The sequence below is a fragment of the Stegodyphus dumicola genome, chromosome 9 (assembly GCF_044657685.1).
Source record: "Stegodyphus dumicola isolate Sdum_Otavi_A_Nest chromosome 9, ASM4465768v1".
NCBI classification, from domain to species: domain Eukaryota; kingdom Metazoa; phylum Arthropoda; class Arachnida; order Araneae; family Eresidae; genus Stegodyphus; species Stegodyphus dumicola.
In genome coordinates, this window is record NC_140776.1 from 159,498,456 (window position 1) to 159,618,104 (window position 119,649).

The window sequence follows — 119,649 nt, forward strand, 5'->3', positions numbered from 1 at the left end:
ATTTATTAACATCTCTTCCTTTCATGAAACTTATTTGATTCTTCCTTTCACATTTCGAAATTTAGGTTCATTCCAAATAAAATTTGCCCATTTTTTATGATTTATTTTTTAAATTTGTATTTTTAAATAATTTTTATAATTTTTTTCGAAAACTATTGTGAATTATAACCTATAAAATTTTTACCCTCATCTTAAAGTAGATGTATTTCTAAACATACCTGCAAAAAATTAGTATTTTTTACTCAAAATTTCCTAGAATATACATGAATTTACATTTCGGCGAGTTCTGGAATTTCGCATATTTGTTATAAGCGGTAATAACGCCAAATGCGGTTTATGCACTTTGTTGAAATTATTTCAAATAATGAATGATGACTTTTTCCCTCTCCTGTACAATGAAAAACAGGAAAGGAAATTAAGCTTCTACAAATAAAGAAGTTCGCCAAGCGAATTATTCTTAGCACAAGGCGCGCCAAGATAAATTTTTGAATTTCTCCATAAATTTCGTACCAAAGTTTACAAAATTTAATATTTGGGCATAATTTGAGTCGTAGAATCGAAAATTGGCAAATTGGCACGTCATTTCAGAAAATGTCCGATTTTGTGTCAAAATACCTACATTAGAACAGTGCTATGTATAAATCTAATATATATATTAAGATGCTTTTTCGAAACATGAAAAACGCAATTTGAATTTCCCCAATCGGCCCACTAGAACGGGAGATATAGAAATGTCCCCCCTTTTTTCCCTCTTGCAGTATACATCGAATTTCACATACTACACTTTAACTGTTCTTTAGGTTGTCTAAAATGAAACGCTTAAATTTGAAACACACTTGGGCCATCAAGAACATCAGAGGAGATAGTTGATAGCATTTCAGATACGTTTACAAGAAGTGCTTAGAAATTCTTTCGTATGGGGTTGTAGAGTCATTAGGATTTTTTTGGAAGCAGGCAAGATGAAAAATTAGCAATCGCCTTCACCGGGAATCGAACCACGGACCTCTGGAATACCGGCCCAGCGTGCTACCGTTACACCACGAATGCGCGCTAGGGAAGTGGGAGAAATATCTTACATACTCCCCTTTTTAAAGGGCGATTAGGGATTTAAGGGACCTAGTCGCCAAATCCTGGATGTGGAGAATCATCATCCACAACCCTTTTAGTTGGAGCGCCATTTGTAGGGTCATTAGGATTTTTTGGAAGCCAGAGAGATGAAAAATAGCAAACGCCTTCGCGGGGAATCGAACCATGGACCTCTGGAATACCGGCCCAGCGTGCTACCGTTACACCACGAAGGCACGCTAGGGAAGTGGGAGAAATACCTTATAGAGTCACGTGTGCTTGTTATCCAAAAATCAATTATCCACGATGTGCTTGCTACACAAGGGCCTAAAGCTTTATGCATACAAATTGCAGTGGTTAATGAGATGAATCCCGACGACAAAACCAAACAAGTAACGTTTGTCGAAGACATTCTTCAGCGCTAAAGAACACCTAAAGAGAAATCGACTCTTGATTAGATTGTTTGTCCCACTCGTGGGAAAATAAGCATGATAGCACTAACTAAGAAATAGCACTAGCTAAGAAATAGCATGATAGCACTAACAAAACTTCAAAATGTTGACCTGTATTGTTTTATGAATTTTATTATTTAATTTTTCTGTATGTATTTTATTCTTTTTATAGGATACATGGCGTATTACATAGCATTTTAAATTAAGGCGTTTCGTCTCGGATGCCCTGTATTTTTTAACTTTCTGCATCTCCTTTGAAAATTGAAAATCTGAATTTTTCTGAAATGCGTAAGATGGAAAATTAAGAGACTAAGTTTATGATAACAGTTAAAGTCCAAATTATTAGCGTGACTTAACCTTCGATTGTGTTTTATGAGATAAATGGTTTCTTTTATATTTATATTAGTAGTAATTCTGCAGGCTGAATATCATTGACAGAAATCTCATCATTAAAATATCATCAATACTATTTTATTATAATATACTTATTTAAACTATTTTATTACTGTATTTCAGCAGTTTATTTGTCGTCATTCTGCATTTAATATATACATAGCTGTATACCTGGAAGCTTATATTTCATTGCCCACTTAAATCTCCAGTATTGTAACATATGTTTCATAATCATTGATTTATGCTTATTTTTCTTTTCAGAACGTGAGTGAAGTCTTGCATAAAGAGGCAATGTTGATTTTCATTGATTGTCCTTATCCAAGTGAATGTTTTGAACAAGCTAAAAGTATCGTAAATGTTTATGAAGAACAAATAAAATATGATCTTGATAATTCTGCGTTAGGAGCACCGGTAGCTATTGAATCTTCCAAAGCAACTGTCGCGGTGTTCAAAAGGGTATAAGATCCAGATCTGGCTTTCATTTAAATGTTATTCAATAAAATCGGACCAAACTATGCGTCAATGCATTCCTTTCTTCTGACTTTCAATGAAAAGTTACCTCTTTATCAGTAAAATCATCAGAGAATTTGAATTCTAACAAATATTTAATTAACTATGATTGTTCTCATTTTTGCTCAGTTTGTACTGATTTTTTTACCTCTCACACCAAACACAAACTGAAACAGAAATAAGTAGAAAATTCTAAAAGCAAGAAAAATAGAAGTTGTATATAATTTTATGTCTTCTGTACCAGATGAATCAACAGTCTGATAAGACAGATACCTGACCCAGCTTTAAAACCAGGTGGATACTTTTAAATAAACTTTTAATAATGTAGAATATTTATGTAATTATTTTAATGATACCGATAAATGTCGTTATAATGATTGATTATGTAATGAAATAAGACTCGGTTCTGTATATTGTTGTCGTGACTGGCAAATTCTGATGCATGATTCTGAGGCAAATTCTGATGCATGAAATATTTCTATGTTTGTGGAGCGCGTTTATTTTACACTGTTTTAAAACTAGGAACAACTGTTCTACTATGACAAAATTTGAATAAATATAATTCGAGTTATTTTTGTTTTCTACCTCAGTTTAAGGATACTAGTATTATTTTATTAAACCCTTGTCTGAAAACCTAAACGCAGGCTTAAGGAAATCCGAGCAATAAATATGAGAATTGAAATTTTTCAAAATTTCACATTTGTTTAATTTTCTAAATTCCAGTTCATACTCCCTAAGCTATGGTTTAATTTTTTGCTGTTAATTATTAACACTTGTTACGAATTTCATAAATATGTAAATAATTTTATTAAAATTATATGTGAAATTGTAGAATCTCTTGTATAATGTAAAGCGAAGTACCTCAAAAATGCGAAACTCTACCCGTCTAAATAATAATACAGGGACAAGTCCATCTAACATTGAGGTAAATGACTACGCCAAGCTGGCGATGGTTTGACGACTAATTTTTGTCGCCAAAATTAGGGAAAAAGTTGCCAAAAGTTACCAAACTTGCAACCATTCGGAGACATTTTGGCCCGATTCATATATAACTGCAATTGGTCTCATTCTTATATGTAACTGTATCTGTCCTTATACGTAACTGTAACTGTATATATATTACATGCCTTCTACAGTTTCGAGAAATCGAAGGTACGAGATATTTCTCGGCAGCTTGGAGAAACTATATAAGACCGGAGAGGGCATCGGATCTTAATTATTAGAGTTCTCAGAGTCGAGTTCTGAGAATTCAGATGCACTTTGCATTTCATTGTGTTTAACATTATTAGTAGTTTGAAGTGATAACTGCTGATTGTGCTCTGTTATACTGAGAAGAGTTGTACGAATACTTTTGTGAAAAGTTTCAGAGCTAAAAAGCGTTTCGTTTGGGAAATTAAATTTCTATTAAACTATCATCGGTTCCGTGTGCATTCAATCCATTACGAACCCGTAGGTACCTAACACACTTCTACTAAGTTTGATTCCAAAAAAATAATTTAATCTACCAATGATAAACTCTGATAAAAATGAGTTTACGAAAAATACTGTGCTTGTTTATGTGAGTATCGTTTGCTTCATTTTATTGTTGCAAACAGCGTAAATTTCTTTTGTTTTTCTTCCTTTAGTTTTGAACTTTATGTGTGGCAACAAGATAATTGATTGATAGAATTGTGTTTGTGACAGCCATGTAGAATGGCTCGCTTATTTTGTATCAATTATTTCGCATCGCTGACATATTATTTATAATTAGTGTAACGAAATAAAAGTGAAGGAATACAGTCCATGTGTTATTATTATTTGTGAAACATATTAAAATAAAGATCATCAATTGTTGGTCAAAAGTCTAGCAGGAGAGCTAGTGAAGATAGTGACTGTTCTAAGCGCACTGTACGAAACATATTAAGGTAAAGATCATTATTATTGAAAAAGCCATTCATCAGCTTGCCCCTTTACCTCTGTGATTTACACTGTCTCATTAATGGGCGTCAGAACAGTGCTATTGGTCTGTTATGAAAATAAACGCACCTAGTTCTCTATAAAATATGACGGACGTTAACTAGTCATCATCTAATTTTTACCAACTGGATCTTGCTTTTCTACTCGGCCGTCTTATGTAGCTGGAGGAGAATATGAGAAACTTTAATTCCCTGTGCATACTCTCTAACAGGCTAGCTACTAGGCAAAAGATTCGTGGCTCGAATCTCGTGGTAAGAACCGTTGATTTTTCATCTCTTCCATAACGTAATATAAGACTAATAAAGTATGGCTGTATAATAATATACTCGGAATAGATACTCTGAAGGTTTCTTATGTAATTTTACAATTTCTTATGCTAAAGTAAAGCAGAAAAATGCAGAGCATCAAAGGCATATTTATAATTTTTCACAACATATTAGTTATATAAATGCTTTTCTTCCTCTATCTTTTTATTATATATTTTATGTACAAAATAATTCAAGGCCTGAACACTGATCGCTAGAAAATCAAAGTTACCAACGTGTCCTTCAAGCAGGCAGAAACACGCTCTGATTTCACCCTCCAAAATCTTCCTTTGAATACTTCCTTCTCCCTACAGAATTTCAATATCGCACGCGCTGGAAATTTACATTCTGGCAGGAAAATGAAAACGAGGCTAATAGGAAAGGAAATTAACATAAAATAACTTGTTAGAAATTTAAATGATACTTTGTAAAACTATTTAATGTCCCTTTCTCAACACGTTTTACAGCATTTTGCACAAAAATTAAACAGTTCTGCCTGACATGGATGACTCAGTCAATCGAGCAGTTGCCATCTGCGTAATTTGTAAGTATTACCTTTTCAAGACTTAAAAATTTGCCAATATAAAAGACTCAAATCTTTGAACGAATCAGATTTTTCAGTTTCGCATTAAACTCACATTTTACATATTTAAGAAGAATATTTGTCAAACAAATATCTCATCTCTGTAATGTGCTTACACTTAGAGAAGATATTAATTTGTAGAAAGGCCAGCGTATAGCATCTTAATCAGAAACTTTTCAAAATTCAGGAAGAAGTCCACAACTAGCTCATTTTTATTAATTAATTAACCTGATTAAAAGATTAAACTGATTAATCATTAAATAAATAAACTGAGTCCGTGATCCGGTTAGTTTGTTAGTGTCCTTTCTAGATCTGAAAATAAGTGGGGTGAATCTTCGGATTATGGTAACTCGGAGATTTTTTGGCGAAAATTTGGCGACCAACCCTGCTACAGCAACCTGCTGGTTTTTTTCGGGGGGATGCCATTTTGCTTTCACGAAGTAAAGGCATGTTTTTGTTTTTACTCAACACTTTTTCCAACAATCTGCTAGCCGAATTACGCTTCTGCTAGAACTTTTATGGAACAAAAGTGCTTAATCATGACGAAGATTAGGTGCGAAATTGTTTCTAAGTGCATATTAGCTAAAATCACGATCGGAATTTTCCGGAAAGTAGTTGAACAAACGTGCACAGAAATTTGTTTTTACAGGGAAAATTTATATATGAAACATGTAAATAATTTTTCTCATAAAATAGAAAAATTTGCACGAAAATGTAGGAAAATTTTGTGAATCTTTGAAGTCGGTAAAAAGCACATGTATAAAGTTACCTGATCGCTAAAAAATATGTATACTATGCAAGCTTTTATATCTTCAGCTTGCATATACCCTTTTCAAGGATGAACATTTGCACGTATAAAATAAATAAAATATGCAGGAAATTACATTAATTTTCTTTTCCCTCTAAATTATCTATTATAAAAGTAACCACAAAGTAATCTGTGACTGAAACTGTGTACTTCTCAGATTATTGCTAAAGTCCTAGCTAGTAACCTTTATCGCCTTACCAAAATGTCGCCAAACTACCTGTTACCATATTCCAAAGATTGGCCATAAGTGGATTTATAGGTGGATTTTTCTAGATCTCAAAATAAGTGGCAATGGTTCTTAAAAAATGAAAATTCTATTTTCTGAGATTTAGGGTTTCAAGAAACTTTACTATCGAGGGAAGTACGTTGGCAGGTTTGCAAATATCTATCCCTCTCAGAAGCATGATCTTGATCTTTTCCCAGATCATTCGATTGCCCGCACAGCTGCTAATTTTCTGGTGAAGGAAAAAAAGCTACGACAAAGAGAAAAGCATTGTGTGTATCCCTTAGTAAAACTACAACTTTATTGGGAAGGGTGGCTCTTTGAAAACATCACCCATTCCAAAGTATTTTTCTTCGTAGCATACTTTCTTATTTAGCTTAATTTCAATAGGCTAAGTGTTTTGCCCTATTTATACTGTTGTCTATGTAATAGTAATTCGAAAGGGACCTTCTGGATTTTCTGAATTTCAGTCTTTGGGCTGTTGGTCTTCATTGCTGAGTTGCATTTACCACAGGTAAGAAGCACCTGGCAACAGAGTTGCTAAAGTACCCTGGCGAGAAAAGTTAAATGAATAACTTTGAAAAGGTACATTATGTTAATTCTGTTCAAGTAAAATCCATTCAAATGTAGCTGGTTTGTAGCTAAGTCAGCGTTATCACATAACCCAATGACTAGCGTCTACATCACAAAACGGCAGCCTACGAGAGAGGCGATTCTATTATTTTTATCGGGGAGTAGGGAAGTTAGAATTCTTGCACAAGGGCTCTTTCCCTAGGAGAGCAGAAAGAAAGCGCGATTTTCCCAGTTATTTTTCCATCGCTAATGTCTCGAAAAGTTTCAATGCAACTATCCTTTTCGGGGCCAACTAAACGGCTCTTCTCGAAACCATCGGATACGCTGGCATGTATCCGATAGTTCGTGAAAGGAGCCAAACAACGTTACACAACGAAAAGGTTTATATTCACATACGCGAAGCATGCATACACACAACACACTTTTCTTTTTCTTGCTGAAGATTGATCGTTTGAGTTACTTAAGACGTATGATTTAAAGTTTGTAATAATAAGTGTTTTTCTGTGTATAACAACTTGTATATGTTTAATGTAGATAGGGCGTATCTGATTTTAAACTGTTGATTAAAACTGAGCCATTTAAAACATTATTTTAATCACGTGATTAAAAAAATTCATTGCATTATTAATAAAATAGCATTTTACGAAACGAAAAATTTTACTCCCTCTGCCACAAATTAGTTGCTATATTTGAATACTTTTCTACTACTTATTGATACTGATGATTTTACGATTTCTTTTGAACATTTTTCAGAAATTCAGACTGGTAGTTCGGTCCGAGGTTCGAATCCGCGAACGGGCTGGCTGCATGGGTGTTTTCGTGGTTTTCCCCATGTGTAACGTGTATACGAGCCAGTTTCCCTTAGAAAGTCCTCCACGAAGGCATCCGTACCCTTAGGCAGATAGCCCTAGTGTGCTTTGCCATAATTAAATACACACACCAGAAATTCAGGTGCTATGTTATCAATCAACAACATTTACCTACCAAGCATTCCCTCCGTAAATCAGTACAAAATTAGTTTCAAAATTCCAGGGTTCGCACACCCTTAAGCCACGCCCCATTTTGTAAAGACTTTTCCACTAGTAATGATATTTCTAAAGTATATGAAACAGGTTCCCTTAGAAAGTCCTCCACTAAGACATCTAAACCATTAGGCGGGCAGCTCTCGAGACTTTGCCTTAATCACATAAACATGATCTTCTGATAAACTAGTGGTAGAGTCCTTACAAAATGGGGCGTGGCTTAAGAGCGTCCTAACCCTGCAAATTTGGTTCAAAAATTGTCCCAAAATAAGTACTATATTTGCGGAAAGTAAAAACTGAGAATGAAAATATTAAGTAAAAATTTTATCTCAAATAAAACAATATTAATTGATACATAATTTTACTGGTGTCAATCTTCTAAACTGGATCGAAAGTTATTTATGACCCCACCTACTTGAAATGTAGCAACTAATTTGGGAGAAAATTTTCGACGTAAATGTAGCAAATAACTTGGGACGGAGAAAATGTAATTTAATATCTTATTTTAATACCTTTTAAGAAATTTCGTGATCACGCATTAAAAAGCTATTATATTAAATAATCGCTTTTTTCAAAAAGGCTTTTAAAGTAATAATATTATTATGATATTTATTGCATATTTCATCAAATCATCTTCGGATATTAAGAATAATAAATAGAAATATGTTTGGGATGACAAGCCAAATCTTCTTTCCGAGAATTTTGAATATAAATATATTAATTTCAATTAAAAATAATTTTAATGTATTTTAAAAGTCTAAAATGAGGTTGAATATTTTGAAATAATTTCATTCCTTGTAAAAGTGCCTATATTTTCATTGATATCACTTCATTATTTTATTAGTCATTATTTTCATGATTTCATTTCATTGAAAAAAAATGAGGCTTAAATCAATAAAATCTAATTTTAAAAAAAGTTGTTTTAGCACTCTGGTTACAGGCTCAGTTTTTGTTTTAATAACTAAATGTCTTAATTAATTAAAATAATAGTCAGTTACTTTTCTACGTTTTTAATTTAAAATAGAAATTAATTACTCGTAAATTATGGAATAAATTTATTCTGTAAATAAATAATTAATATTAAATTTATTATTAGTTCAAAGGAGCTTTGTCCCTGGAGGACTATTATTTTCGTTTTGCGATTTTGCGCTGGTTCACTATAAATGTCCGTTTCACTTTTCAAACTGTTGCCACCAAATGTTAGAGTCCTTCATTATATTTGAAGAAATTAAATAATGAAAAATCTGCATAAACGTATGCATATTTCTCGCATTGTGATAAAACAACGGTACATAGAGCCATCGAATTTTAAACGACGCAATTTTGATTGATAATAGCCCAAATTTGAAATTTGGAATTTATTTTATTATCGATTTCATATTTTGTAAAACTTTAACGAATTTTTGATTAACAAAATCAAAGATTTTAATGCGAGCAAATGCAACGTTGTACAGAAAAAACATTTTTATCTCCAGCGCGCGAGACTCTGTATCGGAAATTCTAAACACATGCTAAATTTAAAATTATTTTGAGATATTGCTCTTGAACTGAATTTTATAGCTTAAGTACGAAGAGCGTGATATTTAATAAATAAAAGAGAACAGACAAAATGTTAAAAAAACGCCCCTTTGGACGTAATTTAAAATCTGAAACCTTTCACATTTTTATTTATTTATTTATTTATTTTGTAATTCTTACATTTATTTTTATCCAACTATAAATTTTATAGTAATTAGCAATTCATTTTTCAAATAAGTGTTCCTTGCATGAAGACAGTTGTGCAAGAGGTTTTTGTCAAGGATTTCAGTGTAGTTTTTTGACACTACTCTTTTATCTAAATTTTTAAAAAAAATTTAATATTATAATTCTTAACTAATTTATCATTTTTTTGAAAATATGCTTCTGAGATTTTTCTTTTGATATTTTGTCACTATTTTTTTTTTTTACTACTATCTTAAACTGTGTATGATGGATAGTTTAATAGTTTAATTAATTTTGTTTGAATCATCATTATAACAGCCTTTCTACGTGAACCTAGAATGAAAATATTTCCCATTTACTCATATCTATGTAGGGCTGATTTATATTCAAAATGTGTTGAAAATCGCTATCAGTGTGTATCTGGGTTTGACTGAAATTAAATAAAAAGTGATGTTTTAACGAATAAAAAGCAACATTTTAATCAAAAGCCTCATAACTGGGTATATTTAACCATGCACAAACATTTATTTATTTATATTTTATTTATTTTACTTAAAAGTAAACAGATATATAATAAAAATAATAATTAAATAAAAAGGGAAAACAGAAATAAACTGTGTTGTCAAGAGATAATGTATGCAGTCATTCCTTGAGGACTGAAGTGAAATATTGCTTTATGTGTACTTGTGCAATAAGTAATATCAGACTGTCTAATAAATAAATAATAAAATACTCAATAAAATAACATCTCTTTTTAGGGCAGATTCCTCTGGAAAGTTCCCCATGTAGATCCCTAATACGTTCCTCCATGCACATCCCTAATGTACTAATCTTTTGAGGAATAATCCTCAAATAAGATTATCTGTTCTCTAAGATAGATTTCCTTGGAAAATCCTACACATGTGCCATCTCTCTTATGCAATCATTCCTCTGTGATGGACCACCTCACATGAAAAGATATTCGATTTTTAAATAGAAATTGCCTTAAAAACCCCACCGATGACAGTTAATTTTTTAAGCATTATTTTTTAAAAATATCTAACCTTTCTAATTATAATATATAATGAGGTAATTCATCAATGAATAGTTAATTATATGATAATTATGCATTCATTAAAAAGTTTTTAATAATATAATAATGAGCAATAAATATTATTTTTATTTACCGATGTATTGTTTTTTAAATACAGTTTAAAACTATGGTTTACTATTTTATTTTTTCAGTACAAAAAATTATTTTTAAATTATCACTAATTTATTGTTTTAAATGTAGTGATTTAAACTACGTTTTAAAAGATTTATAAGTCTTAAGATTGCAATATGTTATGATAAGCATATTCGCTACATCTTAAATCTTCTGAACTTCGAATAGATAAAAGAGGATTTGTAGACGTAAATTGTCTATTTGCTCTAAATCTCAATCAGAAAAACTGCCTAATACTCCACTTTGCAATTTTTTCTTCCAAATGTAAACAATCATCGTCCGCCGCCGTTGCCTTTCACACAAAACCGGGCTTACTTTTCCCTACCCATGGGCAAAAATTCTAACTTCCTTACTCCCCGATGAAAATAATAGAATCGCCTCCCTTGTAGACTGGCGTTTTGAGAGGTAGACGTTAGTAATCCAAAGGGATTCATAATCACTATGGAGAAGTAAGCAACATTTTACGGCAGTTGTTTCGGCACGTATGGAAGGAATATTTTAAATTCTGATTTCCAGTATTATCGAATAGGTGAATAAAATTTTCGCATGTAGAAAACAGAACTTGCCGCCGAGAGAGCATTTATTTGACGGACTGTGAAGAATGGCGTTCGATGGAGAGTATGGAAGCAGAATAGACACTGATACAAGTTCGTACAGACCGAAAAGTTACCAAAAGATTCATGCCAAGAATTTAGAAATGGATTGAACGCACTGATGATGTATGCAAACAATCATCTTGTGACCGTTGCTCGGCAGTTATTGCTAAAATACATAGCCATCTGATATCAACCCATATTGCTGACATTTCGTTGTAGCCACAGAATTTCGACTACATGGCTAAATCGTAAGTAATAGACTTGATAAAAGAAGGCTATATGCAAGGAAACTTATGATTTGCATCTCACTCGGACTGCGAAATGTAACCGGTTACATTTTTTTTATAATTGTGATTAGTTTCAGTTTTCTTTGGAGAAGATTCTGATGATGTGTTACAGTCTATATGAACCAAATCTACTCAATAGAATTGATCCATATAGACTGTATATATAATAAGACTAAAACGCTGTAAGGATTATGTTAATTTTATTAACAGTTAAATTTTAAGTTTAAAATCCTTCCCTGTCAAATTCTTAACTTCATGTTACTATTTCCGGCTAGAACGTAGTTTTGGAATCTTGCTGAATATTTAATGAGAAGGAGCGGTATTTAAACCACGAAGTTACTTGCGGAGGCAGAGAGAATCGGAGTTTCTGATTTACGCGCGTCTGCCTTTTTGTTGATTTTTATATCCGCCGCCCTTAGATTTATCTGCGCTCTTGTTATTGAACTTTTCACTTTTTCCAGTCTGCCGTACGCTTTGTACTGAAATTGTAGTTTCGTTTGGGGAGTAAGTCTTGAGTACTGGCCAAACTGACTTGCACGCGCTTTCTCTGAGTTTCTTCTACTTTGGAATTTCACTGCAAGCTGAAATAGAACTTCTAATGTTTGCGGATTACGCACTTCGAGGAAATCTTGAGCTGACGGTAAAAGACGCGGTAGAATTAGTTCGATAATTTCTTTAGCGGGCCTTTTCCCGTATAATAGATTAAAAATATGAACTTTTCTTAAAATGAACTCCGTCAAATCCTCGAAACCGCCTTGGTATTTGCTATACAATTCTGATTCAAGCTTCGCACGATCTTTAACAACTGGAAATGCTTTTAGTAATGCAGACTTGAAATTTTCCCAGTTATATGATTCAGATCCTGGGTCCCCCAACAAGAACTTTCCTATACTCTTCTGCCAGCTAAGGGCTTGACCTTTTAAAGCTGTAGTAGCGATGATCACCTTTTATAGCTGATTCACAGGGTGTAAGGTGAAATGTCAGGACTGAGCCCTTGCCGTCAAAAGTTGCTATTGGTTTCATAGTTGCATGCAACATTTCCACGAGGAATCCAAACCCTTCTACTGGATTCGTGGATGTTGTAGGGACCTGAAAGGTTGGAGGGGTCAACGTAAACTTCCCGGATTCTAACGACATGGTCCGTTAAAAAAAAAAAAAATTCGGGCGCCAAATGTAGAGTTCCTCACTTTGGAATTCTAAGTTAATGTTGGAAGTAAAGAATCTAAGAACTGATAAGCGAATAATCGCTAGAGTTCGGTGACAAAAAACAACAAGATAAAAGGGTAACTAACCCTTTATTATTTCAATGAGATTTAACAAATCTCCGCCTGGGAGTGTACAAGCAAAGCCCGCACTTGGGCTTGAACTTAAAAGACTAAGAATTAACTAAAGAAATATAGCCGAAGCTATCAAGGTTCAAATTGAGCTGGCCCCTTAACGTATTTGACTACGAAGCTTAGCAAGGGCCTGAGTACGGCCGAGCGTAAAACAGCTTTGAGAGAGAGAGAGAGAGAGAGAGTGGCCAAAAAGGCAGACGCGCGTAAATCAGAAACTCTGATTCTCTCTGCCTCCGCAAGTAACTTCGTGGTTTAAATACCGCTCCTTCTCATTAAATATTCAGCAAGATTCCAAAACTACGTTCTGGCCGGAAGTCGTAAGTTGAAGTTAAGAATTTCACAGGAAAAGAACTTTAACTTAAAATTTAACTGTTAATAAAATTAACATAATCCTTACAACGCAATCCCTGAAAGCTAGCGACGCAAAGGAGGTGGATCACAGTACGTGCTAGCATCATTTTGAATGGCCGCCATAGACCTAGATATCTTTATCAATGCACTTACACAATAGCATCCGCCACCTAGTCTTCTCCAGAATCTTCAAGGGCCTATTCATCTTGAATACTCTCTGTTACCGTAGTAATTCTTGGTGATTATTAATAAATGGCATGGGAAATCGCTGTTAAGCTTGAATTTCAGTCAGTGTTGACAGCCCATCTTATTTATTTTTCTGTGCATCTCTTAAATACTGTAAAAGTGCAACCTTTCTTACACAAATTGTAATCTTTCTCTAGATTTTTCACATTATACCACATTTTCTATGTATATATTTAAATTCAATTTTTTTCCAGAAATAGATAATTCTGCATTTTGGAGATAGTCAAGCATGACAGAACAAAGATCTTTTGCACGTTCCATGTTCATAGAGGCAAAATCATTCTCACTATGTGAGTTTTTATAATTGTTCATTTAATTTTTCTTCCATTATACAATTCATAGAAATAAAATAAGGGATTATGTGCTTTAAAAAAGAAATCTTATCTTTCCAGAAAAATCCTAATCATTATATAACTCCAAGAAATATTGGTGGTTCCATATAATTTGAATTCTATAATAAAAAGTGTTAATTATTTAAAGGAATCATAACTTAAAACAATTACAGATTCCAGGAAATTAAGAGGAATTCAATAGATTGCTTCTCTTCAAAGGAATTTCTAGAGAAGAAACGATAACTATTCCAATCACAAAGTATCCAAAATAAATAGATGAAAAATTCTTACTTATTTGGATAATCTGGACATACGAATAAAATTGGAATTTGCAAAGCATACCGGAAGAATTTTTTTATGGATCAAATTTATAAATTCATGAGAATACACTTAATGACAGATTGATGCTGTAACCTGAGATTCGCAGAATCTTTATTACAAATATTAGTTTTAATAGCAACTATTAAAATAAGATAAACAGCTCATAAAAGTCCTATTTTATCAATTCATTTTATACGAAAGAGTTTTGCAATGTGACAGAATGTTAGTTGGATGCGGAGATACTCTGTGAAGCAATTAGGTAAATAGTGAGATGGCATTGTGACTGTTCGGTCACCGTTAAGGGTTATCTCTTTATATACATGTATCCGCATCTGCATGCTTTTACTTGAGTATAATTATACATTATGAGTCGTGCTTTCTAAAAGCACAGCAGCTAGGAGCTGTTTCAGTAATGAGAATTTAGAGTTCATTAATAAATTTAATTTATACAGTTTATAGAAGTCTTTACTTATTGCATTTTATTGTGTGAGTGTATTATGACATATCTGAAGTCAAAATTAATTTCTAACACCTAACATTTGATTAAACTAGGACACTTCGCAATTAACTTTAAAAATCAACTAATCTTTTAATTCCGTTAATATTTTCATCTTCACGTGCTAGAAATTTCTTACAAAAAACCACTTAGCACAAGAGGTTTTAAGAAATAAATTTAAATTTTTTCTTCATTTTAATCTTAAATGATGAAAATCTGCTTTTCTAATAAAAGTGACAAAACTTACATTGACAGATTTCTTTTTATCTGTCTACAAAACAGGCTTAATCAAGCAGTGCAAAAACTTCCTAGTTGTTAAACTTCTTTTTCATATCTGTATTTATCAAATATGCTTAATAGTTACTATTCATAAAATCCGAAAACTTAATTGATTAGGGGCGGACGAAGCAAAAATAAGTAATTCATATGTGTTGTCAGCACAGGTTGCAGTGCTCGAGCTGTTGCAGGATATAAGTGAAAATGGTAACCTAGCTAAGTGGGTTTTCTGGAAACGTGCGGGTTCTGAGAATTGTCCCTTTCGGTGTCAAGTCCCTCGTAGCCGAAAAATAATGTGATTGGGACTTGACGACAGGTTCTCACATTGCAGAAGCAGTAATTCGTTCAGTTACGGCTACAACATTAGAGGAGGCTTTCTACGCAAACCTTTGGATCTGGTGTCATCCGGTCAATGACGTAAACTCGAGTTTCATTTATTTAAGACTGTAACCAAAGTCTTAGGCACACAACGAATGCGCAAAGCTGCGTATCACCCTCAGAGTAATGGCTTAGTTGAGGAATTTCAGCCTACTTCAAAATCTGTATTAATTTGTCACGAAACTCAAAAACAGACAGCAATTCCACCAACTGTGAACAGCTCTCAAACAGAATGCGCAGGTTGCACTTCCGCTGAACTTGTGTCTGGAACTACAGTTAAACTTCCAGGGGATTGTTTTTCGACACAGCAAATGCTGAAACTGATCCTGGTTGCACAGAACAACTCTGGAAATGCATCCAGCAGCTTAAACTAAAATCAATTGGATCACATTCTACAAAATCAGTGTTTATTTACAAAGATTTAAAATCGTGTTCACTTGTGTTTTTACAACGTGATGCAGTGCAACGGACATTACAACCACTTTACGTCAGCCCTTTCAAACTGCTCAAACGTGCAAAAGTTTTCAAGTTATCCATTCACGGGAAAATAGTTTCAGTTTAAATTGACCGTTTGAAAGCAACATTTATGTTGTAGGATTTATTTTCCTACTTATTTCCTTCGCTTTGCCTTCTCGTTCCCCACCTATGTTTCACTGCCAAAATGAGTTTTCAAAATTTCAGTTTGTGTAAATGAGGTAGAAACCAGTATTTAAGTCTGTTTTACTTCAGTAGCAGAGCGTGTTTTGCCTTCCGGCCACGTTGTTACTGCTAGTCTTAGTATCATACAGCCGTACTGCTACATGTCTGCTAGCATACGCCGGTGATCTTAAATAAGGGACAACTTTGCTAGTTAATTCTGTGCAACTTCAGCTGATTTATCTTAGATTAGTTTTATATTTTCTATATTAAGTTAAAGCCCAAGTAGAGGCTTATTGTAAGCTCGAGAAGGGGCCCATCTACTTATTTATTTTGAGTTAGAATAAAGGGTAATTTAAACCTTCTTATTTACATGAACTCAATAGTCGCTACATATTTCTTCAAGATTCTAGCTCTTATGGAAGGCTAATTTAAAGTATCTAATAAACTTCATTCAGACGGAGGCGTAAAGGGCATAAGTGGTTAAAGCCGAGCTCTGTTGCCAAGGCAACCAGTCTGTGCGACGTCACAAAATCTGGTTTAGGGCTCGTGGCATAGGGTTCAAAGTTTTCAACTTTACGCCGAGTTTGGGAAAAACGTCGACCAATCAGAGCGAAGCTAAAACGAAGCGGCGTTATACAGACGATTTCGCTGTTACAAAACAAGCAGAGCAAACGCGGGGAATCAATCGAGCATGAGAACAGCGCGGGAAAGTTGTAGACACATCGACACATGCGCAAATTTAGCTTCTCTCATTGGCCACGGCTTACACCCCGTTCTCGCAAGTGTGAACGGAATTCCCGTATTTTATGCCCTTATGACTACGCCTCTATGCCCTTTACGCCGCCGTCTGAACGCAGCCATATGAACTTGGATGCTTGGTCTCTTGATAATGTACAACTCAGATCTGAAAATCACGCCAAACCAAATATTTATCAAATTCGTTCTGGACGGCATGTACATTTCCCATATTTTTACGTATCATCACATACGGCGGACTACGCAAAGATAAGAAATTCATGTGTTTGGTTTCTCATAGGTCGCATTGTTCGATCCGTTACGAGGTGTAACACGACAGGGTCTAACATTCCAAAAACAATAATTCGTTTAATTGCGGTTCCTCTTTACATTACGAGAATCATAACTTCACGACCGGTGTTAAGAGATTTTAGTGATCTGCACTCTGTCTATGACCAAAACCTCTCGATTTCAGGGAAGGTGACGGACTAATGATCCTGTTACTTCTCTGATATCTGATCTCTTCTTTCAATTATAACGAATCGGAAGAAGTAAAATACAACCTAAAAATTGAGAACTCAGTTTGCAAACTGTTTTAGACAAGGCAAGAACTCAGAAGTCTCGACTAAAAGACTCTTGTTGCTTGCAAGATCCTCGCATATGGAACACAATAACTTGCAATAATCGTTTCTATGCCTTCCGCGTTGTTATGCATTGTTAGTATAACTTCCCATAAATTTATATTAAATTTATTTTAGCTCTATACGCAGAAAATAAGGCGCAACCTTCACAAATGCAACCAAACCCAGTCGCCATATGCAGTCGCGTCATCAGTGCAGCGTACGTCATCACCCCAGATTCTTTAGGAATGAGTTAATGTAATTATTAGGAGTTTTTAATTTTCGTATTTGGTTTCCTTTTTCGTTATTCTTGTTACTCAGCCTTTAAGATACAAAACAGATAGAAGAATTCAACAATTAATGCATAATTTAATCAGCAAGTGTAGAATGCCTTCGTTCAATGACCTTCCTTCCAAAAATTTACTCTGTTCCCCTTGCTTTGTTTTTTGTTACTGTAATAGTCACAAATATTTTTTTTTTCGAAGTCTTGAGTAATATACCATACGCCTGTTGAGTAATACACCTGTTGATAGACACAGAAATAATTTTTTATGATAATTAGAAAGATAATATAAGCCGTAAAATATGATAAATATATGACATACGAGAATGAAAAAAGTAATCTATAAAATATTGGATAGAAGTAAATTTACAAAAGAAATTTCGGTTCATTTTCATTCGACACTCCACATGCATATTATCGAAACTAACAACAAAGTATTATAATATACAAGGTTTATTGCAAACCCGATGGATTTTGGCCCTCTATATTTCACTATTAGATTTTATCCACTCTGAGTAAATTAAAATAATATTAACATCAGTGTTTATAAGATTTTGTAATTTATAATTTATTTTTCCTTAATAATACTTTTGCTTTTGCAATAAATATGCAAAGAATAATCCGTGAATTTATTCAATCAGAGTTTGCAAGAAAAATACGGAAGAATATTATAAAATATTTTCTCAAAAAGAAATCAGACAAAACATTCTGCTTTATAAAACATCTTTATTCATCAGGTTATTTATAAAATAGGAAAGTTTGATCTATATGAAACATTTTAATAATATTTTGATTCTAACTGTTCTCAATAAACACGTGATAACTGAAGCTATTTTTTTTAGTCAATAAAGAACTGAAAATTAGTATAAGCATGATGATATAAAGCTTCTATCTTCTATTTCTTTCAATCACTTTTCTTTTGTCATCTATTTCTTAATTATTTACTGTGTATTTCTGCTCTGGTTTACATTTGATGATAGAAGTGAATTAAAAAAATACTGTAGATAGAAAAATCACGTAAAAATTATAAAACTTGTCATAATTTACTTCACTTCTTACACCTTTACGAATACGGCAACTGTTGCCCGAGATTTCTCTATATTAAAGATTCTTGAAGAGATTTCAAACTTATATTTAATGTTTTTCTTGTAAATTTTTACAAAAGATACTGATTGAAAGCATTCTCTTGGGTACGGACAGTCAATGAAAACCAAGATACATCTCTTTCTCATAGCTTTACATACATTCTGGAAAAGAAAAATCATAAAGTTATAATCTTACAATTCGAAACAATGTCTATAATTTTATTCATCTAAAATAGGAGTCAAATAAATGTTTTAGAAACTTTGTCATTTTACGTACTGATTGATCTCAGTCGCGAAATTATGCAAACTAATTGTACTGATCAGATTTTAACAACTGGGGTATAGATATTTCTAAAGGTATTGCACTGAATAAATATTTATGTGCCGTAAATGGAACGAATAATGTAATAATTATCTGTTTGACTAATGCTTTCCCCTCATGATCAATGCTATATGATCCCAACTGATATGCCTCAGCCCATAAACAAAAACGTGCCGAGAAACATTTACCCGCAAAGTAATGGGCGATAGTATAAAACAACTAGAATAAAAAGGATCAATGAATACTTTGATACAAACAGAAGTTTGATAATATATATATATATATATATATATATATATATAGTTTTGTAACAAAATTATTTATAGTTCTATTAACCGAACTATTCTATCGAATGCCATCCATTGACGACGAGAAGAACTTAACAGTCAGTCGATCTCCAGTTGTGATGAGGATAGGTCATCCATTATTATGCCTCCGTAATTCTAACGTTAATTTTAAATGTTAACTCTAAATGTGAAGTGTTCCGTTTCAGTTTATGTTCTGTTCTGATGTATATTTTCTTTGTAACTATTCCTGATATCTGATAATAAACACTTTTAGAGCTAGGCGACGTTTGTGTGTATCCAAATGGCACCCAACGAAATGTTTAGAATTTCTGTTTACAAAATAACTTCCAATGAAATGTTGATAATTTCGGTTTGGCTTTTATATAAGCTCTAACTCCCGAATTTAAATTTTGGTTGCTGGAGATTGGCTGAACCTCTTTTCAGATATAAACTGCTGATCACAATAATTTTCGAAATCAAATGTTGATGTCAAAATGGTGTCGTACTGCTAGTACATAGAAGGCGAAGTCAACAACTTTCAAACAACCACAAAGATAACTTTCTTTTAAATTATTGTTTAATCTGAGTTTAAAATTTTTTAAACTGACTATTTGTTATAAACTGCTTCATAAAACAAATGTAAATTCCTTACTGAAATCAGATTTATAGATTCACTGATATTGTTGATTAGAATTTATTAGCTCTGATTCTCATATCATTATTTTGTAATTCTAAAATGTTTTTATATGCATACTAAATTAAATTATAACTTCTATTACCAAATTGAATACATATTTTAATCATAAAATTTTGAATAGATTTACTGATATTGTTGATTTTCGATTCTCAGTCAGAGCAAGAGACGTTTTCTTCTACCCCTCCACCACTGTATTCATGACTTGTTAACTTTGAATATTTTTGTTTACATTTTATTCGTTTCCTTTGATTTCTTTTGAATTTGAATAAATGTTGCAATCTACGTAAAACAAATAAAATGCATTTAATTTGTTGATTTACCTTTCTGAGGAAAATTTTGAGAGACTATTTATTGAATACATTAATAAAATATCATTGTTTTATTTCCTTTAACGATTGTTTTGAAACATACTTCTTCAAATGAAAGAAAATAATTATGAATAAAATAGAATGGGGAAAGAGTTATTGTTGTAAGTACTACTTAATGTGTTGTTAAGATTAAAAAATAGAAGAATTAAGTGTAAATGAAATCTTATCCTAAGACATTTGTTTATGTTTTGATAAGTAGTAAACGGATATTCGAACAATTTCTGGAAACAATTTGAATTTATAAGGGTATTTTATGATATTTATAAAGTTAGGATATGATACTTTTAACATTTAATTTTCAGTCAACGGTATATAAAGCTGCGAGTAGCATTATTTGCATTTATAAATGTTGTTTAGCAATGGTATAAGCATTTCACTTAAGTGTATAGGTATTAATTTTAATTTGAAAATAGTATACATGTAAATATATATTAATAAGAATAAAATAGAAAGAACTATAGTAAATTCATCTTCCTCTTCTTCCTCTCCACAACCTCTTGTATAATTATGGATTACCTTGCCAAAGCGAGAAAGCACATTTAAATCTCTAGCCACAGAAATGGGTTTGAAAGTGAACAATACCATGTAAGTGATAGACCTCAAAGATCTTATCGTCAAATCTGACACTTATGTCGAAGCTTTCACCATGTATGTTCTTGAAACTCTAATTGAAACTACACATCAAAACGGAAGTGAAATCAAAGATGTAGAAAACCATCGAAAGAAAAAACGAAAACCTGCTGTTAGAGTTGGAACGTTTAAAATTAAACCTGGTAGCTGCTAGCTTAAATCCTAACTATGCCGCTTTTGCTTCAAATGCAGCTATTGAAAAAAATATTTAACACCTAATTAATAATTATCTGTTATCCCTAAATTTACAGGAACTTTTGACATTGCAACCTACCTGCAAATTTTTGAAAGACAATCTGAGGAAGTTATATAAAACAAATCCATTACGTCACTCACCTCCTACCTCTTCTGCCTATAAACATTTCACAAATTATTTTAAGAGAACCAAAGAATAATTTAGAAGATTATTCGTACCTAAAGACGTTTCTGCTTCAGAGATTCAACTTAAAAGCTGAACAATTTCGAAGCAAACTTAAACTTAAACTTAACTTAAATCCCATGAAGTCCCAGGCCAGTGACGGCCTGGGACTTCATGGGATTTAGCTCAACAATTAAGAACTTACCTGGAAGAGTGACTACACAGCCTCAATGTTACAAACCTTAAATCACTACTCAAAGACTTCATACTTACACATCAGCTTAAAAGAAGAGTCAGTGATGATGGTAAGGAACATTTTGTTGACACTTTGGGGAAAATAAAGAGTTCATCTGAATTAGTACAGAAATTGGATGATTACAAAGCTGGACGTTCTAAAACTACAAACTATTAAAATCAACTAATGTAAGGCGGGACTGTTCTTTCAAAGCGACTAATACAAACCCATAGTATTAAATTGAACAAGTGATGTACAAAGAATTAGTAAAGCCTTTTTTAAATCGTGGTGAGCAGCAAAGCAAGGAAACCCTCCGTTAACATGCCAAGGGTGCAAAAAGACTGGCTTTATTAAATCTACGTGCCCAGACTATAACCCACCAACGATTTAAATTCATCTAATTTTCCAGCATGTCTGGGGCATGGTAGGCCGCCAGATTCGGGCACCACAAAATATCGCAAATCTGGAGCGACAACTGATGAATGCCTGGCAGAATATTTCGAAGGATGACATTAGAAACCTCTAACACTCCTTGCCGAATTCAAGCATGCATTGCCCCCAGGGACGGTTCGACCAACTACTAATTTAAACACTCAATGGGTGACTGTGAGCCGTGAACAGGTACTGTGACCTTGATTTTTTAATCATTTTATTATCTGTGTAGGAGCTATACACATATTCAATTTCATCAAAAACAACCACTTCCTTCATTTGCTTCGATTTTTTTAAAAAAGAGTGTATCTTAAGTTCAAATAAAAGAGTATTTTAACTCTTCTTCGGCGTTGTTATTAACGCTATGGAAACTCATAGAATAGTAGCTACTCAGTTCCACTAAGTTCTAGCAATTATAGGACTTTATTTAAGCTAGACTATTGCAATCTCACTGAAAGAAGAAGGTCATATAAATTTTATTTATGACAAAAGGAAATTAAAATATTTGTATTAATACTTAAAATATATATTTTATCATTAAATTTTTGTTTTACTAGGCTATTTTTACTTTTTCATTTTTTTAATAATTTTATAAAATTAAGTGTTCTAAAAATTTAATTACAGTAGTGTTCAGTCAAATATGACAATCTAGTTCACAGATATAAAACTATGACAAATATCAAACACAGGGTTGTATGGATTAGGTATTCCATTCTATTAGTACAGTATACTTCGTGCTTATGGCCACTTAAGAAGATATAACCAAAATGAATGCCTAGATCAAATGTTTATGCATTATAGTACAAACATATTAAAAAGAAATACCTTATTAACTGAATGTTTAGTATTAAAGAGAAGAAATTAATCATGTTAATAGAAAAATGTACTTTTGCACCTAGGAAAAGCATGTTTGGTTGCAGATGTCGTGTAATTTATGATGTTTCTTTCTTCCGGCAAGTAAATTTTTTACTCTTTTTTAAGGAATGATAATACTGCCACCCCGAGGTAGCTGATAAACCAAATTATTTTACAAGTAATTTTTCAAGAACTGCATGTTTTATTTTAGTGTATTTTCCTATGCAGTAACCATGCTTTTCCGTTAACGGCCAAAGCTTCTGTTATTTTTTTAACCTTATTTTTTGCAATTCCGTGAAATAAAGAAAGGCCATTTATATAAACTTGTCCTTCATTGTCCGTCTTGCAACCCATTTACCCCAGAAAAGCAAGAAGCACCCCGCGTTTCCCAAACGAGAATGTCGGCATATCATAGGCAAAAAACGGCGAAATAATGATTTTGTTTATTATAATTCTCCAAGTTTATCAAAAGCTTTCAGAATTCTTTATTTTTCACTATCACAAATGAAAGTTTTCATTTACAATCAGATCGTAATAACTCACGTACCGTTTCTCTTGAAACTTTTCATAATATCGTGGATTCTCTCCTTTTCTTCGCCTTCTTGGCAGAAAATTCGCCCACTGAATTAAAGCCTGCCCTAAAATCCTGAATTTCCATCCTCATGAGAACTACTGAAGGACTAATAGACAGGTCAAAATGGGAAAAATTAATAACACGTCATCACAAGGTAAAATAACGGACGTGAATTCTCCAGATTAGGAAAATTAGACATAAATTCTTCTTCTTTCTTGGCGCGTGGACAAAATTTTTCCGATTGCACAAAAGCTTTCCTCGGTTACAAATGCGAACATGAATAATTTTTTTTTCCGGAAGCTATTCATAATGTACAATCTATTCCTATTGCTCTCTAGATATCTTTATTATTATAATTTTCAGAAAAAATTGAACATAAATGGTTTCTACTCCGAATCTTCATTTATTAGCATAAATTATAACATCATAAATATTATAACATTATTAATGAAATTATGATTTTATTGCTGTTTATTTCATTTCTAAAGCCTTGTTTTACCAAACTGGAAGGCCCCGTTAGTACTCGAAAATAACCATTTCCATCTAATTGTGCATATCCACTTTAACTGACTAGTATGTAGCAACATCAGTGGCCAAGGGCTCCTTGGTGGTTACTTCTAAAAGCCTTCGTTCTTTACATAAGGTAATTGTGTAAAGAGGACTTCATTAAACAGAGAACTTCATTAAACATTCCATTATAATTTTAAAAAATAAAAGGAAAAGAAAATCTGAAATGCATCAGATTTTAAATTACGTCCAAAGGGGCGTTTTTTTTACATTTTGTATGTTACGTTTATTTATTAAATATCACGTTCTTCGCACTTAAACCATAAAACTCAGTTCAACAACAATATCGCAAATAGTTTTAAAATGAGCATATCTTTCGAATTTCCGATACAGAGAATCGCGTGCTGGAAATAAAATGTTTTTTTTTCTGTACAGCGTTGCCATTGCTCGCTTTGAAATCCTTGAGTTTTTTAATCAAAAAGTCGTTAAAGTTTTACAAAACATGAAATCGATTAAAAACAAATTCCAAATTTCGAATTTGGTCTTCCACATGCCCATATTCGTAGGAGGATTGCGTCATCCAAAATTCGATGGCTCTATGTACCGTTGTTTTATCACAATGCGAGAAATACACATACATTTATGCAGATTTTTCATTATTTAATTTCTTAAAATATAATGCAAGACTCTAACATTTGGTGGCAACAGTTTGAAAAGGGGTTCGCCAACGCAAAAAGTGCTTCAACGCAAATTGGCATAACGAAAACAATAGTCCTTCAGGGACAAAGGCCTTTTGGACTAAAAATTAATTCTACATTATAAAACAATACTCAGTAATGAAATGAGAATTTTCACCTTTTTCTCTTAGGGAAAGAGAGTAGGATATATTTTCAGAGGGAATAATATACTCCTCTATGATTTTGAACCTATTCTCTTTCAACATACTTCACACCTTACATACAATTATGCATTAACTGTAACATTCATTATCCTTGTATTTTAGCATTTAAGGAACAATAATACAACGCTAAAAATTCGCCTTTGTTTCTCAACCAGTACTCCTTTGGCATACTTTATTCGTTATGTATACATAACATTCATTCACCATAACTTCATATTATTTTCCCATATACATTTCACTTTTTAATATATTACTTATTCAATGTTATTATGACTGCTTCAGTTTCTTAAATCCTTAATATTTCTGATATTCATTACAACAATATTAAACATTAAAGTCTTTAATATTTGCTATATTAATAATTAAAAACAAATTTATAATATTTTTCAATACCTGTTTTTCAATACCACTATTCAAAATTTTCATTTTTTATTTTCATATTCACCTCATTCTCAAAATAATGAAAAACGTTTTAACAATAATCTGATTTTGAAAATGCTTTCAAACTTTCTAATATTAATTATTCAAATCTATTCAAAAATATAATTATTAAACATATTAAAATTATGGACTGGAAAGCCGAAGTGAAGAAACCTCTCGCCGGCATTGGAATCACTTCTCGTAAACATTCTAATCTACCTTTGGATTGCTGAAATGTGGAAATATTTAAATAGTTGTTAACTCAAGAATTACAGAAGTATTTTGACCGCAAAAGATATGACATTATTAGTATTTTTTTTTTAAATATTTTGATACATTTTACGTTTCCTGAATATATACCTAAATAATTTATTTTGCCTGTTTTAAATGATTATTTTAAAATTATAGCTGTTATATAACCTATAATTAAGGCTAGAGCTTATTTTTGACTGCTAAATTAATCCTCTTCCTAACTACTGCACTTCCTTTGTTACTTAGCATACATTAAAAATATTTTTATTCGAATACTTGCATTTTTAAGCGTTTTTAAGCTTTTTTCTAAGAAAATATTTACGCAGATACATTTGATATAAAAATCTCTTAAATCATTTTATGACGCTATTACTAAATATGTGTATCTGCTCTGCAGATGTAAATATTCATCATTTTTACTAAATAAAAAGGCATATTTCGCTTCTAAATCTCTACAAAATTCAGTTGAACGAAATCTTTTTGTTTTCTTACTTTTTTTCTGCGAACCTAATTTTCATCTTTCATTTTAACCTCAATTAGATCATTCTAAAACTGTTATTCATGTTATAAACACACATCTAATTTCTACGTTAATTTTCGCATTTGCTACTTATTGATAAAAGACAACTAAATATCAGTACCCCCAAACCATTAGCTTGCAGCCATATCAACAAGACTGCTAGGCATTTGTTTAATTCATTTTTAAAGTACCGTGGTCATTGTTTATAATTTTTGTTAAAATTTTATAAATTAATGTTAGGTTACATTGTACTCTTGTGTCTCTTTTTCAATTATTCAGGTTAATTTAATATCATTAAAATTCATGTTTGGATTATGTTTAAGGGAAAAATTAGTTCAATTTTTCAAATATTTCTGGTGCTACGTTTGAGGTCAGATTTTAATTTACGCTTTATGTGCTGTATATATATATATAGATATATATAAGTACAGATATACAGTAAGAAATTTAGAACCAATGCTTTACAAAGACGAAACATTTCTTACTTTATAAAAATTGTATTATGTTTCTTACTTTATGTCTTTACTGATAATTTTTCATCAGCTTTATACGCGAAAATACTAGGTCTGGGTCATAATCCCGACAGCCGAAATTCCGACAAGCCAGAATCCCGACTGTCCAAAACCCCGACAGGGCCGAAATCCCGACAACCCAAAGTCCCGACACGGTCGAAATCCCGACAGTGTCAAAATCTCGACAAGCCAGAATCCCGACAGGGTCAGAATCCCGAGTGTCCAGAATCCTGACAGGGTCGAAATCCCGACTGTCCAAAATACCGACAAGTTAATATCTAAATACAAACACTCAATTTAGCTTAATAAAATACAATTTTTAACTAACTATTACATATTACTAATTAAAAGTTTAAATCAAGAAATCAAAAAAATTATGTCATTACTTAAAATAATTTTTAACAAATTGAAATGACCGTTAAAATTTGAAATGAAGATTTATAAAATTCTTTTTATTAAGAAAAAGAAAACATCACTTACACATGCAAACGACATATTTACAGTGACACATTGCGAGCGATAGCACGAAGATATTCCATCACAGGTCGATTATCACGATCGTCTACAACAGTCATAATTCTCCTTTCTCTGTCATCATCTACCTTCCTACGTTTTGGTTGTTGTTTTCCTTGAAGAATGCATTCAACTTGGTATTCCACACGCTCCTGTTTTTTTTTTTTTTTTAATCCTTCTATGATGTTATAAACGCCAACATGGGCCGTCCAATTAAGATCTCCCATCTTCTGCGCCAATCCTCGACAGCATTTTGATTGCGCGGAGCATTTATAGCTGCCTTTTCTAGATCACTAATGATTCTAGATGACCTCAGTTCAATATTAAATTCTTCAGCGAAATCAATTAAATCTTGGAATAATCTTTTGTAATTTTCTTCAGATTTGCTAGTCATCAAAGCATATAGTAGTTGCAGCTGTGGAAGTATGTTAAGGGGTCATTAGGCCTTATTGGGATTTCGCCCGTGTCGGTATTTTGACCCTGTCGGGATATTGGACAATCGGGATTTCGACCCTGTCGGGATTTTGGCTTGTCGGGATTTCGACCCTGTCGGGATTTTGGCTTGTCGGGATTTCGACCCTGTCGGGATTTTGGCTTGTCGGGATTTTGGTTTGTCGGGATTCCGTCTGTCGGGATTCTGGCTTGTCGGGATTTCGGCTGTCGGGATTATGTCCGGATACCGAAAATACTAGGTGTGCAGGCAAGCCTCCACATTATTCAGCGTCAGGTGAGCTAACCGCAACCGCTCAAGTACAAGACGAAAAAAATTGCAACAACCGGTTTCTCGCTCTTCTACTTCTCGCTGGCGTTCGAGGGTGTAGGACGGGCTTCGGTCTGTCCTCTCCCTGGCCGTAGTGATGTACCATTTTTTCCTGCTTCCTTTGGCTGTTCCTTCGATGCTGTCTGCTATACATGAAAATCCTTTTTAGTGAGATTTTTACATGAAGATTCAAGAAAATAATTACTCCTGTTCCCTGTACATCGTTGCAGAAAATAATTTTTGTTCAGCTTCTTCCTCCTTTCGAGAACTCTTCGCGCGCACGTGTTTGTGAGATCTGAAATTTCCTGATTTAAAGAAGAAAAAGCATAAATACCATGATTAATCAAGTACGCTTAATGACTGCCATCAAAATTTGACTGTTCCTTTTACACCAAGACTTTGTTTCTTTTGGAGAAAGATTGACTTTATTCTGAGTGCAACGTTAGTTCTGGTGATGCGCATCACTCGTGCTTGATGTTCAGATTTATTCGTCTGTCTGGTTGATAATTTTATATATATTAATGCTTATTGCAATATCAAAGTTGAAGAATAAAATATAATTGATTTGGTAACATACAGTTGTCATACTTTGGGGTAAGTACTTTGATTTCATATTTCCTTCTAGATCCCACATTTTGATCTGCACGTTAGTAAGTATTTATGGGTTATTGCTACACAACGCGTAACAAAAGACTTGCTTACTTAGTAACGTGCTACATTACTAAGTAAGCAATTCATTTGATTTACATTTGTTGATTCTTAATTCGAAATTTTTGGTGCTAAAGTAATTCTAATTCACTGCACTTAATTCTATTTCATTTTTACACTTAGCACCGGATCACACTATTTATTATAACACTAGGCATGATTATATTATTTTTAAAAACATGTTTTGTCATTATATATATATATATAAATAAATAAAAAATATGTAAATCGAAATTATAATTTAAACTAACACTAACCCTCTCTAACGGTAATTCTCCCTCTCTGTTCTAAAAATCTTAATAACGTCTCTGAATTGAATCTAGTTCAATCCATTTTCCATGGCTTGCGTAACACTGATGACGTGACTAATTCGGAACCTAAAGTCGCAATTCTGAGAACTAGAACTTTTTTAACCTAAACTAAAACCTTTCTCTTAAGAGACTGCATATTGGATATTTGCGCACTTTACTTCTAGCCCTCTTGCTGTTCAGAAGCTGCCGTGCTGCTTTTCTTCCTATCGCAACAGTATTCAAAAATATAAATGTTCTTACTGAACTGTGGCCACAAATGTGAATTAAAATAAAATGGAATTTAATCCGTCTCGACTGCCAAGTTTTTTAGTTATTACGAATTCAAAATTTTAGCATTCTAGGCAACCAGAATTCTTCCACTTCAATATGTATCTACGATCTATCTTATCTGTGTGATGCCCAATATGTATTTCTACGTTTCTATATCTCAGTGTTTATACATCAGAGCTTCTAAAATTATTGCTTTTATTACAGATATGTATTCGCTTAATTATCCTTAATACTGTAAAGTATTACTTACAACAAAAGGCCGGATTTTGACGGCATAAAAATGTACTGGAAATGCCTTTAAGATTTACCGGAAAATACATTAAAATGTTTTTAAAAAATTATTATTATTATTATTATTATTTCATTTTTTCGCCCAAATTTTCAACCTTATGCAAATTTACTACAGTTGCACTGAGTTTTTAAGTGCTTCTTGATTTTCAGAAATTGAAAGATCATCTCTTATGAGTGTATAATGTTTCATTTCTTTTTCGATGGAGCTTCTTTCGACATCTACTGCAATTATTGGATCATGCTTAAAAAAATCGGAATACTTTTCTTTAACTCTTCTTCAGTTTCAAAAGGGTCTGATTCTCCTATCAAGATGAGAGATATTTTCCCATAGTTTAGTAGACATAGCTTTTTCTCAAAACAATGCTGAATATAGCGAAAACACTTTACACGTATGTGTTTAAACACTTGTGAAGAACCTTAGGAAGGTTTTCTTTAAATGTAAGTAATTCTGTTTTATTAGGGAAATTTTCTGTCCAGTCCCTAAGAAAAGATTGAAAGAAATTATAAACAGCAAATATTCTTTTTAAATACTGACTTCTAAGTTTTTAAAAATACACTACTCGTTTCGGCAGTACTTTCGAGGCAAAAAAAACCGTTTCGCAAAAATGTCTTGCGGCTAATCGCCTTTTACGTTTTTGACATTCCTAATCTAATAGCCTATTTTTAGAAATCGAAAAATGCAAATTCATTTTACAACTTACCTCCAAAGGATTATACCAGATGATAAAAAAAGTAAATAATGGGGGTTTTATAAGAAATAGAAAAGAAATGTAATATGGAAATCAAATATAAAAAACAATGGGGGTTGAAAAAATTATTACACACAGTTGTGAGTGTGTAATTTCAAGAATGTCTGTAGAATAGCTTTATCTCTTCTGCATGTAATCTTATGGAACAAATCATGCACAAGACATCTTAAAGAGTTAAGAAAAGAAGCTTTTAGACGCGACATTCTTGTCTTATGGGCAAATGTCAGTCGTGTTAGGTAAAACTAATAGATTACATTATCAGTTTTCTGTGAATAGACATGCCTAGTAAAAATAAGTTTGTAGGAGTTGAGACAGTGTTATTTCAAGGGCAAATTCTTTTTCAGTTTAATTACTAGAATATGTTTCAAAATGCACTAAAAATTTAAAATGTTCTTTAAAAGAGGAAAATGCTCAAAAAATGCATATGTCATCAAATATCGGGTCTTGCTTATACGTACAAATAATAATAAATAATAATAAAGTACAAATGAAAATTTAGAAGTCTGGTAAGTGATAGTAGCATATATTTCTGATCCTATAAATAACAATATGTCTATTTTATTACCATAGCGTTTTTTATCACATTAATGATTTCTTCAAGTTCGACAGTAATATCCGGCTTATCCACTAAATATTTTTATTTCTTTGCTTCGCTTTTCCCAAAATTGCACTTTATTGCACTCGAAATTTCACCTTTTAGTACTTTATATTTTTTTTACTAACGTATATATATATAATGCCATCATTCGATCTTTTCACTCTGGTAGACAGACTAACCAAACTAAGGTTTAGCAAATTTACTTTCATGAGTTTAATCCATTTTTGGTTGTTGCAGTTTAATGCACGTTAAAGGTTTGTTTAAATTTTACTTTTATATTTCTTAACTATTATGTATACAGGAAGAGGGGGGAAAAGTAACATTTAAAAATAAATAACTATTATAAATTCAAATAGTTCCTTATATGCAAAGGCAGAATTATTTTTCAATTAAAATTAAGTTTACAAGGTGTTTCTCCCGCCTTCTTAGCGTGCCTTCGTGGTGTGGTGGTCTGCACGCTTGGCGCGTATTCCGGAGGTCCGTGGTTCGATTCCCGGCGAGAGCGTTGCTCATTTTTCAACTTTCCAACTTCGAAATAACCTAATAGCTCTACAAGTTAATTATCCGAAATTTAGATTTAGATACGTCTAATTTTAGAAGCATTTAGAATCGAGTATAAAATTTAGTTTGTTAACATTTAAATTAAACATGATTTGATGCACATCCTGTGATTATTATTTTCGTTTGCTTCTTTCTACATAGGTAATAAGTCAATATACATTAACCTGACTTTTGGAAACATAGGCTTCTTTGTATAAATAGAAATGTTAATTTAATTTACTCACCGTAATAATTTGAGATTTTTCTTGGTTAGAATGAAAAGATGTAAGTTTAACCATCAAGACCACATCAGCAGCATTCAGTGCATTTGTCAAATCTTCGTTCTCTGAAATCCTCTTGTCAATGAGATCAGCTAAAATGAAACTGGAAGAGATACTAACATTTTTGAAAATCTTACTGAAGCTTAAACTTTTATACTTAGGGGATTTAGTTTTTTGAATTAGTGAGTCCAATATGCCGGACCACCCATCTTTGATATCGACTATTGTCAAATCAAAGGAAGTGACACAATTGGAAAATTCTTGCAAAGCACTACAGAACCCTAAGATATCATTTCCAGGTCCACCTCCAAGACTAACAATATTAAGCTTATCTCTACTCATTAATCTGCGTACGAAGAGCAGATCTCTTTGGAAAATGTTCCACATTGCTTTTCTGACCAATCCGGTATGACAAGCAGCATATCGTAATAAATAAGCACTGCGATTTCTAGGCTCATTAAAATCTAGTCCAGAAAATCCATGAAAACTGTGTTTATGTCCTTCTGATATAGTCCTGATCATGGAAAAAACTGCTTCAACGTTTTCCTCTGTTCTAATATCATACAATTTTTCTATTTCTATCACTTGTCTCAAATACAACTCAAATACCATTTCGTCTTCACCATTTCGTCTTTCAGAAGAATCTTCGAAACTCTCCAGACATTCTTCTGAAGATTCTTCCTCTGAGGATTCTCCTTCTGCACACTCTTCTTCTGAAGTCTCGTTTTCTGAAGGTAATGTTGTCCTATACCGATAAAAAGTATTTGCCATCGCCATGTCATGGATAAAAAAATCGATTAGTTGAGAAATAAACTAATGAGTATTTAAGAGCAATGAAATCCGTATGCATTAGGTGTTCCAATTATATGCCTCTCTAATCTAGCATATTATATTATCAGCGTTATATTATCTGCTGTTTAGCAAATTATATTATCAGCGTTATCTTCAAATGAAAACTACAACCAAAACCTCATATCTTTTTCCCTATTTCAATCTGTAACTACAAAATCAAGATAGTTATTTCACTGGAAATTTATCGCTTTCATGTGATTGAAAATGCATATTTAAAATTAGTAAGTTTCTTTTGCTAGTCTAGAGGTAAATTATGACAAAACAGAATAGAAGAAATAAATATTAGAAATTTGTCAAGAACGAAATTTTTTCACAAACCTGTGAGTAATTTAGAAAATTGTTTTAATAATGAGAACTAATTTGAAAAGAATTTTCAGTTTACATCTATGAAAATAAATAAAACTGAAAAAGAAGAAAAGACAATATTTTTAAATCCATGTGTGCTGAAAAAAATTAATTTAAACATATCTTTAACAGAGGTTCCCCATTTTTTCTTTATCTGCAATGCACAAAAATTACTCAGTACATAAACTAAAGACAACACCGTATATTTTCACTCTTTCTTTGAATGCAATTTAAAGAACTGTGTACGTATTAGACATACGTGGCAGTTCTTTAAATTGGAAATCTAAAATGGCACAAGATAAATTAACTTTATGGTTTACATCAAAAGTTTGTAAAGTATAAAAACTATAGGAAGCTAATTTATTTTTCCCATGAGAGCTAAAACTAAACTCAGTGGCGTAACAGCCCTAATAGGCCAAGGCCTGCAGTGCCCGAAATATGCTTTCTTCACCGTGTGCCCCGGGGTGCGTAAGCATATGCCCTGAACAAGTGGTCAGCTTGGTCACAGGGTCCCCAATGTTTAGTCCCCAAGCGAACGTGGTACTCATTTTATCGACCCAAGTGATGGAAATCAAGGGATGAAAGGCTGAGTCGACCTTGCCCAGCCCGGGAATCGAACCCCGGACCTGTGGTGCTGTTGCGCGATGCACTAGCCAATGCGCCACCGGGCCTCTCCGATGAGAGCTACCGTGTCTCAAATAGTTAGTACAGCCAGAGGGAAACTGGATAACACGCAGTTCATGAAGCCATAACTAATCTTTCATATTCTTCACTCCAAAAACCTAATACTTTCTGTAAAACCATCTGTTTTCTTGTAAACTAGTAAGAAAGCAATGAATTAATTCAGAATTTTGAAGAGAAAATATTTGTTTTCCTTACATCTATAACAAAATTTTCTTAAATATGGTTCAATATAAAGCAATATCATACAAAGTTGTTGAATCGGAATCTGTTCTTGAGGCAAATTGAATGTAGGCAGGATGATAATGTAAACACCTTATTTTATTCTAACCAATTATTTTTAGTTGACTTTCCGTTCCTTCCTGATTTCAGTTTCCTGCCGCAATGTAAATTTTAATAACGTAATATGCAAAATCTAAGTGTGTTCAGAAGCAATATTTAAGCTGCGGTTCAAGAGTTCGTGACGAATAGCAGCGGAGATAGTTCCGAGTTTATGCTTGCGTGTTTGAGTTAGCTCTCTAGTTGGTGTTAGCCATCCTCTTTGGATTATATAGATATTCTAGACTCGGCTTTGCAGTTATGATATGGATGGGGATGGGATAATCAATTATGAACCCAAGTTATACTTGCTGTTAACAAACAACAGCACCCAATTAGGTCTGTTCTTTTGTATTCATAAAGGAAGCGATCCATTTGTATTTTAATGATGTAAAATTTTATGTATTTCAGGTTCGAGTTCCGGCCATGGCACTGTACATTTTTTATATCTCCTGCTTCAGAAAAACCTAACGATTCTACACTGGCGCCCGAACAAAGACGGTGGTGGACGACAATTCGTCACCCCCGGAATTTGGCAATTGGGTCCCTTCATCCCCAGTCGCTCTTTAAAATGTGAAGCATATAAGGTCTTTCCTCCCTTGTTCCAGTTGCCTTCGCGGTGTAACGGTAGCACACTCGGCGCATATTACGAGAGATCCATGTTCGAGTTGCACATTTTTCATATGTCCTGCTTCAGAATAACCTAATGCCTCGACAAATTGTTGGTGAATATTTTCTGTATCCTTTTTAATTTTAATATTGGCACATAATTAATTTACCCAAAATAACTAGTAAAATTTAAAAATGGCTTCAAAATCTTTTTGCTTCATATGAGAAGATTTTGTAATTTCTAAACAAATCAGTGACTATTTGGTTAGGTAATGAATTTAAAAACTTTGAAGCGGATAAGCTAGAAAATATACAGAATGCTATGAACAAGGGATTCGTACAGAGCAATAAAACAGTAGTATAAGTGATAATGACAACGAAGTTCAGAGAACAAAGCCTATAAGACAACTTTTGAACAGCAATTTATATGTGCATAACTGGTTTAACCCTCTAAGCGGCAAGGCCGTATATATACCACCTAGAATATTTATTGTGATATTTGTAAGAACTTATATATACGTGTATATTAAAATATGTCAACGAAATTAAGGCAATATATCAAAAGAAAACAAATCCAGGTATAAAATACCAGGAGAGTTTTTACATTAAAATCAAAAAAATAATTTGTTCTCATAGTAGTTTTGGGAAATTTGTGCTTTCTAAGCAAAAAGGCCCAGAGGGTTTTAATTACTGGAAACTCTAAGAAGCCAGACATAGAAAATTTCTTTACAGATGTTGTGTTAAAAGTTGGCTTGTAATTTGTAACATATACATCAAACTTCTTCTTCTGTAGATTTTGAACCTATAATTATTTGCGCTAGTGTAATTGTATACCTGTTATGCAATAATCTTTGTTATTGAATCCAATCTTTGTTACTGAAAGACTTATTTTGCAATTATAGAAAACACTAAAATATGTTGATAAAGGAATTTTAAACTTTAAACATCTCTAGCCTTTGCATCAGTATATAAGGTATTTCTCCCACTTCCCTAGCGTGCCTTCGTGGTGTAACGGTAGCACGCTGGGCCGGTATTCCAGAGGCCCGTGTTCGATTCCCGGCGAAGGCGGTTGCATATTTTTCATCTTTCATGCTTCTTAAATAATCCTAATGTCTCTACAAGTGGCGCCGGAACTAAAAGGGTTGTGGATGATGACTCTCCGCACCCAGGATTTGGCGACTAGGTCCCCTAAAACCCTAGTCGCCCTTTAAGAAGGGGAGTATATAAGGTATTTCTTCCACTTCCCTAGCGTGAATTCGTGGTGTAACGGTAGCACGCTGGCCCGGTATTCCAGAGGTCCGTGGTTCGATTCCCGGCGAAGGCGGTTGCATATTTTTCATCTTTTCTGCTTCTTAAATAATCCTAATGTCTCTACAAGTGGCGCCGGAACTAAAAGGGTTGTGGATGATGACTCTCCGCACCCAGTATTTGGCGACTAGGTCCCCTAAAACCCTAGTCGCCCTTTAAGAAGGGGAGTATATAAGGTATTTCTTCCACTTCCCTAGCGTGAATTCGTGGTGTAACGGTAGCACGCTGGGCCGGTATTCCAGAGGTCCGTGGTTCGATTCCCGGCGAAGGCGGTTGCATATTTTTCATCTTTTCTGCTTCTTAAATAATCCTAATGTCTCTACAAGTGGCGCCGGAACTAAAAGGGTTGTAGATGATGACTCTCCGCACCCAGGATTTGGCGACTAGGTCCCCTAAAACCCTAGTCGCCCTTTAAGAAGGGGAGTATATAAGGTATTTCTTCCACTTCCCTAGCGTGAATTCGTGGTGTAACGGTAGCACGCTGGGCCGGTATTCCAGAGGTCCGTGGTTCGATTCCCGGCGAAGGCGGTTGCATATTTTTCATCTTTTCTGCTTCTTAAATAATCCTAATGTCTCTACAAGTAGCGTTGGAACTAAAAGGGTTGTGGATGATGACTCTCCGCACCCAGGATTTGCTGACTAGGTCCCCTAAAACCCTAGTCGCCCTTTAAGAAGGGGAGTATATAAGGTATTTCTTCCACTTACCTAGCATGAATTCGTGGTGTAACGGTAGCACGCTGGGCCGGTATTCCAGAGGTCCGTGGTTCGATTCCTGGCGAAGGCGGTTGCATATTTTTCATCTTTTCTGCTTCCAAAAATCCTAATGTCTCTACAAGAATAATTTACGTATTTACCGAAAGAAATGCAATTGGATAAGCACCCAAAGCAATAATGAGTGGAAAATAAAAGTAGCGAAGCAAAACTGTATTCGACGAATTATTGATATTACAAAACTTAAAATAATATAATGTTTAATTGAAGAAACAGATATATTACAGTGATTAAACTTTTACTGAGGACTATGTCATGCATTCATGACGAAATGCCATGAATCATTTGGAGGATATACAGATTTATTGTTTATTACGTAAGTAAGAATTCCCTCAGATGATGGTTTTGTCGTCGTAATTCTTTGTATTGGTTTAAGGCATAACCATTAAGTCCATTCACACCTGTTTTAACAGGGTTTAAGCCGTAGCCAATCAGGTAAGCATGGGAAAAATGGTATGTGTAAATGTGTAGCTGACTCAGCCAAACTGTCGACCGATGTGTGTGCTTCACTGTAAATTATGGTTCTTATACCAACTTGGCATAAAGCAGAAAAGTTCGAATTTTTAGGCAAAATACTTAAACCAGTTTTTGTCATGTAGTTTTGTCTGGTTACTTAGTGATAATGATCGGCTTAAATATTTATGACTTTTAAACTACTGTGTGAACGATGCTTAATGTACTAAGTTATAAATACCATATTGCCTAGAATATTTTCCCTTTTTACTACTTCCTTGCACAAAGTAATGTAAAAAATGTAATCGCGAAAAATCGGTTTCACATTTTAACGAAAATATCCAGTTTAACGTTCCCAAATATATTTTGACTGTTTTTTTACTGTCATCTGTACGTACGAACAGAATAAAGGTCTCTTTCTTTCAAAACAGATTGTTTAATGGATTCAGAATATGAGTTGGAATCCTTCTTTACCCTCAGATTTTAAAGAAAGTGCTTTACATTTTTTCATTCTTCATCAGTAGATGGCGGCAGTAGCCTGACTTTATTTCTTCTTATCGCCTTACCTTATTTTATCACTGGTTTCTCTTTCATCATTTGCACTTCTGCAGCTGAAGAAGCAGGTTCAATATTTAAACCTTCAAAATTAGTATTTATGAATGTTACTCTGATTCCTGTTGCTTTAAATCATTATTCGGCGTGTTATTTTAACTGAAATTTTCATATTTTAGTATTTACTTACAATTATTTTAAATTTATTTTAAGATTTTCCTATTTTATTTAGCCCTAAAGTATATAGAATGCAAGAAAATTTGTTGCATCTCAGTACCTTTCTGACTCACTGCAGCTCGCAAAGCAGATTAAACGATAATCAAGAGGAAATGAAAGATTAATCATTGCTGAAATTCCCGCTTTTCTGTAATATTCATAACGCTATTTATCTAACATAAGAATCAAAACTGCTGCACATGTAATGAATGTGAAGACTGACTAAAAGAATAAGAATTAGAAGCTTTCTTCAGCCCACCTAGACACGAGTGTCTCCATAGCTCAAAAGAAGGGGCTCCCGTCTCGCCACAAACGAAACTTAGCAGCCAGCAACCCAGCCGCCCCCCTAAACAACAAACAAAACTACTAAATTAAAAATAAGTAAGCACATCTAACACAAAATTACAAATAAACAAACAAAACCCAAAAAAAAAAAAAAAATTCACAACACAGAACACTACAGATATCTGAAACCCATATAAATACAGGATTCAATTTTAACAAAAGATTCCTATAAGCGCCCTATTTTCATTGATAAACTTCATTAGAGCAATGGTATATGATTTAAAAACTTTAAAATTAATAGTACTTTCATTAAAATCTGTCTAAATAGGGGCTGTTAAACTACAATCAACCACAAAATAACTAGCATCACCATCAACCTGACAACTATTACATAGTATATTTTCCTGCAGATTAAATCGGTTGAAATAGAACAGAAACCTACCTGATTAACGTCAATATTGTTCATACATTTCATTTTATTCGTCATTTAATTAGTTCCATAGATCCTTTGTTTTTAGTTGAAGAGAACCACTGTATTTTCCATTTGTTAACGTAAAACTCTTTCAGTCTTCGAATAGCAATTTTCTTCGAACCTGTTACTTCAATATCCATTGCATTGACATTTGAATCCACCTGTTTGGCCAGGCTATCAGCCCTATCATTACCGATAAAGCCTATATGGAGTAAAAGAGCCTATATGGAGCCTTAAAGAGCATGAGATTAGTGACAATAAAAATTTCCCTCAACAATATATCAAGAAAAGTGATGAACTATCTATAAACCTCCCTATTTCAAGTATCTAATTCATCTCTGTGCCTATTTACAAAAATATGATGCCTCGATGAATTACGTGTCATCGATGTATCATATTTTAGTAATGAAAGAATGAAATGGATTTAGAATAGGAAGCAAACTTCTATTAAATTTGAATCATAAAAAGGACGATAAACTGAGCTTGTAAATTCCAGTTTTTGATGAAGTGGGAATTCGTTAAACATTAAAATTAACGAAGAGGAAAAAAATGGAATTTAAATAAATTCGTTGCCTGGTTGAGATTTTGGCCTCTCTCATAAAAGAAGAAAGTATGTCTTACAATTGATGGTGATGGTATTAAACATCGATAACCTAGAAAAGTATTTGGCTTTTCGGGATAAACTTCCCGATTAGTTCGTCATGAGACAAATCAGTTAATTACAGGCAAACCGTTGGCCTCCAAAATCTGGAAAAGTTCTGTTTAAAATTTCTGCCATTTTTACTTCCTTGTACGAAGTAAAAAGGAAGTATTGTAATCGCGAAAAGTTTCAGGCAGCATATTTCAACGAAAATATCCATTTTGACCGCTATCGAATGCAATTTAACGATGTTTTTGCGTGATATCTGTACGAAAGAACAGAATCAAAGACTCGTTCCCTCAAAAAAAAAAAAAAAAAAAAAAAAAAAAAAGATAAAACTGCTTTAAAATTAATTCTGAAGAGAATTTTTCGTGGCGTCTGTACAAACGTATGTACGTACGTGCGTACGTACGTATCTCGCATAACTCAAAAACGAGTTATGCGTCTGTGAAAAACTGTTTCTTTTTTGCTTTGTTTGCTTAATTTCTTTTATACATCATTCTAGCAATATTATAGCATTTGAATAGAACATGTGGCAACGATTAGATAATTCTATTCTTTAAATGATATAAATCAGAACGCTGAAATTTTGTATATAGGACTGCTATAACATGTAGATGTGCACCTCGTATTTTGGTTGCTTAATTCTTTCTGGAATTTTTTCGAGGAAATAAGTGTTTGAGATTTACTTCGTAATTTTTAATACAGATATTTTGAGTTTTTATGTATTTTTGCCTTCTCGCGAAGTGAGAACTGAATTAATTAAATGAGAAATATTCAATCGTCTGTGAAAAACTGTTTCTTTTTTGCTTTGTTTGCTTAATTTCTTTTATACATTATTCTAGCAATATTATAGTATTTGAATAGAACATGTAGGAACGATTAGATAATTCTATTCTTTAAATGATATAAATTTTGTGCATTATGAGTTATAATATGAACGAAATATAATAGTGTTAAGTGAATATAGCGCCAGAGTGTCGCTATGGTAAACAAATACCAGAGTGAATTTTAAAGAATGCATTTATTCTATTGTGGTTTATCCGCTGTCGGGGAAGTAGATTTAATTCAATCCAATAAGTTTAAATGAAATGCAAGAAAAATGCGTATAATTTAATATTCCGTACAAGGAAGTAATGTGGTGTACGCATCAGATTTTTTACGTTTCTTAAAGGAGAAGAGCAGTGTTTCATTCACAGTATCACAAGCACCATTTCTGAAATACAAAACAATGATCCACACCAACCGTCCTAGACTCAGGGCAGAATTTTTTTTAATAAAATAAAAAAAGTAAAAAAAGCTGAAAGCTTTCCATATTTTATATTATGCCCAACGGAGCGTTTTTTTAACATTTTGTGTGCTACCTTTATTTATTAAATATCATGTTCTTCGCACTTAAACCATAAAATTCAACTCAATAGCAATATCAAAAAATATTTAAAACCGCATATCTTTAGAATTTCCGATACACAGTCATGCGCGCTGGAGATAAAAATGTTTTCCCCCCTCTACAGTGTTGCCATTGCTCGGTTTGTAATTGTTGAGTTTGATAATCAAAAAATCGTTAGCAGTTTTACAAAATATGAAATACGTAATGAAACAAACTCCAAATATCAAGTTTGGCCCATATTGGAGTGGAGGACTCTGTTATTCACAATATGATGTCTCCGGGTAGCGTTGTTGTTTCACAATGCAAGAAACATACATCCATTCATGCAGATTCTTCATTATTTAATCTCTAAATATAGTGCAGGGCTCAAATATTTGGTGGCAACAACTGGAAAAGTGAAACGCCGTCTTTTAGTGGACGACGCAAAATGCCAATATGGAATTAATAGCGTTTCTGGGCAAAAGGTTTTGCTCCTTTGGGTTAAATGTTTAACCAAATAAAAAATACTTTAATTAAAATTTTAATTCCGTTTTATTATAAACAAATATTTATCAAAATATAAATCAACAATACTAAATATTAATATTATTATTACGGATGCATAATTTGATAAATATAAAAAAGGTTCAAATTTATATTCATTTTTTATCTGAAATCCAAGGTTTGGTACTTGTAAGACATTTTTATTAGTTACACTTTGTAATTCATGTATCATGACAGCTAAATATTAAATTCCTAGACTAATATTTGTTGCAAATAATTCTGTCGTATTTAATCAATCATTAAATAACTTTCTACGAAACTTAAGAATAAGTAAGAACTACTTAGTCTTTTTCTCTTATTTATCAAATTTTCTTTGACGCATAGATAAGAATCCATATGTTTGTGCTTAAATAATTATAAACTTCTTTATTTCTTACTATTGCTTTACTTGATGGCGTTTCGATTCTGTTAAAGTTTGTAGAAGAAAAATTACTAGAAATTACTGTCATTTAGGTTCTTTTCTTATTAATTCTCAATAGTAAAGAAAATATGTTTACATATAAATGTATTCCCAAACAGAGGGTTTATGTTTATGCAAAATTTCGAAGCTAAGTTTATTTATTTTTTCACACGTACAAGCAAAATTTAATAAAATCTGTATCTTCGAATCTTTGAATAATATTTATATCATATTTTAAATGAATGAGCTCAGTTTATAGATTTTTTGATTCGTTATTCATGTTCGTTTTCAATAGCAATGAAAATGATATAAACTCAGCCTTCAAATAACTATAATCTTATAATATTTTCTACAAATAACATAATTCAAATGTCTTCGCGGGTCACTAGTTTGAGACCACTGATCTTCACAAGAAAATTTGTCTTATTTGGAGCAGCCTCTCTTGATTAATTGACTAAAATTGCTTGTAGTTAATGAAACATGTAATAATACAACAAAGGAGACCGGTAACACACTTTTATAGAAATAAACTTAGAAGCAGGAAAAGCAGGAAACACCTCTCGTTATCAGGAACATTGCAAGATTTAGTTTTTTCTTGGAAAAATATTTATTTCAAGTTTTCGGAAATCAACGAAATTATATTAAAACTTTAAGGCATTTGACAACAGTTTCTTTTATTGTATCTAAATTAGTTAGCTAATTTATTTCCTTATTTGTATATTAAATTATTACAAAATTTTGCTTCTAAAACTTTTTTACATTTATTTCATATATATCAGGAAAACCTCTGTTGTGTCATTCAGTAAATATCAACTTCTTTACCGATTAATCTCTCAGGTTGCTGTATATTAAGATTTTATTTGTGTTTTAAACGCTTGAAATGGATTGAAGTGTAGTAAACTCCTTTACGCACGACGACGAAACTCTTTTACTGACGACGACGACGATGTAGTTTTACGATTTGAACTACTTGTGAAAACTTGTGATTTAAAACTACTTGTGAAAACTACATAGAAGACTACAAATTTTTCTCTTCAGATAATTCCATACCCATTAGGTTCCTCTTACATATATTCCCAAGTTTATAAGTTTGTTTATATTTTTTTAGCTCTCATTTATGTAGAAATATACTTTTGAGAGATTTTCGGTAATATTTCAATTTTAAAAAGTCACAATGTACTGTTATTTCTTTCTAAATTTTATAATTGTGTTTATGAACCTATAGTATGGTTTTGCTTTCAGAAATTATTATTATACGTATTTATATGGATGCAGGACCCGCCTGTACCAGTTACATTTAAGTTTTCATCTTAACTGATAAAAGTTTAATACAGGGCAGAAAAAATTCCTTTGGGCATTCATGACGTAAATATTAAAATAATATAATGATAATATACATATTTCCCTGTTTGAGTTGCTCAGCTGTATTTGCAAATCTATACATAACGCACGTCCTTCATGTTGTCGGACTGCAAGTTATATGTATGGGTCTGAAACCACCTTTTGTGCTGAGCTAATGAAGACAGGTGTCATAAATACAAACATGCAGATGGTTAAATCTTCCTGTTTGTAGAAACAACGGTTATAACATAGGAGATTTATGTCGTATTTGCATGCATACATAATGCATTTCATCTTTCACCTTTTTAATTAAACTTTTTACTGAATTAATATCTCTAATAATAAGGGTTATAATGTGTGACGCTAGTTCGTCGAAACATTATTGTAAAGCAAATAATTCCAGAGTCGTTTAAGGCTTTTAAATATTTCGAATTACACAAACGCAAAGATTCCGGAAATTTTACATTAATTTTTCATAACTTTTGTTGGGATGTTAAACACATTTAATTGAATGCAACGGAAATTTTAACTTATTTAAATTTGAGGACTCGAAATTTTATTGTTTATTTAAATTTGAGGACTCTAATTTTTTGCCATAGGCAGCGCCCATTACACTAGCACTATAAAAGAAACTGGGAAGTGAGAGGTTATTATAATATAACAAAACGCACGAGGGTCTTCTGCTTAAGGGGAAAGGATGGCTTCGAGGAGGACTTTTTATGGTAAACTGGTGCGTACATACGCGAAACCATAAAACCAATCTTGCAGCCAGCCCTTCGCCTGGAATTTAACTCAGGTTTAAATTCTACTATTCAGCAGTTTTAACTACTCGGCCACTGGTGGGGATAAGAAATTGGAGGCAAAAGCAACTAGGATAAGATAAGAAACTTCAGATAAATAAGCGGCTGAAAATTAAACTGAAATTATTTTTGTACGTTTTTGATCTCAGATGTCCTTATTTCTTCCTTACATCTTATTTTCAATAAAAAAACGTGTTTATTTAGATCTGTTTCAAAAGATCTGCCCGCGATATTAAGCAAAAATTATTAAGACATCTAGAATTGTCATCTGCTTGAAAACATGAATAGTGCATTAAAGTTTTGATTAAATTAAATCAAATACACTCATGTCCATAAATTAAGGATAATGCAAAATCAGGCAAAGGAAGAGTTAGAAGCAAAACAAATTTGACTTATTTGTAAAGCTTATTTATTAAACAAAAGGTAAAAAACAAAAAAACGATGCTATATGATTGATATTTTTAAAAGAATTAGCGATTTTTTCTCCCTGGAGCAAATTACAAAAAAAACGTATTTACATAAAACCAATATTACATAGTTGGTATGATTGTTAATACATTGTATGTCTCCCACACGATGCAATACAGTTCGTACAACGCCTAGGCATGCTGAGTATCAAAATATCGATCTGATCTTGGGGGATATTACACCACTCAAAAAGCAATGCTCTCCGAAGTTCCGGTAGACATGTAGGAGGGGGTTGACGGGCTGCAACTCGTCGACCAAGCATGTCCCACACGTGCCCTACCGGATTCAAGTCCGGTGAGAATGCTAGCCAGTCTATACGAGTGATATCCTCCGATTGAAGGCATTCGCTTACGATGTTTGCACGGTGAGGACGGGCGTTTTCATCCATAAACACAAATTGTGCGCCCATGATGCCCCGAAACAAATGTACATGTTGTTCCAGAATGACGTCCCAATAGATTTGGCTTGTCATGGTTCCAATTTGAACATGCAGGTCAGTTCTGGAACCCAGAATAATTCCACCCTAAACGAGCACTTCTGCACCACCGTAACGGTGTCGTTCAATGATGTTTTCTTAGTGGTAACGGGTAACCTGGAGCTCTCCATATGAAAGTCCGACGAGAATCAGACTACAAGCTAAACCTGGACTCGTCGGAAAACATCACACAAGCCCACTGTTGCGGTGTCCACAACGCATGCTCTCTACTCCAGGCTAACCGCAGGCGACAGTGAGTTGCAGTAAGTGGAACGCATCTGACAGGTTTACGAGCATATAGACCAATCTGCCCTAAGCGTCTGTACACGGTCTGCCTTGAAGTTGTCGTACCAGTGGCTGAAGAGAGCTGACGAGACAGGTCTGAGGCTGTGCTCCGCCTGTTTCTTTTCGCAGAAACTGCCAAATACCGGTCCTCATTCGGCGTTGTAACTCTGCGGCGACCTGTGCTGTAACGTCTACTCACATTACCATCATCTTGGAATCGTTGCCAAAGCCTAGAGATGACACTCTGGGCAATTCCAAGTTCGTCTGATACTTCCAGTTGGGTACGCCCACATTCCAGACGGCCGATAATTCTACCACGTAAAAAATCATCCAAATGCGTTGTGTCATAACTATTCGGTTATTTTACTGAAATGCTCATAAAGCTCCTGCGAACAATTTTACTTCTTTGCCTGTATTCCTTATATATCACTCTCTTACACTCTCGTCATCGTGACGTACCGTCAGTGTCATCGGGTTATTTCCTGAAATTTGCATATGATTCTTGAAGTTGTGTGTAGTGGTTTTACAGGTGATTTATTTATTTTAGAGTTCGATTTCCGCGTTGTTCCGAATTATCCTTAATTTATGGACATGAGTGTATTTAATTCATCTTGAAGACACGCTGTGTCTGTTTATCGCTGTAACGTTTAATATGTCACATTGCGGAGAAGTAATAAACTTTCTGATATTTTTCCTCAGTAGCGGGCACTAACCATTATAGATGTTGACAACTACTAAATCCGAAAGCTTTATTATGAAGGCACCTAATAGGTGTCTCACCGTTGCCTCCTATTAAAAAGACAGACAATTTATATCCATGCATTTTCCAGGATTCGAACCCAGACCCTCCGGTACGGCAGTTAGTTTCACTAACCGCATTTCCATCTGGACGATAAAATTTCTGATGTAAAATTCAGCCTTATGTTGTAGAGTCATTAGGATTTTTGGAAGCAGAAAGTATGAAAAATTAGCAACCGCCTTCGCCGGGAATCGAACCACGGACCTCTGGAATACCGACCCAGCGTGCTACCATTACACCACGAAGGCACGCTAGGGAAGTGGAAGAAATGCCTTATAATGTTTGCATACGAAAATTCTGTGCGTCTCTGTTTGTTTCACTAGTCGACACTGCAATCAGTGTTTCCTTTTTATTTATGTATTTTCATTTCGTGTCAAATCAAAATTGCACATTTTTGTTGAAATTAATACTTCAAATAAGAATTATGTTAATTTCCTGTTCACATATTTAGAACTTTTCCTGCAAAATCTGGACAGCTCAATGGAGAATTTTTCTGAATTTGCTCTTGTGAGTAAGCAGTAATTTATGTTATTGTGAGTAAGTAGTAATTTGGATTGTGAGTAAGTATAATATGAGCCTTAATGTGATTTTTTTTTCATTTTCAAAAACAATACAAAAACAAAATTACAAATTTTTATCTTTTCACTTGCTAACTTGTCGGCAAACTTGAATCATATCAAGTGAAGAATTATCTCAGAGCACTCAACTTCACTTTCTCTAAAGTTTTGTCAAAAACACAATCAAGTATCTTCTGATAATACTTCATCTAGAACTGTCTGAAATATTTACCGCTAGAACATGATACGCTCTTTCTGAGATATAAGTACCGTTAAGTGGGAAGAGGGAAATAGAAAAATACGTCGCAGCTGTTAACAATGAAACACACCTGGGCAAACGAAATCTCCGTTTGTGACATCATAAATCCGGCAGAGGGAAAACGTAATCTGGGAATATCTCTCAGATTCATGCTAGCAGAGAGACACAAACTAACTTAGAGTAGCATTTTTATCAGTGCAAAGCATAAATTTCTAGATTTCTGTACGACTTTGCGGTTGAAAATTTTATTTTCTTGCTTCATTAATCGAGAGATGGCTGTCAACTTGATAGAGTTCATTTTAAAATAATTTTTACTTTATGAACTAGTACAAGCTGCTGATCAATTTCTTGCTCTTTTCTTTATGGGTGAAAGGTAGAAGCGATTATTAGTAAATTGTTATTTTATATATTACAGCGTTTTAGATTTTATGAAGGTGTTTTCCTTTAGTATTACGTTCTAACGTTTCTTTCTGTTGAATTTTATCTAGGAGATTACTGATTGAAGATTGTTCGCTCGAATGCATTACATGGAACTGATAAATCTGATTTAGAACCCAGTTTCCCGGACAAAACTTTAAAAAATAGTACTCTTGATTTTTATTCTGTGGCAACGAAGATTAAATGGGGCAGTTTTGATAGCGATTACGATAATATTTTTTATATTGTCATCATAGCTATGAAGATAATTATTTCTCGAATTCTGTTATTTTTATTAGCCTTACTTTAAACTGAGTTATCATCAGTAACTGCATTTCATATACCATTTGGATCTGGTAGGAATATAAATATTCGCTTCGTTTGTTTATTACATTCATCAACTTTAATGCATTTTTGCTATCAGCTGATCATTGTATCTTATTTATCAGAGTGATAATCAATATTATTTATGTAACAAACATTTTTTGAGATACAGTGAAGTATGCAGAAGTTTCATTTTTCATTATTATGGAATAGATAAATTGTTATGTTGACTTGCTTGTAAAGGCATCATTTATTGTTGATATATATACTATCGCAAATATATCCAAACAAAGCAGAATTTAATCAAAATCCACTCAATTCAGATCTTTAACTGTTTTTTATCCTAATAAGTATGTTCTGGCATGTTAGTTAAGGCTTTATTCTTTTGTTTTCTGAAGTTCTACGAGATTTAAATACACTGCAAATTTAAGTTGCCAATTACATTTCCAAAGCATTTAGTGAAATCTGCAAGATTTATATTATCTACAAATTTTCGGTTTTTGAAACATTTAGCTTCATGAAATACCAGACTTTCATAAGTCCTGAACCAATTGACTCCAGCGAAGACGAGTCAAGTTACGTTCTGATGAGTTTGTTTAGACGTTCTGAAACTAGTGGATATTCAGTATGGAGTGCAGCAATATTTATCACGTCCCTTATGGCAGGGATGGGTGTTCTAGCATTACCGCATGCCTTAGCAGGAACAGGTAAGTGGCTATGAATTACCGTTTATCTGTTATATTACATATTACTTTATTGTATTAAATGATTAATTTTATTTAATAATTTTTGTCCTCAGAATCTCTGAAATGTAGTATTGGTTAATATTTATTGTGAATTATAGATGTATATGATTTACAGAAATATTCAGTTGTATTATTGACCAAATTAAAAACTTGTTAGTCATATGTACTACTTTTAAATATTTTGGTATGTTTCTCTTTTATGACGCGTATAATATTCTAGCTGTTATTTAGTCTTTAGTCGGGTTTTCATCCGCAGAGAACCCGTTGGCGCTTCGGGAAAGAACCCTTTGGCGCCGTTGCAGTTTTACTCGCCAAGCTCGCGGCTCATCGAGGATGAGCCGAGCCGTAAGCGTGATATTTTGTAAACGTGGTTTTTAGTGATGTAAATTCAAGTTAGCAGACAATGGTAGTAAAAATTCACAGATAATAAGTATGTAGATATAAAACTAACAGGTTAAACGTGATATACGAAAATAAATTTCTATTAAATTCAAGTTAGCACAGAAAACAATGTATTAAACATAACGAAGTAAAAATTCCTTTAAAAAAAGCAATTAGTATTCTTATACTTACGTTTACAATATACTTATATGTATTTTCTCTAATTCATATAGAATACTAATATTTCTATTACAAATGTCTTTTTTCACTATTAAGTACTTTGCCTGTTGATTGATGTATTTCGGTAAGAGCCATGCCCATGTAATAAATTAATGAAAGCATGACTTTAATATATCCATTTTACATAGTTTTAAGTATTTTTTTTTCAAGTTACTTGCATACAGCTTAAAGCATTTTACGTTGAAACAAATACCTATCCTTTTTCATAATATATTTGACAATACAAATAACCTTCAACAGTAATCAAATTTTCTTCAGTAGCATTTTTAATAAAACTAGAACTTAATACATTTAAAAATTATCATAGGGGTTGGAAACCTCATGGTTCTGCGTGCTTACAGCTGTTAATAATTAAGAACATAAAGTGAACAGCCATGTTACAAATTAGCATTCACCCCTCCCGCCATAATTCTTCCTTTGATCCCGAACTGACGACCCGAGAACCGGCATCTTTCGACGAAAACTTCTTTAATTATGCGAAAATATTTCTATCTATTCGTTGTTAAAAAAATTCAGAAAAAATAATAACAAATAAGAGAAAAATAATATAAATCTCCAAATGCGAACAACGACAACCTTCGCATAAGCGAATAGGATGAATTAGCTAGGTTACCAGGTTTGAACTATTATCGCCAAAGTTGGCGATGTTTACATTTACCGGGTTCTCTGCGGAAGTGCTTCCATTTAGTCTATCGCTTTGTTTTGCTGCACATATCGGATGTTATTATTCTAATGTCTTCTAAAATTCCTTGTTTAATTTCAACGGTATCCAGTGACTTGATTGTGGAAGTTCTTATTAAGCTGAATTAGGACTCTTAAAAGTACAACTCCTCTGGATATATTTATTTGCTCTAGTACCATACACAGTGCGCCTACAAAGTTTTAGAAATTAAGAAATTTAACAAATTCCAGGAAACTTACCAAACGGTAACTGACTAACGATCATTAACATCTCAACTTGATTTTGTTAAAATGTTATTTCGGACAGACTTTTCTATCCAATTAATCACTTGTTTTGATCTAATAAACATTGCTTTCGTGGATTCGGAAGCTAAGAAAAGAACTGCAATAAAATTTTGCTGTTAAACGAGAAAAACAGTAAAGAAAAATGTTGTGCAAAGCCCCATACGACCATGAAATACTAATATGATCCAATGTTTTTTATTGGTACGGAAGATTTCATGATGAATTCGAAGATGCTAATGATAAAACCGAAAGTGATCGACATTCGCAGTCTCGAATTGGATGAAAGTATCAAAAACATTCCACACTTGCAGCTGAAAAGCCGTAACCTGTATCTCCGAATGATAACTGATGGCCCTCAACATCATTAAAGATACTGCTTACAAAAGTGTTGTGGAATATTTATTAAAAGCTTTTCTGCTTTCGAATTTAACCCTTATTTTAGATTAACGTGTCTACTTTCGGCCTACTTTAAAGGGGTAAGTTCTCAAAAAACGCTTAGGTTTTTTAGCATTCAGAATCGTGACGTGACGAGGCAAAACAAAAAGAGAGTGAGAGAAAAGAAAAAAAAAGAAAAAATATGACAGTTCGGTTTTTGGCATTCTAATGATTTGTTTATGTCAATCGCAATGATGCAAACAACTGAAGTTGTAGCTGGCAGTGTTCCAAAACTAATAATTAAGTACTTTCTTATTTCGCGAAAACAAAATCCTCAAAAAGAACTTCAATAATAATACATTTTATTTTGAATGTTTGGGTTCTTCTGTTTTTCTTGTTGCCATTTCGAACTATTAAAATTACTGTAACCTTCACATCAGTTGAAATTACAAAACATATTATAAACATGAAAGAGAGATTATATTTAAATAAATATGAAAATATATAATAAATATAAAAATATGTAAATGTACGTAATAAATGAAAATAAATTGACACTTCTATTTAACCACTACATTTCCCTCTCAGTAACGAACGTTTGTTTTCCAAAGCAAGAAATAATGTCGAGCAGTTTTTTTTTTCTTTTTTCAATAAATTCTGACAGTCTCTGAACCATACAAGAAGTTTAATAGTTCTACCAGAACAAAACTTCAAACATTGTGCATCGTTATGGTGGATTGAGATTTCTTCGCGTTTCCAAAATCTCTCTCTAATTACTGATTCATCTGGATCATTATTTGTTAATTCAGGAGTAACTGTAGGAATTTGAAATACACTCATGTCCATAAATTAAGGATAATTCGGAGTCACGCGGAAATCGAACTCTAAAATAAATATTTCACCTGTAAAATCACTACACACATAGACTAGAAGAGAAACACGCTAATGTGACAATCAAAATCGTAAAATCAACCTTGTATTTAGCGTAAGTATAATGAAACACTCAATCGATTTCGAGGCAGCTAAAGGTCCCTCCTCATCAGGAGAAAGAAATACCTAGAAAGAAGAAAATAAAGGAGAAGGAGTCTCAGAAACACGTGGTCCTTTTCAGCACTGCACGTGGTTATAACTGGATTTTTAATCAGAGTTGCACTGGCGGCCTACTTTTACTGAGCCAGGCTATCTGATCAAGCATAAAGGATAAGAAAAATTAGCGAAGTTAAAATAGGGAGCGAGGGGCAAATGCACCTTCACGCTCAAAATCTGAACTTCAAATAATGGAAAGCAACCACTGAACGGATTTTTATACCCTCTGGTAGTACCAAATGCGAGGAGGTAACGCCATTTATCGGCAAAAATAACTGAATTAAGATAGTAGAATTTTAAAGGCATTAGGAAGGACTGGATTAGACTTCAAATCATTAACAAAACCTGCTAAATGTTTGTGAATGTGAAAAGCCTCAAGAAAATCCAATTCACCTATGGAAGAAGCCTTTTGGATAATTTTTGCAGACCCAAAGTCAAAATTATGGTTAAATGTCCAACTATGATACGCTATTGAAGACTTGTTAATTTCGCCTTTTCTGACATAAGATTCATGATCCTTGATACGAAACTTCAACGCTCTTTTTGTTTGGCCAATATATCTTAAACCACATTGACACGATATACTATAAATTCCCCAAGAATTCAAGACAGAAACGCAATCTTTTAGAATCGAAGGGTGAATTTTATTAATAGGGGAGAAACCGACTTGAAAATTGAATTTCTGGAGAATCCGTGCAATTTTATAGCTAACAGAAGGATAAAATGGAAGCACGACAAGGTCATTAATAATATTTCTAACAGTTCTTTGATAGGAATCTGAAAAATTTTTAACGGCTTTATCAATAATCACGGGAGAAAATCCACGGTCAATCGCAACTGCTTTCAAATAATTAAGTTCATTGGTAAGCAAAGATTCAGAGAAACAAACTTTAAGCGCGCGGAATACATAATAGATTATGTATTATGCATTCCGCGCGCTTAAAGTAGAGCACGTAAGGGACATGCTTGGCCGACGAGTTGCAGCCCGTCAACCTCCTCTTACATGTCTACAGGAAGAACTTCGGAGAGCATTGCTTTTTGAGTGGTGTAATATCCCCCATGATCAGATCGATAATTTGATATTCAGCATGCCTAGGCGTTGTACGGACTGTATTGCATCGTCTGGGAGACATACAATGTATGAACAATCATACCAACCATGCAATATTGGTTTTTTGTAAATAGGTTTTTTTTTTTTTTTTCTATTTTGCTCCAGGTAGAAAAAATCGCTAATTTTTTTAATAATATCAAATATATAGCATCTTTCTTTGCTCTTTACCTTTTGGTTAATAAATAAGCTTTACTAATAAATCAAATTTATTTTGCTTCTAACTCTTCCATTGCCAGATTTTGCATTATCCTTAATTTATGGACATGAGTGTAATATAAGCATGATTTAGCCTATCTCTAGATATACTGACTTCTTTAATTTTAATTTTGAAAGAACTACATATTGTATGTTTTTGGGGATGCAATAATACCACATAAGTGAGTTCCGCTATCGACAAGAAAACGTAAACCGATTGTTTTCTACCTTTTAGAAATAAACGGTAGTTACCAGTTGGGAAATCTTACAGCTGCGGAACTTGCCGCCATATCTAAACTTTTTAGTACGATAACACTGATTGCCAAACTAATAACTGTAACAATACTTCCCGGACAGGATTAAATCGTTTTCTTGGCGGACTATTATTTCTTTATAATCTTTTTTAGACTGCGGAAATTCACTCCTAGATTGTCTTCGAATATTTATTGCTGAAATCTGTTTTTCCATCACAGAAATTTGTGTGTTTATGAAACTATTCAAAACATAATTATGCAAATGAGATGTATTCGAAAGTAAAGTATTCAAAATAGAATTATCTGCGTTCGCGGAATAAATTTCTGGTGCGGTGTTCTTTTCAAAAATTTTACTTGCCATTAAGAACAAAATATCTAAATTTTCGTTACTTACAATTAAAGTAATTTTTATGATTTTAGCAATTTATCGAGCCATGTTCTCAAATTTTTATCCGTTTTATTAGTTTCGCTTAGTGATTTCATTTTACGTAGTAATTTACTATGTTTCATATCACCTAAAAATCTTCCCGTAAGCAAACTTTTGAGACTTTTTTTTTCCTCACTTTAAAACTTTTTAAAACTCTGCTTTTTTCAGTTGAATATTTATCATTTCTGTCATTCTGGGAAATATCCCATATATTTCCGACTAATTCGGGCGGAACAGTGAGTTTCAGGTCGCTGTTTTTTGGTTGCCTGTGGAAGACAGAACAGCGGATATTCTTCTCGCTTTGGGCCCACCAGCGACCGAGCGGTAAAGTCGCTGAACACTGGTAGTTCGGTCCGAGGTTCGAATCCCGCGAACGGGCTGGCTGCATGGGTGTTTTCGTGGTTTTCCCCATGTGTAACGTATATACGAGCCAGTTTCCCTTAGAAAGTCCTCCAAAAAAGGCATCCCTCCCCTTAGGCAGATAGCCCTAGTGTACTTTGCCATAATTAAATACACACACACCAACTAACAGTGTTCAATATAATGCAATGCAAAGCGCAACTAAACAGCGAAGCTCGCTCAGAAATATCTCAACACTTCGAATTCGTCTCTAAACTGAGAAACTAAAACTCTCTCCGGTCATATACACTTTTCCCCGGCCGTCGAGAAATCTCAAGTACCTTCCACTTCTCGAAATTACTGGAAGGCATATATGAGAGCCGGATATGATTACAGTTAAATTTACAGATCAATTACAGTTATTTAATTACAATACCAATTACTATTATACAGGGACTGGACCCAAATGTTGCCCAATAGTCGTCAAGTTTGGCGACTTTCGAGAATTTTTTGCCAAATTTGCAACAAAAATTAGTTTGTAAAACCATCGCCAATTCGGTGATATCTCGCCAATTTAGTGACACAGCCATTTACTTCAATGCTATATGAACTTGCCCCTGTAAACTTATTTTTCCAGCACATGGCTTCGATTCTTCGGATTTTTATGTTACATTACACAAAAAATACTGCAATTTTTAAATACAACTTCACTAAAATTATGTACATATATACAAAAATTCGCTACATTATCCCCTTCAAAAGGACTGCACGTCCTGGGCAGTACAATACCTGGACAGGAAGCCATATTTACAACTAAGGAAAAATAAACAATAAGTAAAATAAACAATTTCAATAAACAACATACAACAAATAACGCACTAAATTAATAATGTCGTGGTATACTATTTACATTATATACCATATGGGGACTACGTACTATGGTCATAGGAACGGGCTAGCTTATCGTGATGAATAACTTAAACTGATGGCTCACGAATCCGATCTACGACCTTGTTCAGCCTGTTTAGGACTATGTAAAAATCGTCCCAGCGTGACTATAGTTTAGTAGAATCCTTTCCGTCGAAAAGGATTCCATAACCACACCTTGTCACCTTCGTTGAATCGAGTGTAGCTCTCATGTCGATTGTTCTATAGTTTTTTGTGTAGCATTGGGTCTTCCTCTTCTCCGTCGCCAAGATGATTCGCTCTCTTGCAAAACTATGCATCACTTCAGACCGTGCCATGGAAATCTTGAATGTACTCCTCAGGCGATGAAGGCGCATCCGCAGGGCGATCAAACAAGAGATCACAAGACAGACGAAGGTCACGACCAAGAGCATTTGGGATGGGGAATAGCCGGTAGTCTCGTAGACGCATTGCCATACCGATAACTTCTGGTCCCAGTTCTGTTGGTTTTTGGCTAGTCAAGAATTCCGCAGGCCATATACCCAGATGAATACAGAGACTCCAGGAATATGGGATAACTATCCGTCATTGGAAAGATTCGTCACAGCTTTAGTTACTGTTTCTGTAACATATACTTGCATTAACCATTTGCAAACTTTTAGATCGAATTGTTATTGTTTAATAATGCAAAATACATTACAAAACTTATTCTGCATTTTGTGTTCTTTCACTATATTGCTTAGTTTTAGCTCAACTCATTTTTTTACAAGCTATAGCAGTTGCACCATCACTTGCAAAACACAACTATTTTATTAGAAACTATTTTCAGTTATTTCAAATTCATCATTATCACCTCCAATGTAAACGGCATATCTGTGATGTTACTACTAACATCAGTGGCCACTGAGAATGCTGAAAAATTTATGCTTTATTCTTTTTAACTGACATCGTAAATACCACCAGCTGCGTCAATATGAAATCTAGCGTTTTGGCTGGCAAATTAGTATTTTTAAATATTGTATTTGTCAGAAGAAGTTTATTAGTATTTTTAAGTTGTTATTTTGTCAGGACAAAGAAGTTCAGCAGAATTAATCAAACAGTCTTTAAGGAATACTCCATCAGTAAACGATTTTGATCATCGATAGCAAAACTTGCGTGAACTGTTGCTGCTTTCCTTCTCTCAATTTGCCTTTACACATCTCAAAAAATTTTTATGATTCATTTCGTAAAGGCGACGTAAACTGTATTCTTTTGGAACTGTTAATTACAAATACGACATACAATGTTATTATGCAAAATGTTACGAAAAAACATAATTTCCCATTTATCTTGCAAAACACGACATTATTCAACATTCTTTGTTAAAGGCAGGGCCTACAGTTTAGTCTCTTAATTAAAAGCACTATAACTATGCAAGGTATTTTTTCCTCCTCGGTTCACAGGCTTAGTTTAAGTCCACAAGCACCAGTAATATAATGTAACCTTTTTAAACAAGGCCTAGTTAATCTTCAAACCTGCTAATTCGCTCCCGGTTAACAGGGACTTGACTGGATTGTTTTGTCGCCCTCTTATAAAATTGAGCAGGAGAAAAAGGGATGATGCAGGAGCAATGAGGATGAAGGATTTATATTAAAAATCAAAACTCTAAGCAATGAATGTAATTTCACTCTCTGCATAAGCCATCGAGAAGCATTCATAGCCGAGACAACATCACTGATGTTGAATGAGGTGCGTTGTGACCCTATCGGAATCATAAGTTTCATAAAACACCAAGCGTTTAGCAGGCGTCCATTTTTCAGATTTTTGCAAAGATATTAATTCCGATTACCAAACATTACTGCTGTATGCAGAATCATAGTGGATCATAAGAGAACGAATTTCATGCAAATTACAGTTGAAGGATGAAGATATTTTATTTAGCCAGTCTGAAACCCGATTGTTTGTGAATTGATTGGCTGCATGAGTGTTTTCGTGATTTTACGCATGTGTAACGTGTATGCAGTATCTTCTGGATGCGCAAAGGAATAAACCAAAGGGGGAACCCGCGCAAAACTCTTATACACACGAGCAAAGAATAGCGGGCTTCAGCCCGCTCAGCTGGCGGGCTTGCCCGCTAGTTGAACTTTAATGTGTGATATATTTCTCGAAATTTTAAATATTTTATCATATCATTTCAAGGAAATAATTGTAGCATATTTATGATAAAAAGTCGAATATTTATTTAGAAATGTTAACATGTGGGAAAAGAGAATGAACAAGGGATCTTTATAGATGCTTATCGATGCTTTTAAATTTGAAGACAACCTTTCCATGGGTATAATTCTAAAAGTTGTGACTGATCTCTTCAGGTGTCTAAATGTACAGTTAAATTTGAAGATAACCTTTCCATGGGTTTAATTCTAAAAGTTGTGGCTGATCTCTTCAGGTGTCTAAATGTACAGTTACAAACATACCCTTCAAATTTTAATGTTGAAAACGAAAACTAGGTTCGTAACAATACTTAGTATAAATGACTAATGTCGGGCGTCTATTATCGATGCTCAGGAAAATATTTAGCAGTAAAAGCTCAAGAAAAATTTGCCGAGTTATCGAGGGACATAGTTCTAATTCTTGAGATTACTTTAAAAAATTAAAATTAAAAAAAACCTTTATACGAATTTTGATTTATGATTAGAACAGAATTCCATATTCTGAAATGGCCCTCAACACACATATAAGAATTTCTACTGAAATTTCTACTATAAGAATTTCTGTGCAAAGCGACAATTTCAGCATTATCGTACAATCTTCAAAATATTAAAGAAACGTAGTATGAAATATTAATCAAAGATTTAAATCTTTATGTAAAAACAAACGCAGTTGATTAGTATGAATATTTGAATTTGTCTTTAATATATAATGAAATTATATTCGTATAGTATATGCCAGAGAATTATATTCGAATACTTTTTTTTATGTTTCATAATCAGAAAATGTTTTAATAACGTTTCAGATAATAACATGTTTTAATTAATTTGTCTATAACTTCATACCCTATGGTCGCAAAAATATTTGTTCGAGTAAAATAATTTTTTAGGTGCAAAGTTTTTATTTTAGAATATCGATGATACAGAGAAAAGTGTCAAGGTGTCAGATGAATTCTTGGCGTAGGTCACAAAGTTATGATATACATTTTCACTTCCTTGTACGAAGTAAAGGAAGTAAATGCAATCACGAAAAAATTCGGGTATCGTATTTCAACAGAAATACTCATTTCGACCCTTTCCGAATCCATTTGGATATTTTTTTGCGTAACATCTATGCGTATGTATTTATGTGTATCACATAACTCAGAAACAGTTACCCATAGACAGTTGAAATTTTGTATATGAGAACATCTGGTTATGCAACTCCCTTTTCTTTCGCAATTGGATATATATACAATATATATATATATATATATATATATATATATATATATATATATATTTGTAGTAATAAAATTCCATAATCAAGAATACACTTAAAATTCTAACTGTATGTTCTTTTCATTTTTAATGGCGACATTCTCTTATTTGAAAGTACGTGGAATTAAATCCACAACCCCGTAGTCAAGTTGGTTTTCCCGCCTTTTCTACACGTACAGTTTTAGAATGTTCTGGAAATATTTCAAGCGAACTGGATTGGCTGACGAGGCTGATGTCATTTCTTGGAAGCTCCGCCTTTCCAGAGGCTATACTATAAAGACTCGCAAAAGGAATATCGGGGCTTTTTCTTAAGTGTCACGATGCAGTAAACTACATACAAAAAGTTATTAGTAATTCTTTTATTTACTCCGGATAGATTTTTGTAACTGCTATTTTCTCCTGAATAATAAATAATGGATCCTGTTTTTTAAACTTATCGTCTGATTATTTAAGCTACGACTACATTTATTTTTCTTCAGCATTCTATTTATTCCGGATAAAAGCTGGTACATCACACACACATATATATATATATATATATATATATATATAATGTGATAGAAGAAAGGAAGATGGAAGCAGCAGGGTAGATTCTAACAGCACAGGGAGAGGGAAGCTTCTGTCCGCGAAATGGCGCGCATTCGTTATTTATAGTAGCTGTTACGTAATAGGCTAGAATGTTCTCGAAGGTACTGGTCTAGGGGAAGATCCTAAATTGCAGAAAGTTAATTAGAGGTTGCTTGTTGGCGTAGAGCAAAGCCATCGTATATTTTTATATTTTACATCTTCCAATGTGTAAGATAAAAAAATATGTAAGCAAACTTCTAAATTTAACTCACTAATAACCTCTTTAATTTTTTATTTCATTTGGAAACTTCATCGCTCTGTCCTACAGGAGGAGGAATTTGGATGGCTTAGACGTGTTGATCCATAATGACCAGGAAATTGGAGGCGAAGGCAGATTAAATCTTTAGTTTTATTTTCAGCTACACACAAGTCGGCACATTAAATGTGCCTGCTCCTAAAAGCTTACATTTTTGATAGATTTCAAGAAAGCAGCATCAGACGGACAGCAGTGTAGCTATGTCAAAGCGTATAAAGCAAATGCGTAATGTTCAGGATGAAATTTTAAGTCAGACTGATTTAGTTTTGGTTTTCAAAGCATTTTGATTGGACAGTTCATGTTGTTCTAAAATTACTACTGTCTGGTTGAGTTTTAGTTCCATTTAAATCATCATAATTACGTAAGAATCATATGACATAAGATTTTTCTCGAAGTGACTCAGCGCAGAGAGGGGTTACTATTTTTAGAATAGAGAAGGGAAATTTACATTGCTAATTTAATCTTTTATATATTCTTTATTTTTCTCACACATATATATATATATATATGTAAGATAAAAATATATGAATCAAAATTATTGATTAAACTATAAACATTAATTCTTCCTCTCTATTCTAAAATCGTAATAACTTCTTTGCATTGCGTCATTTCTAGATCACTCTATGATCGGCGCAGCTCTGATGACGTAATCATTGGGAACTGAAACTGTCCTTGAAAACCAAAACTTTTCTCTTCAAACAATAGAAGATATTTGTCTATTGGAAAATTTGTACTTGTGCCATCAAAAATAGGAAATTGAAATTTCATTGTATCCACAATAGCTACGGATTCTTTCTTATCAGTTGACATTTTTGCCATTTTTGAGCGTGTTAACATTCCAATCACAAAATCTTGAATTTAAGAGTTCGCATACACATCAATTGAACACTAAAATCAATAACTTTAGAAGCACTTGATAAAACGCATAATTTTGGAGACGAGGGAAAGTACTTAAGAATCGCCGGAAAAGAAGCACAAGCATCAGACGATCACACACTGTCCTTGACCCACTGTTGAATTTAGAAGCGCGTTATAAATAAATCCAGGAGCTTTTTTCCCACGTAGAGGATAAATCTTGCCTGCTAATTAATAACTGTAATGTTTTCAGTTATTCCATCACATCGTGGGCGAATGGTGAGGCTATTCCATTACACGTTCTGGCAGATGGTTGACGAAGCTGGGATGATTGAAGTACGGAGAAAAATGACGACTCAGGACTTTTCACTTTTAACAGCAAGCTTATCTTTATTTTAATTTATAGCAGATGACTTTTTCCAGATGAAGTTAATCAAATAACTTATTCAGTAATTGAATCAAATAACTTGAACTATTAGATACGACTGACTTTAAACTTTAATACGTCATAATGTTCTAACAAAGAAAGAGGAGCATAGCGGAAGCGTTAGCAGGACGAAGGCGAGAAGGCATCTGTGTAGGAGAACTTATGACGCAGCATTTATATGAAAGGTTATGTAACAGAGTAGCTTCTAGAAAAATGTAGAAAAACTTATGACGCAGCATTTATGTGAAAGGTTATGTAACAGGCGCGAATGTTCTAGAAGGTACTGGGTTAGGAGACGATCCTGAATTGCAGAAAAGTAATTAAAGGTTGCTGGTTCGCAAAGAGCAAAGCCATCGTATTTTTTTTTTTTTAATATTTTACATCTCCCCCCCCCGTCAAAAGAGAGGCCGGGGTGGGAAAAGCATTAGTACAGGAGTGAAGCAAAAATATGAGAAAAGACATGAAAACATCCAGAACATAGCGTACGAGCTTTAACTATGGCCTATCATAGCTCATGACTTTCTCATATAAAATTTTGACTTTATAGCATATGAAATTTTGAACATTAAAACAATGAGTTATAAATAAATATACAATATATGACTAATTTTAAGACTATAACATAATAAATATGGAATACTGATAAATAAATAAGTTATAATTACAAAAGTCCTCAATTTTGTTAAAAATGTCCATTTTGTGTTTTTTTTTTAAAGTCCTTTTCATAAAAAGAGTTCGAATAGAATGAAAATATCTGGTAAAATCTCTAAATGCCAGATAGTCCACAAATATGATGCATGTTGATAGTTCACAAATATGATGCATTTTTTTCCTCTCATCGTAAAGATTGACATGTTTTACACTTCAATACAAAATATTATACTTATTCAAAAAACAATTCAATATAAATAATACAATTATACACTAGAAAATGAACACTTTGACTTTAAAACTATGGCATGTCCTCGCCAACAGATCAGCGTGATTACTTGCTGATGGTTGGGGGGGGGGTGCTAGGTACAAATATCGAAAAACCTCCGTTGCCTAATAGAAGGTAACTGGTTTTTGGCATTGTACATTACCTCAAAGTGGTGTTAGAAAAATAAAAGATCATATAAAATCAAACAAGTTATCCGTCTTATAATTTTATAATGTTGTAAATTAGAAACAAATATTATCCTACAATAAGAAGAAAATTTTTGCTACAAAATAATTCAAATTATGTGAAAGATATAAAAGGTCAAGATCGGGAGAATAATTTGTCATAGTCGGGAAAATAATAAAAATTCTACAGTGTTAACCTCAATGGAAAATTTAGTTCAGCTCTTCAAATCATCGTTTTGTGATAAATCCAAGATAATGTGAAAGAAGTGAATCATCAAATTTGTTTTTTCAGTGTTTAACAAATAACAGATCATTCTTCTGCTGTGGTGTTTTGCAAGTGCTTAAAAAAATAATCACGCGTAGTGTTTACAGATTGAAAGTAATCTCGCGATAAATTGAGAAGTTCGAATGCCTAGTAAAAAGGAATATTGAATTTGCTTCGCCGATGTCTGCAATATTTAGAAAAAAAAGTGCTTTAAATCATCACTGAATTACCGTTTAGGAATTCAGCATTACAGTGGGTTCAAAGTCGATCTGAGTTAAGTGTTTGCAAGTATGTGCGACAGAAAATTATTTGCACTTCTGCTTTTTCAACAGCTCAAAAATTGTTACATTCGTGTGAATCTAACTCAGGAACTAAATCATTTAATATGCTGAGGATTCTATAGTTTTCATCTCAACTTTGGTTAAAATTTTCTGCCATTTTTTTTTAGAAAATCTGAAATTCTTGTTCATTAATTTTTCTAATTTTTCATAATTATGTGTGATCAAATTAAGTAACGAATCCTAAGCTATTTAAATTAATTATAGGGAAGGATATTAAGATAAGTTTTTATGTTTTTGAAATTTTGTTGAGAATTTTGAATACTAATTTTATAATTATTCTAAAAATAAAATAAAGATGTTAAAAATAAGTAAAATTATTACAGATACGTAATATGAAGTTATGGTAAATGCATGTTAAATTTATGGGTGATTGTATGTTAAGTATAGTGTATGTCGAGGGAGTATTGGTTCCTTCAACAGAGGCCTGTTATTACCTCTGTACAGTTGTTCCTTTTACCTTCTTCATGCAAGATAATGTTGGAGGCTCTCATTTTATGAGTGTTTGTAATTTTTTTATATTATTACTATATTCTTTTTATTATGGAATGTATTAGTGCAGTTCTCAAAGGCCAGTTACCTTAATGCAAGGAACGGAGGCCTTTTCAAGTAACTGTCTAGGCACCCTGGGCCACCAGTGCAGAGGACACACTGGTTAGCTCAAGAGGACAGCCCTATTGATGGATATGTTTGTTTAGAAGTACTGCGAGGCTTCCAGTTTGGTAAAATCAGGAATTGTAAATGAAAGATGATAACGGTGAAACCATAAATTCTGAAAATCTTAATCCTATTATTTATCATGTTAAATTATAATTTATCAGTATAGAAATAAGTATCATAAATATTTATGTGCATTACATTAAATTATAAGTAATGATTATGTAAAAGTTTATTTTGTGATATTCTGCGATAACAAGAACCTTCCCTGAAGAATTATGATTATGTGAGCTCTCAAACAAAAAGACTTTTGAACTGAAATGTTGAAAAATTCAATAGGACTCTAAAAATTAAGAATCTATTTAAAAAAAAAAATTGATATTTATAAATAATACTTTACAGGATCAAAATTTTATTATTTATTTATATTTTTTTTTAATTTGCTTGTGCTTTAACTCTTTTTCTTTAAAAAGGCTTCTCTGTCGCTACGCCTTTTTCTTTTTGAAGGGGGGAATATGTAAGATAAAAATATATGAATCAAAATTATAGATTAAACTATAAACATTAATTCTTCCTCTCTATTCTAAAATCGTAATAACTTCTTTGCATTGCGTCATTTCTAGATCACTCTATGATCGGCGCAGCTCTGATGACGTTATCATTGGGAACTGAAACTGTCCTTGAAAACCAAAACTTTTCTCTTCGCGTGCCTCCATCTTACATAACTATGCACTTCAGCTTTTGCTCTCTACTGTGCTAAGATGTAATTTCGCTGGCTTGCTTTCTATCCCAACAATATCAAAAATGTAAATCTTCTGTGGAAAGGCACGACTAGAGTGCCAAGTGATTGTGGCCACAAATATCAATTGGAAATAAAAATGGAATTAAAACTGCCTCGACTGCCAAGTTCTTTAAATACTACGCAATCAAAATTCTTCTTCAATATGGGTCTAATCACGCATCTACAGCGTTCCGTCTTTTCCTTGTGTTTTTATTATGACATATATATATGTGTGTATACTTAAAGTATGAAATATGAAACAAAATTATTAAAATTAATTGAAACCAATCAGTAATAAATTTTTTTAATTCATAATTTTTTAGTTAAACTCGTCTTTGCTTCAAGAACACTCTTTGGACCATTTTGCGTCACTCTACACCATGCTACGTCACCCTTTCCCTGCAGTTTCTCTGCACTGCAAAATCTTTACCCCAATCGCTGACCAGGTGGCCCACCAGCGGCCGAGTGGTAAAATCGCTAAACACTGGTAGTTCGGTCCGAGGTTCGAATCCCGCAAACGGGCTGGCTGCATGGGCGTTTTCGTGATTTTCCCCATGTGTAACGTGTATACGAGCCAGTTTCCCTTAGAAAGTCATCCACGAAGGCATCCCTCCCCTTAGGCAAATAGCCCTATTGTGCTTTGCCGTATTCTCAATACACCATCACATCACATCGCTGTCCAGATTTAAAATAAAGAATTTCCCAGCTTAGAAATACGACTACAGTTAAGTATGCATGACTTTTTCGCCCACTTGCTCTGCATAGGAAATTCAGGTCCCTTCGCTAAGCTTCCTTTTCTATTATCTAAAATGTAAACTGCGTATATAGAAATTGTATCTCTAGCGTCTAGTATCTCTAACATTCTACCAATTTAAGCAAAAATGTATCTCTGAAGAATTTTTCCTATTCAAAATTAAAATGATATTTTAACCAACAAGCCAGTTGTGATTTTCTCTCCAGTCAGATCTACAGAAAACTTTTTATAGGCTTTAACTAAAACGTTTCATCACCTTATATATATATATTGTTTCATAAGAATAAACTGAATTTAAATTAATTTAATTTAAATACAAATTTAATTAATTCTTTGCGCCATTGCTGCAAGGAATGAAATTTAAACAAATTTAAATATTAACAAACATGTATATACGTAAAAAAGCAAATTTAAAGTTAAAATAATTAAAAAAATTTAAAAATGTGCAAACATATAAAAGATTTAATTTTCGAACTAATCTACAATATCATTTAAATTCAGATAGCATATTTTTTTAAAATTATGAATTAGTTCTTTTTGTTTCTTATTGGTTTATATAAATTATGTCTAGTTCCTTTTTACTGATATGCACATTCGTGTCGGGGAGGTTTCTGTAGACAAGGGTTTCTAAAATGCATTGGTTTTTAATTTTTAAAAAAAGTTTATTTTAATACTTGACTTTACATTGCTTATTTCTCAAAAAACTTGGTATTTTTCTTTTAGAACTTTAATTTTTAATTGCTAATTTCTAAAGGTACCACTTTATTGGTATTTCTTTTTGGACATTCTTCACTCTTTACTTTTGGTTTTGACTTTTACCCTTGCCTGCATCAATGACGAAACACGAATTGAATGATTGGAGAATTAGGTTTGGAGGCAACTTCCCCTCGATAAGTCTGTCTCCTGCCTGCTCAACAGTCATTCACTTATGCATTAAAAAAATTTTTTTTTTAGATTAATTTTAATTTGCTAAATTGGTGAATTTATTTTCATGGTTTGGTTTTGCACTTGATTTGCTTATGCTATATGAATTTAAATGATATTGTAGATTAGTTCGAAAATTAAATCTTTTATATGTTTGCACATTTTTTAATTTTTTTAATTATTTTAACTTAAATTTGCTTTTTTACGTATATACATGTTTGTTAAAATTTAAATTTGTTTATATATATATATATATATATATAGACATAAAGTAAGAAATTTAGAACTAATTTATCACAGACCAAAAATTGAAATTCATAATTAATAAATTTCTTATAAGCCATTAAATGTTACAAAAGAATTTAAAAAATGTTGGAACCAAAAGTTTTAAATAAGTAATACCCATATTCAAAAATATTAATGAAATTTAGAAAAAAATAAACATAACAGAATTGGAATTCAATCAACTTCAATGCCACTTCGTCAGGGGGCAAGAACTGTGAAATCTCTCTTCCACAAAAATCTTTGCTTTTCTGTATCCAGAATTAGCCGATGAACCATTTCAATGTATTTTAATTATAATAATTCACCCGAAAATTCTGGCCTTTCCTCCAAGGAAAAAACAAAGAAAATTCTGAACCTTTAAATAAAGAGAATTCTATTTTAAAGAAATGAAAACGTGAGTGAGAAATAAAATAAAATACGTCAGTGAAAACTTTAAATCAAAATTCTTACTTTTATAGCATATAATCCAAAGAATGTAAAACGTAATAAAACTTAGGTGAAAAGATTTAATGAAAACACAACAAAAAGTAATTAAAAACTTAGCAAAAAACAATAAGCCACAACCGAAACTTATATAATCGTTATAGTAGTGATGTACAGATTTGCCATTTTGACTTCATTAGCCAAACTAAAAAACCTTGGTGCGAAAGTAATCGCTCAAAAGGCTAAAATTTGGAACAAAAGATGGAATTTTGAAACCAAAAGAAAAACTTTTAAATACTTCAATTAATATTTTTTAATTTTGACAAATAAAAAATTTGCTTTATTAACTGAATGAAATTTAAATTTGTTTTTAATTTTGACAAATAAAAAGATTACTTTACTAATTGGATGAAATTTAAGTAAATTCCGACGCTTTTAAAACAAAAATGGGAATAAAGAATCTCATTCAGTGTAAAACTTTAATTAAATTTTAAAATCAATTATTTAAAAAAATATTTAAAAAATTGTTCTGTTATTGTATATACACTGAAGTGACAAAAGTCATGGGATAGCAATATGCAAATATACAGATGGCAGTAGTATCGCGTAGAAAATGTATAAATGCGAAGTGCTTTGGCACGGCTTTCATTTGTGTTCAAGTTATTCATGTGAAGAGGCTTTGAACGTGATTATGGCCGCACGACGAGAATTAAACAGTCTTTGAAAGCGGAATGGTAGTTGGAGCTATACGCATGGGTCATTCCATTTCGAATATCGTTAGGGAATCCAAAATTCCGAGATCCACAGTGACAAGAGTGTGCCGAGAGTATCTAATTTCAGGCATAACATCCCACCATGAACAGCACAGTGGCCGACCACCTGCACTTAACGACCGAGACCAGCGACGTCTGCGTAGAGTTGTCAATGCTCACAGACAAGCAACATTGCGTCAAATAACCGCAGAAATCAGTGTGGGACGTACGAGGGACGTGTCCGATAGGACAGTGCGGCGAAATATGTCTTCCTTGGGCTATGCCAGCAGAAGACCGACTCGAGTGCCTTTACTGACAGCACGACATCGCCTGCAGCGACTCTCGTGGGCTCGTGAGCATATCGGTTGGTCCCTAAACGAATCGAAAACCGTGGCTTGGTCAGATGAGTCACGATTTCAGTTGGTAAGAGCTGATGGTGTGGTTCGAGTGTGGCACAGGCCCCACGAAGCCATGGACCCAAGTTGTCAACAAGGCACTGTTCAAGCTGGTGGTGGTTCCATAATGGTCTGGGCTGTTTTTATATGGCATGGACTCGGTCCTGTGGTGCAACTGAACCGATCATTGACTGGAAATGGATACCTTCAGCTACTTGGAGATCACTTACAGCCCTTCATGGACTTCACGTACTCAAACAACGATGGGATTTTTATGGATGACAATGCGCCATGTCACCGGGCCACAATTGTTCCGATTGGTTAGAAGAACATTCTGGACAATTCCAGCGAATGATCTGGCCACCTAGATCGCCCGACATGAATCCCATCGAACATTTATGGGACATCATCGAGAGGTCAGTTCGTGCCCAAAACCCTGCACCGTCAACACTTTCACAATTATGGACGTCTATAGAGGCAGCATGGCTCAATATTCCTGCAGGGGACTTCCAACGACTTGTTGAGTCCATGCCACGTCGAGTTGCTGCACTTCGCCGGGCAAAAGGAGGACCGACAAAATATTAGGAGGTATCCCATGACTTTTGTCACTTCAGTGTATATATATACACTGGTGTGCAAAAATTAAGGACGAGACGGTTTTTTCAATATAACTTTGTACAAAAGCTTTCCAAATCAACACATTTAATACCGTAAGATCCCCAATACGTAAGGACATGAGTAATGTAAGCAACACTTACTATAAGAGAAATCAGAGGGATAAAAAGAAGCTTTATTGAAAAAGTAGCATGGAGCGCAATGCGACTGAAGGCCGAAACATCCCTGTGATGGGTGTCCAGCAAGAAACATCCGGTCTTTAATAGGGGATATGATCTCCCCTGACTGCTAGGCAGGTTTCAGAGCGTCTGCCCATGCTGAGAATGAGGGTGTCAATAAGTTGTTGAGGCATTGCTGCCCATTCGTCTTGCAGCGCCAATCGAAGCTCCGGAATCGTTACTGGTGGTAAGGTACGAGCTGTAAAGCGTCTGCCTAGAAAATCTCATACATGCTCGATGGAATTGAGATCCGGAGATCATGCCGGCCAATCCATACGTTCAATATCCTCACTCTCTAAGAGCTGTTCGGCAGCTACTGTGCGATGACATGGTGCATTGTCGTCCATGAAAAGGAACTGCGGACCCATAGCGCCTCTAAAAAGACGCACATATGGAAGAAGAATCTCGTTACAATAACGGGTCCCGTTGGCTGAACCTGCGTCGAAGATGTGAAGGTCTGTACGACTACCAAGCATGATGCCTCCCCAAACGAGAACACCGCCACCTCCCTACCTGTCCCTTTCAATGATGTTCGAGGGATGATTGCGGCTTCCCCGCTCTCTCCAGATGAGTATGCGATGAGAATCGCTACTCAGACTGAATCTGCTCTCATCTGTAAAGAGTACTCGTCCCCATTCATTGTCTCTCCAATTCCGGTGTTCCCGGCACCACAGAGAACGCCTTCTCCGATGGGCACGCGTTAGAGGTACACACCGTACAAGGCGTCGTGCAAACAGACCACCACTGTGCAGTCTTCTGGCCACGGTAAAACGCGATATCGGTCGTCCAGTCGCCTGTGTCGTGTGTATAGCGATTTCTCCCGCTGTCTGCCGCCTGTTTCTTCTGGCCTGTAAGGCAATATATATATATCTACGGGTGTGGTTCCTCATGGACGACCACTACTAAACCCCCGGATAGCTGTTCCTGTAGTTTGAAATTGTCTCCAAAGTTGTGAAACGATGCTGTGAGCAATTCCGAACTCTGCAGCCACACTTGTCACGCTGCGGCCTTTCTCCAACTTCCCAGTGATTCGACCTCGGGTAAAAGCATCCAGATGTCGTCTAACAGATTGATTATTCTCCATTTCTCGCTGAGGCAGCAACTCGGTGTGATTTTAACTGCTATACGGCGTGCAATCTCTTTGCCAGAAATACTGATCTTACACCGACAACATGCTTTATACTACTCAGACACTCCCCCATTACGTCTACCTGCATATCTGCGCATGTGCTACCGTACATCACCTTACTTAATCTCCTGATTGGTCTTTCTGTCCGCTCTGCCTCTTCGTTCAGCTGATATGCTAATTTTTCGACTTTAATTTTTGCACACCAGTGTATATGTATGTATGTATAGGGTAAGGAGTATATGTATATATATCTACCCCATATATCCTTATATATATATACTGAATAGGTTGTGGCATATACATGTAGCCATCCCCTACTCGACTATAATCACCTCCTTAACCGGTTTATTTATACCCATTCTTTTACCTGAAAAAGGTCTTGCTTGGTCTTTTATTTTTGAAATCGCTGATTGTAGTCATATACTTCTATTTACAGAAGGGTTTTAAATGATGAAAATATTCATGTTTTGGCAATTTATATTTAAAAAATAAAAGTTAATTTTCGTCAAATAACTAAATATAGGTTTAACGTGGTCTTTCGGTTTCCATACTGATATTTGGGAACGTTTTATGCTCATTTCGAAAAAACAATATTACAAGAAGTTTGACTCCCTTACGAAACAAAATTGATCAGGCTATTTAATTTCAAAATTTGCAATTTTTGGTGGCATTTTCAACTTACCTTGAGAAATTGGTTAAAATAATTCAAGGAAATATGTTTAAATGAATGCAGCAAAATTGTGTATAATTTAATAGGCCGGACAAGGGTGTCAGGTGCAACAATTTTATCTGATTTTTTAACAATATGATCCTAATTGTTGAATTCTGTTTCCCGGAAATTAATCCTGCGTGTACAAATATATGCAGAAGAGAAGGCAATATTTCTGGTGTCTATAAACTGAAAAAAATCCAACTTTTGATTATTGGAAAAATGTTTATACAAATTAATTGGGTCACCCTGTCCTCATAAAGGTCCGTTTAGGGTCCTCTTTTCCTAAAAATAAAATCTCAAAACGCTTGACTCGAAAGCCTTTTTTTTTTTTTTTTTTTTTTGGTGCGTAAAGTTTACAATCTAAAATAATAAACAAGTCAACAACTAAAAAGCCAAATAGAAATAGCTAACAAGCAGGAAAACTATTTTCTTTTAAATACAGTGGATGGACAAAAATATGGAAAATATGGAAACACCTTGTGAAATGCATGTTTGAAAAGAAAGATTGATTTTAATGAAATATGTAGGTGGCGCTGGCGTTTATGACTACTGACGCCACCTATACAACTTCGTAAATGTGGTAAACAGTTCAGTTGTTGTCGGAGTACTGTTATGTGAGGTTGTCATTGCATTATGTCAGAGTTAACAGACTTCGAACGTGGGCAGATTGTTGGAGCACGTATGGTGGGTGCTTCCGTAAGCAAGGTAGCCGAGGTGTTTAGTGTTTCAAGAGGACTGTATAGAAGATTTATTCCGCATATTTGAAAAGCGGAAAAACATAATCTGCTAAATCACAGCGCGGACGAAAGTGTGTCCTGAGTGATCGTGACAGACGATTATTAAGGGCAATTGTGACGAAAAATAAGAAGACCACAGCTGCAAAAGTTACTGCTGAAATGAATGTTGTGTTACCGAACCCTGTGAGTACCAAAACAATTACAAGGGAGCTTCCTAAACAGGGAATTGCTGGCCATGCTGCAATTGAGAAGCCACTCATCAGTGATGCTAATGCCCGTAACAGGAAAAGGTGGTGTTTAAGTCAAAAAGCATGGACTATAGAGCAGTGGAAGCGAGTAATATGGTCTGACGAGTCTTCTTTCACATTGTTTCCCACTTCTGGCCGAGTTTACGTCTGGAGAACGCCATCTCAAGCCTATAATACAGACTGCTTGTTGCCAAGAGTGAAACATGGCGGGGGTTCTGTTATGGTTTGGGCAGCCATATCGTGGTTCTCTGCTAGCCCCATGATAACTGTGTCAGGGCACATGACTGCCAAGACTTATGTGAACATTTTGGCCGATCAAGTTCATCCCATGGTACAAACTTTGTTCCCCGATGGTGATGGTGTCTTCCAAGACGACAAAGACCCTGTTCACACAGCTCACATTGTCCAGTACTGGTTTTCTGAGCACGAGGATGAGTTGTCCCATCTCCCCTGGCCACCACAGTCGCCAGACCTGAATATTATCGAACCTTTGTGGTCTACATTGGAACGGAAAGTGCGTTCTCGTTATCCACCGCCAACATCGTTATCTGAACTTGCCACCGTTTTGCAGGAAGAATGGTATAATATTCCATTGCCAAACATACAGGAACTGTATTTATCTATTCCGAGAAGACTGCAAGCTGTTTTGGATGCCAACGGGTTTCCTACACCATATTAAGCAGAGAAACATGTTTTTTTAAAGGTGTTTCCATATTTTTGTCCAACCCCTGTAGTTTGCACTGTAAAATTTGCTTTTGTAATGAAATGTACCTCGTTGGAGTGCGTTTCGCCTTTACGTTTTACATATATTTTACTTTTCTTACTTGTAAAAGTAGCACTTTTAACACTCTTAATTTTTAAACAAATATGCATTACTTTTTAACAAAGTGATCATTTATCAGGTTGAGTTTTTTATTCTTTATTTATATCTTTCTTAAGGACCCCCATCATAATGACTACCAAAGGCCGCACACACAGTCACTACCAGGGGCCACAGATTTTAAGTACTGCATGAGAAAAATGCGAAAAAACTATCACGACAGTGATTCTGTAAAAATGTATTTCAACAACAGACCTGCTAGTCAGCATCTTACGCTTATTTCTTTTTTTAAATCCCTTCCTTATTATTTCGGAGCTGGATAAATTTCGCAGTTTAAAATTCTTCTGCACTTTAACATGGAAATGTACTAAACAAATAATCACTTTTGTCTAATTTCAGGATGGTACGGTCTATTGCTGATTGCTCTAGCCTGTGTGAACAGTTGGTATAGCGCTCTTATTTTGGGGCGTACATGGATCATTCTAGAAGAGCGATGGGAAGAATATCGCGGAAAATTCAGATACCCCTATCCAGCCATGGGACTGAGAGCATTTGGCCGATGGATGAGGTCAGTTTGCGAATTTAAATATCACATTTTCTTTTAAAGTTAAATTTAGATATGTATGTTCCTAACCAATTCCATTACTTTGTATACCGTTGTTAATCCTGTGCCACTGTTGTTCCGGTGAAGTGTCGACCATATACCTGTTATTACTCTGGGAAGGTAATAAATGTGCATTAATCCTCTAACTCATAACTACATTATAATCAAAATTTCTATTTTAAACTGTTAATCATATGCTGGTGTCGATTATGTGAGAGTGTCGGTTCTACCCCAAGCCGTGTCAGTCCTATGAAATGTAGCCCACTAGCTAGACATGCTACCATGAAACCACAAACGGAGGATTTCGATAATCCGTTTTATAACCATGTTAATTTTAAACGTTAGAAAGATTAATTTTATTGATTTCCAGCACGAATGCTTATTTTAAAAAGTCTGATGTGTACACCACATGACTTCCTTGTACGGAATATTAAATTATACGCATTTTTTCTTGCATTTTATTTAAACTTATTGGATTGAATTAAATCTACTTCGCCGACAGCGCATAAACCACAACAGAATAAATGAATTCTTTAAAATTCACTCTAGCATTTGTTTACCATAGCGACACTCTGGCGCTAGATTCACTTAACAGTATTATATTTCGTTCATATTATAACTCAGAATGCACAAAATTTATATCATTTAAAGAACAGAATTATCTAATGGTTGCCACATGTTCTATTCAAATACTATAATAAAGCTAGATTGATGTATAAAAGAAATTAAGCAAACAAAACAAAAAAGAAACAGTTTTTCACAGACGATTGAGTATTTCTCATTCAATTAATTTCGTTTTCACTTCGCGACAAGGTAAAAATACATAAAAACTCAATATCTATATTAAAAATTACGAAGGAAATCTTAAACACTTATGTCCTCGAAAAAATTCCAGAAAGGATTACGCATGATTTTATTGGCAATAATAAATGAAGGCGTTATCCTTGTTGTTGCGAAGCTAAGTTTCTTTAGCTTGGAAACAAATCCACTAGTCTGCTGTTTCAAATGTAAACAATCAATGGCCGCGATCATAAAAAAGGCTTAGGGGCACTTAAACAACTATAAAATTGTTGATAATTCTAAAAATATTGCCTACAGATTTACTAAAGGTATAAAATCCTTAACCGGAAGAAAAAAACAACATAATTCAATCGCTTTTAAAGCAAAAAATCTATAATTTACAAACATATAAGAGTAAAGAAACTGAGATTACTGAGCAGGGTAACAGAGTGGATATATATATAAATATATTTATGTACGTTTGGTGCGGCCGATTGCAACCAAACTACGAGGTGCACATCTACATGTTATAGCAGTCCTATATACAAAATTTCAACGTTCTGAGGCTACTCGTTTTTGAGTTATGCGAGATACAAACGTACGTACATACGTTCGTACAGACGCCACGAAAAATTCTCTTCAGAATTAATTTTAAAGCAGTTTTATAATTTTTTGGAGGAAATGAGTCTTTTATTCTGTCCTTACGTACAGATATCACGCAAAAACATTCGTTAAATTGCATTGGATAGCGGTCAAAATGGATATTTTCGTTGAAATATGCTGCCTGAAACTTTTCGCGATTACAATACTTCCTTTTTACTTCGTACAAGGAAGTAAAAAGAAAAAGAGAGAAAAATAACTGAACTGTAGCAATTTTTGAGGGCTTGGATCAGTAATATTACCTGGTGGTTCCTCTAAATGTTGACCACATGAAGCACCCACTTGTCTTATCGCTCAGCCGCTAGCGAACTCAAACTTTTCTAGATAACATTTCAAAGGATCTGAAAATATTTCTTTGTATCAAATATAAATTAACGTTTATAACAAAGAATTTTGGTGCATATTAAAAAGGTTAAATTTGCTGCAGCAGATGTTAATAAGGTCTCTATGACGCACACAGTTTGAGGTATTATATTCATTTGAATTAAGAAAAGATAAACTCATTCCATGCTACTTTCTGTTGAACAATACAGTTTCGGTTTCCTGAAAATTTTAAATTACATTAGGATAAAAAAATTAATGTAAAAATTTATCATTTTTCTTTACATCAAAATGCAAGCAATTTCTTTGTAATAATATTAAACGAAACCGTAATCGCATCCTATAGCTATTCTGCAAATCTTAAAGAGTTACAGTTTAGAAGTATTATTCAATAATTCAATTTAGAAGTATCGCTGTAAAAGAAACAGTAATCGCTGCCTAAAAGTTTCCTATTCTAGAGATCTTAAGTTACAATTTATAAGAGCTATTCTTATTCTTTGCCCCAAAAACTATTTTTCGACTGTGAGACAACTAACTCCAAGACATTTTTTCTCGTTGTTTTTACAGCTGATGTTGTCTCTGTGAAATAATTTCTTATTCTGCAGTGTTTTATTGTTCATTACCCAGGCTACTCAGCAACTACCAGAGTTCAACGATTGAAAACCATTGAACATTGCTAGTACGGTGTGAACTAGCGAAACTTTTTTTTTTCTGGTGTGTAATTTTTATATTCTACCAGAAGGTATATGGAATGCAATGGGTTAAATTAAACCCTACAACATTTTGCTTCCTTTAACATCTTTCCGCTTTAAGCAAGGATTTTGTTTCCCAAAACTTCAGCATAATAAAGAAATTGTTTCCTGAATAATATTCAAGTAAACACTGAAACGTTTCTATTTCCGAAATGTTCATTATAGGCGCTGATATTCAAAATGGCAACAACATCAACGAAAGAGAAAGCTTTTTGCATATTGGAATAACAGAAATATTCATTGTCCCTGAAATTGGTACTTAATCTTTATAATGCCTGATTGTTGGAAGTTTCTGAACATGTAGATGCAAAGAAATCACAATGAATATCTATGATATGTTCACTTTCTAATTCTCAAATTATGGTAGCGATTCAGCAGTGGTTATGGAAACAATTTCAAAAATATGGATCCCCAAAAGGTTTCAAAATTCTTTTTTTACTTCCTTGTACGAAGTAAAAAGGAAGTATTGTAATCGCGAAAAGTTTCAGGCGGCATATTTCAACGAAAATATCCATTTTGATCGCTATCGAATGCAATTTAACGATGTTTTTGAGTGATATCTGTACGTAAGGACAGAATAAAATACTCTTTTCCTTGAAAAAATTATAAAACTACTTTAAAATGAATTCTGAAGAGAATTTTTCGTGGCGTCTGTACGAACGTGCTTGAGTACGTACGTATCTCGCATAGCTCAAAAACGAGTAGCCTCAGAACGTTGAAATTTTGTATATAGGGACTGCTATAACATGTAGATGTGCACCTCGTATTTTGGTTGCAATCGGCCGCACCAAACGTATATAAATATATTTATATATATATCCACTCTATTACCCGGCTCAGTGATCTGTTTCTTTACTCTTATATGTTTGTAAATTGTACATTTTTTGCTTTAAAAATGATTGAATTATGTTGTTTTTATCTTCCGGTTAAGGATTTTATGCGTTTAGTAAATCTGTGTGCAATATTTTTAGAATTATCAGCAATTTTAAAGTTGTTTAATTGCCGCTAAGCCTGTTTTTAATGGCGGCCATTGATGTTTACATTTGAAACAGGAGACTAGTGGATTTGTTGCCAATCTAGAGAAAGTGAGCTTCGCAACAACAGAGATAACGCATTCATTTATTATTGCCAATTAAATCATGCTTAATTCTTTTTGGAATTTTTTCGAGGACATAAGTGTTTAAGATTTACTTCGTAATTTTTAATATAGATATTTTGAGTTTTTATGTATTTTTACCTTGTCGCGAAGTGAAAACGGAATTAATTGAATGAGAAATACTCAATCGTCTGTGAAAAACTGTTTCTTTTTTGTTTTGTTTGCTTAATTTCTTTTATACATAGTTCTAGCTTTGTTATAGTATTTGAATAGAACATGTGGCAACGATTAGATAATTCTTTAAACGATACACATTTTGTACATTCTGAGTTATAATATGAATGAAATATACTACTGTTAAGTAAACCTAGCGCCAGAGTGTCGCTATGGTAAATAAAGTGAATTTTAAAGAATGCATTTATTCTTTTGTGGTTTATGCGCTGTCGGCGAAGTTGGTTTAATTCAATCTAATAAGTTTAAATAAAATGCAAGAAAAAATGCGCATAATTTAATATTCCGTACAAGGATATCATGTGGTGTACATATCAGATTTTTTTAATATACATTCAGTTAAAGTCAAACATCAATAATAGTATTTATTTTATTTTATTTTTGCATTATTTTCGTCTCTGTTTCTTTTCATTCTGTTTTTGCTCCTGGTGCCATCGTATGAATGTGAATCGCATACAATGGTAACTGCATATGAATCGCATGTAGGCATGTAACTGCACACATTTGGGTTGCGACTCTAATACTTTTGAAAAGTACCGCTTTATGAAATCCTTTGCAATATTATATAAAGCACACTTTTTTAAATTTATCGGTATTTAAAGAAGCAAAGTATTTTTTAAATATGTATTCCAAATTAAAAACCTTTAGCAAGTAACAGCTCTGAACTGTGATTCTACTTGCATATTCCCAAGTTGCATTTAAAACCTGGATTACTTGAAAGTGTGAATTTTGAAATTTGCATTTATGATAAATTTTTGAATCAGTCGTATTTCAAACGAATCATTACTAAGTCTTAAAACCATATTTGCTTAGAAAATTCACAAAAAATTTTATACGTCAGTGCTATATGCAAGTTTTCCTGTTGAATTAAAACAAGTAAATGGGAAAGAAAAGTAAGGCGGGGGGGGGGGGGGAAGTAAATGGTAAAATGTTTTCTAAAAGTAAAGAAAACGGCAGGTTGAAAAATTATGCCGCGTTATCATTGTTTCGTCATACACTGAAAGTAAATACTTGTTATTTTAGTTTATTTCAGTTTATTTGTGCGATAAAATAATCTACACTTACATACCTGATAAATTCACAATAAATGAAGCAACAAAACATAATCACATATTTAATATATCTATATAGCGTCATTTCAAATAACGGCTTTTACTCTTTATACGTTTTTGAACTTTGAAATAAAAGCAATGATAACAGAAATGAGGGCTAACATTGTTTTATCAGAAAGGATATCGATCAACGGTCAGGATACTTAAAGTTTCGTTTTGTGAACATAAACGTGAGGCAAATTATGAGAAAATCTTTGAAATCAGAGGAAAAAAATTTAACATGGTTTGCATGTTATTGCCTCTACTTCTGAAGCACATCGCAAATCTCAAAAGTTCGCATTACATTTCTCAACACTTAATTCCAAAGATTTTCAGTCAAGAATATTCAAAATTTTGAATTCTTTCAAATTTCGGGATATTAAATAAATTGCAAATAAATACAGCTGAAATGTTATAGTTCTGACTATATATTACATTATCTGGTTATATCTTTTTAAGCTGGGAGCAATTTTAATTCGTGTTTCTGCTTCGATATACTAGTGACTTTTAAAGAACTGATGTGAAAACGAATTTTGTTGACTTATAAGATTGGCCACAGCAGTTATAAAATTTGCAATTTAACGCGTTTCAATGTAACTCAGATTTGTATATATTCAATAGCAAAACACAGCTTAGAAAATTTTGTTTCGACTCATTTCATTCAAAGGAAGTTTATTTCCTTTTATTTCGGGAAGAAGTCTTGAATATCATCTTAAACTGCGAACTTAGTAAGTCAAACTTATGGACTGAAGTTCTAGCTTTCTTAACTGATGCCAATATTTCGATCTGAGAAATTAAATTCCATACATAAATTATATGACTATTCATTTTTGCTTCTGGTGATTTTGATGTTAAGAACTAAGAAACAGATTTACCCATTTTTCTTTCGTTTGAAAAGTGGCAGTTTCTTTAAAAGATTACGAAATGCACGAATGCTTCATCATAAGAAATCGACTGAAGTACGACAGTTCACCATCTGTTTATTCGTCTACATTCATTCCACATAACAGACGTAGAATTTGTACATGTTCTTAAGAAAATACCAAAAGTATGCCTTCGTATTATCATTCATTCAAGTTTTTTTTTTATGTAAAACAAAAATGTAATTCTATTATATTCTCGTCTGCAGTCAAGCAGTTCAAATGTGACAGGTTGACTGTTCTTGAAGAATTAAATGCTCCCACCGAAAGAGCAAAAGGTTTATACGTTATTATATTTTCAATGCATTTGATACATAATTTATGTATCTTTAACTACGACTGTTTACTAGATCATCTTTTTTCACCCTGTTAATTCAGTATCAAAGAATGTTTATATTTGCTTCAAAATTAAATTAGAAGCATGTATTAAGGTCTCCTGCTTATAGAATTAATTTTCACCTTTACATTCTTCACAAATGAGCTGAGAATAGTAATTTTTTTATATTATGTCTAATGGCGAGTAATACAAAAAATATTTAAAGTCAAAAGTACAAAATATATATATATATAAAAATATGAAACTAAAAAAATAAGAAACATGGCACTGAATAAATAATAAATCTATAAAAATATTCTGTAAACTTCGTTTCATCAGTTACGTCTACACTTTGAAAACTGTAGACATACGACGTCATTTACTATTTTTATGCCTACTTACATTTGACGTCATTTGCTATTTATGTCTACTTACATTTGACGTCATTAGCTAGTTATGTCATTTTATGGCATGCTTATATTTGACGTTATTTGCTACTTATGTCCCAAACTGTAGACATAAACAGGTAATACATGGCTAAATGAGCCTAAAAATTACAGAGCTTGAAGAAAAAGATCGCAAGAAATCCTGGTGCGACACAATTGTTAAGAACAGTGATCTTCAAACGTTGTCAACTCAGTACTACTAGTATGTACACAGCGTCCAAAAAAGTCCTTATTCAGCGCCTATTTTCGCAACCATTGATATTAGACACATAAAAATGTTTTAGATTACGCAAAAATTCATGTTTTTATATAATATACATAAAATACGAAATCAATATTTTTATTGTCCCCGGGAGAAAAACGTTACATTCATTGCAAAACGTAAAATACAAAACAATTTCACTCACTTATGACAAAAAATTTAACAAGCTATTTAACTCCAATTTTTGGATTTTTGACGTCATTTTCAATTTTTCTCGAAGAGCGGTAAGGAAATAAATTACAATATTTCAAGGTTGATATTTTTTAGCTTGAATTTCATTTAGTGATATTCTTTTATGATTCACTAGTGTATAATGTTCTTTAATTTATAATTTTGTTGCAATTGGTATGCCGAAAGATTTTATAAACAAATTTTTTTTTAATTTTGAAGCATTTGCCGAAAGATTTTATAAACAAATTTTTTTTTAATTTTGAAGCATTAGAAATACGTTATTTAACTTCAAATTCTTTATTGTTATGCAGTTTTATGACTTTAGAATCCTAAACTAATGCCGAAAATTTCATTAAGCTATAAATATTTTTTATTTTTTATATGTGCGAATGATGTTAGATGTTGGCAGTATAACAATACGAAAGCTACTTTTGCTTTTTTATGTGTGTTTCTAATTTCTATTTTCTAATTTTTACCTTCAACATTTAATAATAATTGATCAAATAATGTGTCTGCTTACCTTTCCTTGAAATATTCCGCAGGTTTCTTGGAATTCTTTACCTTTTTCTCACACGGAAAATTTTATTTACAGCTATTTAAATCAAGGTATCGAACTTCAAAACTAAATATACCTGTCAATTTTTGACGTACCAGGAGTCATACATTTTATAATGAGAATAACATTTTCCTAACTGTGATTGAAAGGACAGAAGCTTATGTTTACGAGCATAAAGTAAACATAACACATACGTATTTTATGCATAAATTATGCATCGAAATAGTTACGAGCAACCATTTCGAAAATAAAGGTGTGATGAGAACGTTTCTGAACACTTTATACGAATTTTTAGATCCCCCGGCTTACTAAAAAAAAATAAATGTTAAAAAACAAAGAAAATATAAAAATGTCACGCACACTAAGTGAGAAAATGAAAGAAAAATTATCATTTCATTACATCATAAAATCTCATGGACTTCATATTATTTTAAATAATAATAACAATAGAAAATACTTTATTCATTAATTTTAAACGATTAGTTTTACGATCTGGGTGATACTCAAATATAATTTTGAATTTTCATTTTGACTTCGGAAAGAATGAGGCATAAAATCTCATGCGTTCTATGGAGAACAGCTTTAAAACCGCTGGATTTAGATACCTAGTTGAGATGAGGCAATTCACCTACTGCTTGCTCTTTTATATGAATATTTTCCATTACGAAAATTTTGTTTTCCACCACGATTTGATGAAATTTTTCTTGGAACTCTTTTGGACGAATTTGTAGGGTTATAAGGTATTTTATCCCTCCTTTATGCACACCTTCGTGATGTAACGGTAGCACACACTCGGCGCGTATTTAAGAGGTCCAGGTTCGAGTGCAAGCGAGGGTATTGCAGAATTCTCAAGTCACCTGCTTCAAAAAACAAAAAACCCCTAATTTCTCTACATTGGAGCCTCCACTGAAAGGTGGTGAATGATGATTCTTCACGACCAGGATGTGGCGGTTGGGTTCTCTAATCCCCAGTCGCCGTTTTAAATGGTTTGTATATAAGGTTTTTTTCTGCATGCTCTGGTTGTGTAACGGTAACACACTCGATGCATATTCGAAAGGTCCAGGTTCAAGTCCCGGTGAGGTTCTTGCTCATTTTTCGAGTCTCCAGAATCAAAATAACCTAATGGCACTACAGTGGCGCCCGAACTAAAACGTCCCGGTAGATAATTTGTCACCACCAAGATTTGAAGATTGAATCCCCTAATCCCCAGTCACCTTTTAAAAGGGAGACTACATAAGATATTTTCTCCCTCCTTCCAGCATGCCTTCGTGGTGTAACTGTAGCAGATTCGAGAGGTCCAGGTTTAAGTCCTTGTGGAGGCATTGCTCATTTATCATGTACTCCTGCTTCCAAAACACCTAATGACTCTACAGGGTTATTATTATTTTAATTAACCAGCTATTGTGATTTAGACCTTTACTATAACTATTTATTTCCGCTTCCTCACTAGAAATGTAAATCAGACAATATTCAGGCTGGAGTTTTCAGATTATAAGACTGAGAGTGTTTATGCTTCTCGAGGCCACTTTACTAGTTTTCGCTAGCTCTGATCAGCTTATAATCCTTCGGCTTTGCGTTATTGCTGCCAGCATTTAACTGCTAAGCCTATGAGAAGTTCTGAGCCAATATTATTATGCTTAGTCAATTCTTGTATTTAATTGTTACTTTAAGTTGCATCGCCACAAGTGGTGGCTGATTATGTGAGCATGAGACGTGCATTTCATATGAGCTCACAGAGCACAGCTCCCGACTCTTCGGTTCAATCGTTCTCAGAGCTCAACACGCTCTCTGGACGATGCACTAACCACGATACACCAAGAGACTCCTTCGGTGCACTCGATGACCCACTCAGCACTCGCTGCCCGGCTGTCACTCGATCAACTCTGCACGGACTGACTAACTCGAGACTAACTATCTCGCACTCTAGACGAGGCGCACTCCCCGACTACGGACCAGCAGGGTTTATATAACTTTCGGCTTGTATTCGAGAACATTCTGGGCTAAACCGGTAAGAAATCGTCCCAAAAGGTTCTCCATCGGTCCATGGCATATCACCGATTTTGTCGCTAAATGGGCGATTTCTCGCCAAATGTGGCAACCCTGCCTTCCCTTACCATTTTATGGCGACCCTAAGACTGCTTTGCGGGGAAGCCATCTTACCGCGCCTGCACATTTTGTAACAATATCACGGCAGCATAGAGATATGGGGAGAATTTTCGCTACATAGTGGGACATTACATCTGTTTCATCCAACTCTATAAAACTACAATTCTTTAATTCTAATAGTAGGAATTAAAAAAAAAATAACATATTGTTACGTGAGTAACGGCTTCGTAATGGATTAAATGCACACAGAACAATTGATAGCTTGATAAAATTTATTTCCCTAAAAGAAACACTTTACAGTTCTGGAACTTTTCACAAAAGTACTCGCACAGCTCTTTTCACTATAGTAGAGCACAGTCAATATATACGCTTCAAACTACTAAGAACATTAAACAATAATAATACTATAAAATGCATCAATGCGTAAGCTCCCACAGTAATCGTTTAATGCCATCAATAACTCTGAGGTTAAACTTTGAACTTGACTCTGAATTAAAATAAAAAACTGATCCTTCCTCTGGTCTTATATAGTTTTTATCCGGCCGTCGAGAAATTTCCAGTCCCTTCGATTTCTCAAAATTGCTGGAAGCCATATACAGTCACAGTTACATAGGGATCGAACAGATCAAGTAACAGTTACTCAAGGATCGGATCCAAATGCTGCCAAATTGTCGGTAAGTTTGGAGACAAAAATTAGTCGGCCAAAACCATCGCCAGCTTGGTGTTATCTCGCCAATTAGCCGGTTAAGCTTCTCTTCATGAGGCCTTTCATGTTACATTATGAAAACGATACTACAATTTACATATAATTTCACTACAATTTACATATAATTTCACTACAATTATTTACATATATATACAAAATTCGTAACAATATAAAAACACAATTTTGCATAAATACTGAAGCAACAATTATGTAAATTGTAAGCATATAAATATACAGACGTTCTAAAAATACGCATATGCTCTTTGAACGGTAATAACAAAAACAAAAACATTAATAACAGCAAATATGAACACTTTTGTTGCCATTTCGTTATAGATGTTCAAAATGACAATAACTGGCAGCAATGCATAGTCTGCAACACTGCAGAATAGATCGACATGACTTCCAGGGAAAAAGGAAGTACAGATGGTCTTAGCTGCATTTCGCCAATCTTCCAGTGTCGGTGTTTTTCTTTAAACTTTTACTAAACTTTAACGTTTGTCTGCACTTCCTTCATTCATCGTTCTCTTCCTGCTGAATCGCTTTTTATACACGCCTACAATTCCTTCCCTTCAAAATTATCATATAATCTTATGATCTTTACACAGGTGGAATTATGAAATTCTGTCCTCATGCACTTTCTCAATTTCCCAACCTCATTTTAAATCCACTTCCCATTACTCAGAGAAACTGCAGTTAGCTGTGAATGCTTTCCCTCTACTAAACTAAAAAGGAGAGAAAGTCTATACACGTTTACATATACTCAGTGTAGAGATTACAGCTTCAAGTACGATATATCCAATTACGTCATCATAAACAATTTCTTTGTTACTAATATTTAAGTGTGTGCATATTATTTTAATGTACTCTACATAAAAATTGTGTAAATAAACTATTCAAAAATTAAATAAATATTAGTTTTATAAACTTTTACATGCATAAGTTACGATTTTATATTAATAAACTAGCAGCTACGCTACCAGCCTTCGTCTGGCTTTTAAATGTACCGAGAAAATGCCTGAAGAGAACACCAAACGTTAAATTTAAAAACTGCTCAGAATTTTATTCTGCAGAACAACTTCATAAAAAAATTATTACATATAACAAAATTACAGTGAAATAAGCAATATCCCTTAATACAAATATTAATTATCCTAATAAATAAATTAACAAACTTCCCGTTCCCAAGAGAAACATTAAATTTAAAAACTGCACAGAATTATCGCCCTCATTTTTCCAAGTGGCAACAGTGCTGATTTTCAACAATCAGCAGTCCAGTATGCAATTGAATGAAAAACTCTGGCCAAAACCACATTTCTAAAAGAATAAAACTATTCAAAATAATGCAATAAAATCGAAAATATAAAATAAAAAAAGCATCTGTTTCGAATTTTGAAAAACTCGCTTCCAGATGCACTGGCTCTTGTCTAGATGTAGTACCTATATACCAAATTTCGTAACCCTGGGTCTATTAGCTTACGCACAGCACGAACGAAAGACGCACATACTCTTTCTTCTATTATATGTAGAGATTATTTTGTAACAATGATTTGTATATTTTCAACTTTTATATTTTTAATTGCTGTTCTCGCAAATTTGCATTAATTTAATCTATAAGTATTTGTTTAAAACTGAAAGAAACTTTCATTTTTTACTTGTGTTGCTATTTCAAAAGCATTTCATAATAATCTTTAATTTTATTTTAGGTATTCCGTAACTGCAATTTTACACATCACTTTAATAGGAATTGCAATTGTTTATCTTTTGCTGTCTGCTCAGATAGCCCAGTCGATGATGAGTTACTTCTTTTATTTGGATTACGGATATTGGATAATAATTTTATCAGTTTTTCTATGCCCATTAACATGGTTCGGAAGCATTGAGGAATTTTGGTAAGTAAAGATTCAAAGAATGTTAATACAATAAAACTTCAAATTCTAGAATTTTAGATTATACAATTTATTATAATACTATGAACAGCCTTTTTTTATTCTCTTTAAGTAAAGGAACCATTATCAGAGGATTTCACATTTAGTGAAGTCATACAGTTTTTTATTGCCATATTTATTTTTAAATGCTTTTAAAAGTACACTGGTGTGCAAAAATTAAGGACGAAGTCGAAAAATTAGCATATCAGCTGAACGAAGAGGCAGAGCGAACAGAAAGACCAATCAGGAGATTAAGTAAGGTGATGTACGGTAGCACATGCGCAGATATGCATGTAGACGTAATGGGGGAGTGTCTGAATAGTATAAAGCATGTCGTCGGTGTAAGATCAGTATTTCTGGCAAAGAGATTGCACGCCGTATAGCAGTTAAAATCACACCGAGTTGCTGCCTCAGCGAGAAATGGCGAATAATTAATCTGTTAGACGACATCTGGATGCTTTTACCCGAGGTCGAATCATTGGGAAGTTGGAGGAAGGCCGCAGTGTGACAAGTGTGGCTGCAGAGTTCAGAATTGCTCACAGCATCGTTTCATGACTTTGGAGACAATTTCAAACTACAGGAACAGCTATCCGGGGGTTTAGTAGTGGTCGTCCATGAGGAACCACACCCGTAGATATATATATATTGCCTTACAGGCCAGAAGAAACAGGCGGCAGACAGCGGGAGAAATCGCTATACACACGACACAGGCGACTGGACGACCGATATCGCGTTTTACCGTGGCCAGAAGACTGCACGGTAGTGGTCTGTTTGCTGTTTGCACGACGCCCTGTACGGTGTGTACCTCTAACGCCTGCCCATCGGAGAAGGCGTTCTCTGTGGTGCCGGGAACACCGGAATTGGAGAGACAATGAATGGGGACGAGTACTCTTTACAGATGAGAGCAGATTCAGTCTGAGTAGCGGTTCTCATCGCATACTCATCTGGAGAGAGCGGGGAAGCCGCAATCATCCCTCGAACATCATTGAAAGGGACAGGTATGGATGTGGTGGTGTTCTCGTTTGTTGAGGCATCATGCTTGGTAGTCGTACAGACCTTCACATCTTCGACGCAGGTTCAGTCAACGGGACCCGTTATTGTAACGAGATTCTTCTTCCATATGTGCATCTTTTTAGAGGCGCTACGGGTCCGCAGTTCCTTTTCATAGACGACAATGCACCATGTCATCGCACAGTAGCTGCCGAACAGCTCTTAGAGAGTGAGGATATTAAACGTATAGATTGGCCGGCACGATCTCCGGATCTCAATCCCATCGAGCATGTATGGGATGTTCTAGGCAGACCCTTGGCAGCTCGTACCTTACCACCAGTAACGATTCCGGAGCTTCGATTGGCGCTGCAAGACGAATGGGCAGCAATGCCTCAACAACTTATTGACACCCTCATTCTCAGCATGGGCAGACGCTCTGAAACCTGCCTAGCCATTAAGGGGAGATCATATCCCCTATTAAAGACCGAATGTATCTTGCTGGATACCCATCACAGGAATGTTTCTTCCTTCAGTCGCATTGCGCTCTTTTAGTAAGTGTTGCTTTCTCTTTTAGTAAGTGTTGCTTACATTACTCATGTCCTTACGTATTGGGGATCTTACGGTATTAAATGTGTTGATTTGGAAAGCTTTTGTACAAAGTTATATTGAAAAAAGCGTCTCGTCCTTAATTTTTGCACACCAGTGTAGATCTAGTACCTTGTTTGACTCATGTAAAGCAAATTTGAATTCCTTAATGATTTATAATATACTAGCAACTAAGGAGCCAGCCTTCGTCTGGTTTTAAATATACTTGAAAAATGCCTGAAGGGTACACCAAAAGTTAAATTTAAAAACTGCGCAGAATTTTACTCTGCAGAACAACTTCATAAAAAACACCCACAAATTAAAAAAAAAAAAGTTCATTACATATAAAAAAATTACAATGAATTAAGAAACATCCCTTAATACAAATATTAATTATCCTAATAAATAAATTAAGCAACTTCTTGCCTTATCTCAACAAACGTCCAGTACCAAGAGAAACATTAAATTTAAAATCTGCACAGAATTATCGCCCTCATTTTCCAAGTGGCAACAGTGCTGATTTTAAACAATCAGCAGTCCAGTATACAACTGAATCAAAAAATATTGCCAAAACCACATTTCTAAAAGAATGAAACTATTCAAAACGATGCGATAAAATCGAAAAGATAAAATCTGATTCGAATTTTGAAAAAAATCGCTTCGAGGTGCACTGGCTCTTGTCTAAATGCACCTATATACCAAATTTCGTAGCCCTGGGTTTATTAGCTTACGCGCAAATGCACGGACGAAAGATACACACTTTCTTTTATCATATGTAGAGAAGAGATGATTATACTATTACAGCACGGATAATTCACACGCATTTTTTCACAACTTAAATACATGTTCTGGGCTGTAACTACGAAATAACGAAACTAACTTTTTTTGAAATTATCTTTCATTTATTCTTAATCTAATCTCAGCCATTTAAAAGCAAAACGAATATCATTCTATCAAACCACTTGTATCAAAGAAAAAAAAATCTGAAAGATTTAAGATTTTATATATTAAGAGCATTTGGGCTAACGTCCCTTTGCGATAAAAATATTTAAAAACAGCATATCTTTAGAATTTCCGATAGACAGTCTCGTGCGCTGGAGATAAGAAATATTTTATTCCGCACACTAAGTTGCCACTGCTCGTTGAGTTTCTTAATCACAAATTCGTTTTAAACTATGAAACAAACAATAAAACAAATTCCAAATTTGAGCTTCCAGATGCCCATATGAAGGTGGAGTACTACGTTATTCAAAATTTGATGGCTCTAAGCATCGTTGTTTTTCCACAATGAGAGAAATAAACGTACATTCATGAAGATTCTTCACTATTTAATTTCTTCATATATAACACAGGGCGATAATATTTGGTGGCAACAACTTGAAAAGTGATTCAGACATTTAAAGTGCTTCGACGCCAAATGCCGTTTCGAGACTGGATTAATGCCCTTCTGGGCGTTTATTATATTGGCGCATGCGCGTTACAAGATTCGTTGCCAAAAAACGACAGCGAAAGAGAAAGATTTCACTTAGTTATCACATGGTCTTACAAAAACTTCTTGCATTTACCTTTAAATATGGCCATTAGCTCATAGTATACATTTAACAATGAAAAAGTAAAGTATTTCCATACAGATAGAAAAACTGAGCAAGGAAAGTTACCAAAATTCGTTTAACGAATAATAAAAGAAACTATTGGATGTTGAACTTCAGAACAAATAGTTTAAAAAAGTTTCAGTTCTGATAAAAAAAAAAAATCTGATGTGGACAGCGCATGATTTCCTTGTACGGCCTATTAAATTATACACATTTTTCGCTGCATTTCATTTAAACCTATTTCATTAGAAATATATTTCTCATTCAGTCAGTTCAGTTCTCATTTCGAGGCAAGGGAAAAATACATAAAAACTCAAAACATCTTCATTAAAAATTAAAAAATACAGAAAAACCTAAAACACCAAATAGAGTTAAAAACCGTTAAACAAATTTTTACAGTTCAAATTAGAGTTTAAATTAATTAAACTTAGACAGACACGACAGGTTTTTCGTTGCACAAAACTTTTGGTCTTACTCGTCAAAAAGACGCTGAAGTTGGGGCATGAAATGTCATGCTTGTTTACCTGAGACAGCTATAAAAGAGATAACTCCTCGTGGTTGTATGTTGAAGCTCATTGTCATGGAGTGAGTGAGTGAGTGAGTGAGTGAGAGATTATGGCGCAAAACCAAAGATGATTATAGCGCGCCAAACACGAGATGGGATGATTACAAATGATGAAATTAAAATACAATAATTAAAAACAAGTATACAAATGTACCAAATCCAGAGGATGAAGTCATATAAAAACAAGTTAAAAGCACACATTAAAATTCAGGACACAGTCTTCAAAACAAATTACATTAGATAACAAAAGCCCGTCTCTTTTAAATAATAAAATTAATTAATATTGACCTCTCTTCCGATTAAATTGTCGAGAGGTAAGTCACAGCTATTAAAATATTTCAGACGAAGACTATTAAAACATGGACACTCAATTAAAATATGACGGACAGATAGAGGATTTTGGCTTCCCTGCTCCGGGAACTTAAGCCCACTACAGGTCTACTCCCCCTTTGGGCACATCGTGGAGGTTCAACCTCCACTTTTACCTTCCAGGAGAGCAGCGCACCACCTGGAGATAAACCCCAGGCACCACCGGTCGTCTAATGCTCCTACCAGTCGCTTGGGCGAGCCCGTCGCAGCGGGACATTACCCAGCGACCCCGGGGGAGACCCCCGGGTTACTAGAACCACGCCGCGCTAGGACGTGCCAGACTCCGGGGCCGGCCGATAAGTGACCTTTCCCAGAGCCTTCAGAACCACCAAGTTCATAAATTTTATACCCCCGTGGCCGAGACTGCCTAGGTACAGATCTTAGCCAGTAGCTTCGCAGAGTTCTCTACGTCGACCCCCGGGGGGATGACGGACAGATAGACAAACATTACAATTTGAACAAACAGGCTCATTCTCAGCTTTTAAAAGGTAGTTATGTGTCACTCTAGTGTGGCCAATTCTGAAGCGAGTCAAAAGAACTTCCTCCTTACGATTTTTGGTTAATTCCCAATTGTCAATTCTAGGCTTTACACGTCTTAATTTATTTTGAAGCTGAACATCCCAAAGTTACTGCCATTTTTTTTCGGATCTTCTGTTTCACAACACAACAGATGTCTGCAAAAGGGATGAGACGACTGAACAGTTCAACAGCACATTTCGCTGTGATGTCATGGAGTGATTTTCAAAAAAAAATTATTGTGAGATGGTTCGTTTTACTTACGTGAATGTGAGAGCAAGGAATAATCGGCAGTGCAGTTGCATCGGCAACGTTTTCCTATGCAAGAAACATATTGTTACGAAATATACAGACGCGGTAAGTAGCTTCCCCGCAAAGCAAGTTTAGGGTTGCCATAAAATGACAATATAAGAAAAGGTTGCCACATTTGGCGAGAAATCGCCCATTTGGCGACGAAATTGGCGATATACCATGAACATATGGAGAACCTTCTGGAACGAGTTCTTACCGGTTTAGCCCAAAATGTTCTCGAACACAAGCCGAAAGCTATATGCTTGCTGGTCCGCGGTCAGTTGGTGTGCCTCGTCTAGAGTGTCAGATAGTCAGTATAGAGTTGGTGTCTCGTCTAGCAACTCAGTCCTTGCGGAGTCGATCGAGTTGACAGATGGGCAGCGAGTGCCGAGTGGATCGTCGAGTGCACCGAAAAAGTCTCGTAGTGTATCGCGGTTACTGCATCGTCGAGAGAGCGTGTTGAGCTCCGGGAACGACTGAATCGAAGAGTCAGGAGCTGTTCTCTTCGTGTCGTCGAGTGCATCGCGAGTTGTAGCGTGGAGAGTCTCGAGAGTACGTGGAGTTCCGGGAACGACCAAGCAGAGTCGGGAGCTGTACTCTGGTGCTTTGCAGGAAGCTGTCTCCATCGCTATTGCCTGACAGTGAAGGCTGTGTCGCTGAACGTGTCAGCGTGTTTATAACAGTTCGACGACTGTAAATGTGATTTTGGAGCTGTCCTGATTAATATTGTCTAAATAAAGTGTGTTTCGATACTTCATAAAGTGTCGTCGTTATTCACTCCAAATCTACGAACCCCGTACGAACTGGTGTCAGAAAAAATAACGCAACAATATATACATTTATGCAGATTCTTCATCATTTAATTTCTTTAAATATAATACAGAGCAATAATATTTGGTGGCAACAATTTGAAATGCGATTCGCCGTTTATAGTTTTCAACGCAAAATGCCAAAACGAAATTAATAGTCCTTCAGGTCAAGTTCCCTTTGGACTAAAAAAAATGCAGTGTAAACTTTACTTTCATTAAAATTAAGTTATTAAAGAATATTTCTGTTAGGACCAAAATTAGGAACGCGGTTTAGATTTTTGATTGCTTTTACCGGTCGCTCCCTTATAACGTCTAAAAAAGCATATCAAAATCCGTTGTTATTTCCTGCATTATTAAGAGTTTTATTTTCTATTTTGTTACTAAGTAAAATTTCATTTTACTTGTTTTCTATACACACTGAATTTTATTTTAATTTTGTTAATTACTTACATGAATTCCAGCAGCAATAGGCCCGCTTTAATGAAATCATCATATTTTATAACTTATTCTGAATTTTATACATGTTTAATTTTTCAAAAGTTGTAATGGCAAATGTCTTCTTGGAGGTGTTAGACTACGATCTGCAATTTTCAGTTTGCAACCCCCAAATAAATGGCTAAGAAAATTTTCTTTTTGAAATACTTGTTGTCCCAATTTTTCTTATTAAGCAGTCTTGCAAGTCGCTAAAAGCTTCCTTAGGAGAGATACTTTAAGATTCCTTACAAATATTTTTGTAAATGTATTCATGCATCAATAAAATTAATGGTAAATTATCCCTTATTTAGTAAAATGAACTCATAACTATGAATTCCTTTTACTTAAAACGGATAATAAAACGAAAATGCGTCTGATAAACGTTTCCTCAAATTCCAAAAATATTTAAGCGTTTGATTATGCTTTTGCAGCTGAGGATGGTGATTCAGTAAAATCATCGAAACTAGTCCTGTGACAATTTGAAAATATAACGCTGATTTTTGTTGTTTGACTTCTGAATTAGCATAAAATTCAGTACAAAAGCAATACCGCAAAATAATTTTTAATTGAGCATATCTTTAGAATTTCCGATACACAGTTTCACGGCTGGAGATAAAAAAATTTTTTCTGTACAACGTTACCACTGCTCGTTTAGAAATTCTTGAGTTTGTTAATCAAAAATTCGTTAAAATTTTACAAAATATGAAACTGATAATAAAACAAATTCCAAATTAAGGGTTTCCAGATGCCCATATTGGGTGGAAGATTGTTTTATCACAATGCGAGAAACATACATACATTTTATACAGATTCTTCATTATTTAATTTCTTCAAATATAATACAGGGCGATAATATTTGGCGGCAAGAGTTTGAAAAGTGAAACGGACATTCAGAGTAATTCGAAGCAAAATCGCAAAACGAAAACAATAGTCCCTCAGGGACAAAGCCCTATAATAGCCTAATAATAGGTATTTCTATATTTTGCTTAGATCAATCTTCATCCAGATTTTTAAGAGTTGTTTTCCTCTTTTGTTCTAAAACTTAGGTTTGCTGCTATTGGAGCTTTAGTAACTGCAGCACTAGCCTGTTATTCCTTACTAGCAAGTGTAATACTAGAAATTCCTAATGCCAAAAATGTGAAATTTGATAACCCGAATTTTTCATCATTTTCTCTGGCATTTGGGACCATTCTCTTTTCGTTCGGGGGAGTATTCTTCTTTCCAACTATTCAGAATGATATGGCAAACAGGCAACAGTTTAATAAGGCCACGCTTATTGGATTTGCAGGTGAGTTTTTTTTTTATTAATTTTAAACATTGTTGTATCATATCAATCTGAAAACAATATTTCTTGTTTCACCTACTAATAATAGTTTTAGAACTGAAGTTAATGGAAAATGGGGAGAAAGATTATCGTCTTAATTTGCACCCTTTTGTATTTACATTGCCCACAATATTTAGTGATCTATGAAGCTTTCATAAGCTTCATAGATCACTAAATTAATGGCACTTACATATTTTCCGATGAAGCGTAAAAGTTCCATCAAGCGTGAAAGTTGGCGGAGTTCCTATCAAAACTTCGCCAACGATTCCGAAGAAAGTTTTAAAAAACAGATTGTCCTTTACATTCTTTATTTAATTAAATAATCAACAAATACAAGTTACGAATATGGCATATTTAATCTTAAACATTTATGATTTTTTATGTTGATTATTTAACAGCGAGCTCAAGTTGTGAGATTATCTGACAAATAAATTCATTAAAACTAGCGCGAATCATTCCGGCGGTCAAAAATCCCCAATGGAGTATAAAATAACAAAAAAGCTCTCACTTTCTTTATAAATTCGACGCCATATAAATTTACTTACATATGAATTTAAGTAGTGTCGCACTATTCCGCAATGTCTTCTGATGTGTCATTCTGACGACCTCAATAGTATTTTAATATTCTGAGTATGCGCTTCATGTAACCAATCCCGCAACTTTTACAATATTGCCCTGCTTTATATTCTGTAAAAGACACATCTCAAACTTTAAACTTTTTTTTAAAAAAATTTAAAGGAAAAACACAGAAACAGAATTTATAACTTCCTTACAGAACCTAACCTGCCTTACTTAGATCAAAGTTTCACAAAACCGAAGTGAAGTTTTTTTTTTTTTTTTTTTTTTTTTTTTTTGCGACGTCCAGCGCATTAATAATAACTTTCGCGAAAAACATCGGGAACGAGGAGTGAATCAAGAGCGGTTTGGGAGAACGGAGTGAAAAGCGCAAAGAATCGATCGAACTGTGAGGTAAGAAACTGTTAGCAAGGTTGGAGCGGAGAGCGAAAAGAATGGAACGTGCAGTGGAATCGAAAGAATCCACTCGATTAAGAGTTAATTTGTTGTAATGACCTCTTTCAACTGTAATTTTGAAATCCCCTAAAGTCTCATTGCTACACTGAACTAACAATAAAATTCTGGAATAAAACAAATTTCAAAAAGTTGAAAAATGATAAAAATTAAATTCAATTTTAACATGGGGGAATAAACATTCTTTTCTTCTCTAAAATGGAAATCGAACTTTCCTAGCGCGTTTCCCAAGAAGAGCTTTCTCTGAGTGAACTCTAAACGAATTCCGCTTTTTTTCCCAAATCAGGAGTTCGCTCAGTAAAGAAAATCAGTTCGTAAGCGAATAGCACATCTTTTTTTCTGGCACGCTTCCAAAAACAACTCTAGATAAACTATAAAAGAGCGACCACTCCCTTTTTGTGGAATCACTGTTCATTCGCTCAGTAAAGTGAAATCAATCGGTTCTTTGAATCAGCATCGGAGAGACTCGTTTAACTCTAGATAACAATAGACTAGATAACAATAGACAATCGAGTAAATAACATATATTCAATAATATTTACTCTACATTTCCATAATCTACATATTTTTATAGGTCTCTTACTTCTGTACATGCCCGTTACAACAGCGGGATATGCTGTACTCGGATCCAGTGTCGCACCTAATATCCTCCTATCTATAGAAGTAGGATATTTAAGATCTTTTATTGAAGCATGTTTGGCTGCACATATTTTGCTGGCGTTTTTAATTGTCATCAATCCCGTGGCTCAAGAGACTGAAGATGCATTAGGAGTTGAACCAAGTAAGTTCTATATCTCGTATTTTGACTGGATTATTGCTTTATTAATATCCTAAAAAATGCATTTCTTAAACCTTTTAAAATAATAATAATAGAGAAATTAATTTACAATAGACTAATTTCATCATTTATAATATATCATTAATTTTCAGCTGTAGCTATAAAAATGAAATTTCGCTTAACATTTGACTCAATATAAAACGCTAATACATAAGCAGCTAATAAATAAACGTGCGAGGACAACTTGAGGGTAACAAAAAGGTAATGCTATTTTTCTGCTATTAAAAGATATAAAACAAACAAAGAATTAAATAAGATATATCTAAAATTAGCAAATTTTTTAATATTCAGATTCTTCTTTTATTTACAGGCTCAAACTTTCAAATTGAAGATTAAAATTTTTCTAATAAAAATAATGAGAACAAGCTCTATATTAAAAAATCTGATGTAGGCAGCACAAGACTTTCTTATACAGCCTATTAAATTATATACATTTTTGCTGCAGTATACATATTCTCCCGAATTTCATTGGAGATATATTTCTCATTCAATTCAGTTCTCAGTTCGCGGCAACGCAAAAATACATAAAAACTCAAAACATCTTCATTAAAAGTTGTAAAATACAGAAAAACCTAAAAACCAAATACAGTTAAAAGCAGTTAGTTTTTTATATTTTTTATTATTTTTTTCCAATTAAACTTAAGAATTTCGGTGCCAAAACAAGCAATTCACCAACGGGTAGAAAGACATCGACTTTTCGGTGCACAGAAATTTAAACTTAACTTTTGGTCCCACTGAGCAAAAAGACACTGACGCTGGTACACCAACTGAATAAACTGTACTACAAGGAGTTTAAAATGTAAACAAACAGCCGCCACGTTAGGCCTAGCCGCGACTTAGACTTTTAAATTGTTGATAATTCTACAGCTATTGCTGCAGATTACCTAAAGGCATAAACCTTTAACGAGAAAATAAGAATAACATACTTCATTCACTTTTAAAGCAGAAACTGTACTATTTACCACATATAAGAATAAACACACAGAGTTTATCCAACCGGGTACGACAGAAGGTGAGTATATATATAGTATATATATATATGTTTGGTGCAGCCGATTGCGACGATAAGGTATGTGTGCAACTACATGTTAAAGCAGTGTCATATACAAAATTTTAACGTTCTACAGCTAATCGTTTTCGAGTTATGCAAGATATATGCATAGATACGAACAGACGTCACGAAAAAAAATTTCTTCTGAATCCATTTTACTGACAATCTGTTTTTAAAAAAATAGCCCTTTATCATGTCCATATGTACAAATGTCACGCGAGAAAATCGTGCAAATGGATTCGGGAGAGGTCAAAATGGATATTTTCGTTCAAATATGATACCTGAAATCTTTTGCGAGTACAATACTTCCTTCAATTCGTACAAGGAAGAAGTACATTAATAATCGCACGATGACACTTTGAAAGAGATTCAAATTTTGTAAGTAAAAAAATCTTTAAAAATGAAATATTAAAAATGTCCGTAAATTTAAAGAAAAAAGAAAGAAAGAAAAGAAAAAGAGAACATCATGATTTTTAAAAAATTGAGAAGCACAAACTTATAAAAATGGATGAAGATAAAAATATAAATAATTTTTAATAAACAATTTAAATACTTAAATATAATAAAAAAATTATTTTACATTTTGTAAAATACTTTTATTATTTTTAAAAAGTGCAGAACTCTAAAATATTTTTTTTCAGATATCCCAATAATTTAACAAAGATTTGGTTAATCTTTGGATTATGGTAACTTCGCGATTTTTTGGCGAAAATTTGGCGACCAACCGTGCTACAGCAACCTGCTAGTTTATTTTTTTGGGGGGACGCCCTTTTGTTTTTACGAAGTACAGGCATTTTTTTTCCCCCTCAACATTTTTTTACAACAATCTGCTAGCCGAATTACGCTTATGCTAGAACTTTTATTTAACAAAAGTGCTTAATCATGACGAAGATTAGGTGCGAAATTGGGAGAAAGTGCAGAATCGCCCACTGCTTGCCGCGTTTTTAAGAATTGCACATACACGGTACCCATGTACACGTCGACCTATTTTCACTTAAAAATAACATCTCAGAATTGCACAAAAATGGCATTGCGCACACTCTTGATTTTATCCATGTACACTGCTAAAGTCCTAGCTAGTAACCTTTATCGCCTTACTAAAATGTCGCCAAACTACCTGTTACCATATTCCAAAGATTAGCCAAAGATTTTATTTCCTTTTCTCTTCTTATTTACTACGTTTTATAAATTTCATCGTTTTTATCTTAACTAAATTTTTTTCATAAAATGTTCCTTTAATTTTCTCGTTTCTTAAATCTTATAGACTATAGGAAGATCATAGTTTAAAACTCGGGAAATGATAAAACTCTCTTCATTAAATGTAGGATTATAACCGCTAGTAAAAGCAAATTTAAATTTGGATATTCGAATGGTATTATCGATTCTGAATTTAGGTTTTTTTTAATTTCTCTAGGCTTATTACATGTTCTTACGAACTACAGTTTCGTTACCTTATCAGATACATGTACGGGTGTTATTTTTACCAATTGATGATATGAACCACTATTATTTTTAACTAATTCCTCTAACACGTCTATATACCTTTTAAATCCACTTCATCTAAATATTTTCTAATAATTTAATTTACAGACTAATTAAATCTTTCAACTATGGCACATTTGACTTCAACGCTTTCTGTAATAAACCAATTAATATATCTTTAAAGAACTGCTGAGTATCTTTATTGATAAACTCTGAGCCTTCGGTTTGAATCCTCCGAGAATCCGTTCGTTAAAAATATTTTAAAACACGTTCGTGACTTCTCCTGTTTTTCTATTTATGGAAATAGCCCATGCATATGTCCTAAAACTATCAATTACGGTTAATAAATAATTTGTCTCCTCCGTTATATCTATTAAATGCCTTTAAAAACAACATAAATTGCTTGCCTCTGATCGCCAATGCTAAGAACATATATTCTTCGCTTTCTAAAATTTCTAATGAGTGATTTACATTTTGTATATGTATCTTGTTGATGTTAAAAGGTTTCAATATTTTTTGAAGTATTTTGGTTTTTATCTGGAGTTCTTTCACGCCTTGCATTTCAAACAATATCCCATTTCAAATGTCTTTTTACTTCCTTGTTACTTCCTTGTACGAAGTAAAAAGGAAGTATTGTAATCGCGAAAAGTTTCAGGCAGCATATTTCAACGAAAATATCCATTTTGACCGCTATCGAATGCAATTTAACGATGTTTTTGCGTGATATCTGTACGTAAGGACAGAATAAAATACACTTTTCCTTCAAAAAAAAATTATAAAACTGCTTTAAAATGAATTCTGAAACGAATTTTTCGTGGCGTCTGTACGAACGTATATACGTACGTACGTACGTATCTCGCATAACTCAAAAACGAGTAGCCTCAGAACGTTTAAATTTTGCATATAGGACTGCTATAACATATAGATGTGCAACCTCGTGTTTTGGTTGCAATCGGCCGCACCAAACGTATATAAATATATTTATATATATATCCACTCTGTTACCCGGCTCAGTGATCTCAGTTTCTTTACTCTTATATGTTTGTAAATTGTACATTTTTTGCTTTAAAAATGATTGAATTATGTTGTTTTTATCTTCCGGTTACGGTTTTTATGCCTTTAGTAAATCTGTATGCAATATTTTTAGAATTATCAACAATTTTAAAGTTCTTTAAGTGCCGCTAAGCCTTTTTTGATGGCGGCCATTGATTGTTTACATTTGAAACATCAGACTAGTGGATTTGTTGCCAATCTAGAGAAACTTATCTTCGCAACAACAAAGATAACGCCTTCATTTATTATTGGCAATTAAATCATGCTTAATCCTTTCTGGAATTTTTTCGAGCAAATAAGTGTTTAAGGTTTACTTCGTAATTTTTAATATAGATATTTTGAGTTTTTATGTATTTTTGCCTTCTCGCGAAGTGAGAACTGAATTAATTGAATGAGAAATACTCAATTTTCTGTGAAAAACTGTTTCTTTTTTGTTTTGTTTGCTTAATTTCTTTTATACATCATTCTAGCTTTATTATAGTATTTGAATAGAACATGTGGCAACAATTAGATAGTATAAATTTTGTGCATTATGAGTTATAATATGAACGAAATATAATACTGTTAAGTGAATCTAGCACCAGAGTGTTGCCATGATTAACAAATACTAGAGTGAATTTTAAAGAATGCATTTATTCTATTGTGGTTTATGCGTTTGCGGCGAAGTAGATTTAATTCAATAAAATAAGTTTAAATGAAAAGCAAGAAAAAATGAGTATAATTTATTATTCCGTACAAGGAAGTCATGTGGTGTACACATCAGATTTTTTGTTTATATAATAGGTCTAGTGATTCTTCTTTCTATCCTTCGCCCGGGATTCGGATTAGCGTCTATCATATTTTATCACATGTTCTATCATAATTTTATCACATATATCATTTTTAGTCTTAGTATCTCTATTTTTTAAATAACGTATATCATTTTTGTTTGCTGTTTCATTTACTTTGTTTATAGACTTAGACCATTCTTTAGAAGTTAAATCAGGATTTAATCTCATTTTGTCCATAAAAGCTGCTTCCCAGGCCTATGAGCTACGTCACCAACGTTATGTAAGCCACGTGACATAGACTGAATCCAGAAAAGTTATTAGTATTTTTAGAATAGAGAGGAAGAATTATGGACTACTGCTAGTTTAAATTATAATTTTGAGATTTACATATTATTCAGATTTACATATTTTTTATCTTATTTATACATATTTAGATTTATATATATATATCCAAAAGCACATCACTTTTTCTTCCAGATTTTAATTACAAGCGATGCATTATTCGAAGTCTGATAGTAGGACTTGTTTTGTTAATATCTTATACTATTCCCCATTTTGACAAAATAATGAATCTTATTGGTGGATCAACCATGACACTCCTGACATTCATTTTCCCTCCATTATTCTACATTCAACTCTGCAACAACGATGAATCCAAACTGGACACACGAAGGTAATTTTTCTACTTAATATTTTAAATATTTTATAATTGATAACTGATATTTTATTGCGACTTTTTTTTATATATATTACAGCCAAAGCCCGAAAATAGCTCTATCGCGAAATGGCTTCCAAAACTGAGAATCTAACGTGGTCAAAGCCCAAAATTACTATGCTTTACCATAATTTCGAGTAGTTCTAAGTTTGGCGGAGAGCTAGTACTGCGCAAAGTTAGGAATTATTTTTTGAGTAATACCAGCTACATTTCAACTCTGTAAGTCTCTTTAAAAGACTCTTTAAAAGACTCTTCTCTCTTTAAAAGTAATTAAGTTTTATGCTTAACCAGAGTAAAAAAAATAAGCTCTATCGTTAGTTACAAGTATAACTGCTTCTAAATTTTGTAAATATCTGCAATTAGTGTTTTTTCATATTAAATCCATAGTTATTTTCGAATCCTTTAAAATACTGGCATCCGCAACAGGACTACGGATAATTTAAAACGGGAAAGACAACAATTACGGCAATATTTCACAACTTCTTTAAAAGAAGTGGAAACTGTTCTAAGAGATAATTTAAAAGATAATTTAAAAGTTCTAAAAGATAAAGCAATAAGTAAGATTGATTTGATATCTGTATTTAATATTTTTAATGATAAAGCTGACAGATTATTTCAATTAGATGAAAAAGTTACAGTAACGTGGCTAGAAATGGGAAACTTTAATGAAGATGAATTTTCCAAGGATATGGATTTAACGGAAAGCTATCGAAATCAGTGGGTTGCTATGGAAACGAAAGTTGATTTAATGTTATCAACCACTGAAAGAAAGGGCGATAATTCCAGTGTAGTAAATGAAACTAAGCAAAATTTTCGTCTTCCTAAGTTAGAATAGAAACGTTTTGATGGTAATATTAAAAACAGGCTACGATTCAGGGGACAATTTTAAAAAATTCATGATGATGATAGCATTGATGCAGATGACAAATTTCAATATCTTTTACAAGCAACTGAAGAAAGTTCATCGGCCAGAGATTTAGTTGCAAGTTTTCCACCATTTGGCGAAAACTATTATAATGCTATTGAACAACTTAAATCTCGTTTTGCTAAAGATGAACTATTAATTCAAATTTATGTTCGCGAAATTTTAAATCTAGTTTTAACGCAAGCGAAAAGGAGCAAAAATTTTACTTTGCGGGTTCTTTATGATTAAATTGGAGATTCAGCTGCGAGCATTAGAGACTTTGGTGATACTTTGGTAGACAGTTCGTCGGATTTTGGCAATTTTTTGGCGATTTTTCTTTTGGCGAGTAATACGACTTATGGTAAACCCATTGCTGTATAAGTTATTTATGGTAACCGATACTTTGTTGTCATTTTATTTAAAAAATAATGCGTTTTACTATGCATAAATTCGGTGTTTTAAATATTATTTATGGCTTCTAAATATTAAAAATCAATTTAATTTTGCATTTTTATTTGAAATAAAAATTTTATTGTTTATGATATTTTATGAAATTTTATGTTGTGGATGATGTAATCAATGACGTCACCTTACTTTAAAAGTAATTAATTTTAATATCTATAAATTTAATCTAGTGTTTTAAACATTATTTATGGGTGTTACATATTAAAATACAATTTAATTTTGCATTAAAAAAATGATTTTATTATGTATGATTATTTAAATAATTTTAATTCTAGGCGTGATGTAATCAGTTCGCTGATTGAATATTTGTGCATTAACGAGCTGTAATCAGCTCCTTGATTGGTTACTGAAAATCTGTGCATTACCGCGCCATTTTAAAATTTAATTCATGTCTTCGAATTCCTTCAAAGATGTCTGTTTCAAACATGAATGTTGTTATTGTTAAGTACCAAGAATTATTGGTATCAGAATCAAAACATTGTCCTTTGAGACCTTATTTTGGCCAGCCTGGCTTTCCTAATCAAAGATTTATTTATAAATTGTTACAAGGGTCAGAGAAAATGTATTTAAATTTTTGGAGAAAACCTCACTAATTGCTTCTTCAATGAAGTGCGAGAAATGGGGATCACAGATGAAGATGGTTAAAAGAGCGGATTCTGAGGACGGGCGTATATGGTATTGTGATTACGGTGAAAGAAATAATCGCTGTAACGGCAAAAACATGTATTAGACATTCCTCCTTTTTTACCGGCAGTAAATTTCCAATTGCTGTCATTTTAGCTCTAGTGTACGAAATATTCATGGGTTCTTCGTACGATAGAATTCAATGTGAGTTCGGCATTTTTTCAGAAGCTGTAGCCGACTGGCGCACTTATGTAACCGACGTTTTAATTAATTTTGTAGAAACTAAAACGGAGAAGATCGGAGGGCCAGGGAAAATTGTGGTGATTGATGAGTCCAAAATCGGGAAAAGAAAGTTTAACAAAGGTCGATTCGTTGTAGGGCAGTGGGTTTTGGGGGGGAATAGACCGCGAGTCAGGTTGCTGTGCCAGACAGAACAGCGGATACTCTTCTCGCTTTAATTAAGGATTGGATCGAACCGGGAACCCAGATTATTTCGGACTGCTGAAAAGCTTATGACCGCTTGAGCGAAGGTTTCAATCACTTGCAAGTTAAACCATTCGCTCCATTTCGTAGATCCTGAAACCGGAGCTCATACTAACACAGTTGAAAGACAATGGCATGACTTCAAAAATTCTTTGCCAGTTTACAATCATCGAGGAGATTTTGAAGGATACATAGCCTGGTATTTGTTTAGGAAAATTTCCTCTGCATTGAATAAGCATCCATATGTTAAATTTCTCGAAATTATTCGAGACATAAACTGGGATGATTGGCATGTACTTCAGGGAGGGGCGGTTAAAGGATCTTCGAAATCTTAAAAACAACATCTGTTATTGGAGAGTTTTTTTTCAAATTTTTGTTATTTTTAATCTTCATGATCCATTAATTTGGCTCTAAATTGCTTATCTATTTATAATTTTTTTTGTTTGTTTTTAACTTTTGTATTCCTGCCTTTGATATTACTTTTTCAAATTTTTTTCATTGATATCTAAATTATGATTCCGATTTTTTTTTTGTGGTACTTATCAATAAACGACAGGTTAAAAGACTCAAAAAAATGTAAGTACATATTTTTTTTTTATTTTACAATCGTATACTTCAATTTTTTGTTAAAAAAAATTAATACACTACTTTCAAAAATTGCTGAGATAATTATTGTCACATATGTTTTAATGTTAATTATATTCTATATAACGTACTTTAAAGTATTTGAATTTAAATAATATTTTAATTCTTTTAAATGTTGGTATAATGTTTTTAATTCGATATTCAATTTAAGTAATATTTTAATCTAATTAAACGTTCGCACAGTGTTTTTATATTCTCTTCTTTGCTATATGAAAGTAATAATAACCTTACTTTAGTATTTTATACTCATAGTAAATGTATTTATTTACACTTGCCTGCCATCTTAAAAAACGACATTCAACAAAAAATTAATCCATTACTTTTAACGATATTTCTTTCTTTCTTTTCTTTTTTTTTTTTTTTTTTTTTTTTTTTTTTTTTTTAAAGTTTCGAATACTTTACTATGCGTAAAAACAGCGTTTTTCAAGATGGCTGACGATTGTAAAAACCGCGCCAACAATTGCGCCAACGTAAATCGCCAAAAATCCGTGCAATCGTCTACCAAACTACCAAAGTAGCACCGAGACTTTAGGCGTAACGTCTGAAAAAAATGAAGCAATGTTATATCCTATAGTAGAATCAGCTGTACCAGAAGTTCTTATCAAGGAGTGGAAACGCACACATAACCATATAGAAAATAAAGACAAGATGAACATGTTAGGAAATTTAGTAGAATTTCTTCGTTTGGAAGTCGAAAGTGAAGAGCGGTTACAACTTGCTCGATCAGGGTTTGCGAATGATCAATTTGAAAAATTTAAAACGAAAGAAAAAGTTCCCACTGCAGTTCATATTGTATCTAATAAAAAGCAAAGAGCTGAGAAAAATGGCAAGCATTGTTTATTTTGTAACAAGTCGTTTCATAATACCACAGAATGCTTTAAGGCTGCCGAGATGTCACTCACTGGAGGCGAAAAGGGGGGCTTATTTCGTCTGTTAGAAACCAGGACAGAATTCTAGGATCTGCAAAGCTTATTTAAAGTGTTACACCATAGCATTATGTGTCCAAATATAACATAACAGAAAAAACACCATAGCATTTTGTGTCCAAATATAAATCAATCGAAACAAGACAAACAATCTGAATCGGATGCACAGGTTCTTTTGTCACCAAAAAATTCTCCAATGTAACTGTATTAATCAATGATGACAGGTCCAGAATCGTTCGCGGATTATTTGATACTGGTGCTCAGAGATCTTTCATACGAAAAGATATTGCGGAGAAACTAGGATTGAAACCTGTAGATCAAGAAATGATGAGTCACGGACTTTTTGGGGTCAGTGAAACTTAACAAGAATCCCAAAATGTCTACAATATTACATTACAAAGCTTGTGTTCAACTTTCAAGTACACTAGTTCAGTTTTGGATGAAAAGAAGATATGTGGTGCAATTCCACGTGTAAGAAGATCCTGATATTTATTCAATTTTGAAAAAGAAAAATATGCGTTTAAGTGATACAGGAGAATATGCACCTGAAATAGGTTTATTAATAGGAGCAGATTATCTTGGCGCATTACTGACTGGGAGAATTGAGCCCATTGATAACAATTTGGTAGCTGTTAAAACAAAACTTGGATGGACGCTTCAAGGTAAACAAAGAAACTACTCAAAACTTTGGAGAGTATTGTATATGCTAAAAATTTAAATCTGACGGAATTACGGAGTCTAGGTGTCATCGGTATAAGATGTTCTGCAGAAGTAAAGTCAAGGCAGGTAACCGATGAAGAAACAGTAGATTTTTTCCGTAAAACTATTAAAAGAAACGAAGACAAAAGATATGAATTATGTGTGCCATGGAAAAGTGGACGTCCAGAATTGGAAACGAATAAAGAATTTGCCACTAAACGATTAATGTCCACTACCAAAAATCTCATTAGATCTGGACATTTAAGAGAATACGATGATGTGTTTGATGAGTGGGTTCAGGATGGAATTATTGAAATTGTAAATAAAGACGAGAAAAAGAGGACACTATTTACCACACCATTCTGTGATAAAAATTGGTGTAACAACAACAAAATGTCGACGAAAGATTCCAAAGGAAATTCCTTGAATAATTGTTCAGAAAAATGGCCAAATTTATTGGAGTTGGTACCCAAATTGATTATGAAGTTTCGGAAAAACGCTACTGGCGTAACATCAGACATCAAAAAAGTATTTTTAAAAATCAGTTTGAATCCAGAGGATAGGAAATATTTTAAATTTCTGCGGTGGAAGGAGTTATCAAGACGAGAAGAAATAATCACTCTCCGACATTGAAAAGTGGTATTTGGTGCTCCTCCTAGTCCATTTTTACTAGAAGCAACTATAGCTTGAACAACAAATTGAACTATAGCTATATAGAGAACGCTCCTGATGAAAGGAAGTAAACAGCTTGTCGACTCAAAGAATCTTTTTATGTGGACAATTGTATTACAGAAGTTTTGGTTATCGCTTTAAGAACATTCTTTGCTCGAAGAGGTAGAGTAAATATAATCTACACTGACAATGGTACAAATTTCATTGGTTCAAGCAATGCTCTAAGAAATTTAGATTGGGAGATCATGTCATTTTCCCCTATCAAGAAAATCAAATGGAATTTTAACCCTCCAATAGCCGTCTGGTGGGGATGGGGAGGATGGTGGGAGCGCATGGTTAGAATGTTGAAAGAGATGCTACGCATTTTGGACAGGAAAAGTCTTGACTGTGAAGAGTTGGAAACTGTTCTATGTGACTGCGAAGCTACAGTAAACCCTAGGCCACTTACATATATTGAAGACAATCCGGAAGGTCTGAAACCATTAACTCCCGCTTGTTTCTTACAAAGTATTCCTAGCAGTGAAACAACTGATTTAGACGAAATCGACAGTAAAATCCTAAATATAAGATTGCGTTTTTGTACATTCTTTAAGACACAATCTTTAAGAGTTGGGGAGGCCGTTCTCCTAGAAATTGATGGCAAGTGTATCAAGTGGCCTTATGGAATCGTCATTGAAGTCTTTATTGGAGCAGATGGGCACTCAAAAGTTGACAAAGTGAGAACAGCTGATGGAGAGAAGTTGAGACCATTCCAGAGACTTTATCCGTTAGAAGTCAACAGTTCGGAAAAGTTACCATTCATTGCCCAAGATGCTCGAAGGGATGAAAGTGCCCCTACGCCCTGCAGCTAATGATTCAGATTCCAATGAAGATGATAATTCATCACCTAAAGTCCCAGATTTTGTCACTAGAGCTAATCGACGTGTTAAAATTCTCAATAGACTTGATTTATAACTTTTGTATCGTTGTTTGTAAGTAAACTGCTTCTATTTTTTTTTAATATCTGCAACTAAAGTGTTTTTTCATATTAAATCCAGTTATTTTCGAATCCTTTAAAAATTATCTTTGCTTCACTTTTCATGATTTTTCACGATATTCATGTTTTGTGGTTTACTAAGTTATTAATTACTAATTAAAAAATTGGGTACTACAGTCAAAAGTCGTTAATCCGGACTCCTCGGGACTTCGACGATTCCGGATTATCGATTTTTCCGGATTATAGATCATCAGTTTAAATCTGGTAAGATGGCATGCAGAAATTACAAAATTAAAAATATGAAACCGTAATTTATGAAATAAAGAACAATTATGATCTAAAGGGTATCAAAATTTACAAAAAGAAAAAGCTTAATATTTATTTGTTTACTTTATTAAACATTTCCTTCAATGTAAGTTGCTTCGTTTCATGTGATAATACTTTCTCTTTAATTCTATTAAACAGACATAATTTCTTGTTTAGTTACAAAGTTCCGCTGTCCAAGTCCTATAATTGCTGTGTTAAGAATACCGACTAATTTGTCAATCGAAATGTTTTCGTTTTCAATAACCTCTGGGTCACTTTCTTCACTATCGGAAGCGAATTATAATGACGAGGAACTTGATTTAAATCATATCAAAGACGGAGTACATCGAGATAAAGTACTACACTTAGTACGGAATTGTAAACCAAATAAAATAAAAACATCTGCCCTGAAGATAAGGATAGTGCTGACAGATTAACTTCCAATCCGCCGCGTGAAATTGATAAAAAGATTTCAGATTTCAAAACATACTTTCGCTTTGTAGATACAAATTACATATTAGTAAATATATATCGGAAATTCTATTTGACATGATCTTTCTAATCTATCATAATCTAATAATGACGTTTCGCCCCCCCCCTCTGCCGCAGAGCAGCGTGAAATTGATAAACAGATTTCGGATTTCAAAACATACTTTCGCTTTGTAGTAAATATATATCGGAAATTCTATTTGACATAATCGAAAGTTCAAGCTTACTTTTATAAAATTGCTCTAACAGTCTGCAAAAAATAATAAGCCGGATCCAATTCGAAGATTAATGAACAATGCAATCTGCAACATTAACTGAATTAGATAACTTTAGCTTAGCGTATAACTCCGTTACACATTAAACGCGCATGCGCACAAACATATTCGCAGCCGTAAGGGTCTTACGCGCTCTCGTAAACGCCTGCGCGCATGCGTGAACATGACGCATGCGCAGAAAGTTTGTAGCTTTGAGGTCCGGATTATAGATCATTCCGGATTATGGGTGTCCGAATTAACGACTTTTGACTGTATTTGATTTTCATCGCTACCATTATACTAGTTTGTGGCTGCCCTATAGTCGCGACTGCTTTTAATATAGCATCAAAAAGCTTGTCTTTGCCTTAGAATTTCTACCTTGATTTCCGAAAAGACGACTCTATATGTCGACCTGTACCGATTTTGTTTTTTTGTTTCGCAATTTAACAGAGCCCCACAATCTTCCCACATTTCGGGTACGAGAACCCACTGTTGGATCACCAAAGTTAAATGTACGAGTATGATTCACAGTTAAGTGGCTGGTAGCAAGCCTTTTGTCAACAAATTGAATATATTGTCGATCCCTCTACTAAGCGGTTCCTTGATATCAGTTTGCTTGATTTTAAGATTTGGAATCTGAACAAGAAAAGTGCTCACCACTTTCACGGCATAAACCTGCCCCATATCCACTGTTGTGGAAGTACTTCTATCCCTCTTTCCTTGGAAGTCAAGGCAGAACTTACATCTGATCATGTACCTGTCATTGCTTCTTTTGGTGTTTCTAAAGAAGACCCTCCTATTACCAGAAATAATACTGACTGGATTACTTTTCACAATATCTTAATCAAACATCCTCCTATTTTCACTTCACTATCTACCAAACAGGATATTGATCTTGCTATTCAAATATTCACTGACAGTATACTGAAAGCTATCAGAGATGCTACAGTTACTATTCAATTAACTAATAATAATATTCGCCTCCCTCGTAGTATCAGAGACATTATCAAAGAAATAAACCGTTTGCTGAAGCTTTGGCACCGTATTTGGGACCCTGCCCTTAAAAGAGAAATCAATATTTTTAATAGAAGAATCAAGAAGCTTATCACTGATTTTAAAAAGAAAACAAGAGACGATTTTGTATCTAAATATTAATGATGGTTCTTTGTGGAAGTATCTTCAAAATCTTATATTCATACGGATACTAAAATTGCCTACTCACTTACAGATAAAGTTGATAATTTCGCTGAACACCTGGAAAAACAGCTTACTCCTAATATGGAGCCCATGAATCAGACCTTTAAAGATGTTCTGGAAAGCTATGTGTATTACTGCCTTCATTCTTCTTCGGCCCATAACATCACAAGGCTTATTTCTCCTATGGAAATTACTAATATTATTAGATATCTCAACATCAGAAAAGCTCCTGTAAGTGATCAAATTACTAATAAAATGCTTCGTAACTTACCTAGAAACCTTATCAGTAAATTCGCTACTATTCTCTTCGCTTGTCTTGCTCTCAACTATTTCCAAGATCCTTGGAAGCAGACCAAGATCTTTCTTCTTCCCAAACTGGGTAAAGATGTGACCAAGCCTGATGGCTACCGTCCAATCACTTTGTTATTCAGCCTTGACAAAATTTATGAAAGACTTATTCTCACAAGATTGGAACCTTTTCTTCACCTGCTACCTAATGATCCGTACGGATTCAGAAAAAACCTCAGTACTACTCGACAACTAGTAAGAATTGTAGAATTTATGGGATCTGCATTCCATAACAAGCAAAGTGTTGCGCTCCTTATGCTGGACGTGGCAAAAGCCTTTGACCGCGTCTGGCATGAGGGGCTCGTCTTCAAGCTTATCAACTTGGGACTTCCCAGAGAACTCATTCTACTGATCGTCTCCTTTTTGCAGAACCGCACTTTCCTCGTCGCTTGAGGAAATGAAAAATCCAATTCAAGACATATAAGATCCAGCGTTCCACAAGGAAGTATTCTCGGTCCAGTGCTATATCTTTTCTATATATCAGATTTTCCTCATCCTGGTTTGGACAATTACTCTCTGTTATCATGTTATGCCGACGATACGGCGATTGCAATTAAATCCATCCAAGCTAATCATGCAATAGACAAAATGCAAAATTACCTCTATGCCGTAGAAGACTGGTGAACAAATTGGCGCGTAAAAATCAATGCTAGCAAGTCACAACTTTTAATTCTCAGCAAAACTAAGAAAAACATTGCTTTTAAAGATCTCTACCTTTTTCAGGTTACAAAGTGTGAGTGTTCCTCTGGTCACAAAGGCCAAATATTTAGGAATTATTTTGAACCAAAGGCTCACTTGGCCTAGCCACATTAATAGTGTCAAGAGCAAAGCCATGGGCATAATATGCAGATTTCTCCCGGTCATTGGAAAATATTCAAATCTTAGCTTGCATACCAAAAAAAAACATATTTATACCATTTGCATTCCACCGATACTTTGTTATGTTGCTCCTGCTTGGAACACGGTCACTCAAACTCAACTGCATCAATTACAAGTAGTGCAAAACAAATTTCTGTGCATTATTACTGATTCACACTATCTTATCCTCAATGAACTTTTACACAGAGACTTAAAACTTGAGACGATTTCAGATTACATCAGAAGATCTAATGAAAAATTCTTCAACAAAGCTATGCAATGTGACTTTGTTAATTACTCCCGAGTCTTTAATTATGAAATTCTCTACGAAGATAGAAGCCTCAAACCACTTGCAGCTCACACCTTCATAGGAGGAGACGACAACTTTTTCACTTAGCTCCTCAATTGGTAGCTGTTTACACTTCCAATGCATCTGATTTTGATTGAAGTTATTCTGTAGCTTGAATATTGTTCTTGGAGATTGATAAAACTAATGCTGTGAGATTTTTCGCATTGTGATGATATAGTAGTGTTGTAAATAGGTTGTTGTTGAGTTGCTGTAGTGCATTGCGTTGAATAGTTGTATTAAATTGGGTTGTATAGTTGTATTGTACTGTGTTGTATTTAGCACTATTGATTGAGGTTGTTTAGTTTATTTGAATTTGTCATTGGAACCATTGCTGTAGTTGTATCTTCTCATATTGTTGTCATTGATTTGCATTGTCTTGGATCTTCCTTGAAAGCTACGATCGCTCGTCACGTTTTGCGAACTTGTCCGATTGGATTGTCTTGCTCCTTTTGGTACTTCTCTTCTTCCCTTTTCTTCGTTTTCTCATCTGAGATTTTTTCCACGTCCGGATTTCTTTATGTCAAGTTCCTTGGGCTTTAATTCTGGAACAGGCAACATTTCTCTTCGCAATAGCTCGGTCAATTATAAAGTCTCTCGCTGTCAGCGTAGTTTTTTCGCTTACATCATTAACGCATGTTATTAATAAATTTATACGAATTTCAAAAGACAAACAAAGAAGAACGTGTCATCAGCAGTCGGAATACTATACAGTCGCTGACTGAGAATTACTGTCATATTTCAAATTAAAATAATGTATAGGTAAATGATATGCATCATTAAAAACATTTCATGGGGATTTCTAGGACTGTCAATAGCAGCTCCTAGAGCTTAGGGCTCTAGTAGTCCGGGGGGTTAGTATTCTGGGTACGCTGGGTAATGTTCCTGAGTGAAGCAAAGAGGGAGCGACTGGTAGGTAGCAAATAGGCCGACTAGCGTCGCCGTTCGGCGGCTGGTGTCAATCCTCTCCAAGGTGCGAGGACAGAGCCCCTGGGCCTGGTTCTAGGGGTGGTCTGGCGAACGTGTAATCCGAAACTAGTACTATCAAATAATGCTTTATCTGTGAGAAATATTATAGTCGGGATCTAGGCAGAAAAATCAGTATCTGAAATATACAAGAAGTAATTTTAAACAGTATTTTCTCAGTTAGTTGAAATCTGCAGTCATTTTTCCATTATGGTACTGACCCTTAACGACAAGAGTTAACAAAATATAAAAAACTCATAGCCAAGGTCTATTCGATGTCGCAACGAATTAGAAAGACTGAAAGAACTCACTAGAAGGACTGAAACTCAGTATATACCTATATGGCCCAAAAACGGTCAAAATGACTGCATTGTGAAAGAATAACTATGTGTAAAGAAATTTGTTTAAAATTAATTTTTAATATTATTTACAGTTATATAACAAGTTATTAGTAAATATTAACAATAAAAAAATTACTTCACTTGGAAAAAAAATAATTTATGCATTATTATTTGTAAAGTTTTTGCAAATGAAATCTTTTTATATGTACATCTTCTGCAAACATACTTTCGACATTTTTCACATATATTACTTGTTTTGTTGTTGCAAAGTCGTACTTGACAAATTTTGCATTTGTTAGAATGAGTTGCATCTTGATGTCGCAGTTGATCTTTGTGAGCCTTCATATTATGATGACTTTTTCCATCTTGCAGCTCTGTATTCGGTTGAAAGCTGTTCTGCTATTTGAAACAAGAACTCTTTTCGTTGCATTTGTATTCCTGTCATTTCTTCGTAAAGGATCCAAGCATTTATAGCAGCCAAACCTAAAATATTGAAAAATATTTGGAGGGGCCATCCAAGAGAACTAGTTTTTACTGTATATTTTTTGGCCATTTGATCGGTCATATCAACTCCACATTTTGGGCTGTTATAAAATTGAATAGATTCTGGTAACATTTTTTTATTACTTTTATGATTTTTCACAAATTTATGCTTAGAACAGCCACTCTTTTATTTGGTTTGCTTTTATACACTGTAAGAACACAATTCTCTGATTTATGTAGCAGAGTGGAAAAAAGAGGCAAGTTATCCTTCATTTGTTTGGCTGATTTGGGTAATTCACTTTTGTTTCTTCTAATAGTACCAACTAGAGTTGTTTTTTTTTTTTTTTGACAAATAATTTTGTCGCAAGTGACATGCTAGTGGAAAAGTTATCGGTTGTGACATTTCTTCCACAGCTTCCATATGGCTCAACAAGTTTCAGAACAACGTGTTCACTGAGATTGGAATAACAAGTACTACTTTAGCTTATTGAGAAAATGCAACTTATCAAGCATAGACTCAAATCGACAATTTATCATGTACTTGTATGTTATCATGCGACGGTAATTGAAAATAAATCTGATGTGTACACCACGACTTCCTTGTACGGAATATTAAATTATACGCATTTTTTCTTGCATTTTATTTAAACTTATTAGATTGAATTAAACCTACTTCGCCGACAGCGCATAAACCACAATAGAATTAATGCATTCTTTAAAATTCACTTTCTTTACCATAGCAACACTCTGGCGATAGGTGCCACATATTCTATTCAAATACTATAATAAAGCTATAACTATGTATAAAAGAAATTAAGCAAACAAAACAAAAAAGAATAAGTTTTTCACAGACGTTTGAGTATTTCTCATTTAATTAATTCAGTTCTCACTTCGCGAGAAGGCAAAAACACATAAAAACTCAAAATATCTATATTAAAAATTACGAAGTAAATCTCAAACGCTTATTTCCTCGAAAAAATTCCAGAAAGAATTAATAATGATTTAATTGGTAATAATAAATGAATGCGTTATCTTTGTTGAAGCTAAGTTTCTCTAGATTAGCAACAAATCCACTAGTCTCCTGTTTCAAATGTAAATATCAATGGCCGCCATTAAAAACAGGCTTAGCGGCAATTAAACAACTTTAAAATTGTTGATAATTCTAAAACTATTGCACACAGATTTACTAAAGGCATAAAATCCTTAACCGGAAGATAAAAACAACATAATTCAATCATTTTTAAAGCAAAAAATGTACAATTTATAAACATATAAGAGTAAAGAAACTGATCACTGAGCCGGGTAATAGAGTGGATATATTTATAAACGGTATTAAAAAACGGCCGTTTGGTGCGGCCGATTGCAACCAAAATACGAGGTGCACATCTACATGTTATAGCAGTCCTACATACAAAATTTCAACGTTCTGAGGCTACTCGTTTTTGAGTTATGCGAGATATGTACGTACGCACGCACGTACGTACGCACGTACGTATATATGTTCGCAAAGACGCCACGAAAAATTCTCTTCAGAATTAATTTTAAAGCAGTTTTATAATTTTTTTGAAGGAAAAAGAGTATTTTATTATGTCCTTACGTACAGATATCACGCAAAAACATCGTTAAATTGCATTCGATAGCGGTCAAAATGGATATTTTCGTTGAAATATGCTGCCTGAAACTTTTCGCGATTACAATACTTCCTTTTTACTTCGTACAAGGAAGTAAAAAATGAAAACTGTTATTTTAATACAGAGCCCGAACTGGTCATACAAGAAATTTACTCAATTTAATAATAAGAGTCATTTGATTATTTAAATTTTTCCTTTTGGGCAATGTAGGTATAACACATATATATACCGGAAATGAAAGAAGGGGGATAACTACAATTATTAATAAACACATTTACATGTTGCACAAAATTCTAAGAAATTGTGTCATTATATACATAATTGTTTTTCTAATTGAAATTAAAAAGCAGTCAAAATGACTTCCTTGGGCAATCTAGTGTTAAAGTGCACCTCTGTCAAAATATTACCTCAATGTATAGGAAAATAATCGATGAAAACTTCATTAAAGGCAACATTATTATTACAAAGATTAAGAAATGAATTTATAATTTGAATCATAAATAATGAAGTTTATATCAGCACTAAATATTAAAATTATATTTATTTTTCAGGAAAATCTCTCTTTCTGAAAAAGGATTCCTTATTCAAGTTATGGCTGTAGGAATAGCAGGAGGTATTGCGTGCACTTACTTTGCATTAATGGAAATTGTCTCCATTTTCTTCAGTAACACATCAGCATCAGTGGTTGATATAAATATTGCAATTTAAAATGAAAAAATTTCAAAAAGTTTCCAAGCATTTATAGAAATGCTGAAAGTCATATGCAATATACAGAAACTATGATTATGTTAGCATATTTGTAACTATTTGTAAATAAAAGTGTATGTCAATTTAATGTCTTAAAATACAGCAAATGTACACTGTGAAAAAAAATGTCTTGAAAGCTCGACTTAAGATATATATTATATTTCCATTTTCTTTCCATATTTCAATTCTAAGACTCAAATTATGTCTAAATATTAAATTTTGTAATTTTTGGTGAGAAAATTATAGAGAAATTTAAAAATTTATCTTGGTGGATTCTCCCCCCCCCAGTTTGTGCCAAGAATAATTCACTTGATGAAATTCTTAATTTATAGTAACCTACATACTTTCCTTATTTTTCATTGATGCATGAGAATAATTTTTAAAAACCACCTAAACCATATTTTCGATATTATCGCTTATATTAAATACGCCAAAATGTAAATCTTAGAAAATTTTGAATAGAAAACTCTAATTTTTTGCAGATAAGCTTAGAATTAAATCTACTTTAAGATGATGTTAAAAAATTTTTAGGTTATAATATAAAAATTTTTCGAAAAATTTATTAAAAAAATATTTAAAAATACAAATTTAAAAAATAATAATAATAAATGTGCAAATTATATTTAGATTAAGCATAAATTTCGAATTCTGGAAGAAGGAATCAAGCAAGTTTAATAACAAAAAGAGATATTAATAAATATATATCAAATTCAATTAACATTCAGGAGCTAAACTAATGTTAGTTTTGAGTAGCAATGTCTTATCTTGATAAAAAATGTCATTTTATGGTACATTAAAGCAATAGTATATGTTGATATAGGCTGCAATATCTCGTCATTTTGCCTTTAAATGTACTGCAAGTAATCAGCTGCTAACACTAATGTTGCACGTTGCATTACACCATTATTCCACTAAATTGTGAAGTGTGATTAATTCTAAAATGGCTGAAGTTACATTACTATCAACTACCAAATGTGCTCTACGAGGAAGACATCTAGTAAAGTAGGTAGCATTGGAAGTATTTGACGGTCCTAAAGGCAACCAGTAGATATGCACGCTAAGTGTATTCGAGCATTAAGTTATTGAAAGGTAAGTTCACTTACATATGCCCTAAAAGAGATAGAAAAATGATAGATGAAAGAATTTTATTTATTTATGTACCTCTGTGCTGTAAGGATGGAACCAAAAAAACCCAGCTATAAAAAGAAATGACATTCTGCTGTTAATTTGTGCAGCATGCTACAATAAAAATTAAAATCCAGTACTATCCTAGCCCTCAGCGTTACGGCTGGAAAATTCCGTACAGAAGGCTGTCTTCTATATTCATTATACATGAAAATTTCTGCTAGCTTTTAAATGTATCTGATTTTGGTTTGGATGTATATTGGAAGAAAAAGAATCAAGATACAAAACGAGATAGTCATTTTTTAATTAAAATCAAGAAAATATCACTTATTCATGACAATTTGAGGAACTCTGAAATTTCAAGACTAAATGCTTGGAGGGCTAGACATCTCCATCAAATTTATGACGGTCATCAAAACTGGGTTCAAAATAGAATTCATCAAGGAAAACTGATGAATTCTTGAATGCTCATCCACTTAAGTTCTGTTTCATCCACACATTGGATCACTGATAGAGCTAAATCAAAGGCTGTAATGATCAATCTGTCCTCCTTTCATGCCATCATTCTAAACTGACTCTTGCACTCTTGATACTGAAACCTGCCATTGTTAACTCATTCATTCCTACCAATATCATCCAAGTACCACACTGCATGATCTGAATACCACATCATTCTTTTCTTTCCATATCCAGCTTCTTTCAGCCTGCTGACACAACCACTTTCAAATTGTGACAAATGTTCATAATAAGCATGAATCTTAGATATACATTATCAGTCAAGGTTGGCAGCCATAACCAAAATCTAATGGAAGTTTTGTCCTTAAAATTAAGTTTCACTTATTAATAAACTTTTAGAATATTTAGTTCTGATGCACAAAAGCTCTAGAAAGTCTTCATTGTCCAGATTAAATTGCATTTGCATGCAAAGTTTCTTTACAAATAGATTATAGCACAGCATACGTCAGTCATTATATGTGCATACATACACTTGTGCCCATAAATGTCCTAATCAGGCTTTTATTTTCACAACTGTCGGTCATGGACACGTTTCCAGCTAAAAATGCATTTTAAGTAATGCAAATAGCAATGGTTTTCCAATTTTAACTTAAAAATTCAATCTTTTAAAAATTACAAATTCAACATCTTTATAGGTTTTTCTTCCAAAAATTATGATTCTAAATTAATAAAACTTTATGAAAATATTCATACATTTTTAGCATTAGATAATGTATAAATTATATGTGTAAATGTTTATAATTATGTTTCAGCATATCAAATTCAACAAATTTATAACTGAAAAAATGTTACATGCTAGTATCTCACAAAAGAATAAGCATATTGATATTAAAAAGAAGAAACCACCTTCTAATTATACCAAAAACTGCAAAATTTTGAAGTTAAAATTTGCTATTAATTTTTTATGTATACACAAATCAAATGTTTTGTATTTCATTTTTTATAATATGTTTAAATTTTTACTATACAGTAAGACCCCGCTTAACGCGGGGGATACGTTCCATCAAAGTAGAGCGTAATGCGAAACAGCGCTAAACGAGGCTATCTTTACATGTAAATATTGGGGTTAGGGAAAGATGGCTAGGAAATTGGTTAGGTATTAAATTTAAAAAGTATGTTTTTTTAATAAAAATAAAACCAAACATTTATTTCTTAAAGCCCAAATTAATACCACATTATTATTTCTTGCAAAAATAAAAACAAAATATAAATAACAAAACGAATATTCTTAAAAAAAAACAAATAAAATTCTAAGTCGGTCATATTTAGTTAGCCTTCCACGTTTTCAGTGTTCTGCCTTTTTGTGACAAAAGCATCTAATGTTATTTGCCTTTTTCTTTTGCGTTGTTCTCTTAAAAGTTCTTCATAAACGGATAGAGCATCTCTAACACCACACCTTACTTTTGAGCTCCTGTCAAAATTTGGATCATTTTCAATGAATTGATCCATTATTTCAGTTATGGTAGACAAACTCCTTTTTACAAACGCCATCGAAAGTTCTTTTTGCTCTTCTTCTGAATCACTGCTGTCAACACTTTTGTTTTCTTATTGTTCAGTTAATTCCTTGAGCTCATCATTAGAAAGACTAGCCGCTGCTTCTTGAATTGAATGTTTCCAATAATAAAAATATGTCTGTACAATACCGCACCAAACAAGAAATACAAGTACACTCTTTCGGATATGTATTTGAAACCTATCGCTGCATAATATTTCGGGGAATCCCCGTATGCTGCGAGCGATTTCGTGGAATCCCCGGGTTGAAATAAAAGAGTGCTAAACCGAAACAGCGCTAAACGAAACAGCGTTAAGCGGGGTCTTACTGTATATGAAATATACTAACTGAGGGATTGTATAAAAAGAATTCATAATTTTCACAAGATCGATTCTTTAAATTGTTAAAGTTTTACTATAAATAAATATAAGGACTGGGAGACTATATCATAAATTCTGTAATTTCCACACAAGACTGACGACTGTTTAAATTTTAAAATACCAAAGCATAAATATTTGCATTATTTAAAACATTTCTCTAGCTGGAGACATACTTCCATCATTACCGATTGTAAAAATGAAAGCTGCTTAACTCTTGCTGACTTGCTATCTCCAAGAATAAATGTGGGTATGTGAAAGAGTTTTAAATCTTAACTTTTATTTAACTCAAACCTTAAAAAAAAATCACAAGTAAAATTAGTAAATTTCAGTATGAGCATCATTAACAACCCAGAAGTCACAACAGTAACTCAATTTCAGTTATATCCTGGCAAAAACACTTCAGGATATACTTGTAATTGTCTGTGTCAGTCTTCTCTTGAAGAGACCAAGATTATCTATTCTTTGATTGTACTCCTCATTTTTGACAACACTACAGAGGAACAAGCCTAATGAGGTAATAAGATCAAGACTTCTAGTGGGCCATGAGATAGGTACAATTTTGCTAATCCACCATCCAGGAAACAGATGCTCCATTTTGGTGAAAGAAAATCTACAACTTGGCATCTTTCAATTCTGTTTGCTCAGTTTGAGGAAACAGAACTGTAGCATGTCCAAGTAAGTACACATTGTAGTTAATATTAGTTTCAACAAAGGAGAAAGGACCAAAAATCTTCTTAGTCATATGACAGCATCAGACACTGATCTTAGGACAATTTCAAATGTGTTCATGTATCAGATGTGGATTTTCAGTGTTTCAGATTTACATGTGTGTTTACAAGGAACATAGCCCTTTTTCAAGAGTAGGTTATTTATAAAACATTCTGATTCATTCTCTAGCCTCTAGCATGTTAATAGGCAAGTCTACACTCATTGTTATATAGTTGGTAAATAGCTGAATATTAATTACAAATATCATAAATGAACAGCGATCCAAAATTCTTAGAAATGATCATGTAAGCTCTGAATTGTGCATCGAAACACTGTTTTAATGTTAAAGACAACTGAATACATTTGAATTCATCGCTGGAAGTTTGCTCTTATGTAATATTCTGCAATATATATTAATGTTTGAAGGTTTGCAATTCTTAATTTCCTGCAGTAATGTTAAATTCATGAATAATTCCAAGATGTATGCGTAACTGGTTATTTGCTTCAAAATCTTACTCTGTATGAAGCACATTCAGACTAAAGCAGATAAATGAAAAACAAGTTTGTAAAACTTACAAGACTCTAGAAATTTTAGCATATGCAAACACTGCTCTTATTAACCAAAAGCACATAATATATAAAGTAATTTATTAACAACAACTAAGTGTACATATGAAGAAATCTTTTAACATTATAATAAAACAAGACCAAACTTTGGAAGACACTACAAATCTGATTTTTACTTGTACACTAATATTACACAGAATGTAAGAGAAATAATGACATAATTATTGATTTATGAACTGATATGAAAGATTTGAGGCAAATTTCAAAATCCTCTGTAAGTAGACATTAAAAAGGGTAGGAAAAAGATGAACAATTTCATCTTTCTTAAAAGCATAACTTGAATGAATGACATTTAGCCTAATTAATAGAACCAATAAAGATTTTTGTTGCAATGGGCTTGAAAAAATATTATTCTTTTTGTTCTTTCTTTTTTTTTACCTGCAACTACTACATCACATGCCTAGTAAATTGCCTACTAATTTTCATTATCACTATATCTGAGAAAAAATTTTAAATAAAAACTGAAAAGAAAAAAAAAAAAAAAAAAAAAACTTCCATTCCATCTTATTTTTCCTAAATTTACATTTTTTATACATTTATTTTGGTTTCTATATATTACTTATAATTTTAAAACGTAATAAAAATCACACTGGTAGGTTTTAAGAGCTTTGTCATTTTATTTCATTCATAAACTTAACAATATGTCTGACTACAGTTGTTTACTGATTTGCCATTAGAAATAAAATTTAAAAAAAAAAAACTTGACAATAATATTCTAAATTCAATTAAAATATTAGAACTCATCTATAACTTTTGGTAAGTAAATTCAATTGGTTGAGACTGTGTTACTCCTATAGCTTGAATAATTTTAATTCAACTCTTAATAAAAAAGATTTGAATTTTTTTATATTACTATATATAACATGCTTATAAAATCAAAAGTGATAAACAGGCAAAAAATTTCAGTTTCTCATGATTAAAAATTTTTTTAATAATTAAAAGCATCTATCAAGTTACTTTAAAAAAATTGTTGCTTGTAAAAGCCTTTTTTTTAGTTGTACATATTGATAAAATATAATGTGCATAAAAATATTTACAGTGCAACTCTTAATGGCCATAAATATACTGAGCTTATTTCTTAAGAATCTTATAATTGGCCAAAAACCAGCTCGAATTTTCATAAAATTAGCTCCAAAGAAAAAATACGTATTTTCTGCTAACTTAAGTCTTTGATTTAAATTCATTCAAATCAACTCTATGACTAATGGTAATTATTCCAGCAAACACTCGTTAGACAATTTACATTTAGAACTTTTCCCCTTAGATTTTCTGCATTCAGATTTCAAGCATTTTAATTTTTTTTTAATACACTAAAATTTTACTTTGATCCCTCTAAAGAAGAATAAGAACTTCACTCTGCAATGTAATATTAACAACAATTATAATAATTTTTCATAGTTGCACTCCTTCAGGATAGCCTTAAAACAATTTCAAAGTAATTCAGTGATCTAGTTTGTCTGAAATCAAAAAGGGGTTATTTTTCAATATAGAATTATAAGTAAATTATGAAAAGTTAATTATGTGGTGTTCTACTTTAATAATGTTTATTTCATGTCTTCAAATGTGATTTTCTTATAAAATGATCCTTCTTAAAATAGAGTAATTTCACAAAACAAAAGTGCTTATTAAATATGAGAAAAGTGCCTGTTCTTATATAATTAATACAAACCATCAAGTAAATTAAACATTATAATATAAAGGCTATACATATCCTTCAAAGTTATACATCTCAATCCTGTATTTTAAATATCATTACCTAAAACGTACTACTAATACACAAAAGTTTAAAAAAGAAAACAAAAGGTAACAAAGCAATGAACTAATATTTTATTGCTGTGGTTATTCTGTTACAATTTTGTTTAATATTTGTAAATTTTCCTCAAAGAATAAATGTTTTAAAAAAAATATTATTTCCAGTTCTTCAAAAATATCATTCAAAGTCAACGCAATTGATATAAGTAAAAGAATAATGTAATTATGTTTAAAAATATTTTCTACTAAAAGTTATCTAAACAACCTA

At 33.4% G+C, this 119,649-nt stretch overlaps 3 protein-coding genes across 4 annotated transcripts in view; 2 read left to right on the forward strand and 1 right to left on the reverse strand.

Moving 5' to 3' along the window:
• The window catches only part of LOC118200640 (uncharacterized), a 20,573-nt gene extending 17,582 nt beyond the window's left edge, over positions 1-2,991 (forward strand). Inside the window, exon 2 of the mRNA XM_035372604.2 lies at positions 2,172-2,991. Coding sequence (XP_035228495.2) covers positions 2,172-2,372 — 201 coding nt within the window. The 3' untranslated portion in view covers positions 2,373-2,991. The remainder of the gene's footprint in view (positions 1-2,171) is intronic.
• Positions 2,992-18,398: 15,407 nt separating this feature from the next.
• LOC146995523 (uncharacterized) lies at positions 18,399-32,533 on the reverse strand. The gene is made up of 2 exons (XM_085824271.1): positions 31,633-32,533; positions 18,399-18,939 (listed from the first exon to the last, which is right to left on the reverse strand). The coding sequence occupies exons 1-2, from the start codon at positions 32,443-32,445 to the stop codon at positions 18,748-18,750; spliced, it is 1,005 nt and encodes a 334-aa protein (XP_085680397.1). The 5' UTR covers positions 32,446-32,533; the 3' UTR covers positions 18,399-18,747.
• Positions 32,534-46,623: 14,090 nt separating this feature from the next.
• On the forward strand, positions 46,624-112,864 carry LOC118188834 (uncharacterized). 2 transcript variants are annotated; one of them, XM_085824274.1, is made up of 8 exons: positions 46,624-46,860; positions 46,976-47,935; positions 71,422-71,590; positions 83,747-83,932; positions 91,206-91,447; positions 93,087-93,293; positions 98,184-98,379; positions 112,586-112,864. In XM_085824274.1, exons 2-8 carry the CDS (start codon positions 47,746-47,748, stop codon positions 112,740-112,742), a joined length of 1,347 nt encoding a protein of 448 aa, XP_085680400.1. In that variant the 5' UTR covers positions 46,624-46,860; positions 46,976-47,745; the 3' UTR covers positions 112,743-112,864. The 2 variants fall into 2 exon arrangements, with proteins under 2 accessions (XP_085680400.1, XP_085680398.1); XM_085824272.1 differs by having other exon boundaries at positions 46,624-47,935.
• The last annotated feature ends 6,785 nt before the right edge of the window (positions 112,865-119,649 follow it).

Coding starts and splice junctions, on each gene's coding strand:
- LOC146995523 (XM_085824271.1), bottom strand. CDS start 32,445: ATGGCGATGGCAAATACTTTTTATCGGTATAGGACAACATTACCTTCA. Junction 18,940..31,632: donor AAAAATCTCAAATTATTACG/GTGAGTAAATTA, acceptor TTTCTTTTCCAG/AATGTATGTAAAGCTATGAG.
- LOC118188834 (XM_085824272.1), top strand. CDS start 47,746: ATGAAATACCAGACTTTCATAAGTCCTGAACCAATTGACTCCAGCGAA. Junction 71,591..83,746: donor GCATTTGGCCGATGGATGAG/GTCAGTTTGCGA, acceptor ATTTTATTTTAG/GTATTCCGTAACTGCAATTT. Junction 93,294..98,183: donor TGCATTAGGAGTTGAACCAA/GTAAGTTCTATA, acceptor TTTTTCTTCCAG/ATTTTAATTACAAGCGATGC.